This window comes from Sardina pilchardus, chromosome 12, assembly GCF_963854185.1.
Source record: "Sardina pilchardus chromosome 12, fSarPil1.1, whole genome shotgun sequence".
NCBI classification, from domain to species: Eukaryota; Metazoa; Chordata; class Actinopteri; order Clupeiformes; family Clupeidae; genus Sardina; species Sardina pilchardus.
Window position 1 is genome coordinate 3,101,812 of NC_085005.1, and position 144,179 is coordinate 3,245,990.

The 144,179-nt window shown below is 45.7% G+C and overlaps 3 protein-coding genes across 3 annotated transcripts; 2 read left to right on the plus strand and 1 right to left on the minus strand.

Annotated features, from left to right (window-relative positions):
• The first annotated feature begins 15,332 nt into the window (after positions 1-15,332).
• Positions 15,333-58,811, plus strand: LOC134097888 (heparan sulfate glucosamine 3-O-sulfotransferase 5). The gene is made up of 3 exons (XM_062550838.1): positions 15,333-15,717; positions 56,458-56,599; positions 56,882-58,811. The coding sequence occupies exons 2-3, from the start codon at positions 56,493-56,495 to the stop codon at positions 57,813-57,815; spliced, it is 1,041 nt and encodes a 346-aa protein (XP_062406822.1). The 5' UTR covers positions 15,333-15,717; positions 56,458-56,492; the 3' UTR covers positions 57,816-58,811.
• Positions 58,812-60,146: 1,335 nt separating this feature from the next.
• Positions 60,147-74,312, plus strand: LOC134097857 (histone deacetylase 2). The gene is made up of 14 exons (XM_062550809.1): positions 60,147-60,313; positions 61,049-61,161; positions 63,664-63,781; positions 63,952-64,026; positions 64,799-64,937; positions 65,092-65,233; positions 65,458-65,550; positions 65,691-65,799; positions 70,839-70,979; positions 71,913-72,021; positions 72,250-72,380; positions 72,591-72,746; positions 72,932-72,989; positions 73,854-74,312. The coding sequence occupies exons 1-14, from the start codon at positions 60,259-60,261 to the stop codon at positions 73,882-73,884; spliced, it is 1,470 nt and encodes a 489-aa protein (XP_062406793.1). The 5' UTR covers positions 60,147-60,258; the 3' UTR covers positions 73,885-74,312.
• Positions 74,313-76,778: 2,466 nt separating this feature from the next.
• On the minus strand, positions 76,779-79,460 carry marcksa (myristoylated alanine-rich protein kinase C substrate a). The gene is made up of 2 exons (XM_062550616.1): positions 79,081-79,460; positions 76,779-77,959 (listed from the first exon to the last, which is right to left on the minus strand). Exons 1-2 carry the CDS (start codon positions 79,174-79,176, stop codon positions 77,225-77,227), a joined length of 831 nt encoding a protein of 276 aa, XP_062406600.1. The 5' UTR covers positions 79,177-79,460; the 3' UTR covers positions 76,779-77,224.
• Between the last annotated feature and the right edge of the window lie 64,719 nt (positions 79,461-144,179).

The window sequence follows — 144,179 nt, forward strand, 5'->3', positions numbered from 1 at the left end:
CACCTATGATACATTTATCTAATGCATTCTTTTTTTTTTTTTTTTTAAAGTATATTTTTTGGGGGCTTTTGTGCCTTTAATTTTGACAGGACAGTAGAGAGAGACAGGAAGCGAATGGGTGAGAGAGTCGGGGTGGGATCCGGAAAGGACCTCGGGGCGGGAATCGAACCCGGGTCGCCGGCGCGCGATGCAGGTGCCCCAGCCAGCTGCGCCACGGCCGGGGCCATCTAATGCATTCTTTAGACTTTATTATGTATAGACAAGGTGGAAAAGGTGATGTTAAAATTGCAAGTGAGAGAGACAAAAAGTCTGAAATATCTGAATGCAACAGACAAGACAAGAGTGAGAATAGAGGTTAGAGGTTTGAACTAGCACACACCACCTCACAAACACACACACACACACACACACACACACACACACACACACACACAACACACACACACACACACACACACACACACACACACACACACACACACACCCTCAGCACATACACACAGTCACACAAATAGGACATAGGCAGACGCAGCCACAGACATCTGGTATAATTGGATTCAGATCAGGTGTCTGAGGAGGGGGAATAAACCTGTGCTCTTCCAGAGTCGAGTAGTTCCTCTGTGGCTGTAATTTTGCACTGCGCGCGTATCAAGCCGAGGGCATCAGACAGCGCACAGACGGCCTGACAGCAGAGGGCCACTCCTGCGGGGAGACTCGCTGACCTTCTGGGTTTATTTCTTGTCACTTCCACCACATCTCTCTCCCCTCCGCGGGCCTGCTGGGGATCACTGACCGCAGAGCAGCGAGACGCTCGCACAGAAATGCCTTTACATTCAGGTTACAAGGTGGGCACTGTCTGTCTGACCTGCTTAGACATAATTACCACAACATAGAGGGCCAATTACTCTGTGTGAGGGAGCAGTATAGACTACACACAAGTCACTTTGGAGCTACTGTACTTTACATATAGCCTTGTGTGCGTTGTGAAAAACACTAATACTCACACAACCACACACACATAATACATTAACCTCATAACATGCTCATCCTCTGTCTATGCCATCCTCATCTTGAAAGATTACAGGAAATAAATGGCAATGTGGACAGATAGTTGGCTTTTTACCATAATTGGGAAACAAACACAAGATGATCAATGCTTGAAAATCTCATTCTTGCTTTTGAAACGAAAGACTGGAGAGCCATTGTTATTAGCCGTCTTAACAAGGCAGCTAACTTTCATGTCATGGATCTTGAATTCAAGATGTGAGGAGCAGAGGCCATTTGTGCACCAAATAAACAGAGTATATGATGTGCTGGCATAGGTGGGTCACATGGTAAGGAACAGTTGACCCCAGCGGAAGCACAGATCACTTAGCTTCATTCAGAGCTAGCTGCGAATCCCGGGTCTCATTTCGCCACTAAACTGAACTACAGCCTCACCATGTGGTAGTTTGATCCCTGCCCCATGACGGCCAATCTCTAAATTCACCTTGTTGCCCCAACAGCATTGAACATGCATACAGTCTTCATGAATAAGGACACAGCCTTTTATTGTGTATTTAGAGACACTAACTCTTGGACAGCCATGGAGGCAGAAATGTAAATGAGTACAGATATGGATGATTCCTTGCTCACGCAGGTTACCTTGGATCACTTGTGCGATGTTGGGTTCCCTCATCTTTCTCACAGCATGAGGCTGTCTGCTCTCTACAGCTGTTCATTTTTCCTCCTGCAAACCTCAAAGGACTCAATCCAGAGACAAAGACAAACAGTACTGTGTGAGTCTTAAATCATTAAAGACCCGAGTCCTCAAACAGCCTGTGAGTGATCCTCTGGATTTAGTATTCTGTTTAGTGTTTTGTATGCAACAACACATGATGGAAACTCTTGTATTTGCGCTAAAGCTCTGCTCAACGGGACTATGTAGCTATTTCTCTTTTCTCTATAACTAATTTTCACAGATGCCTGTGACTAATTGTTCAGATTTTTTATCTGTCTATACTGCAGCAATGATGTAGCCTGGAAAAATCCAAACTCATTCATAAAGTGAATAAAGTCTGGTGACTGTCGATTGGGAGACATCTGCAGCACTCACATTGCAACGGGCATTAATGAAATCATTGTCCAGCCTTACAGTACCAATCACATTGATCAGAGATTCCTCACGTTACTTCCTGCTTCAGCTAAACTTTACAAACTGACAATAAACAGCATCAACAGTCAGGAACAATGTGGTCTACCTTTGCTTTACTAGATTTCTGCATTTTTCCAACTGCATTTTTGTAATGTTTGCAGGTGTTGCTGCTTCTGTTTATCACAATAAGTTTCAGTTTCGGTTTCGTCTTCCCCTCTTGTAGCTGATTGGCCGAGATTGTCTGAGGGACACGGTAATGAACTATGGTGTTCCAGACTAGATCTCCCCGAAAGAAGCTAGGTGGGCAGGCCCAGGCTAGCAACGATGTGCAGCAGAGTACAACACCAGATTTATACCTATCCACAGTTTCCTGTAATCAAGCTGACAGATTGCAGCAGTTTAGTCAAATTGTGAAGGAAAGATGACAAACCTCCATTACTGATGATACTTGTGAACCTTGTACATTTCCCCAGTGTAATCGCGGCAGCTGACAGCTTTCCATGGTCACATTTATTCAGTCTCTTTATTTTGCCTTCCTGTCTGAATTCTGACACTCCGGCATCACCTGGGGAGATCAACTGCACTGACACCAGGGCCACAGCGGTGCCAGAGGCGATATCTCTCCTGCCCTCACGCAGTCCTCCTCCAGCTCTCCCAGGTCCTGCCAACTGCCTGCCAGAGCTGGTAACGGACGCAGGAAATAAAACAAACGTCTGAATCTCACACTTCCGAATGAGAGGAAGGTTTCAACAAGGCAAACAAGTAGTCTTCCTGAACATAGCTTGAAGCATTTTGTGACTTGAGAAGATATTTTGTTTTTATCTTATGAAAAATGGGAGTATCTGTGGATGAATCTTATTCTTGTTCGGCACTGAGCCATGGCTGTTGTGTTTTTTTTGTGTGTTTTTTCCAGAGTAAGTAGATAGCTACACAACATGGTGTCTTTGAAAGAAGAGTGACTAGTGTCTCAGCGGACAAGCTACAGAGAATCAATCTGACAGGCCGGTCCAGGGGAGCATCCCTGTCAGGAAGCCAAACAGTTCAGACGAAGGTAGTGAAAAATTCCATCAAAATCTTGGGCTGCTCTGGAAATACTGGTTGTCAAGCCCCTTTCATTTTTTGAAGAGAGTGCATTACATATCATTGGGGCAGTCATGTGGAAAAGAATAACAACTAAACCTTTCAGTGTTTTATACTGAATTTGAAATGCTTGTGTTTATAGTTCTTAGCAGATGCTATTGTCTAAAGGGACTTGATATCACAATGACAGTTGTGGACAATGACATCAATAACCATTACTTTAATTGAGCTGTTATATGAGTTTAAAGTAAACTCATATAGCATTAGGAAAAAAATAATCTTTGTAATAAACTAAATAAAATGAAACACAATAATAACTAGAAAAGCACTCCGAGAGCGCAGCTACCTCCGCCTGCATTGTTCTTCCTAGTTGTCATACATTTGCACCGAAACTATTCAGATTGCCACCACATGGCACCATGCCAATACACGACTCAGCTAAATATATAAATGCCTCTGGAATCCCGACAGAATTACGGATCAGTCCCAAAATGTAACCGTTTCTTCCTTGGGTCATGTCTGACCTTCCCTGAAAATCTCATCGAAATCCATCCATCACTTTTTCTTGCTAACAAACAGACAGACAGACAGACAGACAGACAAACGCCGGTCCCCGATGAAAACATATAAAGGTAAATTATAAACATATACAAACCATGACTCTGTAGAATGAATTAGTAGCCAAAGGCACAAAACAGGTGTAAACATGCCTGTAGCTACCACCACACAGGCATATTATATTCAACCTTTCACCATAAACATGTGGTTAGGAATCCAATATCTGTGGGAACAAATGCATTTGTGAATCTGTACAGTATCTCCTGTATGAAGATCTTTTCCGAAGTATTATCTGGAAGAAGCACAGCGTGGGGGTTATCCGTGCTACTGTATATTCTTAATTACTTGTCCATGAAGCTCATGTGGCAAAGTTCAATCAATATCTCTAATTAGGCACAGCATTCAGTATACCTTTGACCTTAGATATCCAGATGAGTGGACATACTGTACATATGAATGAGTGTGTCAGTGTGCTGTAGCCTACAGCAGAACACTCCACTCTGAGAGAGCCCTGGAGCAGAGCAGGACCAACACAAGCATGGAACAGAGCTCCAGCTAAAGTGATACACATTCTATAGTGAGCATTCTATATTCATGTGCTCTCTGGGCAGAATCCAGAATATAATCAAAGTTGAACTTGAGACACTGCTCTACAATGGGCCTGCATATCAGGAGATCAATTTCCTGGTCGGTACTGCTCGGCACTTTCTGACCACTGATCAGCGCTTCCAACCTGACCAACCCTCTAAACCACATCAGCCACGCCCACTCCCCCACACTCCACTCCTGGCCAACATCACCTGAATACCAACACGTCAGACACTGAGCTCCTGCCTCACTGTGTGCTCATGTTTGTGTACAGGCTTTACTGAGCCATACAGCTGCTATTCTGTTTGACCCATGCAGGCCCTTTGACTATGCCTGTCTGCAATATGGACCTAGTCTCTGGATTCATTTTTAGAAAAAAAATTATAAAAAATATAACATACTGTGTGTGTGTGTGTGTGTGTGTGTGTGTGTGTGTGTGTGTGTGTGTGTGTGTGTGTGTGTGTGTGTGTGTGTGTGTGTGTGTGTGTGTGTGTGTGTGTGTGTGTATGTGTATGTGTGTGTGTGTGTGTGTGTGTGTGTGTGTACCATAGCCTACTTGCTTTGCGAATATTGGTCATAACTTAAGCTAGATGAACTGACCACAGCAGCACCTAATTCTCAGTCTGGGAAGGGTTTCTATCCTTGTACATTTTTGGAATCATTTCAGGATTCCATTGATTGCCAGACAGGTGCAGATTCATTTGAAGTGATTTATATTGGCATTGGCTTAATATCAGTGACAACATTTGTAAGAAACCAATGTCATTATTGTGGGATTTGAAAGGGTCTTTGTTGAAATACACCACAAGAAGTGGAATGGAAAGCATCACAACTAATTGCCATCTCTCTCTCTTTTTTAAAGTTTCTGTTGAATATCTCATGGTTACAAGATCCCTTTAAAAAGAATCCTGAGCAATGAAGGGCAGTGCAACCCAGTGTACTAACACAACCATCTGTTTATAATTAACATTTTAGCTTGATTGATCAAGACCGCAAATGGTATCACAGCTCATAATAAGCGCATAATGTCAGAGCAAACATGAACACTCTGGATAGACTTCAAAGCCAATCAGTATGAAAGAATGGATTTCCTATCATAATATTTTATGGTTGATAATATCAGCAACATTTATAAGCACTTTGGTTGATTACCGTCCAGATTCTTGAGTGAGTCATACTATTTGGGCCTAAGTTTAAGGCTCATCAGCATGTTTCCGTAAAGAGGTGCTTGTCAAGATTTACAGGCCATTTTCCTGCTCCCATTTACTTTAGTAGGTAATATGTGTCACCTCTAATACCATTGAGGAGTTGAAGTGTTGAGGTGAAATGTTAAGTGATGTTTCGGTGATATGCAAAGCCAGAGAATTAGCTCAGCCTTAAGTGCACACTTGTACACCCCCCCTCCCTCCACACGACTGGACCGAGGAGTCTAAGTTTGGAACACTACGTAGGGATGTTGAGAGAGACAGGGACGCCACAGGCTGTGTCATGAACAGGACGGATCCCTCGTCTGAGACATCTCCATGAACACAAGAACTGTTCTTATGAATGGACTGATTTTGCAGTCGCTGTTAGCCATTGACTGTATAAATAAGGTGTTAGCTAAGACAGAACTAAAAATAGATGCCACCCTACAGCTATGTAACTTGCAAAGCTGATAGATTATGTTATTTACCTCCGCCAAGGAGGTATACTGTATGTTTTCATCGGGGACCGGCGTTTGTCTGTTTGTTTTTCTGTTTATTAGCAAGATAACTAAAAAAATGATGGATGGATTTTGATGAAATTTCAGGGAAGGTCGGACATGACCCAAGGAAGAAACGATTAAATTGTGGGACTGATCCGTAATTCTGTAGGGATTCCAGAGGCGTTTATGTATTTAGCTTAGTGATGTAATGGCATGGTATGGCCATGTGGTGGCGATCTGAATAGTTTAGGTTCAAATGTATGACAACCTAGGAAGAACAATGCAGGCGGAGGTAGCTGCGCTCTCTGAGTGCTTTTCTAGTTGTTAATGGTTTACAGTTCGGCTGCCAAGATGGAGCAAAGTAATTATCAAAAACTAATCAGGCACCAGAGCAGAAAATATTAACTGGTTGAGCTTTGGGTGTGTGGATGTGAGCTTTGTCATTTTCACTCATCCAGTATTTTCTCTCAATTTGAGAAGAATAACTGTTTGCTATGCAAACTGCACCATGTACAGCAATGCTAAATATGCCTGGTGTCAAAAGATTAACTTGGCCATTTCTGTCTTTAATAAAGAATTACCATTTGGAAATGAACTGTGCCACATCCACTTGCAGTGAGTGACAAAAAGAAATCCGTTAGCCTTTGGTGTCTGGCCCACCAGCTAGCCTCAGAGTTCAAGAGAATACTAATCTGCTGCTTTCTTCTCTATAGAGGTGTCATTTCTATTATTTTTTATGATACAGGTATAGGAATTACACATACGTCTTCTGTAAAACAAAAATCGTATTTCACAGTTGACATAAACTGTCATACTCCTGATCCTTGAGGGCAATAGCCACCGCAGATATCTTTGACGTATTTGTATGCATTGAGAATACCAAGTACTCTGAGTGGGCAGTAGAAACAGTTTGTCCGAATCTAGCGGAGTCTGAGCAGCCATGGAAAAGCTTTGTGTGCACTGTTTCAGCAGCATGCCTGACTCTGACTCTGAGTCTGAGAGCTCACCTCAGCTCCTGTCGCTTCTGACCTTTCCCTCAGAGCTCATTAAAAGTGTACATTCTATCCACAGTTAATCAGAGGCAAAATCATTTCAACAATACGGAAAATATTCAATATTAGACTGTATAAAAGAAATGTATAAAAGAAATGCAACAGAACCACATTGAAGCACCTCATGTACAGGTGCTACTTTTTGACCGTGTTATTTTCCCATAATATTGTTTGTTGGGCATGGCCTATACATCCACACTGTCCACACTACTGACAGGTCTAACTGGTGTATATGGATGGCACATAGTCTAGACATTTATTAGAAAAGGAAACCTTTACACTACTTACCATCTTTTAGAGAGCCGGCTCTTCCGTAGAGCCAAATAGCTGAAGTTGATCTGCTCCTAAATGGACAAATTCCCTGCAGCGGTAGCACAGCACATGGCTTAACTTGATTACCTGAGGGAGATGCTACTGGTGGAACACTCCGACAACACTGAGTACTTCTCAGTTTGGAATAGTCCTCCATTGACCCTTTTACCTGTAATTTTATTTCAGTGCGTCTGGCTAAAGCTAAATCATATTCATGCGCTTTGACATTCTACAGGTCTGGAGATTGGAAAGAATGTAGACGCAATCTGTCCTCGCCAAGGCTTGGCTTTTGACACTTTAACAATGCTTCTGTTTTATACTCATTTTCAGTGCTCATCCCAAAGTGAAAAGAGAAGGTTGGGGGGGTGGGAGTCCGTTGTGTGGGCAGGGAGAGCGATGGACCTCACAAGGCTCCTTCTGCCATTTTTCACTGGGCTGGCGTGAGACCCACCGCATTGAGGAGAGGCTACTTGGTATACAAGGCCACAGTGGAAAGGAATGGATCTTGATTGTCACGCTCTGTCTCCCCACTACCAATTTCCTCCGTCGTATTTCTCTCTAATATTGTTAAGAGTCAATAACTCATGAGGGACAAGTGACAGGGACCAGCAGCGTGGAACATGATGTACCAGACATGACAGCACGCAATGCAGAAACAACTGAAGCCTGTAATTAATTTCTATCTTTAAATTCCCATCAATAACATTTAGACAGATTAAAGCGACAATGCTGACCAAACTGTGACTATGGTGACTGCCATCTCAGGCAGAAAGAGTTACATAACACAACACAAGAGCATTCATGCCTGAAGGTGGCATCTAATAAGTTATGGCTGTAATTATGCCCATAATGAGTCTGTTTAATCATGTTAGTATTCATCATTTTAACCCAGTGGTTGGCATCGTCATTTCTGGTCAATCTGTACCACCAACAGGACTGACGCAGTGATGTTTCAGAGGAGTCAGCATGTTGAGGCTTTAAATGAACTGCTAGTGATATGAATAATATTAATTGATATGATAAATGACGGTTATGCATTATAAAAAAAAACACCCTATCACACCAGAAAGATGATGTGTTGACTGTCAGGTAACAAATCATTTCAGCCCAATTGGTAAGAGGATTCCCTACAAACTGATCATTTGTCCCAACAGGCCAGCAGAAAAGGAAATGTTGGTGAAGATGTTGTTCCACTAGAATGTTTGACCATACATTATTTAGATGTTTGTCCTGAGGTGAAGAACTGCTATTCTGTATTGCATTCCTGATATGCGATCATAAAGACAGTTGCCCCTCTGCATTCCATAGCAACATCTCCACTGTTATTGGAAAGAACAGTCTCTGTATAATCATAGCACATGACTATTCTACTCTTCACGTTTGTCAGCTCTTGCCACAGGATGAGATTACTTTCAAAGAAGTAGACAGTTAAATATAGATTTTCATATCCATGCCTGCATGCGTCTGTAACAGGCCTGGTGTAGTGATCAGCCCTATCAGCTCCCTCAGAGCATTTCTGATTGGCATCAATCTGTGTTATGCTGTCCAAATACAAAGCTCACAATATCAAGTATGCTGTCAAATTAACATGTGACACATTATATTTCACTTGAAATATTGATTTATCAACCAGTTCCACACATTATCATTATATAATGCAACTCTGCACAAATTCAATTGCCTGTGCGTCCAGAGAGCGCTGGGTTTATTCACGTGCTTCACTGGAGAAAAGGCAAACGTGTGGTGGTGAAGAGAAGCTCTCAATATGTAGTTTTGTAAGATGTAGTATTGCAGTCATATTGAGTACAGTGATGAAGCAGCACTCCCTTGCAACATCATGAGCAAAACTATCTGTATCGTAGCCATTGCATTTGTGGTGACCTTTCTACATAATCTGCTGGTACCCTTGGGCTGTGCAGAATAGCACCACGCTCATGTCTGAGAATAGCTAAACGTCTCGGCACCACTGTAACTTACATTAGCATTCATTTAAAAAAGAAAAGAAAAAAACACAGCTGTCACTGCCATCTCAATTGAATGGCTTATATCAGGAGATGGTGTGGGGGAGTGGGAATATAAAGCATTGAGAAGGACTGCCTGCTGATAAAACTATTAGTGGGAAACGTGCAGTGGGAAGTGTGTGGGTGTGTTTTGCTGGTGACTACCGAGGCGTTCACTTTTGTGTCCGTCCACCAGCCGGACGCTTGATGGGTCATCCATTTCAGCCCTGGAACATGTGTTCCACGTGTGATTATGCTGCCAGCCACTTTGGTCCATCTCTGGAGGGGATTGATGAAAGTTGAAGTGCTCCCCCCCACGTATGTGAGGAGCATGCAGCCGTCTGGCGGCTCGGCTCTGGTGCTGCTGACCAGCCCGGGCTCCTGGGGTATTGATCCGCCAAACCCCCTCGCACGCGTCTGGGCGTCCACGCGCGGTCATCCATCAGTGCGCCGGCACGATCCCGCCGATGAGAAATCCAGACGGCGCGTCGGCTCCTTGTGCCCCTAATCAGTCAGAGGAGGTCTTCCCCCACGCCTGACCACTGCGCTCGTCCAGCCCAAGGACGCCAGCTCCTCAGACCCCCCCCCACGGTGGTCCTGCCTTCTGTGGGTGTGTGAAGGATGACGGCCGGCGACCCCCAAATCAGTCTCCATCAGCCTCCATCCGTCTTCATGGGGCGTCGGGCGAGGCCTTCGCCGCTCTTCCCCGGGCACTGCAGGTCTGTCCGCCGCACGCCGCCGCCACAGCCTTCCAATTCGTCTTGATTCCATTTCCCAGCAGCCACCGACGCGGACTGTCCGGCTGTGACCAAGGACGGTGCCGCCTCCCCGGGCCCTCCCCCGGCCCACCCCCGGCCCAGCGCTGGCGCGGCTGAGAGATGATGCCACTACAGGTAGATGTCCATCCGTCATCATCAGCGGCTGCTCTTGCGGTTTGGTGTTGACTTGTCTGGAGAAGCCCCCTCTGCCATTCCTCTTGATCCCATTAGGGGCCGTCTGACATCAGCTGGATAAATGGACACCTCCGCCAAAAAGAAGATGAGAGCGCTTTGTAAAAGATAAAAAAAAAAGTAAACTCTACAGAGATTACAAAATCCTAAATTTATTTTAGTCACAACAGCAAAATTATCTGCTGCATATTCCTTGAGTCAGTCAGCGATGTGAATTGTTCTCCTCAAGCAGAGATTCCAGGCCCTGAAGACCAGTGCACTCTCAGTCACCTTTTAATTTGTAACTGATTAATCGCCTGGTTGGACTTCATGTCCAAATAATGGCTTTAATTAAGCAATTAGGAGGGATCTGTCATCCCTTGGGTTGGGAGCAGCTCCCACCTTACTTGTCCGTGCTAAGCCTTGAGATCCATAATTCCTTCTAATATCATGTGTGCATGCTATGCAAATTTCCATGAGGCAATATACTCAAGGTTTGCGACTGGTAGGCAGACAGACTGTCTAGCCAGCGGGAATATAGTATGTGGTGATGAACTTGCCTGCTGGTGCTGTGGGGTGGTGCTCGTTGCTGTAGTACCGCAGAGAAACAGTAGGAGGGGAAAGAGAGCAAAATATTGTTATGAAGAAGCCTGTAATGTGCCTCACGCCACAAGACACTTTATTTTAAAGATGAGCTTTAAATCCCCTCTCTGACATTCTGAATCATTCAGAACTTTCATGAATGGATTGAGTAGTTTAATTCTGTTTGTCCATTTAAATCATTTGTTGAATACCTCCTTTTTTAAATGTTGGATTTCTGCCATTTTATTTTGGCAGTTTAAAATTAATCCCTCTGATTACATGCAGTCAAAGAATGTTTGAAGATTGCAGGCTGTGAATATGAAGTGTGTTTTCTAACCTTGACTAAACCTTGGAGAACCCTGAATAGATCAGTAACAAAAACTAGTCACCAACCTTCACAATGAGAAGTATTCTTTCCATCTTGCAGACAAATGTTTGATAAGTATTTGTTGTGAAGCACACCTCACAAAGATAAATAGGGTTGATCACAGTGTTGTTGAACATCCAAATCATTATTTTGTGACACAACAAATGGCCTGTATTCTAAAATGTTAATTCCCTCTCCCCTAACTCCATAAAATGTCCCCCGACCACTCTGAGGACAGATTTAGTTAATAGCCTGAAAATGGGAAGAATTCCATTCTTTTCCACTCTAGTTTTTTTCATCAGGAATAAACAGGGCCACACGAGGGTCATATCTCCCAAACAAAGAGCCTTGCCACTGGCTCTTCTTTTCCTATTAGTGCGGAAGACGGAGAAGGTAATTTCATCTTTGTTTATACCCTATACTCACGCTCTCCTTTCACATCACCAAATTGATTTCACTCTTCATATGGCCCAAATTCTCCCGTTTCCAGCCCGCCATGATGAAATTAATCATGGTAATGTTCCTTGTAACTGAAAAGAAAATTAATTTTCACTAGCACACCGATCACCGTAATAACAGGGTACAAGTGAGGGCAAAATGGGAAATCATTACTCAGTGAGCGTTATCTTTATCACGGAAACCTCCGCTGCGTCCAAACAGGGCAGGAAATGAGGGGCCAGCAGGGGAGAATGGGCACACATGCCCAGATGGGCATCCCATTTGAGCACCATTCCAAAAGACCATTTTAAAGGCAATTGGACATTAATTGATCCCTTATGTCACGAGGGGAGAAAAAAGAAGTATAAAAAAAAATTCTGTATAACTATTTCATCTCTTGAGGGGAAAAAAAGAGGTCTTTCCACTCATGCATGTTATTAAAATCATTGAACTGAACTCCACATGGGAAAGTCGAGGATTCAGGGTGTAGATTATGCTAAGGAAATTACAATTTGGATGTCCAGGGATTTTGAATTAATAAACAACTTTTTAGGGATTTAATGCTGTCATAAATCATGATGACATCTGAAAGTCACAGGCCTGCATCTGATACCATGAGATGATCACATTAGTGACTGTAACATATGGATGGAAGACTCATCCAAGCAAGGTGCTACCTTCAATGATAAAAAAGCAGTGTTAAACCAGCTGACATGGTAATGTGTCAGGAAATGTTTTAATAACACTACATAACGTGCTCCAGATTTCTAAATGCTGCAATATATAACTCTGCAATGTTTATGGGGGCTGTTTAATGAGCATATGACTTTATATAATTTTAGCATTTGCACTTAGCGTCTGTCAAAATAAATGAATAAAATAGAGTGGAGCCATAGTAATATTGATAAACACAGAATTATAGCAATTTAACAGTGCCAATTTGCTACTTCTAAGGGGTGTGATAGCATACAATGATTACCAAATGTCAATACAACATATTTGATTTTCAGTTACTGTGTGTTTCTCTATTAGGAGTGGAACACAAGGGATTCCGTATTGTGTCTCTGGGTCCTATAGCATAGGGGCAAAGCACCTTGGGACAAGATTGGGAAGAAATGATCACCCTTTTTGATAACTGTTGCTCACCAATCAGGTACTTACAGTATTGTCAGAGTTTGTAATACTCTTCTTGGTTTAAAGGTCAGTGCAGTATTTTCCCAGTGGAGTCTTATACAATGTAACTGAAGTGAATAGGTATGACCTTCCCTTGTTTCAAAAGATTTAGAGGCTGAAATGCATAAGACTGGCTAACCGCCAGCACCATTAAATAACAAAAGCACACAACAGTGTGTACGGTATTCCAGAGTCCTTGGAGGACTTGGCCTGCCATGTGAATGCTGTTTGTAGGTGTATGCTGCTGCAGAACCTGACTGTGGGGTTGGAGAAGGTGCTCCTTTCAAGTAGAAGGCAGTGAGGAGAGTAGACCTGCAGTGTGCCATTATTGTAGGATAAAAGTATTACTAAATAAAACAAGATATTTTGGTTACCTGATGGGGGCTTTGAAGTGATTTTTCATCTTCCTCTTTTAACCTTGGTCGCTTGTGTGTAATATGTGTAATGGGGGCTTTTTGTTTTAACCCACATGGCTTTCCCTGATGCATGCCATGAGGATTGATCCTTCCCATCTGAAGATTCCTAATTACACTATTCGCATGAGATTTCTTCGCCTTCATTTCAATGCTCTTTTTAGTTGGAGAGCAAGCCAGTGGAGCACCACTCAGTGTTAGCAATCGCATTAGGATCCTCCTCTGCTGGTGATTACAGCCAACCCTGGTGCACTACCCCCCTGTCCACCCTCCTGCATGACCAAAGCCTGTGAAAGTGGATTAATCCTAGAAGAGTGGTAAAACCACCGGTCCAATAAAAAGAGTAATTTTGTTAGTTTCTGCATGGAGATATGTCCAGAGCACCCTTGGAGGACAAAGTGAATGTTAAACAAGATTAGAGTGTGAACACAGCAAGAGCAGACATGGTGTTTTCTGTGTTGCCAACACATGGATGTCTTACAGGTCCATATGACATGCAACATCTTCCAGTTCACAATGACTCATGAACTGAGACCGTAGAGATGGGTTTTGGGAAGGCTTGGTTACTCCTCAATGCAATGGGCTGTTGTAGTTGTTGTTGTTGTTGTTGTTGTTCATAAAGCACAAAACAAGGAATTACACAAAGTCTTCAAACCAGATCACCATGTCAGTGACTTCTTGTCACACTCTATAGTTGTATTATGGCACAACTGAATCATGTTTCATTTCAAGAAGCTGTGACTTTAATAATGATCTGATATCAGCATTAACACTGCAATATTCTTTGCAACATCTGAATGCCACCTCTCTCAGTACATGCCTCAATCTGTGAAATACAATGAATTTTAAGCGACATGAATATTTCATGTAAACTTAATTTAAACTGTTTAATTGAAATGAGTTGCTCAAATGGGTCATTGCGGCTTGAATCAATTGTATTAACCAAAAGAGAAACGCGGCGTTAATTTGAGACATTTCCTTCATGAGCAACCAGGATCCACATTAGATTGAGCAAACCCAATGAGTTACTATTTCTGTGCTGAATACACAAAAGCATTCCTAACAGAATATGAAAAGCATAGATGGGGATGGGACTATTCCAGCTGGAGTGTGGCACAGATGATCAAGCACTATACAGACAAACTTTGAACAGATGGGACAAATTTATTTTCATGTTGGGAAGATGAATTACACCTTCTTAGACATGATAGGTTCGCTTAAAAGTTGGTCAACAAACCTCAGGTTTTGAACAGGTTTATTCTAACTTTTCTGCATTTCATATTTCAACATTACAAACAACAAAGCAGTTACATGGCCCTCTGCATAAGAATGAGTGAGCCAAGTTGTCTTACGCTTGATAGACTCAATCTGTTCTAGGACAACTGAATAATTTAAAGTTCTAACTCAGAACCATCTGGCAGTCAGAAAGCCCTTGGAAATATCCACTTCTCTGCAAATAATTTCGGGAGGAAAGTTCCTAGTCGACCATAAAACATTCTAAAATTAGAGTAGCTTAGATAATAGGTATGCTATGCTATTGTTGACTGACCTGTGGTTTCACAGAGCCAAGCTTTTTTTTTTTAGTTGTTAGATGCCATCATGCTATTGAAGTTCCAACACTGAGGAGTAATGGAGCAGGTGTATCAGAGTGCATTTGAAAAACAGTGAGTGTATTGATCTCCAGATAATCAGTTTCATACAAACTCCTCAGGGCAAAAAAACCCCTCTGTTATCTTCTACGTGTGGTTTTATTGATGGCATTTGAAAACTAGAAAACTGTGCAAGATTGCCAACAGCTTACACTCCCTCCCACACTTATCCTTGTTAGGGTCTACCATCAACTGTGTGAAGTGGCCAGTGGCTCATCTTGCGCGCAACCACCCAACTCCCTCAAGTAACACGCCCAATTCTCAACATCAGTCGTTTGTCACAAGTCGGCTGCTACTGGCTAAGGGCAACGGTGGGCAGAACCACTGCCTCTGCAGCTCAAAAGCATCCACTCGCTATCAGGGTGATAGGAAGCAAGCAATGTGACAAATGCACCAGCAAACGATATCCAGGACGGGACAGCCGAGAGCTTCGCCTACTCTAACTGACTCTAAAACGTCCGATGCATACGTCGTTTATGTAATTTGAATAGAGGCATCTTTGATGTACATGCCTTTACGCCGTGAATAACTCTAAAAAAGAGTTTGGTGGGAATTTCAAAAATATTTCGAGAAAATTCGCGACGGAAGACTGTGATAAAAAAATCTATTTGCTTCGTGTATAATACTCCTCAGTAAAAACAAAAGCTCCTCCTGGAAAGAGTGTTATGTGGAAGAGCGTGCTGTCCATATGCCCACACATCTTGAGCTTTTCGCCGGTGAGAGGGTAGCTGTGACCCGTAGAGGATGTTGAGCAGGTAAGCCACACCAACCAGTTTCATGGTCTTTAGTAAACAATGTCATATATCCGCCTGGTATAGTTTCGTCTTTACTTTAACAAAGGTATCTTGTGTAGGTGTATTTGTAAACTGACACATAAGCGCATTGTGTTCCCAGAGTACTTTTGCTTTGGCAGCGAGAGGCAAACTATCTCGTCTTTCCAAACTAATGATGTCGTTGCCGTGGTTAGCTTGTGCTTCTGCGCTGCGGCGGGAGGATTCTGTTTGTTTATGTTTTGTCCTTTGTGAAAAAAAAAAACGAACACAGCAACCAGACCATGGCAAGTTGTGTAGTGTAAGGATTGTGAATCATGTCATGAACCTACACTTGGCACACCGAGGCACATACTTTCCCAAGAAACCTCGGGAAACGTTACCATGGCAAATAACACTGTCCTTGTCCGGGGAACTTCAATAATATTTCTCTCAAATCACTCTTTTGACTTTCCAAGTAGACACCGTTGGCTGGACACTCTTTCATTTACTGTATACTCGTATGTTTTTTAAAATAGTGCTCACTGAGCTGCAATGGAATTGAGGGTTCTTTAAGCCTGCTGAACCATCTGTCTGGACTAAATACATGTAGTGTTGTGGTGTTGGAGGGGATCATACTGTCTTGGTGTGCTTCCTCTGCAGTGGAAGGAAAGTGAAGGATTGTTTTTCGTGTGATGTACCATCCATCCACAATAGAGATTCATAAGAGCTCTGCACAACCTAAAGCCATCAAGCTGATAACAGAAAAGCATTGGGAAAAATATGCACACTCCTCTTGATTTATAAAATATAATGTCAGGTAATATTCCATTTGCCATCAGGCAAATTCTGTATTTTTATCCACGAGAGAGCAAGTGTATTGCTTTATTGTCTCTGTTTATGTGTGTGTGTGTGTGTGTGTGTGTGTGTGTGTGTGTGTGTGTGTGTGTGTGTGTGTTTAGTGAGTTCTTTGGCTTGCCTCCCTGTTTCTCTCTATACTCTCCTCATGATCATTTGCTTTCATTACTGTCTGCAGATGCTATTTGGAGTGTAGATCCAGCTGTCATCATTACTCTGCATTTAGTATCTAATAGGGCTTTTGTAATTAGTGAGTCCCTAACCCCATTTATAACAGTCACTGGAAATTGAATAAATGAAGCACGCAGATCAATGCTGAATTAATGATCAGAGCCGGATTTAGTCAGATTAGCATGCATCTACACATTGCACCACGCTGTTGGACACTTAACACCACAGAACGGACGTCTGGGAGACCCCGACATTTCCACTCTGCTGGCCGGTTTGGTATGCTAAACAGCCTCTGTTGTGTGCTATCTCAGCAGAGAGTTCCATCTCCAGCTGCCACAGGCTGGGCAGAAAACACTAAATAAGTAAAGGCTCAAACTCGTAAAGGCAGTCTCGCCATCGCGCCCGCCCCCTCGCTCACCACACAGGCTGGCAGGCAGAGGAGCAGCCCGCTGTGCCGTAGAAAGCTAGATATTAAGCACACGGTGGTGGCCAACAGTGGGCATTACTCAGGTCCGCCGGATTTGCTTTAGTCATCCTAATGGGTACAGCATGTGGCTGGAGTGGGTTGGGGGGTGGTGAAACGCCCGTGGGTCTGGAATCAGCACAGGTACACTTCTCTGACCTTTGGGGAGGCAAAATAAAACACACAATGTCTGTGCAGTGGCTGATGTGATGATTGGATGGCTGAAGAACTGCCAAGGACTGTAAAACTCTCTCACACAGAGAGAGAGAGACAGAGAGAGAAAGAGAGAGAGAGAGAGAGAGAGAGAGAGAGAAAGAGAGAGAGAGAGAGAGAGAAAGAGAGAGAGAGCAGTCTATAGAGGAGACAGCACACTGATCAGTTTTACAATGTGGTGAAGTAGCTATGGGAACAGGTCAAATCCTTGTGCAGTTTGTTCCAAAAACCCTAAATGTCATCAAATGAATCACTTTCAATTGTGTCTGGACTATTAACAAACTCATGGTGCTAGAAAAGTCTGAGCAGTTTTTATTTCTAAAATAAACCAAACATTTTGTGTATGACAACATATAAATATGACCTTTTCAAAAGTAATATAAGGGTGACATTGCAGACAAACCAGTAGATGAGATGGCATACAATTGAAGGGATTTTCAGTTGAAATGTGTACATTTTAGAGCACTGTTTAATCTACAGTGGGAATGTTGTCATTTGACCTCTGTTTAAACTGTTTAAAATGCATAGGAAGGAATGTACTGCTCATTTAACTTTGCTCTGAGGCAACGTGTGTATAGCACATTACTAAATTAAGCTCCATAATCAATCTTGTTTGACACTGATCCTCTACTGTCATCATATCACCCTACTTTTGGCATAACAAGCAGTACTAAATTTGAGCAGACATACTTGGGTAACAATGGAGGGGATTAATTGCTAGCTCAGGGGGCTAACATGTATTGAAAAGGCATGGTAATTTGTTGAGGCTGCTGCAATATGGGGAAGAGAAATTTGTCAATCCTCTCAGCTGACACCCTATCTAAGTCATCTTCCTCTGGCTGGAGATATATAGCTAAGGTGACCGTGATCATTATTCACAGACTGCTCTGCCTCAGCCCACCGTTCTGTTTCACTCTGATCAAATGTGCTCTGTTATGCTTCTTCGTAATGATTTGAGAAGGTTAAACCTTACAACACTGAAAGGACAGCATGTTTTAAGACTTCTCAGACCAGTGTGTAATACACAAAAGTAAATTAGTGTTATGGGTCTTGTGACTTTGTGATTTATGCATTGATAGATTCATGCATAGATTTTGCCACATATTTGTAATAATAAGTTAGTTTCACATTTGTTTTAGGAAAACCTAAATACTGAATACTCTGAATTATACAGTGGTACTACACAATTGTCTAAAAGGATGCAGAATTGTATAATATGACCATATAAAGTCTTATGTCAGAAATGACCAGGCAGTGATGTATGCTTCAAACAATACATACAATTAAATGAACAGTAATAGTGAGGATATGTTTTTTTTAATCTTTAATTACCATTTTTAGTTAATCTGAAAATATAGTTACATTGAGTGAGATATGTTTCTATCTTTCTGACTCATCCCACCACTTTCCAATGTATGAGATTGTTTGTAAAGATATCCCTGAACAAAGGATGTATGCTATGACTGAGGAAGCCATTTTGAAAGGCAACAGACAGTGTTCTCCTTCTACTCAAAGCCTCTCCCTCTGTACATGGCCTTGCTTTGGCTTGGACACGATTGACAGGTAGCCTAGATATTGGTGTTGTCTTAGGGGGGGAGTTTTGTTTGTTTTTTCCTGTTATTCCCCTGTTGCACATCCAGAATATTTTTTCCAGAACACCTTTTACAGTGCTAGCTACCTAGTGAGGAGGACTTCAATGGCAAATAGTGTGTTGAATTAGTATTGCAGCTTTATAGCAGGTAGATAGCATTAGTTATTACTAGCTCTACAGTTTAAAGTTGAAATATGAAATTCAATTATTCACTAGAACAAATAAATCTAAAATGACCTCCTAGTTTAGTGGACATTAAAGAAGGTGAATCAAGGCGCCTTTTATCTTTTAGCAGAAAAAATGAATATGTTGACGTTTCTTGAAACTGTAATTGATTTAATTGATTCGCTGTTGCATAAATTGATATGCTTAAAAATGGTGCAGAAATAACAAAAGTTAAGAGACCAAAAGCACAAATCATCCTCTGGTGTTGCATGTACTCAGCTCAAGATACAAATAGCATAGTTCTGTGAAAATAATGTTATCTTTGTGACTAGCCCAATAATTGTTTTGTTGTCTCATTTAGTCATCAATACTTTCAGAAAAAAATGTAGATTGTTTTTTTTAATGTAATAGGTCTACATATGACCTCTAATATTCACCCGACATTTCCTCACAAATAAAGGCGCAATTACAATAAATTGATGTTAACATTACAAAACACCCATCAAAATTGCATCTTTGTCTAGCCTACTTCTTTTCCTATGAATATACCATACTTGAACATCAGAGGGATACACTGGAAAACAGCTCTAATCACGTGTCTTGTCAAGCGATAACGTTGATTATGACACATAAACTGTAAAAATAACAATAAATAAACATGTTTAGCTACATTTATAATATATCTGGTTCACTCAGTTGGATATTTAAATCAGTGTTGATGGTTGAAAATGTCTTTGTGTGCTTTTGCACAAAACAATAACATACAAATAACAAAACGAAATTTAAAACGCAGGTTAACAGTATTTCAGTTGACTGAATCACTGTCACAATCAATGTCACCACTCCATAGGCCGATGTGATTTGATTAGGTTTTCTGATGTAGCCTTCTGGCATTTGGCATAAACTGAATAGCTAAGCTAACTGAGGCTACAGTATTCAGTTAAAGGAAGCCAATGAAGTAGGGGTTGCTACTGGGCTCCCCCTACAGTTGCGGAATATGTACATTTTTAGATATTTAGATATTAGATATACTGAATTAGAAACAATTGAACAATTGCCGTAAAGCAATTTGTGATTCTCCAGGTCAGGAAGAGAAAAGTTGCAAGGCAGTTTCTCCGTAGACGAGAGGGGCACAGCTGAGAAGGTGTGCTATTCTCCCTATTACAAGTTCATTTACCATCCAAATGACTTTGAAGCTGTCAATGAAATCCAGTAGAAAGAGGAAGGGGAGAGAGACTGTAGTGCTCCAAAAATGACATTTGTTCGCCCAGAAATGACTTTTTTGTTATGTCTGTTTGCTTTACTCATGAAAATGAGACCTGTTTTATGCATATTGTGGGGCTGCCATTTCATATCAGCGTGGTGGTGTACAATTGGGACTGTAAAGTCTGTTGTAGTTTAATCATACATCATTTATTTACCAAAATGGTAAGCAAAGTGGCTGAACCAGGCAACTACTCGGAATGATTTGACTTGACTTAATGGATTACCGGTATGGAGTTTGTATTTTCCACAAATGATTTCTGAGCTTTGTACTGTGTTGAGATCCTGTTTATGGGATTACTTGCCTGCTCTGCACGTTTATCTCCCTAATGTAGAGCTCAGTGTTTGTATTATTTTTCAGATGGTTTCATTACAGCAGTTGATGGTGTCCGCACCTTGGCTCTGTCATGCACTTCCACCCCATGATTGGAAATCAGTGGCTAGAAATCAAAGCCAATCTGCTCGCTCCCCTCAGCTGAGCACCGTGCTGCGGGCTACCTGTGGCCATCTCTGTGTTGACCGAATCAGCAGGCCGAGCTGCAGTGTGTGTTGTCCACTCTGACTGACTGCAGATGTTCTGCCGTGTCTCTTCCCTGAGGAGAGGTGGGCTCAGAGATATGTCTCAGTTACGTCAAAACCCTTTTCTTCTCTCGGCTCTTCTCCTCCTTTTGCTTCCCCTATCATAAGGATGCGCTAGCTATGTGCGTGCATTAGCTGCTGCCAGAGCACAGCAATTACAAAAACGGAATGTTGATGAACTTGGACTTCATGCCATTAATCTCAAAGGCAAAAATGAAATTTCTATCACAGTTCATTTACCCAAGTTAGTTGAAGGAATAGCGAGCGATTCTAAGCCAATACATTTTCAGCAAATATCTCCTAGCAGTGTATTCTGTGTGGGCACTGAAAAAAAACCTATACAGCCCTGGCCCCATAAACTGTGTGCACCCACTCACATTACACTATTGCAGTCAATCAGAATTGAATAGGTGTTGCCATTTGCACCTTTTGGCTGTTCAAATATCAAGTCTTCCTCCAGAAGCGCCATCTCTAAGGTCACTGAAGTTAGCCTGACCCCAACAATGACCACAGTGATGTGTAGGGTAAGTAATAATTTGGTACACTTTTCCTTTGTAGCATCCACAGATTTGAGACTGGCTGAAAGGCTGAGGCATGCATGTTAGTACTCTTCACTTTGGATCGCTTTGGACAAAGGCGTCTGCTAAATAACCATAACCATAACCATAACCAATTGTGAAAAATATTGCTTTGTAGGCAGTCCCATGCTTTAGCTACAGTGGTAGCCTAGTTGAAGTGGCTCCAGAGGTAGAATCTTTTTGTCATGATAGTTTGTATGGTTTAGCTGGATGGCCCTTCATGCAGTGTTCAGATGATGCCAATATCCCCATCAGTCTCCTCGTGGAGCTTGTCTGGACGTGCCCAGTCAGTCAGCTGAGATCCCGGTTTTGGGGGAGCCTCCCACTGGACCCATTCAGTGTGCTATCTCAGGGAGGCATATGCCCCTGGTCTTACCCAGACATGGCATATGTGATGGCGAACGTGCCTGCAATTTTGAGGGCATTTGCCTCACTGTCAATTAACAGGGTTTATAGGAGGTGCCATGAACGTTACCATGGTAACCGGCATCTTTGGCAGTGGTTTGCACTCCCTGCAGGCAAGTGGAGTGCAGCAAGTTTTACTGTTACACTGTAGCTACCATTTTAAAGATTCACAAGCCGGAGTGCCCAGGGATAGAAACAATAAGCATGAAATACTTAGGCTAGCTGGCGCTGTGAAAGATGTGAATGTGTGTGTGTGTGTGTGTGTGTGTGTGTGTGTGTGTGTGTGCAAGTGTGTTGATGTGCTTGCAGACCTAGATTCTTGGCTGGACTGATTCTGAAGCTTAATGCTGTGGCTATTTTAGTTCAGAACCCAAGTTGAATGCTGAGCAGATCTTAACGGAAGGGAAAATGTATGTTTTCCTCATAGCAGTGTACTCCGACGTAATGGAGGAAAGTGTTTACATTCTGTCATGTCTTTAGGCTCACAGACTTTGGGTTTGAATTTCAACTAATTAAATACAATTAATTCAGTAGCATAACTAGTCAGACAGTTACCATGTTATTCTGGACAATAGTCTGTTACTATGCTGTTCTGGAAAAAAAAATATTTCCCCAAGTGTCATTCTAGCAAGGGCCATTTGAATGATTCCTTGTCATAATGGAGGTTTGTGGTGCAGGGCTGTGTTGGCGAGCGGGCAGCGGCGTGCCGGGTTCAGGGTAATTGAGTTTACTGCTGCCCCAAGCCCCAGCGTGGCCCCGCCGACCGCCAGGCACCCCAGTGGCGGCCTGTTGTCCATCTGGCTGACTCCGCGGCCGTCGGCCGGAGGAGGTCAGGCCGACACGGCCGACTTCATCTGCCGCTCTCCGCCTGGCCTGCTCTCCTGCTCCTCTCTCTCTCTCTCTCTCTCTCTCTCTCTCTCTCTCTCTCTCTCTCTCTCTCTCTCCTCTCGCCTTGCTTGCCTCAGCAGATGCTGTTTGCTTTTGCGCCGGCCAGAGCTGCTGGTTGGAGAGTCCCCTCTGTTCAGCCGCGGCTGTAAAGCGACGCTGATGAGGAGTAATCTGAGCTGGCCTCAGATAGGGATAAACATCCCCCTCCACCCCCCCCATAACACCATCTCGTGCTTCTCCCCTCCCTGGTGTGAGTTATAGTTTACATTCATCTGAGAGAGCACTTAGTTGCCAGTCGCGCTTTGTTTTCGAGTATTCTTTTCACTTGGGCCATATTGATCGCTGTTGCAGAGTGTTAATGATGAGTCATACTATTAAATGTGATGACCCACACTGTATTCAATTACCCCCTTTTCTGATGGAGACGGCCCCTTGTAATTAAGCTTTAAGCTGATGCGTTTACCAAGGGAGAACTCAGTGCAAAACACAATTACTTAGCCCTCACCCTTTATGTGCAAAGGAGAAGAAAAATTAAAATTACCCAAGTGACAAAGGCCTGCTCAAGTTTATCGTTCTCATTTTTTAGCACTTTCACACAGTAAAAGAGATGAATGTTTTCCCGAAACTGCTGGAGTAAAATAGTGATGTGAAACTGGCAGGATAATCATTTACTGCCACTATTTTAGGGCATGCTCCTGCTTTTTTTCTTTTCCTTCTCTGTGGAAAGTTTGCGGGAAGAAATGCACGGCGCCGCCCGAGCCTGTCGGTCATACTAAAGATTTTATTCCCATTAATAATTGAGACTTGATGAGGCAGAGGAGAGACAGTGGCTGGTAATTACCTGGCTGAGGGCTGCCCAAAGACTGGGCCTGTCATCCTGTCAACAGACACAGAGTGTTTTACAGTCGCGGCAGGACGACAGTGTCTGGCTAACTGTTTCATCATCTCCTGTATTATGCATTCTTTGATCTCCGCCTTGCTGCAGTAGCCCCCGTGAATGTTGACCAGCAGGAATGGGAGGAGAGCTATCATGGAGCCTTTTTAGACGTTTCAGCTGCGCTGGTGGCTGTGGATGTGGGAGAGCTCAAAATGGAGCTATGTTAGACGATGACTCCTTTTTTCCTCTCCCTAATGGAAGAGCTAATCATTAGCATAGCCAAAGCAGAGTGCTGCACATATCTGTGATGGGTCCTCACTGCAAATTGCATGCCTCCTATTAAGGCTGGTCACTCCGCACACATTATTAGTGGTGGGTTTAACATGCGTGCATATTGACTGTATATATTACTGCACTTGTATTGTGTAACCACATTCATATTTCAGGACGTCGCCTTATCACTCCTGGTTTCAACCTGTCTCTGATTACAGAGATCGCTCATGATAAGAGCGGCATTTTACACCACATAAATACTTAACTCGTGTTTACTTTCATCTTGCAATCGCAATGGCATGAAATGTACAGACTCTACTCCTCACAATCTGCCCATGTGGAAAGAGCGGCTCCGTGCTGATTCCGTATTCAGGTCTGCTTTCTAATAGTCTTAGGATCTGTAATAAGGGAGATGTCAGAGGCCAGGCAGGGTGAGAAACTGGAAAAGTTTCCGCCGTCAAAATAGGAAAATCCCATTAATATTAAATTCCGCTACAGCGAGCCACAGATTTAACAGTATTTCCTTTTGTCATCAATTATCCAACGGTGTCACAGTCATGGTGGCTGGCACGTCTGCCAGCTTGCGTCAGAGCCTGGTCCATATAAGACAGCCATTAATCTGACCTGTCTGATATCCTCTACCTATCACAGCTGTTGACAACACGGCGTGGACCAACATGCAGCTAAGGAGAGCATTTGCATTGAGCCCATCGCTCTGCTGCACATCAGCGCATAATGCAAGCGCAGAAGGAGATTACGTGCCCCGCCTGTGCGCACGAGGAGAAAAGCAGCCTTTGAAGTCTCTGACTCAACACAGGACTTCTGAGAACCCGGTCTCAGTCCCCAGCTAGTCAGCAGATTGTCAGTTTCTATGAGCATGCAGGCACTGCGTTATGCCATACCATCCTCAGCTTAACAGCACCAGTAAATTAGATAGGGAGAAAGTCTGGCGTTTCATTGAGCAAATATTTTATATGAATATTTTTATTCACCACTCTGAAGTCTCTTGTGACTCTTACATTTTTTTTCAAGTCTGGCCCAATATAAAATTCCTCAAATGAGATAAAGCCAGGGTGTGATAAAAAGGGCATGCTTCACCATGCTCTATGTCCCTTTAGATTAAAGTGTCTTCTAAATGACTTTAGGAGTTTGCTGTTTTGAAACTCTTTTAGGACTACATGTCCTTGTCCTTTAACACAAGAAATATTCATTGAAAACCTCATTGAACATTTAAGCCATCATGAAAGAAGAGACTCTCAGTTTGCCTCCGAAAGTCATACCCCCTCCCAATCCGACTGTGAAAAATTGATTCCATTAATTTCTTTCTCATCAGTAGAGATAGATGTTGTCGCAGGCCAGTGTTCACTTGGCTCGGCCGCTGAATCAGTTTCCAGGTTCTTTTGAACAGATGATCCACCCAATCGGCTCAAAACCAAAGCACAACAAGTGTGTGTCAGGGCCAAAACACTTTCAGCGGTTGTGCCCTCCACATGTTTTGGCACCCCTGGTAAAGACGAGTAAAAAGTCTAAAATCTCCAAAAAATAGTTGTAGCCATATGGATGTGGGCTCAAGTCTATTTGTGTTACAGAGTCAGACACAGAGGTGCAAAGCAAACATCCAGGAGCTAGAGACATTTTCACATGTAGCACTGCTAATATATTTCTATACAGTGGCCACATATTCTATGTAGCCGCAGAGAGAGAGAGAGAGAGAGAGAGAGAGAGAGAGAGAGAGAGAGAGAGAGAGAGAGAGAGAGAGTTGGTAACAGTTCTGCTAAGCCTGATCCTTTGGGATGCAACCTAAATGTTCTCATTTTCTCATTCTCAGCCACACAGGACAGGAGAATGCTTTTCTCTGCCACCTCTGACATTGTCAAGGTAGTGAAAAGGCTTCGCCTGCTGGGCTCAAGCACTGAGAAATAAATGTAGATGGGCACTGTAGCTGTAGATGGGCTATATCTTGAGATTTAAACACTGAATGTAGGTTGTGCTGTGGAGCTCTTGTTTCTTGACATGTGACTGTGGATGCTGATGAGGGTGTCCTCCCATGGGCGTGAGACTGTAAGTGGGCCAGGATCAGACTCCCACTCGGCCCCTACCTGGACTGGGGAGAATCTCAGAGGTCTCAATTAGTGCTGAAGGAGACACTATGGGACCAGGGGATTTTTTGTCCTCAAAGCTGCTATGTTTTTTTCCCCTTTTTTTCAGGTTTACTGCAGACAACGTTGCATCAGATACTGCACTATGTTCCAAGGCTATTTATACTGCAAGGTGTTTTTTTTCTTCAGATTATTTGATAACGCTTTGATTGTTTTGCATAATATTTCAGATGATCCATGCTTGACAAATATTCTAAACCATGATAGATGATAAGAGGTAATGGTTGTCTGTGAGCATGCAACTGAGCATATCAGTATGAGTGCTTAAGATGCACGTGTGTGTGTGTGTGTGTGTGTATGACTAGTGTGTATGCACGCACACGCCTGTAAGCATATTATGTTTTGCTTCCCTGTCCTGACTTGCCGAGATAAAAGCAGACGCCGCAGAGGCCTTTCTGATAACAGTTTGTGCTGAACCCGGCCGGCGGTGACCCCGCGGGTCAGCAGATACATTTACAGGTCACCTGCATCCTCCGTCTTCCCCGGCACCGCCGCCTCCGCGCTCCAGACGGACGCGCATCTCCTGATTAGACTCTCCGCCCTCGCCGCACGTCCCGCGGAGATGAGCTGTGGGGATGCGGGGTCAGAGGTCACGGGCAGAGCGCTGGGGGAGAGGGGCAGGTCAGGAGGTCATCCGCCTTAGATCCATAGATTTCTACATTACATCCATAACACCGCTGGGCCCCAGCGGCAGCCCGTGTACTGCGGTAGTCGTCTCCCCTCCTCTGGCAGGAGCTGGCCAGTGAGAGCACTTTAGCGGAGGCCCCTGGGGGCTCATCCTGCTCCGCCCCCCCCCCCCCCCCCAGCACCACGGAGCACAGACCTGTCACGTGCGCCCTGTTCACATCATCTGCTCACTCTGCTTCACAGGGCTGTGCCGAGGACTGAATGCTGCAGGGGTGAGTGGAGCGCAGAAATGGTGTAGATACACAGTGCGATACCACTGATGCCTTTTAGAGTGTGGAAATAATTGTCAGAAAATGACTGAGTTCCACTTTGAATAACAAGTACGTGAACCTCCTGTGACATCCAAGTGCAAGCGCCCAATTAGTGTAGAGGAAACTTAGCACTCCAAGGTTGTTTAATTCATTTGTTTACGAGCTTGTTGTGGAGGGAGCGCTTAGACCATGAACCCAGAAGCCCTCCCCACTCGTCGGGAGCCGCCCGCTCTCAGTTGTGCGTGAGTCCGGCGAGCGACGGCGTGCACGGCGTGATGAGTACAGCTGTAGCAACAGCGTCCCCCAGGCCCGCTTATTTTCTGGCTGACTGACCGTCCTTGTGGTCAGAGCAGCGCATACCTTCTCCCTCCACTTAATGACCCCACCTGTGACCTCATTAGCCCTGCCAAGACGCTGCTCCTCACACTCCCACTAATAACACTGCTGCTCCGTTAGCGCACGTTTCTAGCCAGCCTACATACAGCATACTTTCATTTACTTTTGCAAAACAAGCATCGCAGTTTGTGCGTAAATGTGATGTAAATGAATTCATTTTTTATCTAGGCATAGGAAATGTTTAAATTGTACATCATGGTATTGTATTCACGTGATGTATGTGCCTTTGCCTTGCTGCTGGCTAGAACTAGGCTAGATAATGCCAAACTATTTTCTCTATAGGGTTGAATGTAGTGATTGGAGACTAAATGATACCCTAGAACACAACCAGACAGAGCTGGGTCTGGAACCATCCATGAAAATGTAGCCAGATTGTTCCCAGATGCTATGTATTTTGAATTTGTAAAAATGATCAGTTGCTTTAATCAAATTCCACATACCACTGATGTGAAAGACACTTTTGTTTATGGGTGATGCAAAGTTGCAGCAGGGCTGTGTAATTATCCTCAGAAGGACATATTTTGTGGTGCTGTCCATGGTCCTGATTCTGACACAAACTCCTAGGGTTTGTCAGCCATTTTTTTGCCAAGCTGTTGCCAGCCAGCTCTTCAGCTGAGAGAGAACTTTGTGACTACACATTTTTGCAATATGCTTTAATCCTCTCACCTGAGTTGTGTAGTTGACAGTGCTGCCAGTAATAATAGAGCTGTGTGTGTGGAGTGTAATTTTGCCGTAATCACACAGAGGCGTGTGTCATCTTAGCCGTATCAGGAGCTTCTCAGCCCGCTGTTTTACCAGCCAGCTGCTTGGAGCTCATTAGTGGCAGCAGTCGTCTGTGCAAATAGATCTGTTTGTTTTGCAGGAGCGTTGTATTGGGCGAAACGCTACATCAAACTATTTGTTCAGCGGAATTCAATTGGTGAGAGACGTGCGGCGGCGTCTCCGAACGGATCTGCCTCTCGGAGTCGTGTGTGAGAGGACGGGGCTGCGGCTGGCTATAGCGTGTCCAGGAGAGCAGGAGATTATTGATAACGAGCCCGCAGACGCAGGAGCCAGCAAGGTGTGCCCTCCGTGAGCCAGAGGGTGTCACATGTAGCAGAAGATTGATGAAGGCCATGTTGTCAGGGCAAATACATTTTCCCAGCCAGGCCCAAGGAAGCCATGGCCAAGGTAAAACTCTGCCAGTATTTAATACTTAGCCATATGGACAATGGGTCCCAATGTAGCAGGGAGACAAAATATGGCCTTGTGAAGTGGCATGAAAGAAATGTTTTTCTTGTCTCGTTCATCTCGGGAAAGTATAAAGTTGTCTTGTTTGCCTCGTGGCCATGAGGGAATTGATGCTTATCGTGAATCCTATTATAAAGCAGACTTTTATTTGAACACTCTGATCACAGAAATGCATTTTAACACTCAGTTATAAATAAAGCAGAGGCAGGACTTGCTATGATTAGATGAGTGTCCATAAAGCTGTAATAACTTTACTATAAAAGGGCACACAGTTTATGAAGCCAACTCCACTCTGTATTATATTCAAGGTTGAGAGCTCGCTCTGGAGAGACAGACAGAATCGTATTAAAAGAGAGAAGCATGGCACAATAACATTATACGTCTCTGGCCTCCAGTTGTTGACACTTGCTGTTTGTAGTCATTCATAAAGTCTTATTGGAATGGGAAGAGACTACCTTTATTTTGAGAGTACGCTCTGACAGGCAAAAGCTCTGTTTGACGTCTGAGAGGAGCCTTGGTATTGTTTGTGGAAGCTGTTTCCTGCTGTTCCTCCAACAGGGCTCCCATCACCGTAACATTTCAAACGAAGATGAAGTTTACATGTACAACGACATGCTGACTCTCTCACTCTCACTCTCACTCTCTCTCTCTCTCTCCCTCTCTCTCTCTCTCTCTCACTCTCTCTCTCTCTCTCTTTCTCTCTCTCTCTCTCTCTCTCTCTCTCACACACACACACACACACTGGATCTCCTGGTCTCAAGATGTCCTGTTTCATGGGAACTGTACTAGCTGTGGATTTACTTTTGTCTCCAGCCGATGCACTCTTCATTATTTGTCAACACTGCAGATCATCACTTATTAATGGCGTCTTCATACTTTATTTATTCCTCTGTCAAAACACTTCAGCTGGGACTTGGGGAAAGTTCCTGTGTTTTCCTTCACCACAACACAATGGCAACTTATTACCCAACCTTCTCTAGGATCCACAAAAAAAACAGCGTTCCCTTCCAGCAGAAGACACATGTAAGACTCTTCCTGCATGCCACTGCCTTGTTACTATTGACCCCTGTACACAGAAAATGAGAGTTGAAGTTTTTTTCCCCCGCACGGCACTGTTTGACAGGCTAGCCTAGTAAAGGTGTGTTTTTATGCCTTGGGCACTCTTGGAGGAGATTGTTTGCAGCACAGCCTAACCATTGCAGCCTTGTCAATCAGGCCGGCCTCTCCCTCCCATTATTATAGACACGTCCGCTCACAAAGGCTCCCTCAAGACAGGTGGAGCAGCGTGCAGTTGTCCACACTGCAGCAGTGGCACTCCCACAGCCCAGAGCACCAGAGGCCAGCCGGAGGATGAGCGGCTCCGCACTTGAACTCAGGTGTGTGGATCAGGACGCCCGTCCAGCAGGTTCCGCCTGGTTATTTCTGGCCCAGTCCCTCCGGTGCTCCCTCTCCGGTTTAGCTGTCAGGTCGGGGAGCGTCACCCTCCCCCTACACCCCCCCCCCCCCCCCCCCCCCATCCCCCGAGCACTGAGGGGGTGTGCGGCGAGGAGAAGCGGCGGGAGCCTCAGCTTCGGCAGGCCCGCGTCCGCCGCCGCACGAGTGGAAACGTCGTCTCGGGCCAGGCTCCTCCGCCGCCGCCTCAGCGGCCGCCAAGTTAAACAAGCGTGAGCCCGTGAGTCTGAAGCCGCTCTGCTCTCCTGGCAGCCGCTCCGCTGGCGCCCACCTCCAGCACACTCCGCCCATGGCTTCATCTGCTCCCAGAGTCTGTCTGCTGCTTTTTGCTAAAATAGAAAGCGGAGTTGGCAGCCCGAAAACGAACACGTTCAAAGGAATACATCCAAAAATAATACATTAAAAACGTCAGCTGCTATGGTAGAAATGTTTTTCATTAGATGTGCGAGCCTGCAGTGTCCATTATCCTCAAACCCAGTGTTTGTTTTCTCATATGTGCTTTGGTTTCAAAGCGGATTCTAGTGTGTCAGTAAAAGTAATTACCAGGCTGTCAGATTATTACTTACAGTCATTTTAAAAAATGTTACTTAGTTAAGAGGTGGTTTTTCACTGGATAAAACAGTCAGTGTTCTTGTTCAGATCAATGAACACGGCTTTTTCAGCTTTTCTTTGAAATTGACCAATGTCCTGTAGCAGCTCAGCTGTAAAAACAGCAAAGCCAGCAGAGTCCCAGTGGAGCTCCAGCATATGAAGGTGGCTGTGCTTTTTATGGGAGGGCAAATGAGCTGGAGCCACAGTCCCAGAGAACTCTGAGAAAAAAGGGCCTTCGCTCCCCAAAGTTCTAAGAGAAGTGACTGTGTTCCATTATATCAAAGCAAATGTCTGTTTATTGGTTATCACGTAAACACCATCTGCTCCTGATTGGAAAGATTGGCCACATGTATGGAGAATAGTTGCACACATTAAAGGTCTGCTCCGTCAACATGGTCAATGCACAGTCACCACAAGCATGAAATCCCAACCTGCTATTTAGAGATACGCCTGAGAAAGCATGTGATTTGGATTTCAAATGACAGAGTGGAGAGGCCCCTGTGCTCTATGATGTATTCGCTGTCATGAAACGACATCAAAGGCAGTATGGAGGACAATTTTAGATTCCGGAACATTCTCCAGCGTGACCTCTTGCTCATACCTGATGGGGAGATGAAGAGATATTCCTAAATACCGCCAAGACACTAAACTCAGAGCACATTACAGGAGGAAGAAATTGGTACAATGGAGCATGAATGATTGATGGCGCAACTTCTTCTGTCAGTGTCAATTTTTGAAATGAGTTTGTACACAAAAACAGCAGCTGTTGCACCTGATTTCCATATGCCAGTTTTGCCCAGCACCTGTGCTCTGGGGTTGGGGCTCGTTTGGTCTAACAACACATTGGCACCAGTCTGCCAAGTAAATATTGTGTTGAGCGAAGAAACACCGAATCCATTGATCTGTGGCGATGATTCTCTCCAGTGTTGTGCCTCCATGGTGGGGGTGTTGATTTGCTGAATGATTCTTTCCCCTTGAAGCCGTAGTGAGATGGCATTTATTGGACTCTGCATCAGGAGAATCACAAAGGAGCTGCTGAGTCATAATACAACCGAATGGTTATGAATGCCTAATGAAGAAGGAGAGGGGGAGAGAGAGAGAGAGAGGGAGAAAGAGAGAGAGAGAGAAGCATAGCCTTTGGATAGGATAGTAATAGTTGAGTGGCACCCACAGTCTGCCACAGAGGCTGGGTAATTACCTTGGCACACAAAAAAATCTGTCTTATCTCTAATGAACACTTGCCCGTGGAAGCCTTCACATTTGTTTGAGAGGAATGCACACATACACACACTCACACGTACGCACACACACACACACACACACACACACACACACACACACACACATACATTCATCTCCTTAAAGGCTTGATGTGGGTGTGCCCTTAGTGATGCTTCAGTATTTCTTCCCCACTGCTGGGATTTCAGGACTCATATTTCTGAGGTCCTTTCCATGGAGGGCTTATAGGCGTAGGTGTGTAGGTGATAGACATTGGTGCATTCTAAACTAGGATTGCACTGCAGGGGCCTCAAAATGGAAACCTGTATCCACACGGGGCATGTGTTGTGCTGATTAAAGGCAGGCATAAAGCACGTGTGGATGGAGATGTGCTGGATCTGCAGACAGTATTAGTGGGTGGTGTTAGCGCTGTCATCACATCTCGGCTGGTGCTGCTGCTGCTGGTGGTGCTGCTGAGGTGAGGTGGTGTTGGACGTGATGAGGGGGGATCTGAGCGATCGTCTCTCCGCCCGTGAGTAATTATCACAGCGCCGCTGAGAGCTCGCTGGGAGCTTTTATCAGTCACATCTCACACGCGCGCGCATTGATCCCATCTTCCTTTAGCCGGAGTCTGCTGACACGATCTGTGTCTTCATTTATCTGTCCTCGGAATCTATAGGGAAATCAAACAGCTTAAGCCAGGTCTTGAGAGAAGGCTATTAAAATGCTTGTCTTCTTAAGCCTCGCAGATTCTTTTTTTAAATAACGATTTTGTAGTCCAGGTTCCAAAACACAGAGCAGTGGGTGGGGTAGAGATAGGGGAATAGGATGTAGGGATTTATATGGCAGAAAGGCATACTAACTGCTCTACGTTTAATTACATGTTACAAACTTTTGCAATCAACAGAATGCACACAACCTGCTCATCCATCCAAGCAAGCGAGCAACCAACAAACACACAAGTGTATTTGCATAATTATGTTATGATTGGCTACATGTTAGACAATTTTATTACCATAAATCATGAGGTGCAGGCTGCAACGCTTGAGGTAGCAAGCTGAAGGAGGAGAGAATAGAGCTGGAGAGGCAGCTGATGGTGGGGTTCCAGAGGCGCACTATCTGCAGTCAACAGATAGCAGCCTGTGTGGATCAAGCAACAGATGAGTTGCTGCGAGCCAGTGACAGAGCGCGAGGAGAGGGACGTGTGTTCACACTCTGTGCACCGGGCCTTTGGACTGCCAGCCATGGGAGAGGAGGGGAGAGGAGGGGAGGGGGGGGCAGCATGACAGAGACAGGCAGGCAGGCAGGGGGGGGAGAAAAGTTTCTGCTGGCATGGGGAGTGGGGATGCGGGCGACAGGATCACTGTTGTCTGACGTGGTGCCACATGGACGTTGTGGCTGGAGGAGGAGAGGAGGAGCGCGGCGCTGCAGGGAGGCTTCACTGTGAAGAGGCCTCCGTCTCGTCTCTCAGAGCGGCTGGATCGCGTCCTGCTGTAGGCGGGGCCGGCGGCGGGGTCAGAGCACGAGGCACATGCCACGGCTAGTCGGAGTTTGCACATTCATCGCCTCTAGCCTCCAACAAACACCAGATGATGAACGGTTGCACAGTGTACACAAGTGTAGTATCTGTTGTGACTGAAATGTTGTGTAGTTATGCGGGTGTGAGGGATACAGGGCGTTTGTTGTCAGGTAAATTCACCTCTGATGAGACACACATCAGCTGTGCAGTGCCTAATGGAGGTCCTGCTGCAGAACGGGCTGTGATATATGACTAGTAATTGACGCTACTGACGGGTCACTATAGTGAATCAAATTGACACTGAATTTTATAGCCTCAAGATCACTTCCTTCTGGTCACCACCTGTAACCAGTTAGCTGCTAGTATCTTATTGGTTGCTGGATGTCAGCTTGACCAATAGTAGTGCCTTGATTTTGGCCGTCAGTCAGTTTTACAGCTGACCTTCAGGAGGGCTCTGCCTGTTAATTTATGGCAAATAATGTTCTAAGGAGACCCATTTCCAAGATTCACTGTCATTTCCCACTAAGCGATCACTCTGCCTCCCAAGACAATCTAGAGTCCTGACAGGGCAATCCAATAAAAAATATTGCCTAGCCACCTAGGTGTCCTATCCAATTATGTGGAGTAGAAATTAATACTTTTAAAAGCTGCTAGTTTTTGAAAGGTTATTGCGATTTATCCGAGCGGTATCACTGGCTGCATTATGATGTATAGCCGGGTGGCATCATTGAGTTTCTATGCAAGCACTCTGCCACATTGAGCCCTGCTAGCAGCCTATTGATGTAACACTTCCCGTGAACATTCAAAGCACACACCTCACTCTCGGCGGGTCTGCATGCTAATCTAAGAGAACTGTCTTCCTCAGAACAGCAGAGTCTCACATCTGGGCCGTCTGTAATTAGAAGAACGAATGGCTTTATCCCCGGTTTTTGTAGTCGCTGTTGAGATCAAAGCGCAGGATTTATGGCCAGTTCTACTGTGTCTCTGAAGCTCGCTTGAGAAATGTACTCCTCACCTTTCCTTTGGTCTCGCCCGGGCGTGCGGGCAGTGCGTCCAGCGCGGTGTTAAGTGGTCAGGGGGGCCGCGTGGGCTGCTGGACCTACAGCAACACGGAGGCTCTGGCCCGTGAGTAATTAGAGTGGTCCACTCAAGGACATCTGTTTCCTGAGGCGCTCGCGCTACATAAATACAGTAACTTGATGCAAGAGGGCTAAAAGTGGACTTGCGTGGTGACATTGCAGTTTTTCACCTAACCTTCCTCCCCTTCCTCCCCCCTCCTCCTCCTCCTCCTCTCCCGGCCCACTGCCAGATCATGCTATAAATTAGTGGATTAGTTTTCGCTGGCCCGCAGCTTGATATCACATCAAACATGCACATTAGCTCTGTTCACTACGGGCTCCCCCACTGGACGGATGCTGTTGGACTGCTGGCTGATACTATTTATTTTCCCTAATTATTTGTCAGCCAAGCAAAAAAAAAGCTATTCAAATATATTATGCAAATGTAATGAAGAAGCTATCAGTCTGTTGTGGCTTGATAGATTATAGGTACAGGTGCAGCATTTAGTCAAGTCTGAAAAGAGCTGAAGAGCTGAATACCTGAAAACCTACTATATTCTCTACAGTATAGTTGATGAAGAGGGGGCTGTAGATTATGGGGAGTTAGCAATAATACATATTGGATGACAGATTAATGTTGACGATGGAACTGTCTGTGTGCTCTTTAATACTGAACTAGAGTTAAATGTTGCCCTTTGTAGGAATTCTTACTTGTTTAATATTTGCGGTCGTGCTTAAAATTATTCCCTGTGAGCATTTGTTATCAATGTGATAAATAGATGAGGTTGAAAAAAGGCAGAATATTCACCCAGAAGCCTAAGAGTTTGTGTCCTGCTTTTTGGCTTTGTATCTCAAGACTCCCTCATGTGTAGCCCTGCCAGGACAGTCTGATATCGTAAGCCATTAGACACCATTTCTGTGGTGCGCTTGTTGGAATGAGAAGCATCGTACAACTTTAGAAAACGGCTGCAAATTAATCTTGGTAATGCTGCTGATAGTAACGACTCGGAATGGGGCTTTTACATAAGTAAGCATTTTGTTTTGCGAGCATTAGCAGTAAAGGCTGGCGCGGCGAGTGAGAGTCATCTTTCAGCCAGCACTTCATCCAGCCCCAGCAGAGCAGAGCAGAGGCCCCGCTGGTCAGATCTGCCCCTGTGTGTGGAGACAGTGTAAGCAGACACACCGGGGGTCACAACCTCAGCAGCTAGTCCCACCCTCACACAACACACACACACACACACACACACACACACACACACACACACACACACACACACACACACACACACACACACACACACACACACGTACACACCTGATGGCCATGACAGAGACCCTTATCTCTGCTGCTCCAGTTCTCCCTCCTCACCAGGCGAGCCGTTAGCTCTCTCTCTCTCTCCCTCTCCCTCTCCCTCCCTCTCTCCCCCTCTCCCTGAGCGGTAGTGGGGCGCTGGGTGCAGCAGGGGACGGCTCCACAGCAGCCCAGTGCACTCGGAGGACAAGGGCTCCGTGACACACGATCAGCTGCCTCAAGTGCAGCTGCGTATGGCTGCGGTCCACATCCAGTGTCATGGTGACTGCCGCGCTCAACACAGAGCACAGAGAGGTGGCCGGCCAGCGTTTAGATATCGAGCGTGCTAATCTGTTGAAGTCCACATTAGACCACGGCAACCAGACTAATATCGTTTATCAAATTCGGGCACGTGTGCCTAAGTGACCGGTCTGTTCTTTTCAAAGCCAAACTCGGCGCTGTGTCATTAGTGGAGATGAAAGACTCAAGTTCACCAGCACAAGCGTTGTGTTGGCTGGAGTCATCCGTTAATTATTGAAATGACTCAGAACTTGGGCATATTTGCATAAGTTAAAAGAGCATTTATTCTGCATGGCTAGTCTGCAACATCACAGAGAATGCTGGTCTGTTTGCTCCATGGACTATGGGATATAGCCTTGCAGACTTGCAGATGCCAAAGCAAGTATCAAGGGGAACAGGTAACAAGATCCCCTGCCACTTGTACAGGTAGTACATCTGTTCCAGCTGTGTATATTACTCATCAGGCAATGACTCTTTGGTCTCCAACCTTCAGGATCTGATTTGGTTATAAGAGTGATTTCCACTTCCATTTTCACTTTGCCCTCCTACTTTCACTTTCACTGGCATCAGTTATGGACATCATACATTTTATTATCTGTAGATTTCATTTTTTAGATTGTCTCCCCTTACAATGTCTTTCCCTGTCTGTCAGCCTCTCTCTCTCTCTCCTTCTGTTTGTCTGCCTGCATAAGTCTGTTTGTCTCATCTGGCTGTCTTATTTGACATGTCTGTCGATTGGTATTCTTCACCAATCCAGCTTCATCCGTGTTAGTGCCTGCTGCCTTATGTGTGGGGGAAATAGATGGAGCAGCCGTATGACTTGTATTGATCTCCCCACCGCTCCCGCACAATAGCCCTTATAATACTCTCCTGATGAGGAACAGTCCTATTGCATCAGTCTGCATGGAATAAATTATGGAGAGGCTTAAAGCAACCAATCAATATATAATACGGCGGGAAAGGTCTGTGAGTTATTTTTTCTTCCAGGGGCATTTGTGCAGGATCTCATATCTGTGTTCCCCTTAAGCCCTTCAGTCTCTTGTAGAAAAGCCTCTCGTCCCTCTGTCTGGGGCAGTCGACGGCCCCCGTCGCGCTCGTGTGGATCTAAGGTGAGAGGCACAGTAATCACACAGACCCAATCCTCCCGATGCCGGCCAAGGGACCCGATTTGTTTACTTGAATGCTTCTGAATGTCAGGTTTTAATCATAATCAAAAGCTCCTCCTTTCTGGCGAGTCCAGCCACTTTGTGGGCTGAGATTGTTTCAGTGAGCAGAACGGCAGCTATAAAAAACTAATAATGAAGTTACGAGGACAACGGCTCTGTCATAATGTGGGGAATGATTTGGGCTGGTGCCCAGAGTTTCATGTATAAATCCTGTCCTTTCCTGTTTATTCTAATGAACTGCAGGGTAATCCAATAACTCCTGTTTGATTGGAAGAACTTATGCATTTAACCAAACAGGAGAGCAAGCTCACTCTATGCTCTCTTGGCCTCTGTCTTCTGGGAAACCTCTCCGAGTGAGACAAGCCAGGAAATTTGACCAGAGGCCAATGGAATATTGGGAAAATTGTGATGGGGGCATGCAGATCATTGTTACTCTTAGATAAGGACAACTACATAGGAGCTATACCTACAGTGTGTGTGTGTGGGGGGGGGGGGGCATGTGTAATGTGTGCATGTAAATATAGGCCATTGAGCACACTGTTTACTGAACCAAAATAAGCGCGTTGATGACAAGAAGAGGAGCTAGTTTGTTTGCTCTAATTTATGGCGTTCAATGCGGCCTCAGAGTGGACGCTGTGGTCACTGCATAGGTATTTATGCAGCTCCATGAGCTGAACAGGTGTGACATATTTGAGCAGGATAAGCTGACCTTTCCGACGGGCCTGCAGTCATTTCTCATACGGCGGACGGTGCATTCCGCTACCTGTCCTTGGCTGTGACTTTGTCCCTCTCACCTGTCACCGGTTCAGCTGAGAAAGGAAATCTCTCGCTAACCTCTGCCACTCTGGCACAGTTTGTGAACTGGGGTGCCAGTTTTCTGCATTGGTTAGCACTCTAAATTCTCCCATGCGCTCATCCATCAGGCTGCCCTCTCACTCTCTCTCTCTCTCTCACACACACACACACACACACACACACACACACACACACACACACACACACACCCTTCCCCCAGAGCTTGGCTAGGGCTGAGAAATGTGCGTGTTTACACAGCTCCTCTCCGGCGTGATTAATCCCACCTCTCATATCTCTGCCGAGGTGTCAGCACACCGGCTGCTTTATAGGCCACTTTTAAAACCAAGTGACACTTTTGTGCTAAAATATCACCAAATTAAGACAGGGCCCTGTGTAAATAACAAGGGGGGAAATAATCAATATCATAAATTAGATGTAAGCAGTGTTTTCCGTGGGTGTCCACTAGCTGGTTACTGACTGACAAGCCTACCGGCGAAACAGAATGCATTTTGTTGTTTGTGCCTAAACTAAACGCTGACATCTATCACATTAGGCAAAGATTCTGTCATGTCAGAAGTATGGGGCGTGGAAGATTGCTTCACTTCTATCCGCCCCTGTTCTGCTGCGATTCCCATTACTGGTGTTGTGCATCGCTCGTCGGCGTGTTGAATCTATTTACTTTGAGGCTTTATCAAGTCGCAGAGCGCCTTATGTTCCGGAGCACTTGAAAGTTTCGACGATAGGAAGAGCCTGGCAACCGCAGGGAACTGAGGCACTTTGTGAGGGGAGTCAGGAAGGAGCGAGTCTCCCAGTGGAGTCTTATCCTGCGCTAGCTCCCCGCAGCCCCGCTGTGCCCCAGACAGCTCAGGAGAGGCAGCCACACTGCTGTGGGAAAGTGCTCACACTTGGCCTCACCTGCATATGCATGATGTTCATTTTCTCGCACAAGCGTATGCTGGAGTCTGCTGGAAATGACACGGGATAAGCTCTGCCGTACTCTTATTTTTTTTTCTCTCTCACCCAGTTCCTCTCGCAGGCAAGACCCTTCAGAAGGTGATGTTGAATTATCACCCGTCAGAGCAGATTTAGTCAGCGTCTAGGGCGGGGGTTAGAGTTTAAATATTCACATCTCCCAGTCAAATCATTCCGAGCCTCCACTGGTTGTCATCCTGGGTAAAATATAGCACGTGTTCCTGTCAGGCTTTGGCCTTCCTATTAGTGTTTTTTCCTGAAATTACGTTGATTTATCTCACCTCACGCCTGTAATGTAATGCACAATGCCAAGAAATATGTCAGCTGCCTAAATATAGTCAGCAAGTTGCCTCAACACTTTAGAGACACTGCAACCATAAATTTGCGCCCCCCCCCCCACTCAAAGTAATCCCTATAGTGAGGTGTATGAAACAAGGATTTAAATGACACCACATTAGATTTGAGGATAGATGTGTTGCTCCTCCTGCTGTTGACCTGCGTTGCGGCTGAGGCGAGGCGGCAGATAGAGGCTGATGGTGGTGAGGGAGAAATGGACATCATTAATAGCGCCCGCACATTCATTAGCGCCGGCGTGGGCGGCGTCTGAAGGACAGCGGGGTAATGATGGCCCGGCCGCTCCCGACGCGTTTATGATCCTCCGCTCCGCCGCTGAGCTGGAGAGGTGCAAACGAGAGGGGAGATCTCGGCGACCGGCACTGCGCCGCGCTGCGGCGGGAGTCGATGACGAGACCCGGGCCAGCGGCGTTCACCTCTCTGCCGTGCTCCGTCTTGGCCCTTTCATTAAAAGTTCCGCCTCGCAAGTTCTCACAGCAACTTGCTGACACCCCAAAAACCATTCCACCCATAATAATAATAAAAAATGCGATAAACTTCACTATCTTACCTTCTCATTAGCAGTGTCTACAAATAAATGACCGTTCACAATGTCGCCCCTTGGCACTCCAATGCTACTGACAGTAATTGAACCATTACCACTGATATTATGCAAATGCTTCCCACAGACATTAAGCCGAAAGGGTCTGATTCCCCCTATCAAATGGTGTGCTGTTGTGGCCCAAATGTTTCCACAGAAACTATCAAAGCTGGCACACACACACACACACAGAGAGACAAGCGCATGCACACACACACACACGCACACACACACACACACACACACACACACACACACACACACACACACACGTACATACATACACGCTCTCACCTTCAGGCTCTGCAATATTTCATCCTAGCACAATAGAAGATATTGTAAGGCCGGCTTATTTATGGATCGACGCCGTTCCCTTTTAGCTTGCAGGGCAGAGCTCTTGCCACGCTCTAATGAGGCAGAAGACAAGCTGAAATCAATAGCTGCTCTCGGCGCAACGCAATGGGAGCCCGAGCAGCTCTGCTCCCAATAATTAAGTGTATTTCACCATGTAGAACGGCAGACTGGTTAAAGGTTGGAGAAGCAGAGAATTACTCTGTACGTGCCCTCCAAAAGGGAAGATGTCTCTCATCGGTGAGCAAATCTTACTTCTCATACTAATGCAGCGGTCAGAGGCCGTTCTGCCCGTGCACTGGTGTCCACATGAACATCGACTTCACTACTTTATTACACATGTATTTTTAGAATGCAATCAGTATTACGCAGCTCTGTTTGATTGACCGTGTATTGCTGAAAGAGTCAAACAAATAGAGTTTAATGGTGGGTGTTGTACAAAGAAGCCTGTAGCATTTCTGGAGACTTTATAGACATATTTTAGAGGTTTGTTTGTAATTTATTTGATAGAATGTCTCTACCCCAGCCGCCCAGCGCCTGTCCTCATTAGCAATGCACTGCTCTGTGCTGCACAGCTGTTTCATAATCCTACTGCATGGTTTCAGTTTCATGACGTAGGACAGGGCTCTCACTGCCTCCCTACTGCTGACTAATTCAAGATAAGCCGAACAATACCTCTTCATCTCCAGTAATTAGAGAATCACTTAAGTCCCCCATCAACTACGTGGGTTAGTCTTTCTCTTTTAGGGGGGAAATGGTTCTCATTCAGTGGTGAGTTTCACACTCACTGACAAGTAGCCTAGTTGTTTTGCACAATGGCCATGGAGTCTTATGAAATATATGAAAGGCACCATTTCACCAGTCGTGTTGCAGCTCCTAAAGAATGGATCCTAGTAACAAGAAACGTAGCTCTGCTCAGCGCTTCCTGCTGCAGGTTACTAGTATGTCGCTATAGCAACTAAGGAAGATTTTACCGGAATGTTCAAAGGAATTCCGGCACTTGAAAAGTAAACTGAAGTCCTTCAGTCCTCTAACAAACGCTAACCACCTCCCAGCACTCACGCCAGCCACTCAAAATGACCAGTCCACCCCAAGCTCATGTGGTCAATGATCAGCCTGTAATCACCCTCCTCAGTCGAGAGTAAGCTCGCTAGCATCATAAATTTCCAAAGAGTGGCAATGAAAGCCAGGCTGAGGCAATATTCAGGGCCATTGCTTCAGGCGATGGGGCTTTATGGTGTGGTGTTGGGTGTAAGGCAAGCCAGTGGCGTTGGGCCGTAATTGAAGTTGATATTAGAAGACAGGGGCAATGTGTAAGTCACTAGGGAACGCGAGGGGGGTCAGTGGCGGCGCACACCACGCGGCCGCCCAAATGACACGCTGCTGTAAGCACGCTCACCTTCCCTGTGTACATGATAAAGTGCTGCCGCCAGGGTACACAGTGGCAAATGAGATAAATAAAGCAGTGCCCTTCAAGCAAGTCCGTGCCTTCAGTAGATTGGCATAATTGCATTGAGTTTAGAGGTTATTGCCATCATTTTCCTTCAGGGGCGTGTGCCTGAGGAGGTCACGGACCAAAGCGTGGCAGGGAACCGCCACTCTGTCTGAATGCACACCACGGCACATAATGCAATATTGTTCCCTTCAGCCTCCTCTCAGTGCCGCTGTTTATTTGATGAAGAAATTATTGCGAATTCTATTAAGTGACCTTTGACAGAAAAAAAGGCTTGATTTTAGATCCCCGACGAATGTTTTGTGAAGAGTGCTAGGTAGACTTGAGACTGCCTGTGGTCTGATTCCAATAATCAAAGGAATTCAAGGTCCTCCGGAGAATGTTCTCGGTAGCTTTTCCACAGTCCTCCACATATTCGCTAATGAGGTGTGCATCTGTGAGCGAGACAGGATTCATCATGTAGCAGAGCTTACCACACGTTATTTGAGTTCAGCTGGAAACACAAGTCGCGTACATCCATAAGGCAGACGGTGTAGCAAAATAATGTGATTTTTAAGATTCAGCCGAGGTTATAGTGTGTGCATGGAGACAGGGATAAAGAATGAACATAATTAAAGGCCGCCATCTGCGCTCATGAAATGTCACCATTCACTAAATAGGATCTTCTTGTGGGATTGGCATTAACTGTTAAACAGTAATAGCAATGGCAGCAAAGATGTTCAGCGGAAATTGTCTATATGATGAAGTGAACCTGTTACATTTTGGCTTAAAGTGCCCGGAAGAAGGACTCCCTTGTCAAATTGCATTAAACATTCATTTGTTAAAATAAATGAAATGTTTCTGAGTAATTGTCCATTTCCTGGGTTCTTATATGTAGGACATTAGCATGTGAGCGATTGCTTACATTATTAATTCAGAGTCCATCAGATGAGCCGAGTCCAACCAAGGGTTCCATGTATCGTGTCACAGAGGCTATTAAACGGAGACCACCCAAAATTGATTTGTTTTGACCATCGAATGAGAAAAAAGGACCCTCCTTACACCTCCTGATTTTAAATTTTCCTGAGATTAATGAGGAGAATAACTAAATTGAGACATTTTATTCTCACCTTAAAAATGAACCAAAGCCCATTAGGCTACTGCATTACACCTAATGACCAACCTACTAAAGGCCCAAAGGCCACTTTTGGAAATGTAATTCTTCCCTCTTTGTGCCATTTGTGCTGTGATGTGCTCCGGGCAGCTGAAGAGGGGATGGGGAGGGAGTTGTATTTATGCCTCACGTCTATGATTTGATTTGGACCCATCCAACGATCATCATCCAGTAAGTGGTTGAGATCATGTATGGGGTAAATGCACGAGCTAACCCGGGCTTGGTGAGTTGGCTGGTCTGAGGGAGTGGGGGTGGTGGGGGTGGTGGGGCTGGATCATCCAGCCTACAGAATCCATTATTCATGGCCCATGTACTCTGCACAGACTTCATTTGGTGTAACAAGGCTTTTCGCTTCCATCTGCTTCTGGCTCTCCAGTGCAGTCTCTCTCTCTGTGAAATCACTAGCTTTCTCCTCACTAATGTGGCCGTATCAATTATTAATTGTAATAAGTGGCATGGCCCAGTCAGATGTTTTATGGCCCTTTCTCCCTGACATCCATGTAAAAGCACACGTCTGACCGCAGTGGCCAGAGTGGGTGGCTAACAGGGCAGGCGAGAGCCCTGCTGTTGTGGGGGCCGGAGCTGGTGTCTGTGTTACCTCACACTCACCATATGCTGCATACTGTATCAGGTCAACGTGCCTCCAGAAGATCAGCAGTACCTGAAAAGGCTGTTTCTATGCATGCCTTTGGTGAGGGGAAGAGTGAAAAGAGAGGTCAAGCCATTCTGCTAGCCTATAATGGGAAATATGGCCAAGCCCATCTCCCTTGCACAAGCCTACATCAGAAATCATCTGCTTCTTCCCTGGCTCCTTAATGGCTTCTCTGAGGCTATTGTTGCGAGTCCACTTTGTGGTGTCCATCTGCGGGGTAAAGAAACTGCCGTAAGATTTGATTGCAGAGGAAATCCACCTCTCTGTTGTATAAATAATGGTCTTCAAATGTACTCCTCTCTGTGTTTAAGGACTAAAACTCCCCGAGATTAATGATGTTCATAACAGGTCTCTGGTCGCCAGTGTGCTAGTGGCAGAGGACAGAGGAATTGCTGCATAGGTTGAGTCACCCATTAAGGATTGGAGGCACGTAGAGGTTAATGAGTGAGTTACTGCCACCTGCATTATGCTTAAGTTGTGTGATATTTCATTTTAGAAAAAAAAAATAATTACACATTTTCTTCGGTAAAAAAAATATACCCTTTAGCCATTTTTCAAAGAAATGTTTAATTACTGTAGAGAAATGGTCTGGTAATGGAGCCCAGACTTGAACTTCCCAGCCATACATCACCAATTGTTCCGTTTCTTTTCTACAACTAAGTGAACATTTGAAACCTCGGGATGGTGCGTCTGAACAAAGCGCGGTCCCAAGTGCTAAAAGAACAGAGTGAATATTTCATTAGTGCTCGTGTGTATAGAAACACAAAGTGTGGTGTTGGGCATGAATAATTAAAAGGGCACCAGTGTTTAATGCATTCATATTTGGAGTAGGGCCCAGTGGGAGTAGCCTCCTGAGACTCTCCTGTGGAGAGCGTTATTGTCTGAGGGACGCCCTGACCAATGACACTATTAGTGGGCGCTTTCTCTAGGTCCCATCAAGTGTCCTACAACTGTGTACAATAAACACTCCATTAGTGTGCGGCGCCGCAGTCCTGCAGGCTCCAGATCAGCACTTATACCTCACTCTCAGCAGCAGGCTGGACAATTAGCAGGGAAGAGCCGCTCGGTGAGTGCTTCAGATCATTTCACAGGTGAATACATTTTCTTGATTTATACTTTCTCCACTCTGTTCTTTGTATCCCTCTGTTCTTCTCCCTCACTTTGTTTGCCTTCTTTCTCTGCGGCATTTTTCCTTTTTTTTCCAGCGCTCATCAAAATGGAGTGTTGCCAGTTGTTTGTCTCTCTCAACAGCTCTGAAAAGCACGTCTCTTCAGACTAAGCATGAGACACACATTGACACCGCGGTCGCGGAGGTTGAGGACACTTCATAGACACGGGCTATTTGTCCATTAACGGCCTCTGAATCAAAGCGTCATTGGCTCTCTCATAGAGCCCTGGGAGTGGCCCCACTCCTCAGGACAATGCTCCATTAACACCCCACACTGCCAGAGCTCTGGCCCCAGTTATGCATCCAGCCGGGCTGTGTGGAGGCTGAGAGAGGCACGCCATCCAGACAGACAGGGAGTGGCAGCAGGCGGCGGCGGCGTTTATATGATAGTATTTTCTATTATGGGCTGCTTTGCCTTGACCAGCCGAGCCCTCTCCAGCTGCAGCACTCAGGGAAAGCAATGCTGCACTCCTTAACAAGAAACCAATTGAGTGCAAATTTCAGCAGATCCATGATGGCCTCATTGTCACTACATATCGGCGTTCCTTGGCGGGTGGGAACTGCGCTGTGTGTGCCATCTCCCTTTGTCCATTTCCATTTAGATACCCTATTATAACAGCGCACTGCTCCGGATCCCAAGGCCCATCGATCCCACTTTGATTAAATGCGATCGTCTCTCCACATCCAAATGGAAAAGTGTCTAACACCTTATTGATTTGACGTGGTTGACGCTGGCTTTGTACTGTAAATGACACGTGTGTTAGGGCTAGTAATGCACAGGCTGCAGTGTGTGTGTGTGTGTGTGTGTGTGTGTGTGTGTGTGTGTGTGTGTGTGTGGTGGGGAGTAACATCTGCGGAAGAGAGTGGGGGGACAGGGGATCCGTGTCTCCAGGGATGGTGGCCACTATGTGTTGTGGTTTTGGGGGAAATGCTTAAGCATGTTGATAAGGGCCTCCTGCTGAGCTGCGCTGTTTGCTGACAGGCCAAAGCAACAGTGGAGACGCTAGGCAGCCAGCGTGCCCCGTGGAGGGAGCAGAGGATCAAATATTAAACACCTACCAGGGGTGCTTTATATGGGGACGCCACAGCCCTCACGGGGAATCACCATGAGACTCATCCGCTAAACACACCAACACACTTCAGACTAGGCTGGGGAATGGAGTGTGTGTGTGTGTGTGTGTGTGTGTGTGTGTGTGTGTGTGCTCTTGTAACATTATTGTGTAAGACTAGTCAGAGTGTTAACTGCCACTTGGACATCTTTCTGAGCATGAGAGGGAAGGAATGAGAGATGCAAGTGGTTCTTCATTAATTATTCATTATTAGTAGTATACTATACACATAATATATATATATATATATATTGTTTTGTATGTGGAGAATAAAATGGCATCTGACAGTTTGTAATAACATGCCTCCAGAGAAAAGAACAGCTCTAATCGTTTGCTGTTGTGTGACTTGTTACTAGCAGCTGTAAACAGACTTGACAACAACAACAAAAAAAAGAACTAGAATATTGAGTGAGACTTCTTGCAAGTCATTTGAGGGAAAATGTCTTCCTTTAGCCATCTGAGAGTGTGTTCTTGTGGCTGTCGGGGGCCCCTTACGTGTGTGTTGGCTTAAGAGCGTAGGCTTTAGAGTGATCAAGGCCTGTCAGGCCCACGGGGACGGGCTCCTCTGCATCTCAACGGCAGCTGAGACGCTGTGGGCAGGAGAGAGATGTGCTGATCCTCCACTAGACTGAGATCTGTCACACACCTTGTCAGCCTGCCCCCCACCCACACTTTTCATACACACACACACACACACACACACACACACACACACACACTCACACAAGACACACACAAATACACACAGAAGACACGCACACACAAATACATGCACACGCAAACACACACACACACACACACACACACACACACACACACACACACACACACACACACACACACACAAACACCCTGCATTGCACATGATAGCGATTCCTGCCGTGGATGCATTAGTCAGCATTAACCCATGCGCCGCTCTCCTTCCCAACTCGTCCCCAAGGAGCTTTAGAAGTCAAGCTCAGAGCAGGCCGAGATCGCTCAGCTGTTTCAAATGGAACGGCCATTTGGCCCATGGCTCTCCCCCCCGACATGTGGGCCTCTCGCTCCTCTGGATGCCTCCATTAGCACCAGGTCCAATGTGATCTGCTGCTGGCGTGGCCACTCCGGCGTGGTCAGCGGGTGGAACGCGCGCTGATTCTGCGCTGGCCTTTGTTCCTGTAGTGCTGTACTGTAGCATGAGCTAATGCACCTCCACTTGCTGATTAGCAAAAGATAGAATATGCTGCTCTGCTGACAGCAACAAATACATGGCATGGAGGACAATGGGGGCATTGTAGTGCCTCTGCACGCAACACACACACACACACACACACACACACACACACACACACACACACACACATACACACGCACACACCTTCACACTAGTGCCTCTACACAAACACACACACACACGCTCACACTAGCTCCTCTGCACGAACACACAAACACACACACACACACCCTCACACTAGCTCCTCTGCACGAACACACACACACACACACACACCCCCTCACACTACTGACTCTTACAGTTGATAGTTTCTGCCAGTGCAGGCTTAGCGTATTAGAGATGTTATCCTGTGCGATCTGTCCTACTGTCACGTCTGGCTGGCGCGGTGGAGAAATGTAACTTGAGTGACGGTGCCCACTCTGCCCACAGCCGTGACTTTGCCGTGCTTCTCAAGCGGGCGCAGAGCGCCGGTGCGACGGAGCTGCCAGTGCGAGCGCGCCAGGCCCCGGTGCTGCGGGGACAGAGCCGGCGGACGCTAATGGGACGGAATGTGCCAGAATAAAAGACAGCAGGCTGCCGCCCCCGGGAGGCAGGAAGGGGCTCCGCACGCCCGCACGCACGCACACGCACACACACACGCGTCCACTCCGCTGGATGCCCAGCGCTAGCAGCGGGCAGCGCTTCACCGAGCACGGACGCCCGGCCCACACGCCATCACACACACACGCCATCACACACACACACACACACACACCCCATCACACACACACACAGACACACACAGGCCATCACACACACACACACACACACACCCCATCACACACACACACACACACACACACACACGCCATCACACACACGCACGCCGCTCCTGCCTCCCCACCACCTCCACCATCACAGCAACAACAAGCGCCTCCATCACTCTAGTGTGCAGAGACAAGGTGGTTGGGGCTACGGTGTGGAGGCTGTCGCTTTGTGTGTGTTAGTGTGTGTTGGGGCGGGGTGGGGGGGCTGTTGGTCTGTATGTGTGTGAGGGTGGGGTGGGGGGGTTGTCGGTGAGTGTTAGTGTGTGTGAGGGTGGGGTGAGGGGGCTGTCGATGTGTGTGTGTGTTAGTGTGTGTGTATGTGTGTGTGTGGGGGGGTTGTGAGGGTGCATTGGTGCAGAGGGTTTGGTTGTTAGGACAGCACACTGTCCCCCCGGAGGAGGGAGGAGTCTGCAGCTGTTACGCAGGGAACACAGCTGCTCCAGAGCCCCTGCACACAGCAGGTGTTTCTGCCTGATGTGGCTCAGCCTACCCCCCTACACCACACACACACACACACACACACACACACACACACACACACACATACCACACACCACACACACACACACACACACCACACACACACCCCACACACACACACACACACGCGTCGGCGTTAGGCAGCCGGAGCCGAGCTGCAGTGGCAGCGCAGCGTCACGTGTCCAGCGCTCTCCCAAGTCCCATTAGTGCACGTAACTGTAAAGGTAAAACAGGCCTGCCTGCCTAATCAACTTAGCTGTCAGTGGCCGTGAGGATGCAGCCTCATGGCCTGTGCTGAGAGGAGACGAGGCAGCCAGGAAAAACAACATGGCCGCCAAGTAGACGCCAGGTTGACAGCATCAGCCAGAGGCGGGCGTTGTTGTTTTGTTTGTTTTGCTTTCTTTCATAGGAGGTTTATGACAGAGGAGCTTAATTAAAGGTAGCTCTCCTGTGGCCTAAACTGTGTAAATAGCATGCTATTTCCCATGGGTCTGTGGGAGCCAGTAGGGAAGAGAGAGAGAGAGAGAGGGAGAGAGGGGTATCAAAGTCAGTATTGGAATTTATGTTGGAGCAATTACAGTGTGCTACAGGGAGCAGTCATGTAGTCACATAAATATGTCTCCAGCAGTGCCTTTATATATGTTCAGGCTGGCCAAGATAAAGCTCAGCATTTCATCCACTGGCTTTATACATTATACATATGTTTGTGTATTGGTGTGATAGCGCCATGGTATCTTTAGGTATAGTAGCCATATCACACTGTTCAGGATAGGGTGGGGTGGGTAGGGTCTAGAGAAATACCTTGCATTAAGAAAGCCTGTGCAGTTTTCATTTGCCTGGAGGATCTCTCTCTTTCTCTCTCTCTCTCTCTCTCTCGCTCTCTCTCTCTCTCCCTCTCTCCCTCTCTCTCTCTTTCTCTCTTTCTTTCTGTCTCTGCTCTCTGGCCGGTGAGTTTATTGCATCGCAGCTTCATCTTATTTGTAGCCTCAAGGTCGCACTGCAGTCAGCAGTAAAGCAGATATTGTCTTTTGAGTTCAGTGCCGGCCTGCTGTTTATTATTGTGCTCACTACTTTGTTTCCTTCCACATGTCAGCTCTTTGTGCAGTATGTGTGTGACTGGGCTAGTGTGTGTGTGTGTGTGTGTGTGTGTGTGTGTGTGTGTGTGTTTTGTATGCCTATTAATGTAGGTTTTCTGTGTTCAATTTGCTTAGCTGTAATATGGGTCGGTTGACAGCTAATTTGAGGCGGAGAGGGAGAACTGGCATTCATAGAGTGCTCAGCTGGACTAATTGAGCTTGACTGTAAAGCTGGGAGGTCAGCACAGTTCAGAGTGACAGGGGGATAAACAGGAACAGCGACACAGAAACCAGACTGATGTATCTCCACAGCTCCAGCAGGAAAACGAGCACACAAAAGGGGCCTGTGCTGTTATTAGTCGTGTCTGTTCTCAAGCGTCCCCAGGGATCGTCTCCCGAAAAAATGCTACGGGTTTCACTTTGATAAGAAAACTTCTGTGTGCCAAGTGTGGCATTGTGTGTCTCAGTGCGTACAACAAAAGATTTCTTACTGTCTGGAAAGTCTGGCTGGCTCGTCTGATGTTCAGATTTGAACATCCTTTAGTATCGTAGAAAAATAAGATGGGAGAAAAACAAAGGATTGGAAATCAGCAAGGACAATGAAAATCACCCACTCATATGTCATTGCACAGGATACCATGGGTCCATGAAAGTGATAGCATTAGCATGAGGCAGCTCTCAGGTAGAGGAGAGGAGAGGAGAGGAGAGGAGAGACAGGCTTGTTGTGGAGGAGAGTGGGAGGGCTACTGGCAGCAGCTGGGGACCGATACTCAGATGAAGGCTGGACAAAGGAGCAGCCACAGACGGCCATAAATAATGGAGGTGTAATATCAGCAAATGGATGTGGCCGAGGGGGGAGGGCTAGCGTGGGCACCACGCTCACAAGGACTCCATGAAAGGATATTAAGACCAAACTTTTTCTTCTTCCTCATCCTCATCCTCCTCATCCTCCTCTTCCTCTTCTTGTTATTCTTCCTGGTTGTAGTATAGTTGTAAGTTAGTAGTAGTGGTAGTAGTAGCAGTACCAGCAGCAGCAGCAGCAGCAGCAGTAGTAGTAGTATTGATTGTAGTTGATTTAATTACCCTGATGCTTTGTGCATGCAGTTTACTGTCCTGTGCTGACATGATGGAAGATTGCAGGGGTGGTCCGCCATAGTCAGGCAGTCAGCTCCTGTAAACTTCACAGCATTTATTAGTTGTCATATTAAAGAGGAAATACCATAAAGCAAATGTGCCATAACAATTCTATTATGGAAATCCTCCAGGATAGGTTGCCTGCTGTTGACAGAGACACTGGCCAAAGTACAGTTTGCATCTTTTTTTACACCACTTCCTCATGTCTCTATCAGCAAAGCCAATTACCCTGTCAGACATGCTCTTTAAGGCCAAGCATAAATCCACTCCTTCAGGGAAAACAGTCATTTCCGACACCTAGCTTTTCTGAAGGAGCCACAGAGGAATGCTTTCATGCTAATGATCCCGGCGGACTACGCCCTGACGCTGTGATTTGTGGCTACGCAGCGCGGCGTACGAGCGCTCCCAAAGCAAGGGCCATGTGAGATGCGGGCCGACGGGGAAGGTATTAAGATTGCAATCAGCCCGGAGCCCAGTGGCTTTGAACAATGAGAGGCGGAGAGGAGAAATATGGCGCTCCTTCCTCTCTGCGGTGTATTTCCACATGCTCCGCGTCCCTCTCCCGCCACACAAACGGCCGCATTCATCCTGAGCGGTGAAAGCAGCGCCGATAAGGAGGCATCCATGCCCTCAGATGGATTGTTTGGATCGTTCTAGAACAAATCCGGTGGATTCATTTGTCTTGCTGCTTATGCCCACCTCTTCCAATCCAGACAGTACTCAAGGTGTTTATTTTTTTGATATACTTTCTTTATTCTCCTTTTCCCTGCGTAATGGATCGTCCCTGAGCCTTGGGGTGGCAGAGCGGCGGTGTTAGTGTGTGTTCCCAGAGCCCCAGCTGTCTGCGCCAGCCGGGTCCAAGGCGTCCAGTTCTGTGTGCCCTCCCCCTGGCCAGACCCCCTTGGGGAGCCGGGGAGCTGTGGCCGCTGTGGCCTCCTGGAGCTGCAGGAACACACGCACGCACGCACGCACGCACGCACGCACGCACGCGGGACACGTTCACCGCGGCACAGCTCCAGCCCGAGCCGACAGCGCAGAGCTGCTGATCTATTTTTACTCTCCGTGACTGCAGCTCGATGCGCTGAGAGTTACAACAGCAACAAAACTGGCATAATTAGCGGAGGGCCGCATGTACCATAATGAGTAAACAAGATGTTGTGTGGTATCATTGATAATTATCATATGCAAATCTCATGGAATCCTATTTCAACAGTCTATCTTTAGACCTGCAAGGGCCTGGGGGGTTAGAAAAGTTGCTTTGTATTACAAATACCCCATCGCTCAGTGAAACTCAGGGAAGATATTGAGCATGATTAAATCTACAATATGCAGTGTTGCCTTTAGGAAGAACATGTTTAATGGGCAGAAATAACAATGGGATTGATAGAGAAACAGTGACAAAGAACATGCTTAGTAATGTTACAAGCATCTTGATTTGGTTCAGACCCAGAGGCGCTGTTGATTATTGGCATACTCTTTCACATTGGAATCGTTCCTGTGACGAGATGCACCATGATACACATATTCCTTTGAATAACATTAATTACATTGTGACTCTTCGCATTTTATTTGTGAAGGTCATACAGCCCATTGTAACGGTAATCCTACACATCTGCAGTTGTAAAAGCAGTAGATTCACTATAGTGTTGGTGGATTGGTGGCAGTAATTCATTTTGCTGTTAGTATTGCATTTGCTCGTCTCCTGATCCTGTGACTCCTTTCTGAAATAATTGCCTTATGACCTATTATTTCAAATGACTAGTTGCCTGTTCCATTCTAGCACCTTGTTTTTCTGGCTTTTAAACAGAATGCATTTCATTAATTACGCCAGTGAAGATGAAGTCGGCTCTGTTGGACGCATTGATCATCGTAGATCAGTGAAACTTATTGCAGAGTAAGCCTCTGATGAGTGACAACTCATTCAGACATGTAAGGGCATCTGCTGAAACAGTGAGACAAATTCAGCAGTACTCAAAAGCTCTACTGCTGAGAACTGAAATATTCAAATAAGTTATTATGGATATCCAGAGCTTTGATGTAAGTCGGCCAGGAGAAACTGTCAGATTAATCTCACAAAGGCTTGTCTGCCTTCATGTTAATGCCTGTAGTCTTTCAACAATGAAACCTGCATATTGACATAAAATGCACGGAATGGTTTGATGAAAACTTTGTAATGATGCATTTTCCAGTCCTGACTCCAAATCTATTCTCATAATTCTGTTCTCAGTTATTTCAGGAGTTGTAAGATTTATATATTTCTGTTCTGCCAGGCATACTAATTTTGAATACATAGACACACCCTGAGGTGTTTCTGTCTTTGTCTGCAAAATTGACGTGCTAGGATATCACCTACCAGGAACAGTGGCTCTAACACCTTGATGGAAAGATTTAAGTTGCAGTGTAAATTTCCAGCTGAAATGATGACTTGGATCCACTGGCAAATGAAGAGAACAGTGGTGTGGCAAGTTAGAAAAACAAGCTCAGCAGTTTCAACTTAGAGGTGACCCACCAGCTACAATTGCATTTTTTTTCAGTACACTCTTCTGTCCCTCATGTTCTGGGCAGTTGGTGCCTATACACAGTGACGAAAGACTCAAGAAGCTGAGCATGTATTTGAAACCCAATGGTGAGCACAAACAGCAGAAGACTAGCTAATGCCCCCAGATCTCCAATCTGTGTGCACTCAAAACATATGCAATTGCATTACAATATATTGCAGGCATTTTCCTGATTCCATTATGATAGATATTGTCTTAAGGAGACCCACCCAGTTTGGCTTGGTTGTGCAGACACCACTACACCACACAGGATGATTAGGTATTGGGCAAACTCACTCTCCAACCCTGCAACTGAATTGCCTCCGGGAGAAAATGCTGTATTTTCACAATGTTTTGTGAGATTCTTGCTCGTTAGGCAAGAGCAGTTGCCTGAACTGTTATCCTTTACATGATACAACAGTGACAATGCTGTTTGTGAAGCTGAGGTAACATTTTAGGTTAGTGTCACTACTATTTTTAGATTAAACAGTGACAGACATTTTACTTCAACAACTGCTTTTTAAGAAAATGCATTTTAAAAATAAGGTAGTGTACAATGCTATTATTACAGTGCAGGGAGTCTGTCATGAGAGACATTTGAAGGTGCTCAAAATATCCCCAGCTGTTGATGGGGAGCACAGAGAGAGTGTCTAGAAATATATTTAATTGGCTGTCTTCCTCTGCATTTATTTAAAGTGAAGGCTCTGTCAATCGTTTTTACCTTGGATATTGTGCAGTGCGAGTGGATCGCGGCGCTGTAGAAGAAGCTCAGAGACGTAGCAGATAACTAGCTTCTGAAAAGTTAGATTTATTGATCCAGATGATGTCCGTGTCTACACAATGATGGTGCACCAAGTAGTCAGTGTGGGTGTAGAGAAAAAATGTCAGTGCTCCATGGAAAACACTTTATTGCTTGTTCACGAGTCCCTGTTTCAACCACAGTATGAATGGAAAGTCTCTCTAAAGGACTCTAAATGACTACCCAGTCTCACAGAAATGCTTTTTGTAATGAAAAAACATTTCATTTCCAAATGGGAAATTGCAAACAAGGAATGGCTACTGGATAAATGGTTTTATATTCCCCTATTGTTACAGGGCACTGATAAAAAACTGAAATAGCTTTCATACTCTTGTCTCAATAGCCACTGTAGGAACGGTATTCTTTATATTTCTGGGTTACAAGCCGATTCTAAGATCCCTTTCCTCAGGACTATAAGATATTGTGTTAGCCATGCCAGTACAGTGTTTGAAATGACATTAGCCATCTGCTGTAGCTTTTATTCAGTTGTGTCTGTTTTTTTATTTTTTTTTAAATCACATTTAAACAGATCATGGTGTGAGAGCAATGGAATGTGCTTTGGCTGGAGCATCAAGAAGAGAACACTTCCAGTGGTCTTAAACTGACACGCTTCTGAAGGTTTAGGATGGGGACATTTTTTTTCTGCCTCATGGAAAATGGTGCTGCTGGCCATGACTATCTTGCATGGCCTGATCACAGCTGTGAGACACTCCACTGGTGACCACCTTGCCTTTCTACACACTTGTAAAAACTATTGGGATCATTAATACCAGTGTGTCTTTGTGTGTTTATGTGCATGTTTATGTTTCTGTGAATGTCTAAGAAGTGGGATATGATATTCCATACCATAACTAAATATTTTATAAAAATGTGTTTACATTACTGTCTATATATGAATAGCCCATGAAAGTCATGCCCCCTGGCTTGTAGGTGACAGGTAAATCCCCCTGCTCTCTGTATGTATGTTTGCCTGTTTGGATATAAGCTGGAGAAAAAGCCGGAGAGCAGTATGAAATCATCATCTACATTGTCCAGGGGAAGGGCTGCGATGAGTGCTTTTGAATGATAAAACACTGCCCCCTGTTGGCTGATCCACAATGTGTGTGTGTGTGTGTGTCTGTGTGTGTGTGTCTGTGTGTGTGTGTGTGTGTGTGTGTGTGTGTGTGTGTGTGTGTGTGTGTGTGTGTGTGTGTTTGTGTGTGTCTGTGTGTGTGTGTGTGTGTGTGTGTGTGTGTGTGTGTGTGTGTGTGTGTGTGTGTGTGTGTGTGCGTGTGCGTGTGCGTGTGCGCGTGCGCGTGCGTGAGTGTGTGTGTGTGTGTGTGTGTGTGTGTGTGTGTGTGTGTGTGTGTGTCTCATGTTTGATGCAGAAGGTCAGTGGAGTCAGGGACATGACATATATAGTAATCAGCTCCTGCATGTAAATGGCCGTGAGAGATACGTGCTTTAGCAAATCATTAATAATGATCAGACTGGGTTAGCAACAACACAGAGTGCTCTCTCTGATGATTGGCCCCTGAACAGCACATGGAGAGAATCACCATGCAACTCAAGGGCACTCTAGAGTTGGGATGTGTGACTCGTGTCGATATGGTAGATTTGGAATGGAATCTCTAAAACACTTCAGTGAAATCAAACAGCTGCCTAAATATACATATCAAGGACAACATCCTATGCAGTTCAGCCATTCAAACTCACAGAGAGGCCATTTTCTCCAAAGACAGGAGATGGAATGTCAAGGAGCATTGTTTTGTGGTGTCACAAAGTAGCGACTCCTCATTCTCTCATTGCACTAATGTGAGGGCTGATGTGAACTAATGGGATAATAAAATTACTACTGCCATTAAGTTCTCATTTCCTAAATGGTTTGTTTTGGGCATTACTAATTCAGCGAAGCAAACAAATGCAACATGTCCTCAACAACAAAATTATGGATCCTTTGTTTTGCTGTTCCTTCTCCTGAGATATTGCTAAATGCTAAATTATCCTTATGATGTTGTGAATAGTGCAATAGTCACAGGGGGGGAATAATAATAATGTTCCTACGCCCTGTCAAAATTGGCACATAAGCTCTGACAGACTGTTCCGTCTTGGAGATTAAAAAAAATGCAAAACAAAAAATGTGACTCTGAGTTCTATAGACTGTGTCCTCCAAATCGGATGTTGACAAAATGAGAATGATGCCATCAACAGGCTCCCATGGGGGGGAATGGCACACCACTCTTTCCATCAAATCAACTCCCCGCACCGACGAGAATAAATAAAAAATAAAGAAATAAATAAATAAAGTGGAGGGTAAATAAATGGAGGGAGGAAGTGCGGGGCGTCCGTGCTCTAATGCCTTTGCAGCACTTTGCAGCTCCAGCGCCACGTGGCTTAATCACTTGTAAGACTTGATTGAGTGTGCGTTAATAAACATTACGCTGTCTCTTTGCCTCCGAGTGATTAGTGCTTTATGTGCTCTGCTCTCCCTAGGCTGAAGACGCAGTCCTGAAGATTGATGGAGGGCCATGCTATTCAAACAGCAGGTGTTGCTTAGACAGAAACTCTTCGTGCTGGGCAGCCTTGCTATTGGGAGTCTCCTGTATCTAGTGGCCAGGGTTGGGACCTTGGATAGGTCAGTGGTACTGTTGCACGTGTGACGCCTTGAGAATGCTAAATCAACATTTTAAATGGCATGTGCAACGCACGCATGAATGATTTACATGTCAGCAACAATATATGCTCAATGAATTATTCATTTTCAATTGAATGTATATTAAAATTTCAACACTTTTGTACTAATTGCACGTAGCAGGCATAGGACATATGTACAATCCATTCTAATGTGTATGGCTTATTGAATTTCTTATCAAATATTAATGAATGTGTGTCTTTCAAATGTCTTTCTTCTGTGTAGGCTACAGCCAATTTGCCCCATTGAGAGTAGACTGGCCCCTCCTGGCCTTGCAGACCAGATCTCCTTAAGGACCCTGCAGTACAAGCGCAGCCTGCTCCACGAGCTCCGCAAAGGCAATGCCACCAAGGAGCAGATCCGCCTGCACAACCTGGTGCAGCAGCTACCCAGAGCCATCATCATTGGGGTGCGCAAAGGGGGCACCAGGGCCTTGCTGGAGATGCTCAACCTGCACCCGGCCGTGGTCAAGGCCTCCCAGGAGATCCACTTCTTCGACAACGACCAGAACTACGCCCGCGGCATCGACTGGTACCGGGGGAAGATGCCCTTTTCTTTCCCCCACCAGATCACCATTGAGAAGAGCCCGGCCTACTTCATCACCGAGGAGGTTCCCGAGCGCATCTTCAAGATGAACTCCTCCATCAAGCTGCTCATCATCGTGCGCGAGCCCACCACGCGCGCCGTGTCCGACTACACGCAGGTGCTGGAGGGCAAGGAGCGCAAGAACAAGACTTACCACAAGTTCGAGAAGCTGGCCATCGACGCCAACACCTGCGAGGTGAACACCAAGTACAAAGCGGTGCGCACCAGCATCTACACAAAGCACCTGGAGCGCTGGCTGAAGTACTTCCCCGTGGAGCAGTTCCACATCGTGGATGGGGACCGGCTGATCACGGACCCCCTCCCGGAGCTGCAGCTGGTGGAGCGCTTCCTCAACCTGCCCTCGCGCATCAGCCAGTACAACCTGTACTTTAACGCCACGCGGGGATTCTACTGCCTGCGCTTTAACATTGTCTTCAGCAAGTGCCTGGCAGGCAGCAAGGGGCGCACTCACCCAGAGGTGGACCCTGCGGTGGTGGCCAAACTAAGGAAGTTCTTCCACCCGTTCAATCAGAAGTTTTACCAGATCACAGGCAGGACTTTCAACTGGCCCTGAGGAGACTCCTTTGGTGGAAGCACTGCCTCTCAAAAATACTGATATTTAAATGAAGCACTTTTCTTGAATTTGAAACTTAAGGCAAACAAAAAATGTGACCAAATATGTAATTGACTACATGTTTTTTGTCTGTAAAAGTAAGCCAATGAAAAAAAAAAAAAAAGATTTTTGAAATGTGTGTTAAACTGTTCGGTTATTCCTGTTGATGCAAGCTCTACAGTTGCCCACTGTAATCAATATGTTCACTGCTATCCTGTATGGACCCCGGCATTAACTGAAGACGTTGAGATTATTTGTGAAATGGCCATATGACCATATGGAAGGATCCCACACTTTCTATAGTGAAATGTAAGCACCATCCTACACACCATAAATAGCTATATTGTTATTGGGGTAAAATGCACCTCTGAATGTGGAACTGATGCATTACAAAAGTATGTGTCCCTTCATTACTTTTGTATGTAATAAAGAGGACATTGTCGAGGAACCAAGGCTCAGATAATGTTAAAGGAGGTTCATTCTTTTCCGTATGAAATTATGCAGGTGCTATTTTTTTTCAGTTAAAACCAATGCAGTTACAGTTCATGGTGTAGTGTTAGTGTCTTATATTTTGAGCATGTCCTCAAATTAAACTATGCACCTCTTTACTTTTAATCAACAGCCATCCAGTGATTGTATCCATTCTGTAACCTAATGTGAGTGGAAGTGTAAGATTAGCTTAAAAGAGCAAATATTTTACACCAATGTTGTATTCCTGATAAGAGAAGATATGTGAATTATCAGTGAAGCATTTAATATGTACAATATAGTGGTCAAACAGACTTAAGTTATTTTTTTTCATTTGTTTTTATATGCTTACAGAAAATCAAAGTGTTTTATTTTATTTAAACAAAACCTGTGGTTCATTCTAAGTAACCGATTCTTCACATTTACAAGTACATACCACTGTATAATAAATGTTTCATTCTGTGACAGAAGGATTTAATTAAAATAACTTTAAAACACCCTTGCATGGTTTTGTTTTTACCACAACACTCACATGCACAAACAACCACATCTTTAATATGGAAACATTTGACAGTGCTGCATACGTACGACATACTTTAGTTTAAAAACAGCATGAAATGTGTTTTTTATTCTTTGATAGTTTAAACAGCGAGCTATGGCTGCAGGTTCATGGGCAGTATTCTCTTACATCACTTGGTGCTAGTAGGCCTGGAAATGCGGGGCAGAGGTGGCAGACAGCCTAATCTCAGTGAATGATGGCACTCCACACTGTGCCGCTAGATGAGACCATCTATAAACGGGGGCTGCAAAGCATTAAATAAGAACTCACTTTGTGGAGCAGAGCAGACCCAAGAATTGACTTCAGACCTATTCACTGACAAAAAAGTAAAGATCAACGTACTTGTAGGATATATCAATGATGCATTACGGGCATACTGATTCTCTTATCGTAGGGGACATTAACAGTGCATTGTGGGTGATTATTGAGAATGCTGATATAAACCACAGATAAATAAACAAATAAATAAATAAAAACAGAACTGTGACACATGCAATGCACACCCTTATCATATAATTTCAAGAAACCTTTTGAAAAAGGCATTGCCATTTTACATAGAAATTACTTTATCTCTTGGTCAGTGAAGCAGTGACCTGCAATGTTTGTTGTGTCTTGTTGCCTAATGCCCCACATGCAGGCGAATGAACACGAACAATTTTAATTAATCACTGCAGACAGCAAAGTAATTAACCTGTTTCACACAACTGTCCAGTGCGGATCTGTAATCTATCATGGTTAATGCAGTTTGGTTAATTGTAAAAGAAATGGCCAACTCTGAGGGCACACTTGCAGAATTTAGTCATTAATCACCTCAGGTAGAATAACTGTGCCTGACAGTCTGGGCAAAACCCTGTGATGTGATGAAATGTGATGGTGCCTATATATCTAATCCACAATCCACCACACTTAATCTGATGCACACAAAAGAAAAGCCAGGATACATCACAACCTTTGCCGCATTAGTGTTTTTTTCTTCTGAATGGTGCATTTAGAAACTCTTTGCCACCATATTAGGCTATATGACTTCAGATAGGCTATCAATACTGATAACCTACTTGGAATAACATTGCGTCCAGGCATTCAAACACTCATCTGACTGACTCATAAATATTTTGTTGTTCTACATTATCTTTCAAATAGACGACCAACAAGCAAGTCAAAGTCAAAGATACAAAATATGTAAAATGTATAGTCGTTGCTTATGCATTGTTACATTATTGTATCTATTTAGACGCCCCCTGTATACGCGCACACACCACCGAATCTTTGATGATGCTCCACCCACTTTGCCCTATTTTTTTCTTTGCAACATTGACCGACTGCTAGACCCTGTTCTGTTGTTCTAATTTTGCACGGTTTGTTGAAAAGTAGTCAAACATGGCTTACACGCTTTCAACTGGTACCAAAAAGAAGGTCTGCTACTATTATGACGGTAGGTAGTATATCGGGTCCTTTCTTTCGGTGATGGTTACAGCAACGTTGGAGTCTGTCTTGCAGAGCATATGAGACAGTGCCGAAAACTAGCTAAGTAGCTAGCATGGCTAACAAGCTAGCAAACAAATGTGTTAAATTATATGAGCATGTTTCTTGTACGCTGTCACAAACCCGATGCGTGAGGCATTTTGATGACTTCTTGAGATATATCATAATGTATTATTTACCTATGTTGGGATTTTGCGCAGACCCTTTGCTAACAATCAATGAATTCTAGACACCACCAACCAACCAACACTGGCGTAATATTAGCCATGATAGCATGCTAACAACCACTCGTGGATGTACTGTGGGCATTGTACTCCATCCTTAGCGAGCTCGTTAGCTGGCAAGTTAAACACAAGCGCAGTATAAGCTTTAAGTTTGTACTTAATAATTTTAAGTTCTATATTAAATCAGATTGAAGATCGAAGTTAACCATCGTTGTCACGTGTCACAATTTCCATTTTATTTGAAGTTGATCATCATTACCGCCAAGGCCCAAAAGTACCGATGGATAGGACCCCGTGGGTAGCATCCAATGCGCATGTTCCAATTCTTAAAAATAATAAAGTTTGGCTATGTATGGTCGCTGGTGGATGCAACTCGCATGCAGTATGATGCCGACATGTTATGATGTTATTCTCAAATCGTTAAGTTTTACATGGAAATCTTTATTTGCATGTCTTTTCAGGTGATATTGGGAACTACTATTATGGCCAAGGGCACCCTATGAAACCCCATAGGATTCGCATGACTCACAACCTGCTGTTGAACTATGGACTGTACAGGAAAATGGAGATATATGTGAGTGATTTGATTTAAATATCGCCATAATAACTCACTTCATTACTTACTCACTGGTGTGTGTGTGTGTGTGTGTGTGTGTATACCAGGGCTGTAGTACTCGAGTCCGGACTTGGACTCGAGTCCGGACTCGAGTCCGGTTTTTTATGGTCTCGGACTTGTCTCGGACTCGCTGGTATTTGACTTGGACTTGTCTCGGTCTCGGCCACTGGTCTTGCCAAATATGGTTCTTGGTCTCGACCGAGTCCAGGCGTCTTTATCATGTTATAATATTCAAGGGAAGTACACCAGGGCTCGACAATAACGGTTGCCCAGTAGCCTTCTGAAGTAGCCAAACATACGTGTGCGCAAGGCACCCCCTCCCAGAAGCCTGTGGCTGTGCGTCTTTTTTTCTCACACACACGTATGCGGAGCAGTGCCATAAACAGCGAAACGGCTGCTAGTTTGAGTGATTATAACGCATAATAATAGGCTAATATCAAGTTGATTTGTTCTCTTGCATCTCTCAAATTTGTGTTGCTAACCTATCAAGGCTATGGGATTTAGTTTAGATTTACTTTTGGGTTTAACGTCAAGAAGAACGTTTAGAAGGCTACGCAACCTTGGCAAATTGTTACATCTGGAGAGAGCTCCTGCCATGCCGCTAGCTCAGGTCATGTATGTCAGTCGTGTAGTGGTCACAAAAATCATTAGTGAACATTAGAAGACACTTATCTCTTCTATGATCCCAAAAAGATTGTCTTCAACTTCACTAGTGTAGACTGTGTAAGCGAATTACTCTCACCACGTATTTCTTAAAGTGACAGGCACTCAATTACACCTACTGTACACACAACCAACGTGTACTCAATTAGCCCTACACACCACATTAAACATAGGCTACTGTAGATACTGACAGTATGTATCCAAGACATTAAAGTGTATGCCTTATTTTAGTGCACAGAGTAAACTGAAATATGAGGCCTTTAATAATGGGGCAACCTTTTTTTTGTATTTGGTAACCAAATGCTCATGCCTGGTTGCCCAGTTGGCAACCACTTTTAAAAGCTAATGTTGAGCCCTGGAGTACACTAATACTGGTCATTCTTGTCTATGTCTTGAGTGAAGCTATATTGTAACTTAAAGGGATAGTTCGGATTTTAAGACACGAAGTTGTATGGGTTCCCTGTCAGCAACGTAGTGCATCAGCACTGACTTACCCCCGACAGCGTCCTGTGAGCCGAGATCCAGCCGGTTTTTGATCGTTTTTGATGCCGGACTATTTTCTTCAGCAAGTTTCTGGGGTCACGAAAGTAAAGTGTTTTTCTTCTCAAAACCATATGCGTTCAACAGAGTGATATATTTGCACCACAAAAACGTTGTCCAGCTGTCAGTAGCGCGCAGTGATAGGAATCGCGAAAAATAAGTAAGTGATAACGAGGTTTGAATTTTTCCTGGACAACGTTTTTGTGGTGCAAATATATCACTCTGTTGAACGCATATGGTTTTGAGAAGAAAAACACTTTACTTTCGTGACCCCAGAAACTTGCCGGACTACTTTCTTCAGCATCAAAAACGATCTAAAACCGGCTGGATCTCGGCTCACAGGACGCTGTCGGGGGTAAGTCAGTGCTGATGCACTACGTTGCTGACAGGGAACCCATACAACTTCGTGTCTTAAAATCCGAACTATCCCTTTAATTAATTTATGTGATACCAAGGGGAATGGTTATACTTAAAAATCCTGGGTGTTGTGACACTGTTTTTGCTTTTAGATCAGCAAATAATAACCCAAAATGATTGTCTTTATACTGTCATGCATACAACTTGTTTTTTTTTGTCCTGGACTCGGTCTTGACTCGGACTCGAGTCTGTTGGACTCGGTCTGTCCTGGACTTGAACCTCTTTGGACTCGGTCTTGACTTGGTCTCGACCGGTCCTGGTCTTGGACTTGTCTTGGACTCGACAAAGGTGGTCTTGACTACAGCCCTGGTGTATACATACATATACACTAATTATGAACACACTTCAGAAAGAGTTAAAATGTTGTCTCTTGAGAACCACGTTGTAAAAAAATAACATTGACACAATAAAAACAATATAACTTTTTTTTTTAAATGTTGTTAAAAAGTACATCTAAGATATAGATGTATGTTTTACAATATAGAGGACACTACTGTACACATTAAATAACATAAGTTATACAAACAAATACAAATGCACAAAGCAAACAAGGCTTGACACACAGACGTTGGGCCGTGTTCAGTGACAGAGTTGTAGTATTTATTAACAGCAGTAGTTGTGTAGGTGGATGTGTTAGACTGACATGGAAATGATTGTCTACTGAAGTAAGGTTTGTTAAGGATCAGTATAAGTCACAGTTTGATTATAGTTTTACATAAATGAATGTACAGCAGATTGTTTCCATGAACTTCACAGATGGCAGATAACAATCTGTCCTAACAGTTGTATTGGTTTTGTCCTTGTATTTGTTCTCTCTCATTGGGTTTTTGTGCTTTCCAGAGGCCACATAAGGCCACTGCAGAAGAAATGACAAAGTACCACAGTGATGACTACATCAAATTTCTGCGCTCCATTCGTCCAGACAACATGTCAGAGTTCAGCAAGCAGATGCAGCGCTGTAAGGGCCCTTCTAACTCAGACCATCAATGCAGTTGTACATGTTAGCATAGTTAAACAGACCTGTGCTGGACTCGGTATCTGCCTGAAGCACTTGTTGATGCCCAGCTTTAGTCAGTCTGTCATATCTGCTCTCTGTCTCTCTCTGTCTCTCTCTCTCTCTGTTTCCAGTCAATGTTGGGGAGGACTGCCCAGTGTTCGATGGGTTGTTTGAGTTCTGCCAGCTCTCCACAGGTGGCTCAGCCGGTGAGTTAGTGTTGTGAAATTTATTTCATTGTTTGTTGTTTTGATAAAGAATGTAGGGAGCATCTTCATCACTCCTAGTACATTTATCATGTTGTGAAAAAAGCGAGGTTGCACTAGAAAAGAACCACATGAATGATGATCTTACATGACAAGAGCACAGTGTCGTTGACAACCTCCTCTAAATTTTACTGGTGAATTGCATCGGAAAGCGGCATTTTGATAAAAGAACCCTCCACCTATGCTGTTTTCCATTTTGAGTCTACCACACTACCCTGACCTTCCTTTTACGAGGCATTGGTGTGGTCTGACATATTTCAGATTCAGAAAACCAGCCATGCCAAGTTTTCCCATGCTTGTTTCCAAACACATAATTCACCCAAACAAGTCCCATAAACATCTCCCCTCTTTTGTGACGGTTGCTTAATGGACACACATTCTGGATGTGTCTGTTCAAATATGTTTGCATTTTCTCACTCTGTTTGTAGAGAGGGTCATTTGCATAGCCCACTGTTGCCCATCTGATCTCTTTGTTGTACACAAAGAGATCAGATATTCTCTTTCTGTTGATTAGATTAGCTCCCAGGTAACTGAGCAATACTCAATGGCAGTTATTCGGACATTGTACAAGAAGGCATCACATATTCTGCTCCTGTTGATTAGATTAGCTGCCAGGTAACTGGGCAATACTGAATGGCAGTTATGCTGTCCCCGTGATGCCTGTACACCTGTGAGGAGATGCCAATGTGTTCGCTTCTCTCTTCCTGTTGCACAGCTGGAGCTGTGAAGTTGAACAGACAGCAGACGGACATCGCTGTGAACTGGGCAGGCGGTCTCCACCATGCCAAGAAGTCGGAGGCCTCGGGGTTCTGTTACGTTAATGACATTGTCCTTGCCATTCTGGAGTTGCTCAAGTAAGGCTCTAAGCTAGTCTCCTCGTTGTCTGAGATGTTATTGGACATTCGTTCTTTGGCCTAGTTGTGGTCGTTTTTGATAAGTTAAAATGCGGGATGTGAGTCTTAAGTTAAATGCAGTACTGACTGATTAACGCTGTGTTCTGAATCCCAGGTATCATCAAAGAGTGCTCTACATTGACATCGACATCCATCATGGTGATGGGGTGGAGGAGGCCTTCTACACCACTGACCGAGTCATGACCGTGTCCTTCCATAAGTACGGAGAGTATTTCCCGGGGACAGGAGACCTCAGGGTAAGACTCCACTCTGGGACGCAGTGTTGGTTTAATTCAGACCTAGACAAGGGTCTGACTTGCACACAGCAGTTTGAAGAAGACATTGTGTAGACTGAGGAGACTTTCAGCCCTGACAAATAACCTTAACTGTTGGGGTGACAGGTAGGATGTAGCTGTTTGTTCTTTATGGGAAATAGTGTTGTCTAGTTTCATTTCAGTATGTATTTCTTTTTTGTCTTTAGGATATTGGCGCTGGAAAGGGCAAGTACTATGCGGTCAACTTCCCCCTGAGAGACGGTATTGATGATGAATCTTACGAGCAGATATTCAAGCCAGTAAGTTCACCATGTCTTAGCAAAGGAATCTGAGCGCTCTGTAGCACTACAAAGCAAGACTGTTAAGAGGTTGTCCGTGGTCACACGTGTGTGTGTGTGTGTGTGTGTGTGTGTGTGTGTGTGTGTGTGTTTGTGCGCAGGTGATGGCCAAGGTGATGGAGATGTACCAGCCCAGTGCAGTGGTTCTGCAGTGTGGTGCAGACTCTCTGTCAGGAGACAGGCTGGGCTGCTTCAACCTCACCATCCGTGGTAAGAAGCCTCCTTATTGCACCAGACATATCCTGTGATCTCCTTTACTTCCTCTCTTAAAGTGCTTGTTAGACTGTGGAGACCATTTACTCATGTGCATCTATCCATCTCTGAGACATAGCATAGGAAAAAGGTGGTAATTGCATAAATCGCACAGACTCCGAGGTTACCATGGATTGCAAACAAGAACTTAATAGCCATTAAAAGCTTGGAAAGCATGAAATTAGGATTACAATTCAGTTTATTGGACGTTTCCATTGCATGGTCTGATAATATAATGGAAGATTTTTTATTGTCTACTGATTGTCTTGAATTTTTGCATCAGCCAGACAGAATGAGCAGAACCAACTACAGTTTTGTTATGGACCGGAACGCCCTGTCATCCAAACTCTAGCTGCCTACCTACTGTAAACGCTCAATTCAAACAGAGTGGGGAAGTGCAGATTTAATGAAAGTGAAACTGGCTCTACAACCCAATTTTTGTCTCATGGTTATAACTGGTAGAGAGCGTAGTCTTAGGGCGTATTCACACCAGGAAGGTCCGTTAGTTCACTTATTTGGTCCGGACCAATTTTTTTTTCTTTTTTAGTGCGGTTCGCTTTCACACCGTGATTAATTGCAACCGGAGCAGAATTTATAAACAAAAGCACATGTGCTAAGGTCGTTCAACCATTGGCTGGTAAACGTGTAGGTGGGGTGAAGAATAGGAAGCCAAAGTCAAAGTTGGCCCACGTAAATACTATGTTTGCGTACTGTACTCGTTATTATCCTAGCAATATAGTTTATACAGTTACAGCTTTGCAGAAGTGCTTGAGTGTCAAGACTGTTTGATGCAAGTTTAACAATATCATGCTCGTAATTTTGCAACGACGAAGACGTGCAACAAAACAGCTGAGAAGAGCTCTCATGTGTGTCCAACATGCTAACAGCAGGCCTACGGAAGACGGAACGGGTAGGAGATGCAAAATCAAATTATTGTTGGCAAAAAAAGCGTTAGCCCACTGCTGCTTACAGCTGTTGTGCGTCACGGAGCTATCCTACATTTCCCATAATGCGCAAAAACTACGGGAGCTCGTCAAATCCAAAAAAGGTAGATTTCTGTAACTGGGTCGGATCGAGGTCGGTCTGCTTTCACACCATAAACGAACCGCACCAGGGTTCGATAGGAACCGCTCCGAGACCACCTCCTCAGCTGGGTCTCGGTCCGCTTGTTTGGTCCGCACTAGAGTTCGAGTGATTGTATTCACACCAGTCAAAAAGGTCCGAACCAAGCAAGAAACGAACTTGGGCCCCAGCCGTGGCGCAACTGGCTGGGGCACCTGCACCACACGCCGGCGACCCGGGTTCGATTCCCGCCCCGTGGTCCTTTCCGGATCCTACCCCAGCTCTCTCTCCCACTCGCTTCCTGTCATTCTCTCTACTGTCCTATCCAATTAAAGGCATGAAAAGCCAAAAAAATAATCTTTAAAAAAAAAAAAAAAAAAGAAACGAACTTGAGTTCGTTTTAATCGAACTAAACAAGGCAGGTGTGAATACCCCCTTAAATTGAATTCTGGTGCAACTGAAAAAGCCTTAAATCTCGCTTGCCCCATCTGTATGAACTATGAAAATGGACTGGTAATCAGGGGTAGATAGATAGGAAGGAAGACTTGCACATTATTCATTGCCAATCCATTGAAAATGCACACTCTGTTGTTTAAAACTCATTAAGAAAATAATCTCTTAATCTTCATTTTTCATGAACTGTTGATGAAATTAACCTAATTAGGGATTTCTTCAAAACTCTTAGTGTGGCATTTTTTTTTTTTTTTAACTCTTAGATTGTTTCTTGTCCCCGTACTGCTAGTCATGTCGATTATTTGGTGCATGCATTTGTCACAGAATCTCAAGTTCAGAGGGTCCTACATGAAGGCGTGTAGCGTAATTTTCTGACTAGATTAGTTGCACTAGTCACAATCCGGTTGTGAATGCCAGCTTCCCTTCACATGAGTTGTGTTCTGTTCCTGGCTGTTCCACCTTCACAAGGCAGTGGATTAGTTTAGAATGCTGCCATTACTGAACATGGGAACCACTTCCACACAGGTTGGAAGACCTATGTTATATTTTATTGTCTATATATCAGTGTTTCTCAAACATTCACAGACCAAAGACCTCTTAACCAATTAAAAAAACAGACCACCTGCACTAAACGCACAGACCACCTACACTAAAACTAGTTATGTTCTAGTGTACAGTTTAAAGTGTAAAGTGGCGTAGCTATGCAGGCAAAATTGTTGTTTTGTTGAAGTCTGTCAGGACTAATAAACAGGAAACTCTTGATATTTTTTGGATTTACGTGCAAGATCAGTGTTAAACACCTAAATTATGTGGCTCTCAGTCCGTTGCTTTGCACTCACACCTAGGCATTTTAAAGGGATATTCCGCCATTTTGGAAATAAGATCATTTTCCACCTCCCCTTGAGCAAAACAATTGATATTTACCTTTTTCCCATTCATCCAGCCATTCTGTGAGTCTGGCAATACAACTTTTAGCTTCAGCCTAGCATAGATCATTGAATCGGATTAAACCAGTAGCATCTCGCCTACTAGCATCATGTTTAAAAGTGACTAAGATTTCCGGTAATTTTCCCATTTAAAACATGTCTCTTCTCAAGTTAAGTGCAATAAGACCAACTGAAAATGAAACCTGGTGTTTTTCTAGGCTGATTTGACATGGAACTACACTCTCATCTGGCGTAATAATCAAGGCAAGTTGCAAATGTACCATGGGCTCAGTGATATCAGGCACTACTGCTTGTTGTCTATGGGGACTGTTTTCAGATGGTGCGTGATATCACTGCGCCCATGGTACGTTTGCAACTTGCTCGAGGGGAGGTGGAAAATGAGCTTATTTCCAAAAATGGCGGAATATCCCTTTAGAAAACGAGCAGATATTTACCTTATCTGCTCCCAGAGCACCAGGGATAGCTTGCAGACCACCAGTGGTCCCAGACTACACTTTGAGAAACACTGCTATATATGGCCCTATATTCCAATAATCAGGGGATTTTGGTGAGGTTGCAGTTAGAAGATCATAAAGCTGTTATTGAATTTACATCCCAATCATGAGTGAGTGCAAGTTGTCTCCACAGTATCACAGAAGTGTAATGATTTGTTCAGCCTTTTTCAGTCAGTGGCTTAAAGTATCAATTTACTCTGATGTAGCGAGCTTGCCCCCAAGGCTATCAATATATGCTATTGCATTGTAGGTGCATATGCTGGGTTTACTCAAAACTACTGATGAATGCTGTTTTGGTCATAGACTAATATTTACACTGATTCTCGTCCAAAAATAGACCCTAGGAATTTAGACCCGAGTTGTCCTTTGCTTTTAGTCAGTTATCAACAACATGTAATGAATGTGCTTAAAATTTGATTTGATTTTATTTGGATCCCCATTAGCTGATGCAAAAGCACCAGCTACTCTTCCTGGGGTCCACACACAACATATAATAGACAAGAAAATCAACATACAAATAAGAAATCAACATACAACACAACAGATATAAAAACAGGAAAAGAAAATACTTTTCCTGGGGTCCACACACTATAACAAACAAGAAATCAACAAGACAACATATATATAAAAAAAAAAAACAAACAAACAAAAAAAAACCAAATAAAAGAAAAACAGAAAAATAATGACTAACTAAGCCACCAACACACAACACAGACAAACCTCAACAAGAGATGAAGTGACAAAAAGGAAAAAGTGCATGTGAGTTAATAAAAACCAGTAGGCTACTGTACATACTAGGATTTAGTGCAATCAACCATAAGGTGCTGCTTTACTTGTTTTTTGAAACTAACTTTGCTCTGGATTTTTGATATCTGATCTGGGAGGTAGTTCCATTCAACCATAGCTCTACATAGCACTGTGTGTTGTTTCAGTGTTGTTTTGATTAGTGGAATTGTGTAGTTACCACTAGTAGCATGTCTAGTGGGGTATGTGTGAACATTGGAACTAAGTGTGAGCTGTCTAAACAAACAGTCTGGTTTGTTTAGTGTATTAATGTTCTTTATAAAAGAAAGAAGCGATGCTTTCAACCTCGCCTCAACTGTCAGCCAGCAAAGTTGGTCATGCATGTTTTTTACATTGGCTCTCTGTGTGCATTTAAGGGCAAGCCTTGCTGCTCTATTTTGTACCCGCTGAAGCTTCCCTAGATTAATTTTTGTGGTACCTGACCAGACCACTGAACAGTAGTCTAACTGTGACAAGACCAGGGTTTGTAGGACCTGTTTGGTCAGATGAGGTGTTAAAAAGGAAGAGCATCTTTTGACTACAGATATGTTCCTCCCCATCTTTTGCGCCAATAAATCTATATGCCTTGACCATGACAGTTTACAGTCTAAGTTTACACCCAGGAGCTTTATTTCTTGTACTTGCTCAACCGCAACATTGTTCAGTACTAAATTGAGTTGGGGCTTAGAGCTTAATGAGTGTTTTGTTCCAAATACAATACTCTTGGTTTTAGATATGTTCAGGACAAGTTTGTTATCAGAGATCCATTTGAAAACCTCCTGCAACTCTTTGTTGAGGGCTGAGGTGATTTCCTCAAAATAGTCCTCATATATTCATCACCAGTGTGTACAACTGGCTCGTACCAACCTCGCGAGAATGAATGTTACTTTCTCCATTCATAAATGGTTATGGGAATTTGTTTTTGATGAATTACTTTGGAAGTCATGAGAAGCAAGACATGGTGTAGTCCTGTTCTGAGCACCGATTCTGAGACAGATCAATTTTGGCCAGTTTTAACAACAGTCCTTTTATTTGTGAAATGTTTTGTTTTTAACACAACAGGAAGTGGGTGCATCTCAGTGATGCTTTGAAATGTTCTGCATCATGAAACATTTAGTCTCCTTGAAAGTGTGGCCACAGTGGGAGACAGACTCTGCTGTTGCTGTTGCTGTTGCTGTTGCTGTTGCTGTTGCTGTGCTGTGCTGTGTTCTCTTGTGTGTTTCTCTGAGCCGAGTGCTTTGTGGCGGTTTGTGTGCAGGCCATGCCAAGTGTGTGGAGTACATGAAGTCCTTCAACCTGCCTCTGCTCATGCTGGGGGGAGGCGGCTACACCATCCGCAACGTGGCCCGCTGCTGGACCTACGAGACCGCCGTCGCCCTGGACACTGACATCCCTGACGGTACGCCTACGTCCCCACCGGTGACATGCACACTCATCTGAACGAGCACATGTCACGCTTGTCCCGTGCCCCAGCTCTGACTGTCTGGCAGCGTTGCTCTACGTTTGACCTCCTTTAAGAGTAGCTCCATGAGTTGTCTCTGTGTGTACACTTTTTAGGTTCAGTGCGGTCAAAAAGTTGGTAAAGCTTGAGTTGTGTGTTTACAATGACATCACATATTGGGATAGATATCCCACACGCAAACACATCAAAGTTTTGCAGAAGGTGTTTCAAATAGTTATTGGATATACGCTCACCTTTATAGAAGTTAAAGTTCTAATTGTCCCAATGTTAGTTTTATCTGTTGCAGTCCTGAGTAGGATTTATCCATGGCCTTGGTGTCTAAAGTTGGGTGTTAGGGGTGGGGTTTTGCATATAGTATCACAAGGAGATAAATAACTGAAAAGAGGAAGCGCTATAAATATGCTGCGACTCTCAAGGTAGCGCTGGCGGAGGTGGGTGATGTTGGCACAGCGCGTTGGCAGCGGCGCCAGCCCCTGTGTGTCAGCTGTAGCTGGGTGTCAGGGGCCGGTGAGCTCCTCGCTGAGGGATGGCCAGCCCAGCACTGCTGCCTGACAGGGCGCCGAATCAGCACTCTGTCACAGTAGCCGAGTATTAATGTGTGCACGAGGGCACATTACCACTGCCTGTCAGACGCGCCGCTTGCTTAATGGAATGTGGATCTCTGAGGGGAACGCGTGCACACACACACACACACACACACACACAGATTCACACCCCCTGATGGTCTCATCACTTTAGTTTGTGATGGCATTACATTATTTCTTTAAAAAGTTACTCAGCATTTTAGCCACCAATTCTATCTCAGAAAAAGTGTGAATGGGGAAATGTTATAGTCTACGCTGCTAATATGTCTCCTCTGTGTGTCTCCAGAGCTTCCATACAATGACTACTTTGAGTACTTTGGCCCAGACTTCAAGCTGCACATCAGTCCATCCAACATGACCAACCAGAACACTAACGAGTACATGGACAAAATCAAGTAAGTCACCGGACGTGCTTGACATGGAAATAGTGATGCGCGGGCACTGATCTTTTTAGGCAAATGCAAAAGCCAGCAGGCAGGCGTTTTGTGTGTGACCATGCTGTGGATGGAGCTCAGTGAGGGGCCCAGACTGTGTGGTGGCTCTGCTCTGCTCTGCTCTGCTCTGCTCTGCTCTGCTCTGCTCTGCTCTGATGAGCTGTGTGTGTGTGTGTGTGTGGCCCACAGGCAGCGTCTGTTTGAGAACCTGCGCATGCTGCCCCACGCTCCGGGCGTGCAGATGCAGGCCATCCCAGAGGACAGCATCCCCGACGACAACGTGGACGAGGACACCGAGGACCCCGACAAGCGCTTGTCCAGTAAGAATGCAGACGGCCAGCAACATCTCAATGACCGTTACTATGGCCTTTAGTTTTTACTGTAGCACTTGCAATAGCATGTTGGGGTTAAGTGTGTCATACGCCGTATGATTATATAGAGATGGATCATCGTAATGTCTTGAGATGGACAGTTTAGATAAAGGGCAGCATTTTCATTTGATGATGACCACTTCTCTCCCGTTCTCCCAGTCCGTGCGTCTGATAAGAGGATAGCGTGTGACGAGGAGTTCTCCGACTCTGAGGACGAGGGAGAGGGCGGCCGCAGGAACGTGGCCAATCACAAGAAAGGAGCCAAGCGAGCCCGCGTGGAGGAGGACAAGAAAGAGGTGGAGGAGAAGAAAGTTGGTGAGCACTGACATGCTTGTCCCTTTGTGAAGCCACGTGTGGGATCACTCCCCACTGATCTGAGATCATTCCCCACCACCCCTTATGCTCCTGTCAGAGACTCCTTTTTCTAACTGTTTATGTGCTATTGTAAGATGTAAGTCAGCCCAAATCAGCCTGCTCTCGCTCTCGCTCTTGTCCTACAGAAGTGAAGGAGGAGGAGAAGGCCAAGGAGACTAGCACAGAGAAGACGGACACAAAAAGGTAAGCCTCCCTCGCACGCCACGAAGAGCAGCCAAGACTACCTTAAGAGCTGCCATTTTGGACTGAATTACCAGCGCAGATGCAGCAGTGGAAAAAGGAGCCCAATCATTTAGTGAAGCCGCTAAAGGCAAGGAGGAACTACTGTAAGAGCTCATTTCCTGTGTCTGCAGACAAGTTTGATAGAAAACCACAATAAGGTGTTTAGGTCTAAAGTAGTGAACTAACTACCTAAATGGCTTTTGCAAACCTTGCCAACAGCCTCAACAGCCCAGTTGGCCTAGATAAAAGTTTAATGTGCTATTTTGGGTGTTGTGGAGATAGAGTTGGCAATAAAGTGCTGTGAAAGCTTTTCTTGCGTTTCTGCAGGATGTTTAGCTGAGTTTCTTGGCCAGCTAGTGGGAACCATATATGATGATAATGTACCCCCACCAACATGAATTTGAAGACGTTTGCAAACCCAATTGCCTGTTGAAACATATCTAAGGGGATTGCTCCAAGTGTGTGTGTCTGTGGTGCTGCAATTTGACTGACGCATCTTGTCTGACAGGGGCAGCTCCTCTAACCTCACACACATGGTGTGCACTAACATTAGTGGGATACAGATCTTTGACTAACTAATAAACCAAACTGTGATGTTCAGTATTCAGTGGCTATCGTCCAGTAGTCTCATTAGTGTGTGAGACACTGGGGCAAAGGCCAAAATGAAGTCTGCCGTTTGCTCGTCATGGACATAGGTAGTCAAGATGGACACCAAATTTGCCTGATTGTATTTATGGCCCAGCTCAGGATGGGGTCATGGACATGTTTGCAGTTAAGGCATACGGTGTAGTTGATCATTGTGTGACAAGGCTTTTCTCTGTTTAGCGTGAAGAGCGAACAGACCAGCAGTGCCTGAAGTGGCCACAAGGGGGACTACTGCTCCACACTGGCAGGCTTGATGGCAGCGGTGCCTCACATACCAGACTCGATGCCCACAAGCATTATATTTATTATTAAAATGTGTGTCATAGATACATGTTTGGATTTGTTTCATGTTTCTCTTTCTTTCCCTTTCTTTCTCTCTTTGGTTGTAATTCCATTGTCTTTGGTTAATTGTGACGGTCCTTTTTAATCCATCTTGCCGCTTACAGCATGAATTTGCTGTCTATCCCTTTGGAAGCTAAATGTTTTTAAATAGGCTTTTTATTTTTTGGAAATGAACTGTCTGTTTGTATTGATGTGTCCTAGAGAGAATAATGTGGTTGTTAGAAATGAAACCTGCATTGACTTCATGTTTGTCTCAAATTTGATATTTTGCATTTACGTATTAAAATGTTTTTTATACTTGTTGTTGTCCTTGGATTTTGTCATAAGATTCAAGAGGATGCATTTATAATGATTATTCAAATAAATGAATCAGTCAGTAAAACATTTTATCTCTCATTATGTCTGCCACCTAGCTGGATAAATCTAATGTAAATTAAAATTGCAGTAGTTGTGGGTAAATAGAAAAATAACCTAAGCAAAATTGGGCTACAGCCACGTGGGTTTACTCTGATTTCTAGACAGACGTGACGCGACGTGACGTGACCCGCAATGTGGACATTTGGGAGAATTGTCATCCAAAGTGCAATTTTAAGTTCATCCGGCGGAGGGTAGTGTCGGGCTATTTTGCAAGTCCATATTTTATTTGCCAAGCCTGAGGAGCCGCGTTCTTCAAGTTATGGAATGGAAGCCTGTTTAACGTGATGTTACTTCATTACCCCGATATGGACTGCTGCTTATTGGTGAGTTTCATTATTACTTCTCGGGCTTGAGGCAAACTGCGCATTAACATATGTGACGTTTCAATAGGACGGTGTAAGTGTATTGTCGAAAATATGCTAAGTGCCATAACGTCAATTATTTAAATTTGACGCTAAGGGCCTAGGCTACTCTAGAATCATGTAAAGTAGTAGTAATTGGCATGTTGAAGGCATACATTAAGCATGACTAAATGTTTGCTGGAAAGGCATTATAGTAGGTGGGGCCCAACACAACATCGGGCTTTTTCACCCCACTTTTATGAGTGCAGATTTGATGAGGCCAAAAACCCGGACCTGCTCATGAAAATGAAATGGTTCCCTCTGCCAACTTGAAGATTCCATGTGCTGTAGGCTTGGTGTAGGCCTTATATGTCAGAATAATGTAGTCGCCACAATATGGGCCTAATGGTTGTCCTCTGAGTGCCCAAATGTAGGGTGTCGTGCATATATATCCCACAAAATGCCTAATCCAAAATCCTCTCCCTCCATTATAATATTTTGTAGTTGGTGATATCTCACTGCGACACGCTATCTGCCTAGATAGAATATGCCACTTGTAGAGTTTGCATGACATTGGTGGGACTTCCCCAAGAAGGGCAGCCACCAACGTTAAAGGTCTTCCATTGTAAGACAGGCCCCTAGTTTGCACTTTAAAGGTCACCTAGGGAACATGACTCAACAGGTTTGTATAAGGCTCAAAAGTGTCAACAAGATCGTTACTAGCTTGGTAAATGCACAAAGAAGTTTAAAGTGTAATCAATTGCTCACTTGTCAACAGTATTAAAACATTATTAGGAGCCACATTATGAGCTCTCAGTGGCCTTTTATGTGTGGGAACTCTAAGCAATGTAAATATCAATCCTATAATCCCACCCAAGAATTCCCATAGCTGTCAGTTACTCCTGTAATGGTTAAGCCTGAGGCCATACTCAGTTTCTAAAAGTCAAGTTTGCATTATCCCTCTCCTCTAATAGCCAGCTCAGGCTAAATGTCAGTGAAGGTTGTAGTGCTTCAGCACAGTTTGCAGCAGTTAACTGAAAGCCTAGTGTGTGATCATTACCTATGCTGCTCGGTCATGACTTTGGAAGATGCCGCAAGGTTGACCAGGTGTGTGTGTGTGTTGTGTAGAACAAGACATGACTGGGTCTGCTGAAATTTTATTCACATTTATTTTTGCTTTTAGTGTGCTCACAGAAAATTAGAACACCTTAAGCAGAGGAGTTTAATAGCAATTTTTGTAAGCAAAGTTACATTCCATCTCTAAGTCAAATTGGTCAAAGCTTCTCCAGTATTTACAAAAGAAAAGAAAGAGAGACAAGATGCTACACCAACATTGCATCTGATAGAGATTCCTTAAATTTGTCAAAGACCACTGAAAAAGCATTGTCTGCTGTAATCAAAACATACCACAGTATATAAACAGTAACCATTCCACTTATCACAGCTTGGTTGAGTTCAAAATTGCTTAAAAGGTCTTCCAGGATGACTTCGTTGTTTTTTGTTATCTTACAAAAATGAGCAGGGTGGAAAAGAGAGCTGCAAACTTCATGTGCTTGAGATCAAGATTTCATTTGTACAATAATCACAGTTAAAAACACCCCGCCTATACATACTTACACTTTATTAAGGTCATAAAACCAGCAATAAACAATAATGCCTATACAACTTGTAGTTCTACTGAATCAATGACTGGTACAGCTAATGAGAGAAGTGAAAAGTTCCTATGATTTTCTTTTAAAAATGTCTTTCTAAACCTAGCTCTGGGAATTGAAATCTTTGTTGTTGTTTTATTGTTACCATTATCCCTCAGTAAATATGACTTTAGTGTTGTAAACCGCATGGTACTCTTGTGGTATGTAAAAGTTGGTCGTTTTTTTTTTCCTTTTTAAGACTACTCTTTAAAATGTCATAGTCTGTTTGTGGCACCGCTCCCAGGCACAAAGGTGCCGCCTCCACCTCCTGCCCCCTGCCCTCTCCATCCAGCCCCGCCCCCCCCCCACTGCCCTCCCCCAGGCACCCTTCATGTACATCTCAACTTTGACCCCAGTTCTCCTTCATACCATGGGCATGTCCATACATTTTTGACAAGTATACATTTTGTATAAAAATGCAAAAACAAAAAAAAGGCAAACAAAAACATTTAATACTGATGCAAAAAAATATATGTCAGAGTGTGGATGTGATTTCTTCTGTATTACTCATCTAAGCCACCCACCTCGCTCTGCCCGCTGGAATGGTAGTAACAATGGGCTGAGATGGGTTTTGTGGAGAAGGGGGAGGGAGGAGAGAAAAAAAAAGAAAAGCTTTAAAATATCCCTGGTTGTAGACAAGTTCTCCAGAGCCAGGAACTGGCACCACTCCAACATACAAACAGGGAAAAATGTTCTTTGATTATCTTTTTTTCTCCTTTTTCTGGTGTTATTTCTTCCGTTCTGCTTGGTGCTGGGGGCCCTACTCTTGGGCCTCGGCGGCGGGGGCCTCTGGACTGGAGGCTGCGGGCTCCTGTGTCGCAGGTGCGGGCTCCTCTGCTTTGGGGGCCTCCTGCTCGGGGGACTTGGCCTCTGCTGCAGGCTCCGCTGGCTTCTCCTCCGCCTTGGGCTCCTCCGCGGGAGTGGCCGCCTTGGCCTCCTCGGCCGACTTCTCTGCCGTCTCCTCGGGTTTGGCCTCCACCGGGCTGGCGGCGGCTGCGGCGGGCTCCTTGGTCTCCTCTGCGGCGGCGGCGGGAGCGGCCTCCTCTCCGGCGGGCTTGGCCTCCTCGGCGGCGGCTGCCTCCGTGGCCTCGGCTCCCTCGGCCTTGGCCTCCTCCGTGGACGCGGCGGCCTCCTCGCCCTCGCCCTCGCCGGTCTCCTTCTTGGTCTTCTTGAAGGAGAAGCCGCTGAGCTTGAAGGACTTCTTGAAAGAGAATCGCTTCTTCTTCTTCTTGGGCGTCTCGTTGCTGGTGGAAGGCGTGGCGCCGTCCTCGGCCTTGGCGGCAGCCTCGCCCTCGGCGGCCGGAGCGGCGGCCTCTGCGTTCTCCTTCTCGCCCTCGGCGGCCTCCTTCTCTGCAGGTGCAGCAGCCTCAGCCTTCTCGGCCTCCTGCTTGGGCGCCTCCTCGGCGGTGGCACTGCCATTGGCCTGCACCTCCTCCTTACCCGCCTCTGCAGCAGCAGGGGACGCGTCCCCGTTCACTTTCACGTGCCCATTTTCCTACAGGAAACAAGGAGGACATTAGAACCACGGTGCACAGGTAGTTGGAAACCCATACAGTGCACTGCCACATAGTGACACAAGGGGCAGCAGACACCATGACTTTAAATGGAGACATGATAGGAGCCATCTTTGGGCTTGAAAACACCATGTTTGATATTTCCAGGATTTTTATCAGAGTGAGTTTTAGCGTCAAATCAAACTTGACTGGAAATGTCATTTATTTAACATTTCAACTGGGCTTATTCAATCACGGGCATAACGAATCTCCGAAATACCGTGGTCATTTCAAGCATCTGACGCTAGGCGGCGATGTGCGCCTTACACAGTCCATACCGGGCAGAAGCGCCAAACTGAGGCAGATGCTCATTAAAACAGCAGATGCTCATTAATACACCGGATCACGCAGGGCAGCGTTTTAAACGAGCAAAAGCTAATATTTGTAAAATAGCTTTTTCTTCAATCAGTTTTAAAACTTCATATTTATTCACTCAAAACCACACCATATAGCGCACAGTTAATTACACCGTATTGGATCTAAAGTGGAGTAGCTATCTGCTCCACTCCTTGTGCTAGTAAAGCGTCTCCCCTCTGTGAGCATCTGTAACAAAAGGCGTGGTAAGGGGAGCCACATCGAAGCGAGCCATTGTTACGACCACGCCACTATCTCAATCATACACCAAACTTCTCAATTTTCTCACAGAAATAAAATACTTGATTCTGTTTCTCTTGCAAAACGTTCTCGAGAGCCTTAACTGATATTTGGATTTACACAGCCTGATAAATAAAACACATGGCCATCGTTTGTAGGCGTTCAATGCAAATTGGTCCCTGAGCCCAAAAAACAGTGGTCTGAAAATATCCATTGGACCAGACAACGACTTAAAATACATGTAAACAAGTAAAATATAAATACTTTGGAATAGTTCGTTATTGACAGACAACAAAACTGTTTTTAAACTTTCTTGCCGTAGGTTAATATTAGTCAAAACACCATTACGCTGGAACCCGGCTTGCGCTTGGATGCGGTGTCCAACAATAACGCACAGAGAAACTGACGCTGTTTTCTGTGTATGAATAACATGAATAGAAAAACATTTTCAATGAAACTTAAAATGTACCTGTCCATTAGTCTTGGTAGGTGAAGCAGCAGCCTCTCCTGGCTTTTCTGCCACGGTTTCGCCTTTTGCAGCGGTCTTGGAGAATTGCGCTCCCATGCTTTCGCTCCAACAAAGAAACTCAACCGATCCAAAAACGAACAAAGACCACAAGCCCCTTTCTTATTTGCACGCTCTTCGCAGATGCTCCCCTTTGGAAAGTTCACTCTAAGAGTAATCGAAGTCCAGTCTCAGTCAACAAATTGGGTAAAACGCAGAAAAAACTGCCAAGTGAAGAGAAGTAATAAAAAAATCCCAGATTTGTGGCTGTGTCGCTCTAGACAGGGTGGAAAATGGAGAAATTTCCCTTGTTGCTAATAAGATGCGGAGTCCAACGCCCAAGTGCACAGATGAATGGGCATTCCGAGCGATGACGGCATCCGCACCCAGATAGAGCCAATCAGAAGGCTCGCACGGAAAAGGGGCGAGGTTTAGAAAGCGAGTGAACAATGGAGTAGAGCAGATTGTTGCTAATCTGAAAAAATCAACTTGTCGAGGCAACATTTAACAAGAACATTTATGGGAAATGTTGATTAGTCTTTTCCCGTATATTTTGAGCATCAGCAACAAATAATTAAGGAAATGAGTATAACTTGACAGAGGACTTATTGGTGCACGTTTCTGGCTCAGCAATTTGACTTCAATTTCGCAGTGTGTGCCTATTAGGATTTCATTTTAACTTGGTTCTCCAGTGAAATGTATGATTAAATACTTCTGTTGACACTGAGCATTCACTCCGAGTTTAGAAACTGCCCAAGGTTCACGAATGATGTTTTAGCATGACACTTAGTGTTTTAATTGACATTTGATTGTTGTCGAAGCCTCCATCATTTCAATAGCCTGTTTCACACGCCTGGTGCGGATTTCTGCCAATTTTCATATATTTTGTTCAGTGCGGTCAGTTTTTTCATGGACTAATGTCTACGAGCTAGCAGCGTTCCGAGAGAGAAAAATGCATTTAATCTTGATATGTCCACACAACATGTTTCATGAAGAACTGATTTAAAATGTATACTTCTCTCCATATCCAATAGGATACCATCTTATAAGAGCGCACGCACAGTCTAGGCTTCATCCTCCATAATGTGAAAGCACTTGCCTACGTTTCCCTGATAAATTGGTGCAGCAGATTAAGTATCTAAGAACTGGTATGATGCGCAAGCAATGCTTGGAAAACTGGCAAACCAATATAGTCTGATGACATTTGAATAAGCCTTAGCCTACAAATATTGGCAGTCAAAAACGATAAGTGTTGCCTGGTTGGGCAATCAAATGACACAATGCTGGAGGAGACAGTAGCCTATGTAATTAAACGAAAATTGTATGTATATACTACGTAATAAATAGGATAAACGAATAATATTTAAGTCGCCTGTTAGGTCTGCCAAACGAGACTGGAGAGGGAGGGGCGACCGGCTTAAATCAAAGCCATATAAAATGGAATGCTGTATAAAAAGGTTCATTTCACGGCTCTGAACAGCGTTGTGCAGGGTAGAGTTAAGCACGTGCTCTTGGCCTTTTTGTTAAACATGCTTCTTATTAGCATGTCATCTTTTGACTAATTAATTGTCATTAAAGGACTGGTTTTTCTGAGATGCTCTACTGCAATTTACTCTCCGAGAAGCATTTCGGCTCGTGTTGCTGGGAATAATGTCGTTTCCATGGTGATCTCATTGGCAGACCTGAAGTAAGGGGAAAGGAGTGGCGCACATATAGCAGCTTCGCTCGTGCCAGTTAGGGCGCAACATCTTTACAAAGAACGCTGCTTACAATGGATAGAGGGATTTCAAAAGTCGCTGTCTCGGAAGTAGCCCATCCAAGAAGGCAGTCAGAACGGTCTATTGTAAATGTTGGCGATATTGGTGATGGTACCATGTTTTGTCTTGGAAAGTAGTCTCGTTGGGTAGTTTTGATAGCCTATTGAATATCCAAGTAGCCAAGATCAGTGACCGCATAACTTCGTGCATCGAGCTATCCAGTAATCTGGATACGGGAGAGCGCTTATGTTTTCAGACTGTTTAGTTTAGTGTTACCACACGAAGTGAGTTTCGGTATTAGACTTGTTTTTTAGAAGTTGCCTGACAGTTTGAATCTTTGGAAGTTTGCCTAATGTCATTCAGTTTCGGTGTAGGGCTACTCAGACATATTTCATCGTCATGATTGATGTGATTTCATTTATCAGTAGGCTGATGTATTTTTAAAGTAAATTCTAATTTCATGTATGCCAAAAAGGATTAACTTAGCACCAGTTATTACAGATCCTTTATGAGGAGTTGAATATTATTGGTCTATTTATATTTATGGAATGTTAACTGAACAGACACTTTAACAAAAGGTGGAAGTAGTTCTGTCCTTTCTACTACATCCCGAGGCTTTTTATCTTCCCCTTTTCTCTCTGACTAAAGTTGGCTGTATAAATACCCAGCCTGACCTTGGTTGTTCTGTCCACATGGCATCAAGGCCACTTCAGCTTCAAAAAGAAATGCCATCTTTTTCACACTGCAGGCACTGTGCAGTATATTGTTGATGACGTCAGCATAAATCTGGTTCAAAGGTTCAAAGAGCCAAGATGATATGCCACATCCTGTCAGTGCTGAACAGTTGGCTTAACTTTGCTCTTCCCAGAGTCAGTATGACATAACCAAATCACAATACAATCCAGGGAGTTGGTAAACTGTCTTCAGGCTGTTCTGCTTACTACAATCACAATTCACCTCACTTGCCACAATAGGGGGAAGATCATTAGTTGTAATGGTTGACACATGATTTTTTTTTTTCACATTGTTTGCCACTTTCTCAAGAATCACACAACTTTTCTCTCACACAAGTGATCTGTTTTCTTTTTTCACTCAACTCACCTTGCACATGTTAGCTGAGTTTTTGCAAAGCTGTAAAATTGTGCCACAAAGGCATTATGGGGAAAGTAAACTGAGTTCATGTCACAATAATGAACTATAATGTTGATGGGACCACAATGACCAACATTTTAGGACTTAGTCATAAACTTAATGAGAGCAGTCTACTTTCCCTGTTAAGGTCATCAAGGTGGCAGGTGGTAACTTAAGGTCAGTGGTATTACTAAGGCTACATCCACACTATTCGGTTTGTTAAACTATTCCGCCATTTCAAAATGAATATGATCTCTGTCCATACACAAATGTGCAATTCCGGAACCTTGTCTTGTCTGGATCCCTGATGCACAGACCACATGTCCATTCACACAATTGTCAGCATTGTAAAATGAAGAATTTGACCACAGCACTATAGCTGTTAGACAGACCAAAGACAGCAAGGCCAGTAAAGTTTGTGTTTGGTTCTCCATGTTGCATTCACTGCTGTCAGGCTGGTAGTGAAAGTTGAGTCATGGAGAGGTGAGACCGACAAGGTCCAATCAGAAAGGGAACATGGGTTTCTACGTCATAGTTTTTGCTGTTTGCACAGTTAACAGTGTTTCGGTGTGCAGTTGTAGCTTAATACCGCCCCCCCCCCCCGCCCCCCCAACGCACACACCAGAAAATGACCAGGTCAGTTGCACTCTGTTTGGCAGGCTTTGAATTGGCATTGGCTGATTTAGATAGCATGCTCTCATTCACCTTACAGACTTAGGGCAGGCACAGCTACAAAGCAATCCCAGCCACACATGCAGTGTGCTATCCTAATGCTCCAACTAAGCAGGCCGCCTCCCGTCAGCTCCCCTCAACACTCGGCAGCAGACCGCCGCGCCGACTTCCCTCTCCTTATCAATGAGGAGCGCGGTGGCTCGGGAGCACGGGCGCCCAGCGAGCAGGAAACAGGACACCATCTCTCTCGGTGACACACAGCGCTGTTGACAAGTGCCTGCGATTGCGCACTCAGGGGGAAGTGAGAAGGGGCTGTTTGACCAGTACAAAGTTTGCAATGCAAATACGGCAGTCAACTGTGCTGCCCCACTCGTGGCAGATAAAGAGAAGAGATGCACGAGCAGGACACAAGGATGTGTTGATGGCTTGTCAGATAAAGGCGGGTTTTAGTGTATGAAGTTCGAGATACATATCTCTCCGAAAGAATCACAAAACATTGGTTGGAAGGCCAGTCGAAACTCAGAAGAGAGATAGGTCAGACAAAGAGACATAGTTTCTATTACAAGCTGGGACAAAAACAGATTGTGATGTAGAGAACAGTTTGATTCATATTTGGCATTTTCAGTATGTGATGCATGGCAAAAACCTTCAATTTCCTATTCCCTATGATGGAATTTCATGATAGTAGCTGAGTTTAAGCCCTGAATAAAGTACTGACCGGTGCAGATTGCAGGTCTAGAAAAACAGTGGGATTACATTATACAAACTGCTACCGGCAACTTCCAACTGACTTATGCAAAGGGCTCACTTTGGGGAATGGGGAATGTCTTGCTGGCCTAGAGCTACAGGCCTGTAATGCTTTGTCACAAACCTATGCACAATAATCTTAATGACAAAATGGCTGCTCTTGACTTTTTCAGTCTTGTTGTTTACAACAGAATCTATATGTTTGAAAAAAGAAATAAAGTGTTCAGTACAAGGGATATGAATAACAAAACAAGACTATATACAGTAATTCTATTTTCCTTTTGGAAATGTAACTCATTCATCATAATTTATCCTCCATCGGGTCCTCATGCTTTGCCGGTCTAAAGGAATAAGTACGTAAGCAGACATTGTAGTTAGGCACTCTACAGGTCTGTTATTCAGCTTTAGATGTTATTGTGACTGTTCTCTAAAAGGAAGCTGACCCAGCAAAATCCTGCTAAGACCAAAACCTGAAAAACAGTCCCAATTATTATGAGAAGGCCTTATCAGTCATCACAAACAACAATGCCGCCACAGCGCGTGCTCAGAGCATGGGAACATGGCCCTATCTCACGCCTGTAGCTAGTTACCGTTTACCTTGTCACCAGATAAAGAATAATCAAGCCCTTGTGAGAAGTTCATCTACTTCCTACAGAAAATTAGGGAAATGTGCACTAGCCTACAACAGCCCAAGATCCAGTTTGTGTTTTACATGACACAACACAAGCCTGATCCCGGCTCAGTTCTGACTAAGCCAACTAAGTGTTCAACATGAAGGTGGGAAAAAGCCTCAACGCCTAACTGCTTTTTCTAGCTCCTGTGTGTAACACATTCATGTGTATACATTCACCATCATCTAACACCACAGGGTGTGTGTTCAAACAAGCTTCCGTTGAAATGTAAACAAGAGCCTGTATAACATTCCAAAGGCGTGTTTACAGCCAATGTGTTGTGAGCTACATTTTCTCTGTTAGTTAAGGACAATATAAACACTTCAGATTAAAATCAATGTTTACTGTCCAAATATAGAACTATCTCTCCCCTTGCAGGACTCTCCTGGTCTGAGGCAGATCAAGCTGCAGGTTGCTTCCTCAAACAGCCGCTCGTTATGTCATCAGAGTGTGCCGTGCTTTCATTTGAGTAGCAGTGCTGTGATACTGGATAAAGGCTGAACAGAGGTGCTTTGAACCTACTGGTTTGGTTTTCATAAAGTGTGTGTGTGTGTGTGTGTGTGTGTGTGTGTGTGTGTGTGTGTGTGTGTGTGTGTGTGTGTGTGTGTGTGTGTGTGTGTGTGTGTGTGTGTGTGTGTGTGTGTGTGTGTGTGTGTGTGTGTGTGTTTGTGTGTTTGTGTTTGTCTGTGTGTGTATTGATGCACAGGTGTTAGGCACACCCCTCTTTGGCCATGTTATGGACAATACTCCAAACACACAGGTTTCTTTACCTCCAAGAGAAGTGGAATGTCCTTTATGTACCAGTGTTTGTGACTGATGAATGAGTCTTGAGATCAGTGATTCCACTAAAACTGTGGGAATGCACATCTGTGTCTGTGTGTGCTTAGGGGGCGTGATCGGGGGGAGTATCGGAGTGATTGGTAGATGGCATGGAATGGCTTTCTGTAAAACATGCAGAAGTTGAATGACACAGGGATTGGGTGGGGTGAAGAGAGAGCCCTTTTGAGTTTCAGTCTTCCCCCGACGGCACTGGTGGGTTCACACAGCAGCTCCACTGCTATTATGGGACTGCTGGTAATTGGGCCCATTGTAAGGTGTCTCACCCAAACTCAATGGCAAAACCTAGACTTGTACGTGTACTTTGTCTAACAAAAGGCCCAGGAACCCAACACTGACCTGGACACAAAAGCCAGGGGAAATATAATCTTTTACATACGTCGTTCCTTTTTTGTGCGAGTGGGAGAGGAACTGCTTCCGCTCCAATCCCCTCAGTGGCCCTGGCCCTGATTCCAGTCCTGGTGCTTTGTCTCGTCCTCCCCACCCCACCCACGGCATTGGGGGAATATCTCCTTCTGTTTTGGGTGTGCCTCTTTACCAACACAGATGGTGTTTGAGGTCCTCGCATCAGACACCATGGGGAGATTATCAGAGAGAGAGAGTGTGTGTGTCAGAGAGAGAGACAGAGAGAGGGAGTGTGTGTGTGTGTGTGTGTGTGTGTGTGTGTGTGTGTGTGTGTCATAGAGAGAGAGAAAGATGGCGTGAGTGAGAGAGACAGACGACAAGGCAAGCAGAGAGGGAGATGTAGGGATAGAGTGAGAGTGATAACAAGAGAGGGGGGGGGTAGAGGGTGAGAGGAACAGCACCAGGAGAAGGGGCGGAGGAGGAGGAGGAGGGAGGGAGTGGGGGATAACCAGGGAGCAGGAGGGAGTACCACACAGAGCCAACCACCAGCATTTTCCACTCACTGCACCTGCGAGGGTCTGATACTAGCGCTGCAGAAGCAGGGCGAGTTGTTGACGTGAAGACGAGTGCTGGTGTGATATCAAGGGTATTAGTGCTGCCGTGGGGGAGCTGCCCTCCATTCTCCCACAGAGACTGGGCCCGTGGACACGCAGCACCCCAGCTCTCTCACAGTCACAGGGCCACCGTAAACAGCCAGCCAGCCAGCCAGCCATCCGCACGCCTCCCACATCTGTGAGTGGGAGCCACTGCCCAGGGAAAAATGCCATTCAATTACCCAGGCTGTGCAGTTGCAACCAAAGCATCCATTATACAAGCACATTTTTCTTTTTTACTGGAAAGTGCCCTTGGATCATGTGTGCAGTCCCCCCCCCCACCCTCCCACCCTCTTCTGCTTCCTCACATTGCCAGGCTGCATTAAATGCACAGAGGAAACGTGAGATTTTATAACTGTGAATTATAGCTGGCTTGTTTGTAGAGTCTCAAACGTAAAAAAGGGGATAACTCATATCATATGCCACAAAGGATATGTAATTTCATAGTGAGAGGGAGTTATCAAACAGTTTTGATGCATGCAATAAAACGGGAACGGGAATGTATACACCCAATTCAATATTGTTATATTGTCAGAGGCCACAGTAAAATGTTACAGTCTGTATGTGTGGTGGAGTTGATGTTTTTCTACACACAGTGGTGATGATGGGGGGGAGGAAGGGTTCCTCTTGCAGCTGGCATGGAAATTGCCATTAAATATTTTATAATTGAATTTAGGGCTTTCTTATTAGTATTAGAGAGTGTGTGGGCGTGGATGTCTGTCTCTGTATGGTTTTATTTTTTCTCCTTTTGTCATGCTTTACAGTTGTGCTGCCAAAATGCCTTCCTCATTAACTTTCACAAGAAAGCCACAAAGTGCTCAGCAGAAGGCTGCGACGCAGCTGAGAGACCTCATGTGCGCCTGGGCCCCCGCGTCACGCCGTCCCCCGCCTCGCCTTCGCCTCGCCTCTCCGCTCCGCTCCGCATCTGCGCCGGACGGCCCCTCAGCCCTGCTCGCTCACACAGCGCACGGGGAGAGAGAGAGAGAGAGAGAGAGAGAGAGAGAGAGATGATTAAAAGCAGGTCCTTCAGGGGGTATAGGCCGCCGTCGGAGCGGTGCGTGTCGATAAGACTCTTTTTCTCGGTGGCGGGTGCAGTTTGCTGCCTCAGCACAGGCTCCGGCCACAGGAATGCTCGCGGCTGACAGATACACTGGGACGCAGCCGGCGTGCGTCTCACAGAGTAATCAGTTTAGCCCCCTCGGACCGGCTCCCCTCGCAAGCTGCCAGTGTGACAGCTCAGCTTTGTGTGAGCCTGCGGTCAGGATATCACAGGGATTCCCGTCAGAGCTCTTTTTTTGATGGGCCGGGGCGGGGGCTCTACCTCTGCCGCCGTAATGGAGACCCAAACGATCCTGATTTTGTTGTTTTTAAAATGGATGAACAACTGTGCAGATATGCTTTCATTCATCATTCAGGCATCGGTCTCTTGGTGATTGCTATGCACTCGCTTCTGGGCGGCAGTGAGAACGCTGGTGCTGTGCTGACAAGGCGCTGGGAAGCAAATTTGTCAGTATCTGGATGTTTTGGCTGGGACTGTGGCAGGATTTGGAACGGCTCACAATTGCTTCTGTCGCAGCCAAATTTGCAGTAGATGGGCATGAAATAATTTGCTGCTACTATGAGTTTGCCAAGCTTTTGCCAATCTGTTGCTAAAGTCAAAACTCATTTATCGCCCCTTGCCAGTGTGTTCAAAACTCCCTAAACTCTGTCTCTCTGCATTCCCCAATATGCTCTTAGGGCCTTTTTCTACCAACAGAGAACGGGTTCTTGAGCCGGTTCTGTCTGCAATTTTTTTTAAACCTTGGTTTTGAACAGAACCAATGATGGGCCATCAACAGAGGGTGTTGCATGCATGAACATGAGCTAATGATATGCATGAACAAGAGCTAATGATATGGCATTAGTCCCTGCTGAACAAGAGGAACAAGACTTGATTAACTGTGTAATTCAAGTGAACTAGTTTGCTTTCTCGTCGCAATGGTTGCTATAGGGAGAGAAAAATCATGCTTTTAGCTTGCTCCTCTCGGAACAGTAGAATGACACATCTACTCCAGTTTACAGGAGGACACTATTTTTTGGCTTTTTTAACAAGTTGGAACGGATTTATTTTTGGTCGAAATACTGTGAACGGTTCAACATCTGGAGCGTGAACCAGAACGAAGCTGGTTCTCTGTCAGTGGGAGAGGGCTGTTAATGACTCCTTGTGCAATCACCAAGTTGAGAGCAAAGTCAGGTTAGGCTGGATCTATCGTTCCCTTTTTGATCAAAATCTCCATCTCTCTCTCTCCTCTCTCTCTCTCTCTCTCTCTCTCTCTCTCTCTCTCTCTCTCTCTCTCTCTCTGTGTTTTCCCTCTTTTATTACCCCACTGTTTTTCAAAGAGGCCTGCTTGTGACACCCTGCTGCTGGAGATCAGTTATGTAGCAGGCGTGGCAGCTCGGCTAAACGCCTGGAGCAAAAGAGCTCGGCGACCGGCTTATTTGCAGCGACTTTGCATGTCTGTGGCCTTCCCCTCCGACTCCTCTCTGCCCACCGCTGCCGCTCCTCACGGCCGGCTAATGACCAACATGTGGCGTGGACGGCTGCCCCCTGACCTCAGTAAACAGGCCCGGCTCTGCGTGCTGTGTGAGACCAGTGGTGTTTAAAGGCAGAGTTCTGCCGGCTCAGGAAAGGAACAGAGTGCCCACTGTGCGGGCCGGCCGGCCGTCCTCGCCCGACTAGAAGGCATTCCAGCATCACGCTGACACCTGAGCCCGTTTGATGCACCAACAACAAGGAGACAGACTGCTGCTCCTGCCATTAGCACAGGGCCTGTGGTGCCGTGTACAAGTGACCGTGAGGCTAATTGATCTGGAGCTCCATGATGAATAGTTTGTTGGAAACGAAACGACTCTTAAGAGATGGCCTCGGCCCATCCACTCCTCGTTTGCAGACTGACGCCCGTTATCATGAAGCCGGCCCGTGCTTGAGCTGTCTGCTCTATCAAAAGTGACGCCTGGTTTTGAGTTCCACTTGATGTGGCCGTGTGTTGAGTGTCACCACATGACCTCATCCAGCGCTGACAAGGATGAAATGTGATACAGATGAGGTGGAAGTGGGAGTGGGAGTGGGCGAACGCTCGCCTTCGCCGAGAGGAAGCTGCTCTCATGACTCCGTGGGGCTGCTGGATTCCTCATGCTGACATTTTCATCTTCAGAAGTCTGGAGGGCAGAGCTGTTGCATGAAACATCGGCTTTTGTGGCAGATCTGCTGTGTCAGGCATTTTGAGGAGACCAGACTATCTAAAAGGCTACAATCCAGATCTGACTTGGAATGCCTACTTGACTTTTTAATGCAGCTGATTCTCCAGCTGTTATGAATCACTGTTGATGTGCTATTGGAGTCGATGCATCATTTCTGTCTTATGAAGTGAAAGAAGGACAACGCAAGATATTCCTTTCATCATCTCTTGTATCTGAGAGTGCTCCAACTTTAGTTTCATACTGATCTGTGCTTCTCCCCCAATTCCCTCCCAAAACCACTGATGGGAGGTGAAAGAGTTTGTAACATTTTATTACAGAAACAAGGAACTTCCAGACAAGAATAGTCTCCCAAAATGGACATTTACTTAATTTATTCCATCATTCTCGTAATACTCTACTTAGTAGGGTCTGAGTTTCTGCCATATGCTATGCACGCAAATCTATTTCAACAGCCCTGTATTCCATAACCAAACATGTTATTTGGTTATTGCTTGAAATGCGCCTTTCAAAAGTTGTCCTTGAAATGTTGCCCTTCCACATTTCCACCTCTTACCATCAGCAGAGGCACGTAGAGGAGAATGATGAAGCCTCAGTCAGCCACTGACATTAGGGTTTCACATAGACACAGGAGGGGACGAGGTAAGCTGCTTCCATGTCAGAAAGTAATCTCCTGCTGCACCCTTTCTCTCGTGTTTTAAGGCTTTAAGATTTAGGGCTTATCATTCAAACCCTCTCTTGAGCCTCACCGGTAGAACTTATGTCTGGCCTCTCTCTGTTTCCCCTCATACGGTCTGGGCAGCTCATAATGGCAAACATAATGGAGTGATAATCTTAGTGTTGTCAGATGAGCAGATTAGTAGGTCTTCAGTATGGAAATGAATATGTGCAGGCAAGTGAAAGTGTGTTTATACTGTATTGTGCCAACTCACTCCTATATCGTAGGGCATCTGCACAGCAACTTGCTTGAAACTTCCTCTTTCTCTACAAACAGGAAATAACTGTTGCTACATATTTCATATAAACTTATACTGGGCACAAATAAATTATATAATTTGTGTACCCTGGTACTGTATTTGAGTTAACTGTACCATATACAGTATTATTTCATATTGTTCAGTTTAATGTTTACAATAACAAAATCTACATATTTATTTGTTGCACACCATACCTTTCCTGAAAATATTTATTCACACGTGATTAGTTCTTCCCAAGTTAATGTAAAGTTTTGAAAATAGCACATTTGTTTTGTTTGCCAATATAAACCGGACTTGGCCACCTCACATCCCCTCTCATATACAGTCTGTGGGAACCTCTTCATGGGTAAATGTAAAATAAGCGTGAAAGGTGAATCAGGGCACCAGCATTTCTCACTCCACAGTGCTTAGGCTGTGTTACCTCCTGGTAGTAATACTCGGCAAGCTGTCATCTTTGTTGCTAAGCCATGCATGGAACATTCCCCCTGTAGGCCTCTTCTAGAGTACTTAAACTTTCAGTGACATTGAAACTCTCACTAAGTCTGTTGACACTTCTCTGTTTTGCTCTTCTGTATTGAGTGGGAACCATCTACAAGGGTCACATGAGGTTCTGTGTCTATGGATAAGACTCTGGTTTGGAACCATGTTGCTTATTGAAAGACACAGAAGAATCAGGCATTTGAGCTCCAACCTTGTCTCATGGCAAGTGTAGCTCTCTTCTGCCTGTGTCACACATGTCCGTGCACAATTCACAGTAGGCACAGTTAGTACTTAGTACTTTCTTTGCCTGGACATTATGTGACTGTGTACATGACCTCTGGTGTGCATAGTTAGCCAAAGTCCTCCATCAGAACATATGTGCGGTTCTCTCTAGTTGGACCTATGACTGGTCTTGTGCAGACTCCCACAGCTAAGTGCATTATACAATGTTTATCACATGTGTGTTTTCAGACGTGTTTTGCTGGATTTTTGCTTGTGCACTGTGACAGGGATCAGGTGTATAACACTTGTCAATCCCCACAGTGAATTGTCACAGTATTCCAACATTTTTGTTTGATAAAATGAAACTCGATCCTCAGAAAACACCACAAGCTTCCATTTCTCTTTTCAGTTTCCCAGACCTCCTTTATTCATGCCATTTCCATAGTAACCACTTTTGTGTGGCGCCTGCACCATTAGACAGCCTGTTGTGCAACGGCTCTTCACATGAACTGGCCTGTTGGATCATGAAAGGCACAGTGTGCTCTGGGCATTCACCTCAAGCACCTTTTCATTTGCTCCAATAGTTCTAGGATATGGCATCACATTGCACATAACAAGAATGTTGCAGATCAAAGTTAAGCGAAATAAGATGTTAGTGACTGTTATGGTAAAAACATTGAATTTGTTGATATTTAGTTGGCCACTGCATGTTTATGTTGAAAATTCCTGCAGGTATTCAAAGATGCCTCAGGCGCTGACCAGTGTCACAGCATGGATCACATTCTCCTTGATTATTTCCAGATTGCGCTGGATGGCTGCTGATTTTGAAATAGGATCTGTGCGAGGAGAGACGAATCAGACATGCACACACTGTTGGTCCATCTCTGTCCCACGGTGGCTGAAGGAGGATGCTGAAACACGTACTTCATCACGGGTGAGTAATATGGAGGAGGCTGTGTTGTCAGGCAAGAGCTGCTCCATGGGTTTACAGTCATCGCACATGAACACGGGCCAGCCAAGCTGGCTGTAGCCTGCTTATTGTTCACCAGTGTGGAGGGGTTAAGAGCTTGAAGAGCTTCTCCTTTGCTCATTTAACATCTGTTTCTGTTTGGCTGGTCAAGCACCTCTCTGCTGCATAGGCTGTTCTGTCTGGAGCAAAGCTTTGGAGCCGGTCTAGATGACAAGAGACAGCTGCTCGGGGCTTTGTCTCAGAGGCAAGGTGTTCTCTGAGGACTGGAGGTGTGCTAGGGAGATAGTAGCGAACAGATTCTCCCCCATCACTCTCCGTCCACAGATGTAGCCTTCTCTATGACCAGTGAATGGCCTCGAGGACACACTTCCTGTAGATAGCAACAAGTAGCTCAGTGCAGCCCATACATCAGTTAACAACAATGGCTAGACTAGAAGATCTTACTGTAAAGCTCAAGTGCTTAAATGAAGACCAACAGCAGTTTGGTAATGTAGCATACATATGAATTGTTGCTGAGCCACTGTAACCTACTTAGGCTATCTGTTATCATGTGCTCTGAATATGTTCATGCTACATCTAGATGCAAATATTGTTTGCAAATGGAGAGGTGGGTGTGCACATGTAGAAAGCCTAATAGTAGGCCTAGTCTGCCTGGGGTGGGGTCCATGTCATGGGATAATTGAACTAAAGAGCCAACAGCTGAACAGGCATACATGCTGTATCCCCTTTAAACAAAACAACAAACAAATGAGCACATTTTTATTTGGTTAAAGTCTTTGGTTTCAGTTTAAGTGGTTTAATTTGGTTAGTTGATTGAAAATTAAGATCAGTTTACCCTCTTTGGCAGAATCTTCACAGCACCATAGAGAGAGTTATAAGCCTGCCACAAGGAAGTTCTGTATAATCTGTTTGAAGGTGAATCTGTGTTTCTTTTCAACATACACCCCATAATGAAGATGTTTGTTATGAGCACATAAAAGGTTTCAGACTGTTGCTCAGAGAAGGTGCATGGAGCTTTAATGATTCAAACACAAGGGTTACCCCAGCATATTCTCTGGGCCTACAGTAGGCTTCTGTGTGGAAGCCTGTAGATATCATTCATTATTCATTTCTCCAAAGCCAGCAAAGATGAAACAGAATTGTGAATTACAGTAAGCACAAGACAAAATAAATTACTCCACAGAAGAAAAAAAAAAAAAAAGGATTCCCTGTTGTTAGTTTTAGTTTCGGAACATTCTTCTTGATGCTATACAGAGGGAATACTGCAGGTGCCCAAGTAACATTTAAAAATGTCATGGTATAATATCACTTTAAACACTAACTCTAGTAAAAGACTGCATGAGAGAGAAGGTGTGTGTGATAGGGAGACACGGCAGAGATAGACAGAAAGACACAGAGTAGTGAGAAGTAGTCTGAGATAGACATCATGTCTACATGTCTTCTTTGAATGCAATCTTATGAAAAGGACCTGGGATTTGACCCACTTACTAGAACTGAATCACTAGCCTGGACTGGACAAATAACACTCCCCCCTTCTGACTAAAAACTCACTCATTCTTTTACTGTTGAAAGAAATTCCTAAGGACTAGACACATACCCACAATTCACACGAACGCGCGCGCACACACACACACACACACACACACACACACACACACACACACTCTCTCAACATACACACTCAACATACTCCCGTCCCTCAAGCGAAGCGGAATATGGGCATATCTCATTGTAAAGCTAATTGGCCGGCGGGCTTCTTCGGAGCGCTGGAGGACCTGACTGAGGTGCTTGTGAGGCGTGAGAAGTCGCAAATAATCCTCTCAGAGCAACCGGCGGAAAGCGCTCGCTGCACCTCACCGCCTGATGGGAGGCATGATGGAGTGGTGGGTGTGGCTGTCATACTCCGTCCTCCTCCACAACATCTGCCTCCTCTCAGTCTTTGATGGCTGTGTTCAATACAGTGGTTCTGTAAAGAGTCGTGTGGTGCTATAGAAATATCAAGAGAATTTAGTGATTTAAAGTACAGTGTGGATGTGTGAAAGTGTGACTCGTGGTTTTGATATATGAATAGCCATGACAGGAGTGTGTGGAAATAAGTTACCGTTTATCTTCAGTGAATATAATTATGCTGTGAGGTAGAATGGTAGGCCTGCATTTGTTTTAAGTTCACATGCAGGGTGTGTTTTTCTAGTGACAGCTGAAAAGGGAGAGAGGGCAAAGATAACCTTTGAAACTTTACATAAAGATGACATAAACTGTCTGCAGGTGTGTTTGTGTTGAGGAGCCTAACGAGAGCTGTTTTCCCCTCAGGTCCAATGCCTGTGTGTGTTAGCTCATCAGGAGCTTTCATTTGCCCACAGGTGTTTTATGGGGTTACGTGTTTTCACTTCTCTCTAGATCGACAACAGTCTACTGTCTTGTGTCAGTTGATTATTTACAAAACGTCCGTGCTTTAACACTGCTTCCAATTCATTCTTGTTTACTTGAAAACAGTATACACATTGCAATTACTACTGGCTTTCCTGATTGAGTCCATTTAAGGTGAAGGGAACCTGTATTACCAACCTGCTGAGACTGTAAAAACCTCGGACCGAATTCAAATTCTGTACACTGCTTGAAATGTCCCAGAGTGAAAGCAATGCAAATTCCCGCCCATCCCATAAAGATAGCCTTCATCAACTGGATTTCAATGCAAAGGAGCTTGTTGTTGCCGTTGGTGTTACTCCCCTTCTGATTGAGTTGCTGGGGAACATATTTGTATGTTCTTTATGCAGCTGAAGTAACCAGTGGTATCATCTAGACAGGAAAGTTGCAAAAGGTGTGCTAGCGTCGCTGCTAGCCCAAACAGGCTAGTCTCAGCTGTGAACCCTACCCAAACACCGGTCTCCAGTCCTCTGCTTCTCTGTGCCTGGGACCAGCAGTTAGACAAGCACACAAGAACAGCTCATGCCAGTAATGATATTTGCAGGTGACTCACAAAACAATTTGGCATCCATTCGCATTTCTGTGTGTATGTGTGTTTGTGTGTGAGAGAGAGAGAGAGAGAGAGAGAGAGAGAGAGAGAAAGAGAAGACTTGCCGCTCAAAGACTCCATCTGCCCTTGTAAACAGACATGCACAATTAAACATTGGCTGTTGGATTATTATTCTCTCTTGCAGGGATAAATGATGTACACATCCCAACATCAATTAAAGACGTCATGGCAGACACAGCCACAGAGATAGTTGGTTGAGATAGATAGTTCACCGCGTGCTACTGCCTGTCCCATCCGGCGCTTGATGGACGAGTAGCAGTGAGCACTCAGTGTCCCAATGACAACTCGGCTGAGGGAAGGCCATGGAGAGGGGCACTGCAAGGACCAGGATGAGAGAGTTAGGGTCAATGGGTTCAAACGCAAAAGCACTCTTATTTGTGTGGAGATTTTTTGAACACTCAAGCTAGAATGGAGCAGTAATTAAAAGGACAAAGCTCTCAAAGCTATCTGGTAGTATTAAAACGCTTGTACCATTTGGCAAAGCTGTTGCCACATAGCGTGTTCTGTTGCTGTCGTTATAAGGAAACTTCTCATCATATCACACACAAGGATTTTCCGTCCTGAGTCCAGACTTAATCTAGTGGGAGGAAGTCCCTTCCCAGCAGCCCATGGGAATGCAGTGTGCTGGTCCCCCAACCCCACACCCTGCAGATGATGAGCTTAGGCCCCAACAGGCCGGGATTAATGGCCGCTCGGTAATTAAGTCTTGTTTCCCAAGACTGCACCCCTCAGACTTCTTTATCTCCACCCCCCCCATCGGAGATGGACCATGGAGCCCCTGCCTCAACTCCACAAGATCACTTGTGCCGTTTGTCTCTAACAACGTGTACTGCACACCCGCCTCCCACCTCCAGCCCAGCACCCTTGAAAAGGTCTCTCAAGGTCCATGAATGAAGGGTTCCCAAGACCCCTACATATTGCAGCTGACAGCCAACTAATTGCCTTGGTTGAGCTGCTGTGAAAAGAATGGCTTGACCAAGGCCAGGCCTGCCCGGCATTCCACAAGGAATAAAAACATCAGTTGGTGTGGAGACAGTGTCATCTGGGGAAGTGAGGCACAATGGGACATTTTGTAAAAGGAGCCTTAATTCAAAAAAAGCATTATTTTTAGATGTGGAGGGGAAATTATCCAAGGATGGAATTTCAAGAGGCTTATCCCCAGCAATGAACAGAAGCAATTCATTCTAAAGGACACTAGTGAGCAACAGTCACCTTGATGTTTTTTCTTGACTGTGTAGAATTTATTGGAAATGTGACCCTTACTCTAGCATTCAAAAGGCAATCTTTTTTTATCGCCAAAGACATGTTTGTCAGTTTTTATTGACCAGTATACAGCTTCAAACTGCCAAATCCAAATTTTGAATGTGCGTTGGGAGCTTTATGTGGGTTGTGTGTGTGAACTCTGAGCCCTACCCTGTGATTGATAATCATCTCGTGTCAGGCGATCGGGTGTTTGTCTCAGTGGGAGTATTGTTGTGCCGCTCTCTGCCTGTTCACAATAAAAGGTTGCCAGGTGTCCTCCAGAGATAGCCACCTCATTGTGCACACAATTATTCTTTTGTGTCCGAGGGGAATCTGCCAAGAGTGACAACACCGCTAGTGCGACGGTTGGATGTCCTCAGCGAGAGACGAGAAACGGCCATTTTGATGTTGTAGCGGTGCAGAAATGGCAGGGCCCCCGTCAGCTCTTAGCTCACCCACCTGCATGGTGTTTGGAAAGTGAAACGCCACCTCAGACACCAGGGACTCCCCTGCGCTCACTTCTCCATAGCAGAGCTGGAACTGATACCATGTCTCACGCGCTTCTCTATCAGACCGCCATGGCCTCACAAGAGCCACTACTAATGTCTCTCCCTCTATCTCTTTCTCTCTCTCCCTCACTCACTCACTCACTCACTCACTCACTCTCACACACACACACACACACACACACACACACACACACACACACACACAGACACACACACAGGCCCAGAAACCTAAAAGGGCAAATGAGGTAACACAGGACCTATGATTTCCACACATTATAGCCCCGGGTCCAGTAGACCCACGAAGACCCTGTATGTAATAGAAATGTGGAGGGGGGGGGGGTGCAGGGGGGGAGGGGATTTTTCTGATTTATGCTCCTCACAGAAAATGAGCCAAGGCCAATGAATCTCAGTTTGAAAACAAAAAATATTTGTATCACTTTTCTTAAGATGAAAACTGAAAACGGGTCCCACAGACCAGAAGACCCTAACAGATTAAAAAAAAACCAAGAAGTAACTTGGTAGTGACTTGGCATGTGATAGGTATGTCGATGTGGATTCTCACATTGGTTACAAGATATGCTGTGTGTCTAACAAATCTCTAGTATTTATAGATTAATGCACACCCATGTGACTCTAATGATATTAGCTCAACTGTGAGGGGCTTCTTCACTGCTTACATGATGAGGAGGTTCAGAACCTTAATCAAGCTGCTCAGTTCCATTTAGCATGGCCCACTATGGGGCTGTGGTTACTAGGCAACTTAAGTACATGACTAGATAATACACATAATAACGATGATTCTGATCCAGCAGTCCCCCACCTCCCAACCCTTTTCAACGGAACAATGAGTTTCCATGGTGAAGATATTTTGGGAAGCTGAATCTGTGCTTATGTAAATCATTCATTTCTTGCGTTAGGTAAGGAACGGAAAACATCTTTTACATGAGTGAAGCTGCTCGTTATCACCCATAGGGTATCTGATAAATCAGAGTGCCCAGGGATCCATCTTATTGAAATACAGGGCCAACTTCATTTCACCATACATTCCCATTATCTTGTCCTTGTGCAGGTGTACTGTTAAGATAAAGTCTTCTTGTTATTGCCTCTGGAGATCTGAATGTGATAGTATTGAAATAAAATAATGACAATCTTATAGAGTCATGCAGATGAAAGAACCAAGAAAGACATGATTCTGTTAATTATCTTTTCCCACTATGGTTGTGTGCCAATTATACCCCCAAACCGTGATTTTATTTCACTGTGACTGAAATAGTCACTGTTGTAAGTAATAGTGGTTGGATAAATAGAAGCTGTTCTCATTATCTGGCAGCTTTGGGCACTGTTGGGCGATGACGAGAGACTTTATTGATCTTATTTTTAGGACAGCGCAGCACTCTTGAGATATACCACCCACCTTTTTCTACTACAGCTTGAGGGAGAGAGCTTGGTTGCTTCTGTATTTGCCTGGTGTTGGAAATAGACAAAGTAGATTGCAAAAGTAGATTTGCATAATGGCCGTTGGATAAATGTCAGTAAGTTTGCAGTCATAACAAACCCGTGCCTGTCATGTCTTGTATTTAACGTCAGACTGTCACATCATTTTGATTATGGCGGTTAGAAGCAGCTGAGACGTGTTGGGACTGCCTCGCTTGGGCTGTACTCCATTACATTTTGATTTGTCATAGCTCCGTTATAAAGCAGAGATGGTCATTAAGGCACTTGATCACTAACAATACCTTTTCAGGAACTTTGCTAATAAAGCATTTTGTTGTGCTCCGTTATTTGGAGGCAGGCCTCTTAAAACGGCCTCTAGCAGAAGAAGTCATTCAATCAGCCTTACCATCAAGAGTCTGCGTTAGCATGACAATGGAGCTCCAGCAAGCCTCTTTCAGCTCTTCATACTGTTCCACATCCTATCTGCATTTTCTTTTGGGGCCACACTCTCAAAAGGAGCTGATGGCACAAGGGTTATTCACAGGCTTGCCTTTCGCAGAGGCTCTTTTTGTGTGTTGTCCTTTGACAGAGCGTTAAGAAAGAAGTTAATTGTTGCAAATGTTCTGCTGAGTCAAACATTTACCTTGACTGAAAGAGGCCTAGTGTGATGGCAAAGAAAAAAAGATTTCATGTGAATGAGGCGAGTTTACCAACAATGTCTGGAGTCAAACTTGTCAGATTCTCATTAGGAATGCCACTTGGGCATAAAATAATGAGGATATCACAGCAGCATTTAGTTGATAAATGACAACAGCTTGGGTCTCTCCATCTGAGTAGGCCTTCTAGGTTTGGTTAGAGTTTACTTTCTGCCCACAGAGTCTGGACTGCTTGTTGCTCTACATGTGAATTAGGCTCAAGAGTACAAATGAAGACAGCATATCATTTAGGCCTGTGGTGGAATTTGACTAGGATGTCTCAGTTCCCACTGACTGACCCTCAGTCACAGAAAGAGGAGCTGCCAGATTTTTCGTGGAAAGAAAACATTGAACGAGTGGTGGTGTGGGCTCCAGTAGACTCAAGGAAAACCTCCAAACTCACCCCAATAAAGACAGAGAAACATGTCCATTTTTAAATTTTCCAGAGCAATCTTTGGTCACATTTGAATCTGAACACACTTATTACAATGTCTGAAATCTCACAAAGAATTGTGTTATGTTACTATGTATCAGAAGATCCAACACCACAGTCACATTAACCTCATTTGAAAGTTTCTGCTGAATATGTGTTTATTGTTTTTTACTCTTGTTATTTGTTACAGTGATGTGTTGCTGTTTTTTTTATTTTAGGAGCCAAAACGGAATATGTTCTCTGTTAATACACTATTTTTGTCTGGGAGACAAAAAATGCTCCTGCTGCAACAGGGCAGTCCATCTCAGGACCTAGTCCTCAGTTTCACAAAGTATTTTATCAGGCAAAATGTTCTATGTTGTGCTGCACATCAAAGTTAGTTGCAGCAATCATTAATTCCAAATCCAAAAAGGTACTGGTATTGGTAGACACTATTCAGCAGTATGTAAAGTACACTGAAATGTGACCACTGTTTCCCCAAATGGCAAATGCTCTGTCTGGATTGTAGCCAGTGCTTATTGTTAGCAGTAGCTGTGGTTTCTCTTTTATTGTCATCAGTTCACCATGATTATGGAGGCTGTTGCTATGCAATCGTACACTTCATTTTATGGCAGACTGCAGTCTTTCAGTGTTGCAACAGACGATGTAGTACTAAATGTTGACTTTTTATTCCTAAGTTAGAGAGCTGACAGTCCATGTTTGTTTTGTTGGGGCATGTTGTGCATGCTTTGTCTTATGGCTCACAAGTCACCAGTGAATGACAAATCTCTTTAATGTATCCTAAATAATAATTTAAAAAGGCCAGACTCAAAAAGATACATTCTATTAAAAAAATAATTTATCACCCCAAAAATTATTTTAGCACCCAATAACATAATACCCCCCCCCCCCCCCCCCTTTAACTGCTTAAGCAACTCCCCTGCTATTCTCTGCCACCACACCCCTTTTCTCCAAAAAAACCCCTCTTACTGCCCCCACTCTTTACCCATAACCCCTCACTTTCTCTCTCTTTTTCTCTCTCTCTCTTTCTCTCTCTCTCTCACCCCCACCCACCCACCAACTTGTGCCCAAGTCAGACCCAAGCGAGGCTGCTGCCGGGGCGGCTGCTGCTGCTGCAGCTGCTGAGGAGAATCCCGGTGACCTAGATTCAGCTGGAGTGGAGCGCTCGCTGCAGCCCGGCCTGTTTTCACTCCACCGCCAGCCTCAAATCCACAGGGTGCTTTCACTTCAGCGCTCTGACCCACATCTCCATGGCAACCACTCCACAATGCCCCAGTGATGCACTGGCGCCTGGTGATGGGGGGGTTGGGGGGGGGGGAGGAGGGGAGCGACCTGCCGAGCAGCAAATGGAGATCTGCCCCCCCCTCACACACACACACCACCGCACTCCCCCCGAATCAAATCCTACTCTAGCCACCCAGCCCTTCCCGCACACACACACACACACACACCATCTCTGCCACACCCCGCCCCTTGAGTTCAGCTCTGTTGTCTGTCTCGGATGCTAAAAACACACACACACACACACACACACACCTTTTCTGTTCAGACACCATCCACCATTTTGTTTTCTTGATTAAGAGTGGTGGAGATGCGCTTTCCAATATGGCGGATTCGCTGTGGCGCGCTCTCAGCCGAGTCCCTGTAAGGAGCTGCATGTCTGTGAGCGGTGAGAGGGGGGACAGGTGGAAGTGATGCTGATGGACTCTTGCTCTCTCCTCGGCGGTGGTGTCGTAAGCCACCCGGATAACCCCTGCTGCACCTTGCAGCTCAGCCCATATGCTCCCTCTATTCACTGCCAGGCTGCCACTTGCTCCAGTCCCCCTGTTATGCTGCCATAATATGGACAATATTTACTGACATAATGAGAGCACAGTTCGGGCATTTTAGTTTGATCCTAGCAATTAGGTTCGCTAGACAAGCCATATTTGTGGTACATTTTGTTTGATATATTTACTGAGAATGTACGTTTTGTTTTTTTGACAGTGAAAAGCAATTATTTCCCTGGAGTTTGTCAGACTGTTTTAAAGTGGCTGCAAGGGAATATACGTTTACCGTAGTTGACAGTTATTAATGTGTGTGTTTTTACAGCGGTATAAAATGCTCCCAAATGAAACTAAAGCCCATACATTATACTTGTGATATTTGGACATCAGAGCAAATTTAGCCTGTCTGTCGCTATATTATTCCATTTGAGGAGACCATTTTAATTTGGCCCTGAGGTAAACAGATCTAGTCATTAACGTAATGGCAGACTTTTTGTCAGGGCTGCAAATTGCTCTATTACCTCTCTAACCATAGTCATTTCTCACCGCTCGCATGAATCCAAATGGCCTGCTCAGGCCCCGATCTCATTACACAGCCGCTCTGCGCCAGCTCCCACTCTCTCTCCAGCTCCTGCCCACACGCTCCCCTGACATGGCCGTGGCCCGTCTCCATGCTATCAGTGCTAACATGCTGCCACCAGGCCCAGCCCCACATGCTAACTGCCACAGGCTCAGGTCAAACGACACGCACAACAAGCAGGGCTCTGTGTCCGTAGGACGGGACGGAACGGGACAGGACGGGACGGGAGCACTGACCACAGTGGTTTTGCGACATCACCAGTGCTGCGTGTCAGCGAGACAGAGACCCTCCTCTTGGCCGGTAATAACCTCTCGGGTTGGTTGTGCAGGCTACACGCACCGAGGAAATGTATGAGTCTAATTAACCTGCCCCGTGTATTTTCAAAGTCCGGAGAGTAAACTCATTCCATTCATCACACTGTTGTTAGGAAATTGAGGAGACTGGATGAGAGCTTTTAATAAAAAGAGTTATATTTGGGAAGTCTACGGTATGCGGTGCTGTTAGACCCATAACAACATTACAGTCCTGGTGTTGGCTCATTAGAAAAAGACAGAGAGCCACAGCATTTTTCATACTTAGAAAGGCACGCAGAATCATAAGGGAACTGTTGCTTACTTACAGCATGGGGATTTTGGCATTGTAGCTTAATGGTGTGGAGAATTCTAGGAATGGTACGGACATGGACTCAACAAATTACAAAATGAGCTCTGTGCTTTATTTCATTATAAATCCACAAAGGGAAATTGCAGAATGTGTCACATTCCATGTGTCATTTAGAAGCGGTATTGCTAATTATAGTAAGACCATTTCAGTAGTACATTCCGCAACTGTGTGAAATTTCACATCAGAGAGTAGTTTGAGAGCTTGATATTTCAAGACACCGTGCCATCACAACTGACCACCAGTCAAGATTTACAGCAGTAGTCCTCCTTAAATGAAAAAGTTTTCAGCAAAGTCCGCACGCTCACAAAAGTATGAGTACAAAATGAGCCTATATCAGTTCATTTGTGTATCTTTGCCAGTTTTTTTGTGTGTGAACAGTTGACTTTTCCATTCCTAGAGACTTTAAATAGAGAATCCAATCAAAGCCATTTACGTAATGTAATCTCTGACAAGGACTGACAACAAAAGCCGTCCATGTCTTCTATTGTTGGCTGTTGTCAACTCTCCAAATTACAGTATTCATCCAGTCAAGTAGTAACAATGCTGCCCACTCGGCACATGTGCACATAATGGGACTCTCTATGATCGGTTGTCATCTTTTTAAGGGTGACGCACACAGAAATTGAAATAACTGTGGCCAGTGTAGCATGCTGGTTTCATGGAATGCGAGGCCAGAGGTCGCGTAAAACTTGTGAATGAAGCGCAGCGCTCTCCTCGTTGGGTTTTTTTTTTTTTTCTGCGGAGACAGCCAGTGACTGTGCAATGATTCATCCCTCCACAGGCGCACTCAGGGAGCGTTAAGTAACAGCCACTGGGTTTGGGAGCCCGGGCGCTCGCGCCGCTTTGGAAATGAATGGGCATGCGGAAAGGTCAGCAGTGTCCAGCGTGGCTCTGTGCTCTGGCTCCTCGGGAGGAAGGGGGGGATTCACTGGAGTACGTCTCCGTTCAGCCAGCAGGGAGGCCGGCAGAGAAGGGACGCAGCAGCACTGCCCCCACAGTGGACACAAGTCCGACGGGGATCTGCACACACCATGCTGAGCTGATAGAGCCTGAGAGTCTGAAACATGTCAGTGCGCAGGAGTCCCTGGTGCTCCACACAGGGCAGGTAAACACCCTTATCCCTCAACCTCTCAGCTGAGGAGGCAGGTGTTTGCAGTGGGGACACATGAACTGTCTGTCTGCCAGGGAGAGAGGAGGAGAATGAAAACGGATGGATCATTTGTCACAGACAGATGATAGTCTAAAAATAAATGCTCGACTCTGACCAGTCTGTTATCCTAGATCAAGACTTATGATCCCAGATATGAATGATCATTCTGACAAGTGCTATCACTCACACACTTATATCAATGGCTCGCCTCCAGAGAGAGGAAGCCCTTCATCAGCACACAAATTTCCCAGTTGATGTAATTAGGGTGCAAATTGTCTTGGCCTTGATCCACCGGCTTGTGCTGCTGTGGTGTGGTGTGGTGTGGTGTGGTGAGCCTCCTCCACTCCTCTCCTCCTCGGAGAGCTAAATGAGAGTGAGTGGCCGCTGGCTGCCCCCGTGGCCTGTATTGTAGTGCCGCTGGCCTGGGCGCTCGGCCCCTGCTGAGCAGAGCGCTCCGGCTTATAGCAGACTGATATGTGCGCTGATCTGAGCACAGCCTGGGGTCGAACCGCTGACCTGGTGCTCACGGGGAGTGCATGACGACCACTGTGCTGTTTGCTTAAACCCCCTCACCGCCCCCCCACCGCACCCCCGCACCTCACCCCCGCACCTCACCCCCGCACCTCACCCCCCCACTACTGACCAGGGAGGCCTGCAGCATCTGGGCCTTATCTTACTCCACAGTGCAAGTGTGCTAGCCAGAGAAGCCAGGGTAGCCATGATCAATCACGTGAGACTGGAGATCAATGGATATGACATTATTCTGTGCTTTTAGCATGACAAGTCAATGGTGCACAGACTAATTGTGGATCATCGTGGCTTGTTCTGTTGTGAGAGAGGCTGCAGACTGAGGCCTAGTAGCCCTCTGGTCTCTTAGGCTCTCGCCATTGTGGCCCAGAACTTGTTGGCCAGACAAAGGGCATGTTGGCCACCTCGACTCGGCTCTCCGAATGCCCCGACACTCATCTGGCCTGACCCCCGCAGATGGGGCCGTTTCCCTGCCAGCCCCTCCGTTCCCTCTAAACCGCTCTGACAGACTGACCACTGGTGCCACGGCAGCCGTTGCCCAGAAGACTCAACAATCCCGGGGGGCTAAAGGGCTAGCTGGAGGCGCTCCACGGCTCTGTCTGAGGACATTGTCCCCATTCAAGGTAGTATATGTAGTGCTGTTCTGGACCACATCCACGCGTTAAATAAACTGTCTCTTAGGGGCTGGAGCCCAAAGTGGACGGCTTCGCTGTTTGTCTTGTGTTTTGGCTTTGCACAGACTGATTTCTCATGGCCTGCTTGAATGATCTGGAATCAAAAGGACCTTGTCACAGCGGATTGTGGCCTGACAGCGCGCAGGGCTTTATTAAAACATTCAACAGAGGGTTATTTTCAGCTTCCCTCATGCATTATTTCAGCACCTGTCTGAGTTTCAAAGACTGTGTTGATGCGTCTGCATTGCAGCGCGAGCGCTTTTCTGTCTCTCTGTCAGAGGGGGGGAACACTGAGCGCCTGTCCTCTGATGTACAAAGTGCAATCTATTCTGAAATACTTGTGACGCTCCGCTCGCCCGCGGTTGTTTCTTCTTTACACTTTATTCGAAGCTAAACCCACACACACTCACACACACACACACACACACACACACACACACACACACACACACACACACACCCTCCAACATTAAAGCACTGAGTACATATTGCGGTGCTTGACATTGGGGCAGGACCTGTTTGTGACTGCAGCGCTCTCCTGCATTGTCAATAGCTTCAATAGCAGCGCGTCTGAAAGCTGGTGGGCTTTTGACAGATGGCCGTGCCCTCCCTCTCTAAAGAGACGTGAATGGGCCGCCGTGGCCTTTGGCTCTCTGCTCTGTGATCTCACCCAGGCGGCGGTGACGCGGGGGGACACAAGGTGAACTCCGCAGCTGCCCTGATGGACAACACCGCGCCGCTCGCAACTTTGAGCTTTTGTTTGCGCTGAGACCCAGCAGAGGCCGGCCATGCCGGTGTGTGTCCTCCCCACCGAGCGCATGAATGAGCTGATGCTAGTGTGCTCTCTCTCTCTCTCTCTCTCTCTCTCTTTCTCTCTCTCTTTCCCTCTCTCTCTCTTTCTCTCTCTCTCTCCCTCTCTCTCTCCCTCTCTCTCTCTCTCTCCCTCTCTTTCTCTCTTTCTCTCTCTCCCTGTCTCTCTTTCATTTTCTCTCTCTCTCTCTAGGCTTGAGTGACTCATGCGCCGGCCCCAAGCGACTCACTCCTACAGTAGGAGAAGTGCTCTGGGTGCGATCTGTTTGCTTTACTTCTTTAACCAACATTTACATTCCCACGTGAGCAAGGCTCTGTGTGTAAACTCTCACTACGCCGCACATCTCTGTGTAGATAAGGAGGCAGTTTAAAAGATGTGACATTCAGGGTTGTCCCAGCACAAACACACTGTGAGATTATTAGACAGGCCTGTCTTTTGTGGGATGTCAGCTAAGGTAATAGCTGCATAGACATGCTTTCTGCTCTGCTCCACAGCCTGTCACTAGAAGTGGGTCACTTGGTCACTAGGATGTGTGTGTGTGTGTGTGTGAGAGAGAGAGAGAGAAAGAGAAAGAAAGAAAGTCATGACTCAATGCTTAATCATATCAAGGGTTACCATCAGTTGCTGAAGTAGAACATTTTTTCTTCAGGTCCTTTTGGCGAGGAATGCCACATTTGTATGCTAAATGTTTATCTTGACATGCGTTTGATGCTTGGTGGATTGTAATGTTGTTTGTCTGCATATAGAATATGGGAAATAAGGGTTTAAACCACAGGAGAGCTCATTTTCCACATCATTCTCGGAGAATACTGGAATTCCAAATAGAGAGATGAGGTCCCTTCAGGACTTCTGAGACAGCGAGCACTCAGTGGGCCGCTAGCTGCATTTCAGTTGCAGCCTGTGCGCACTCTTGTTTAATTCACTAAGGCTGTTCTTCAGCTGCTTGGAAATTGGACGCATACTGCTTCTTCAGGAATTATATTATTTTTGGAGTGACATCAGTATTCTGCTTGGTGTTTCGAGTTATATGAAGCTTTTGAAAGCATTTATAATAAAAAATATGTTAACCACATAAGCTGACTAAATAAACTGGAAGGGAAACATGCACTTCATATTTCCATTCAGAAACCAGTGACTCACTACAAGGTCCCGAATATGCTGAAAGGAAAGAAAACAGTTATTTTTGGAGTCTTTTTTACTTCTTAGATTTAAACCTTAAGTCTTAAAGTCTTATGTCTTTGTTAAGTAAATACATCTCCATCTACTTAAATTGTCCCTTATAGCCTAATTGATTTAATCGATCATCCCTGTAAGACACATCCATAGAATATAGGCTATCTCTAAGGATCATGGATTGTGTAGCTTTGCCCCCCTATCACTGCCTCACATAGTGTGCACAGCAGTGTTAATTGGTGCATAGGGATCCAGAGGAAGAAAAGAGCCAGCAGTAGCAAATGACTGGAGATGAATCAGTGAAATGATATTATGGAATAGTTTTACAGTCTTTCATTCCTGCAGCCCTTCAGTGAGTCCATACATTGTGTCCTTGGCTGCATAAGTGCATTAGTGAGTTATTGTAACTCTCATGAGGCAGAGTAGAGCAGACGAGAGAGGTAATTCATTATTACACAACAGCATTTCACTGGCTGATCAGCTACGGCAGACCCCCGCAAGAGTTTAGAGCACTTTGGCTCTTATTAGTGTGTATTAACATCTTGGCCCGTATTAATTAAGCATTACAGCTTCATAATTGTTTTCATGCACAACTACCAACTGAACTATGTGATCATTAGAGTTTGTGGTTTAATTCAGGTAGTATGAGAAAATTGGTTTGTGTTTAATGGAGCAACATATTCTAATTAGTCTCTAAGTTGAATTAGTTGTCGTACTTTTTTCATTACACATCACTCTGCCTAATCGTTTTAGCACTCTAATCTGAAGGGATAACTGTGACAAAATATGAACACCGATAACTTCAGTGATGAACATGAACAACAAAAACTGCAAATATTATTTGATTCTCATCCTGTGACACACCCACCCTCACACAGACACACAGCACAATGTGGAAACTGCGCTACAGGCCACTGTAGACCTCCACTGGAGTGGTCAGGGAGCCTTGGTCATAGGAGCGGTCAGGGTGTGTGCCTTGGTCACAGCAGTTGAGGCAGATGGAGAAAATGCTGCCCCTCCACAGCTTGCCAGTCAGTATCCCTCTACTCTCCTCTCCTCTGCATTGCACTGCACTGCCAGCCTATGTGGAAAGGGTCACATCAGAGTTTGAGTTCAAAAGCTGACATGAAGTAGATAAGTATTGTAATGAAAACTAATGGAGGAATCAAGACTTGAGCAATGAACTAGAACGCGTGATATGCAAGCAGCAGCGGGCAGGAATAGATCTTACCTGTGTGAGCACAGATCTGATAAGTCTGCCTCAGATCGGGGTCTGATCCATCTCAAAGGCAGTAGTGGGCTAGAAGATAGCTCAGAGGCTTTTAAAACCAACCTAATGCAATTAGCGGAGAGGATGCTGGGAAATCTGAACTGTGAGGCCATGGTTCACTGTACGTTAAACTGGGGGGGGGGCAGTAATCAAATGTTTTCAATGTTTAGACTAGAGGTATGCTGACAACAGGTGTTTGGCTTGTAACAACAGTCTCCAGATGATTATGTTTTCTAAACAAAGGTTGATTTGATTGATTTGACAGCCGTCACTCATCACATCATGGGGTATCCTTACCTGCCCACTATGTCGCACTCTCTGGCACCACAAAGCTGGGTGAATTAGTGAAATAGAGGCTTTTTTCTGATTTGTGCAGCCTATTGTCAATATTGCAAAATAGTTGTTTTGTTAAAGAGGAACTATGCAGGATTGGCGATTTCATCTCTGGTTTCGGTTTCGTTTTCGCTCGTTTTATGCTTGCATATTTCTCTGCAAAGCTGCACAGCTTTAGCGTGTATATTTATACATAATCGGCTATATATAAATATATAAATTGCAAGCGTGGTTCTTCTTGTTCCTTACGTGTCTCAGACTTCCAGAACAAGGAGCGATCGTCTCCTGCAGAAACTGCAAGGTTGCAATAGCGGATAAGGACACTGGGGGCGGGAGGAAATATTACTGTTTTCGATGAAACTGGTCAGTCAAGCAAAACAACGATTTCTGAGCGATTTTATGACTATGAAAAAGTTGCATAGGGTCTCTTTAAGATAGATGTTTATGTCTTTTGTACAAAATCTCCCCAGATAAAGATAGACTGCTTAAATGTGAAAGAAAAAAAACTGACTACTCTCAAAAACTCACATTCACTTTTAGAGAAAAGTATGTAGTCAAAATGAACTTGATATCAAATATTCCATTTGTGAATGTTTAGAGTGAAACACATGTGAAAAGTTAACTCCGATTTTTTTTTTATCCTGGGGCTTTGTCTGGTGTGTGTGTTTGTGTGTGTGTGTGTGTGTGTGTGTGTGTGTGCATGTGCGTGGGGGGCGGTTTGGTATTTGTAACCTTAGTCATTCAGACATGGGGTGGAAATAAATGTGTTGCAGCAGTGCATCCACTGGAATGTAGCAGAATGGCTCTCATGGGCCCTGGCTCACCCTCGTCCCACTCATTTGCAGACGGAGTGGCCACCACTGGTGCTGCAGGATGCTCCTGACTGATTTACGGGGGCCTGATAAGGGATCTCAGCGATGGGAGCAGTCTCGCTGCAGCCCTGGCCATCTCACAGATGCCTTCCAGAGGGAGAGTGGTGAGCTCAGCCGTGCTGACATGAGCTATAATGTTCGCTTGTCATACAGTGTAATTGCCCCGTGGTATATGTAAAACATCTGGCCACTTCTACCTCTCCTCTGCTCCTACTGGTGGGTCAAATCAGAGAGAGAGGGCCGGAGCCTTTTCTTGGCCAGGATTTTGGGACAATACTTGTGGGAATTAAGATTGTGATTTATGGTTATGCACTCATGTTAGAATCTGATTCAATTGTAAATCTGAACATGAAGTAAGTCGCCCAACATAATTCAGCCAACTCTCCAGATAATGTGTGTTTTGAATGAATGCAGTATACATGAGTTTATATACATGAGTCAAATATTATTTCTTTTTTTATTTGATTTGACACGAGTACATTTAACCACATCTTTACCTCTTTCTCTGAAACATCTCTTTTTGTGCAACAGAGCTCATGTGCTGCCTGCCATCTTGTCCCTCAACCCAGTGCCCTTAAAGAGACCCTATGCAACTTTTTCATAGTCATAAAATTGCTTAGCCTAGAAATCGTTGTTTTGCTTGACTGACCAGTTTTATCGAAAACAGTAATATTTCCTCCCGCCCCCAGTGTCCCTATCCGCTATTGCAACCTTGCAGTTTGTTCAGGAGACGATCGTTCCCTGTTTGCATCTGGAAGGCTGAGACGCATAAAGAACAAGAACAACCACGCTTGCAATTTATATATAGCCTATATATGTATAAATATACACGCTAAAGCTGTCGGGGGAAGCTCTGCAGAGAAATATGCAAGCATAAAACGAGCGAAAATGAAAAATGAAACCGAAACTTAAGATGAAATCGCCAATCCTGCATTAATGTTCATGCAGGCCTGTGCAGTCTTAAACTATACCCATGCAAAAGAGCACCCAGGCACAAACCTAGTACTGACCCAAAACATAGTACTTGACTTCTATGCAGTAGCAGCATCAGTGCATGTTAGGTTATTGTGAAGCCAGCGAGCATCGATTCCATTTAGCTTTGCAAAAAGAATCTCTTGTGGTCTGTGCTGGCCAGGCCTGGGTCTGTGTCTGACCACGTCTCTGTGTGTATGATATGACGGCAGGAATGGAGCTCCAGTAGGACATGGGCCTTAGTGTGTGTAGTGTGTGTGCAACAGCAGCACACACAACACCTGGGTGTCCTCTGGAGGCACTTAAATGTGCAGATGAGTGGAGTGTGCGCAGGTGTGCGTGGGTGGTTGTGTGTGTGGGTGGTGTGTGTGTGTGTGCGTGTGTGTGTGTGTGTGTGTGCGTGTGTGTGTGTGTGTGGGTTGGCTGTAGAGTTAATGGATTGGTGGGAAATGGTTGGAATTCTGCCCTTTGAGTGAGGCGGTGACCTTGTGCTAGTCCCATGTTCCTCCGTAACACAGCACGCGGGGAGCGCAGCAGATGTGGCCGTCTCATTGTGATGTGCATGGATGCGCTTCAGTGTCTCGTGCGTTCTCTTTGTGTTCCGTTAAGGGAATGGAAAGTGGTTTGCGTTCTGTATGACATAACCACACGCGTTCCCCGCTCGGTTCCCGAGGATGGTTGATGGTTGTGACGCGTGCTGCGCCGCTGTCTCTGTAATTAGAACCTAATGAGGTGGGAAAGGTCAGCAGAGCCATGGCACTGTTAATTGGGCCTGCACAACAACACACAATTGAGGTGGCATTTACGGCCGCGCCTCCCCCTCCCGCTCCGCGTTTCAAAGCCTCCGCTCCGCTCTTCGGAGGAAGGAAGTGTGGCGCCGTCAACGTGGCGTAGCGACTACACAGCCAGCACACCCACAGGTATGGAGATATGTCCAGGTGCGCCAGATATACCTTGTAGGATCTACAAATCTACTTGGTCAATTGCTGTGTAAACCAGACATGAAATGTGATTATGTCGGAGACCAGGCGTGTTACAGTAATCCATGCATTTATTATGTAAATATCAAAACAGATGATTGTTATGTCGCCCCTGTTGTCTGAACCTCGACCTTGTTCACACGTAGTGCAGAAGATCAGTCAGCGGTGTGATAAGCATCACAGATGCAACAGCATGACATGACACATGTCCCAGCTATGTGTGTGTGTGTGTGATCAAATGGATGTGTTATGTAATCAGGCCTCTCTTCCTCTCACGGCTCCTGCCTGACACTTACCAGAAGAAACAGCATCACTTTTAGAACAGCAAATGTGTTTCTCACTTACCAAAATTTAGAACATCACATTTAGAACTTCTGCTACGAGGCACTACTATTTGTGTGTATGTGTGTGTGAGTGTGTGTGTGTATGTGTGTGTGTGTGTGTGTGTGTGTGTGTGTTACGTAAAATAGTTCTCCAAAGAGCCTCAGATAGTTGTATGTTTTGTCACCATCAGCTGGATGTGTTTCTCACTTACCAAAAGAAATAGCATCGAATTTAGAACATCACGTTTAGAACTTCCCTCTGAGAACTTCTGCTACGAGGCACTACTATTTGTGTGTATGTGTGTGTGTGTGTGTGTGTGTGTGTATGTGTGTGTGTGTGTGTGTGTGTGTGTGTGTGTGTGTTATGTAAAATAGTTCTCCAAAGAGCCTCAGATAGTTGTATGTTTTGTCACCATCAGCGCTAGTTTGTTTTTGCACACTGGGTTTGCTGGTCCCTGCGCTGCTGCCCCCAGACTGATCTCCCTGTAAATCCTGCTGCTGCGGGTGTCAGGGGGCAGAGCAGGGTGTGTGGGGGTGTGTGTGGGGTGGAGTCGGGTGGGGGGGGAGGAGGTGGTGTCCCAGGCGGTGGTTTCGGTGGCTCTGCACTAATGTGCTTACAGCTCCCCGGGCCTGGGAAAGCATGAGGTCATGGAGGAGCCGCGCTCACTGGAGGTCCCATATCAGGCGCTGAGCCGGCCATAGAGGCCCGGCCGCGTGTGACTAATGTCCGCGCCCGTCGCTAGCGCTGGCCGCTCGGATCGCTCCCCGTCCACTCATCCCTTTTCTCACAGCGCGCTCGTTGACAGGCGCCGTCCAGACACGGAGACGGCAGGTGCCCCTGTGGCGGTGATTAGCACGGCCGATATTTACAGCGTGATGCTCGAGACTCCGAAGAAAGACGCAGACTTTGGTGCAGAGAGTGCCTCAGAATCTTCTAGATTACGTATGTCAGTGTTGCAGAAACAGATTTATGTAGATAGATGATGTTGCTGTCATCACATTTTCATTTTCGTGGCCACTCTAAATGAAAGCGTTGGACGGGGTTGGACTTGTGTGTTCCAATATCAGGGAGAGATTTTCTTTGTTGTTGGGTACACGGCCGGTTGAAGAGAGCGTCTTGACTGATCGAGAGACGGAGGATCTCTCCATCTCAAGTAGATGTGCTCATCAGTTTGTCATCTCATTGGTCACGTAGACTTTCTGCCGTGACGCCAGTGTTTTGTCAGAGGCTTAAGCACAGATCTGATCTGTCATTCTGATGTGCGCCGCACAAAGCACGATATATGCTCCATTCTTCATTCATTCACATTCTTTCACACACAATGTGTGTGTGTGTGTCTCTGTGAGTGTGTGTGTGTGTGTGTGTGCGTGTGTGTGTGTGTGTGTGTGTGTGTGTGTGTGTGTGTGTGTGTGTGTGTGTTTGCATACGTATTGATGTGTGTTTGTGTGTGTTGGCATATGTATGGGTGTTTGTGTGTATGTGTGTATGTGTGTATGTATGTGTATGTGTATGTGCGAGGGCATGTATGCGTGCCCACCACCGCTTCTTCAGAGGGCCGATGCCACTGGTTGGCAGCAGATGTGGCGTGCAGAGGCTCAGGTCATCACTTGTCAGCCTGCGCACCCGGTGCTCCGGCCCGGCCTCTGCCCACTACTGAGATAAGCATCGGCCCGCCATCCACCGCCCGCCCACCACCACAGCTCATTACACAGTAGGTATTGTCTGTGCACATGACGTGATAACACACACACACACACACACACACACACACACACACACACACACACACACACACACACACACACACACACACACACACACGCACACACGCATGCATGCATTAGAGCACATGGCATGCAGACGCATGTGCAACACACAAGCGCTGGCTTGTTCTGATTTTAGGTCACTGTGACTACGTTCTTATCTTTTCCAGCCCTCTGTACATTTGCTCATTTCTCAAGCTGCTCCTCTGCCAGAGCTCTGGGTTGTGTGTTGTAGCGCGGGGCAGCCATGAGAAAGCTGCGAAAAGCTGCATGTCTGTGGCCGTGCGCGGAGTCACTGAGACCGTCCATGCCTGAGTGGAGAGAGAGAAAGAGAGAGAGAGAGAAGGAGGGACAGAGAGAGAGATGGAGGGAGAGAGAGGGAGAGAGAGAAAGAGAGAGAGGGAGAAAGAGAGAGGGGCCCCTCCATCCCCTCGCCCGTGACCTTCCTCTGATTGTGCTGTGCCGTGTGTGCAGGGTAAATAATGTGGAGAGGATAGCACTGGAGCCATTATCCAGTCATGTCGGATTATTAGAGAAGTCGGGGCTCAAAGCGAGAGAGGCAGGGGAAGGGGGCCAAATGCCAGAGTCATTATTTATGGTCCCAAGTGCCAAAAAATGTTTGGAGAAAAAGGTTCCAGCTTATGTTTGTGAGAGCCAATAAAATGAGCTGCGATTTTTCATGGTTATGCCATTTGTTTTGTTTTTTTTTAATCCTCAAAAGTTGTCTACGGAAAAAAATATGGAATATATTACTCGGACCTGAACTGGACAGTCACAATACTAATTCAATAGCCGGACCTGAACTGGACCGTCACAATACCAATTTAAGGATGCAGCTCTCTGGACACTTCCCTGTTCTGTTGACAGCAGCAAAAAAAAAAGCAGCATTTGACTTTGAGGAAGTCTGTGCGAGCTGTTTCTGCTTTATGTGACATGGAGCACCTCAGAGACCAGGGGCCTGCTGGCGCAGCTAGCGCAGTTAGCGCAGTGACAGCCACTGATCTTGGAACTGAGCGTCAGGAAGTTTTATTTTCAACCAGCCTGGCCAGCCAGATATGGAAGTCATGTGAGGTCATGCTCTCTGTTCTCCAAAAAGGTAGCTTGGAAGAAACATGACGCATCCAGACCGACCGAAAATGGCTCTTGAAAGCTTCCTTGGTAATTACAAGGGAAAGTCTCCATTCCGAGTGAACCCAAGAATCATATTTGTGCCCATCTCTCCAACCATTCATTGAGGTCAACTGAAGAAAAAAAAAAAAGGCATAGGCAAATCTGAATCTTTCTTTCCATTCGCTCTCCCCAGGCTTTTCCATAAGGGACTGGAGATTCAGCAACTGGACCACTTCCCAGCTAATAGCCTTTCACCCCTTAAAAAGACACTCGTTTTTTTCAGCCGGCGCAAAATTCCGCCTCTGGACTCCCTTTCTGCTCCCGGCGGGTGTCCTCCTGTCAGGCCCCAGTGAGAGTGTGTGAGACCTGTCTGCTGCTCCAAAAGGGGGTTTTGTTGGCTGAAGGGGCCGGCCTGTCGGCGGCTGGACAAGGGAGCCCGGGGCCCGTGAAAAGGGCCCCCAGAGGGAGGATGCGCCGCACACAGGGCCCTGGCCAGCCACTTCCTGCACATTCAGCAGCGCCGACTCAACTGTCACTGCTCCTTTTCTCCTCACTTTCTTTCTCTTTCTTTCTGTCTTTCTTTCTCTCTCTCTCTCTCTCTCTCTCACCGTCTCGTCTAGTTCTTCTTTTGCGTCTTGTCTCTGCGGATGCAAACGCCGCCTGTCTGCCTTCTCCATAGGACGCGGGACTGTAATTACTGTTCCCGATTAAGCCCCGCTGATGAGCGCTGATGAGGGCAGAGCCCATGCAGCCTTCTCCGTTGCCAGGCACAAGCATGTGGGCTGAGGAGAATGTACTGGATGCTCTATACTGAACCAGCCTCACATCTCGGCACTTTTCTCACTGTAAGGTCTCATGTCATATTAGGTGATCAGTTATTCATCTCACAGTCATCTTCTGCGGTGTTGAGCATCAATGGTTTTGGCTGAACTGTTGGAAATCTCTCAGTGGGATAAGAATGCATGAAAATCAAATATCTATTTCAAATAAAAACAAACCAAAGCACTTTGTCTGGTGGATCTGCAGGGACGGTGACACACTAGTCAAACAGTGGACATTAATAATGCATGTTTGTGTCTCCATAAAGTAAACACACCCAGCGTCCTCCAGATGGCCAGAGGAACCCTGTGGCTCTGAGGAGATCATGGGGGGGGGGGGGGTCTTTGGGCTTTACAAATTAATGACCCTCTCATGAGCTTCTATCAGATCTGGACTGTGAAACCCTTAAGGCCCAGGAAAAGACACGTCCAAGAGACAAACACACGAGTGATGTGGAGAAGCTCAGCTAAAGCAGTAAAGACCAAGGAGCTGCATGGGTGGCGCAGTTAGAGCTTATATGCTACTGTCAAGGCTGAATCTATATCTTCATTGTACAGTTAGAGCCTATGCTACTGTCAAGGCTGAATCTATATCTTCATTGTACAGTTAGAGCCTATGCTACTGTCAAGGCTGAATCTATATCTTCATTGTACAGTTAGAGCCTATGCTACTGTCAAGGCTGAATCTATATCTTCATTGTACAGGTTGCATTCCAGGAGAATGTCTCTCGTTTCTAGAAAAACCCTCTTGACAGGTTGCCCCGGGGATTGTGGCGAGTTGAGAAGGCAGAATCTACAGTCTCTTCACAATACGGAGCTGTCTGTGTGCTGGGAAAGAGCGCTTCAGAAAACAGAAGGGGGACCACTTGCCATTTTTAGCACTGCTGTGGTTGTGTTGCCAGCACAGATCCGTGTGACCCCTTCCTCTGTAGCTTTTTCCTCTTCCAGCCTCCATTCAGCTTCTGAAAAGGCACATTCCTCACTACCTGGGCAGGGGGTAAAATCCCCTATAAGATTAGGCACCCGCTTTTTTTACACCCTTGGCTTAGGAAAATATATTTTTGGCAGAGCTGGCTGCATTTTTTTCCCAGTTGTCTTGGTATGTGCTTTTTAACTGGGCCTTTTATTTTTCTCCTGCATTCCAGCTATCCCTACAGAAAACATTCACTTCCTGTAATGTGGTGGATGGGATCCTTGTCGGAGGGAAGTGCAGGATCCTCTGTGTCTGCAGCGAGCCCAGTGAGAACCAGCCCAGCCCTGGGATGAGAGTGGGAGCAGAACTCACAAACTCTCCTCGATCGCCGTGGAGTTCTTCAGTTGTGGGGCCGCATCTTAGAGTTGTCACACTGAGAGAGCTATCCCATCCCAAGGCTTTTATTATCCCACTTAGGCTTGAAAAATGTCATTTTGAAAGACTACAGAAACATCCATTTCCTTTGAGGTTTTGTGTGTCTTCAGATGCACTCTCTCACCATTCAGAGAGCCCAACCCACCATTAAAGAGCCTGTATAATGAGGGAGGGCTTTTGCATGCATGGGCGTTTTACAGTGTTTGTTTGCTTTCCCATTTGAATGTGAACCACGCTGGTTTTCCTAGCGCAGTTCCCTGTGGGACAGAGAATTTTGTGGCTTTCGGAGTCATTACAAACTCTCAGCATCGCAATAAAAAGATTTATGTAATTTGGAGAGAATTGGGCATGTAAGAAACGATGTTAAATCACCAGCACATTGTAAGACATTGACACGTTTATATGCCTCAGTAGATGCAGATCAGTCCCTTGCTGTTCCCCCTGCAGTTAAGAGGCTCCGTGGGCTCAGAGTACTGTAGTCTGTTCTGAGCCCTCCACAGTCGTCGGCGTCCCAGCGCTCACATTTCACGCACACACCATCTGACTGGATCTGTGCTGTGCAGATACCCGACGCGTTTAGATAGCCGAGGCCTTTCATAGAGAAAATGAAGCGAAACCCGACAAAATCTGGATCAGTTTCACTGCAGCACAAAAGTAGCCCGAGCCCAGACCGTCAGACTCGTAAAGACAAGGAAGGGAAGAAACTCTGCACATTCTCTCGATATCTCTCTCACTTTATCACTCTTGTTTATCAAACAAATATAAACACATTCAGCGGGGAGGCGGGGGAGTCCGCTCCGAGTTCCTTTTTTCCAAATCTCATCAGAAAGATGAGGAAGTAAACAGGGCCCTGACAAAAGCCTAAAAGAGAGAATACCTCACGATGGCTGGCCACGCATTCTTTCTCCCTGGTCACAAGCTCTATATCCACAGTTTTAATTCCTAGTGTGTTATTTTCTTATTCTTATAAATATAGATATGAACATAGTGTGGCCTTGAGATTGGAATTGAATTGTGCATTAGGAGCAGATTACGGCGGGGAGGCTGTCGTCTGGAGATCCTGCAGCGCTCTATGGAGCCACTGGAGCATGCGGTTGGAAACTGCACTGGCTGACCCCAGGAAACCACTAATGGCCTCTCACAAATAGCACACAAAAGGGAGCCAACGTGGAATGGGATGAGGTCAGCACTTTCAATCACTCCGAATTTACATAACTTATCAAAGTCTGTGGTCCGCAGGGTGAGTCCAATAAATGGCCACTTTAATTCACCAGCCACAATGGACTGGACCGGCCGCTTGTTTTTGAAGTAGTCACTGAGCTGCTGCGTCCATAGTCCTGGTGAGCAGGCCTGTCAAGTGGCCCATGCCACACCCATTCTATTATACGGCCATCTCTCCTAGCAGCTGTGTCAATTTGCCCATATGTCACGTGGTTAACCATCCAGAAACCAGAAACGACGCTCCTGGGAGTAGGTGTTTCATGGACAGAAAAATATAACCTTTCCCGGACGTGGCCGTTAATTCCTGGGTATGATTTCCCCATCTCCGTTGTTTTATGGCGCGTAATCAGAATTCAAGTGTTGCTCAGAAAACATGTCGTGTTCAACAAGCGCCATGAATCACAGGCGAGGGACTGCAGAGCGCTGGCGTGTTGCTGTCTCTGAGGCTCCTCCGCAGCCTGCTTATGGGAAACATGTGAAGGTCTAAAGGGGGGGGAGACATCAGCGTTCACGTCGTGTGTGCTGGAGGAGTTGTGCTGGGAAGTGCGCCCCGAAGGTCTCGGGGATTTATGGGCCTGCCCCGGCTCCATGAGCCCTCTCCTGGGAGGGGCGCGCCACCACGCCTCAGCTCCCCGGGATGAGATGAATACAAGCAGGGCTCTCCCCCCTTTGTGTGTGTGTGTGTGTGTGTGTCTGTGTGTGTGTGTCTGTGTGTGTGTGTGTGTGTGTGTGTGTGTGTGTGTGAGGGATTATGAGTTTTCATGCAGGGGGAGAGGAATCAGGTATGCGGTCGGTGTGCACAGCCTCAGAGAGGTGGACGTAAAGTATGCAGCTCAGCTCCACAGCGATGGCCGTGGGTTTAAGGCTTCATGATACGTATGTCTTTTCTGTGGCATCTCCTCATGCATGTGGAACTTAATCAGGCATAAATGTAGTTTTCTTTCGTTTTTTTGGACAGCCTTGCTGCCGAACAGCACGCTAATGTGTTTAACACTCGCAGGCTGTTAAGAGATTTAAAGGCAACTGGAACGGGGATGAAAAAAAAAAGCCCTTATACTGTTATTTTTAACAGTGCACCCAGGAGTTGAAGAATCTACTCGTTTCCTCATTTTTTTTGTGCGTGCCCTTTACAGCATTGGCTCTCTCGTAGCTGTCAAAGCCATCAGCACATGCAGCCCCAGCCAGTTCACCTTGTGTGAGATCTGCTTTTGTTGTCATGAGCAGACAGATTGTATAGACTGTCTCTTGGGACTAAGTGTCATTTACTAATAAGACAATGGGAGCCACAGCCCCGTCTTCCTGGAGCATTAGTGAGAGGAGCTATGGCTGTACTGCTCTAATGTTGGAGCTCCTGTAAACAGAGCCAGACATCAGGAGAGAGTGAGTGGCCATGGCTGGACCCTGCTCCGCTCCGCTCCGCTCCAGAGCGAGTGATGTTGTGGGGGTCAGGAATGTGAGGTGTGTGTCATTAGTTCCACCAAGCTCCTTCCTCCCTCCAAATAAAGCCCCCGCCTGGAGCAGCTGTCTGCTCTTCATAAAGCGCTGCCTAATTGGAGGGGTGACGGGGGTGGCCCGCAGATCCCCGTGACGCTCCCGTTAGGTGCCTTCCTCCTCCTCCTCCTCCTCCTCCCCCTCCTCCTCCTGGTCTGTGTGATTTCCCTGGGGAGCGCGGGGACGAGGAGAGGTGCAGTAATGGCCGCCCCATTAACCAGATGTCTGTGCGCATTAAGCTAATGAAGTCAGGGCTGAGTTTTGGCCCGGGCGAGAGCAGGGGTGTGCCAGGAGCCCCCCTCGCAAGTTGAAGTGCGTCGGCCGTATCCTGTCTGTGCCTTTGAACGCGGCCGATCTCTCGTTAACCCTTTCAACCCGACCTTTAGCCAGGGCCAGACATCCGGCTTCACACCATAAAGCGCTGGCATGCAACGTCACACACTGTGTTTGTGTGGCCGCTCCAAAAGCCCTAAAGATCGGCCCGTTTGAGGAGTTGCTCTGCATCAGACCCGACCGAGTTCATGTGAAGGCAGACGCTAATGAGGGTCCTATTTGAAGAACATCAGAAGCTTCTTTGCGTTGTTTATTTCTTTTTTTTATTTCTTTTCTTCGTCGTTAAACTCATCCGTGGACTAAGATTGGAAGCACTTGGCTTACTTTCAGTTTTTCTTTTGGGATGCTTTGCTGTCTTTCTTTGAGAATATCGTTGCCATTAAAAATAATGACAGGCCTCATGCAATGAAAGTCCACAGACATGTTGTTTATTTTTGTCTCTTGCTGAACATCAGTCCCTTTTCTAGACCGAAACAGTTTACCTGAAGTGATTACAAAGGCATCTTAAACCGTCTTCCCAGGTCGAAGATGCATGTTGTTTAAAGAGTTTTAAATGCTTTCATTTTAATTAGCGTGCATCTTTTGAGATGATCTGAAGGAGAAAAAACGTTATCTAGCACAACGCTGCTCTCTGAGGGGCTTGGGAGCCAGAACTCCACCCTCACAGAACAGCAGCTTAGCTCCGTCGCCTTGTAAAAAGAAGAGACTGATGCATCCACCAGCTGCTATCATTTTTATAGTGCTTCACCATTTACCTGCTACTTAGCTTCTGCGGAACGATTTTTGTCGACGTTTTCCCCTCTACGGTCTGCGAGGGATTTGAGGTGACCTGAGCTGATGTGGTGTTGTGGGGGAAGGTGAAGCAGGGCTCAGATCCACACGGGTCAGAGGTGGAGTGGGAACAGAAGTGACTCCACTCGGAGATCATTAGAAATGAGTTTTGAACAGATTATCTTTTGATCCATAATGTGAGACAATTAACCTTTTAGCTCGTGGTTAATTCTAGTGGACCTCTGGGTTAAGCCACTTACAGCCAACAGGGCGCGCTTTGGCCAGGACCAACATTACGTCATTTTGTTGTCACATGTGCAAAAAATCTGACAAAGCCTGACATGGCTAGCATAACAGACGTGGATTATTGAATTCAGCATACAGTCGTTTAGCAGAAGAGAGCTTGGGAGTCAATCAGAATACAACTAGAAGACACAGGTGCAGGAGTTTAGAGATGAAGAAACCTATATTTAGTGAAAGCTAAATAGCTTTTTAAGCTATTGTCAGTTATCCAATGTGAACCTTCTGCAAGCAAAGGACAGTGCTATATCATAAAGTGATTGAGTCAGACTAACTGATGTGACAGTAATGATCCTTTCTGACATACAACATACAACAATTTAGTGAGAGCGACTCGTTCAAGCTGTTGTTAGTGCCATTAATTGCGTAAATAATGTCAGAGTGCGTGCGTGCTCACTTTCACAAACACATTACGACACAGAGGAGAGAGGCCTCTTGACCATACAAGGAGAACTCGGCCAAGACTCTCCATTTCCCCGAGGTCATCTGTAGTGTGGCTCTGGTGGATGTTGATGTTCATTTGCATGTTACTGTGTTATTGATGAATTTCCCAATCCCCCAGAGAGAGCACATGAGGAGAACAGAAAGCAGAAATGAGCTCCAATCATCACGTTGTAATTGAGAGGTCTGAAGCCAGCATAAATAGTCCCTTTCATGCATTGTTGCAAAATCATTACCCATTGCAGATGGATTTTGCATATGGCGTGTCAATGTTTGGAATAAAATCAGAGCATTTTCTTGTAACATTACCATTTATGTCAACTTGAAATCCAGTCTTTAAAATCGCTTCATCTCCTTGCATAGGACATTGTTGGAGAAATTGTCTTGGAAAACTCACTGTAATCGTGATATGATAATGGTGTTGTTAATTTGATGAAAATCAATTTCCCAGATAGTCGAGAAAAATGCCATCATCACTTCATCCGATGGCTTTTATCGTCAGTAATGACTTGTGGTCTGAATGGCTCATTGCTTCAGTGGAGGACAACAAATCAGATGCAGTGGCACGGGAACAAAAATTCCAGCAAGTCTGGGAAGTGTGTCTGGTCCAGTCTGACCACAATGCCCTTCGGCATATTTCATTCAGAGTGAGCATTCTGTTGCTCCACAGCCCCAGTGCAGCCATGTCCAACACCATGCTGCCTTTAGATGGAACTCTGCTTGTTGTTCTAAAGGGATTTGGACGGATGGCACTGAAAAGCTTACTCTCTTAATATTGACCAGCAAAGCCCTCTCATGGTTCTTCTGTGACATTCAAAGACATCACACATCAAGACATTTGCCAATAGCAAGTAACACTTAACTGTGAACTGTGTAGTCCCCTGCTGTTGTAACTGGAATGGATTTGGGACCAGTCTCTGGGCTATTTCAGAGATGAAACTGCGCTGTCTTGATGTCATTTGGCCAATGATGGATGACTTCTACACCCCCACCAACACACTCCTCAGCATGAGCGTGTCTTCAGGCTTAAATGCATGGCCCTCTCACTCCAGCTTAATGATGCCATTTTAATCTCTGTGGTACTGGTGCATCAGAGATTTTATTGCTACATCTGACCAGTTGGAGCAGATATATGTAAAGGCAGTGGACTCCATTTCTGATCATTTCTCACCCTTTGTTAACAGTTAGAGAGATTTATGAGTCTTTGCACATGTGCGGACATGATTAGCATAGTAACAATCCATTAGCGTGGTCAGGGTGATTTACAATTACTGTTCTTTGGAGCCTCTCTGTAGAAACCAATGATGAGCTGGAGTCATTTAGCCAATAACAGAGTACCAGCGCTGTAGTGGAGTCCATCTTTTCAGTGAATGTCAAGGGATTGGTTTTATTTATGCGGCTTAACATTTTCCAAAGTTATGTGAGATTATTTTATATTATTTTCTTCTAGATTCCATATAAGTGTTGTGATTCTGAATGCAAATAATAATTGGTGTGCTGTATGGTCAAGATTTTCAAGGAATTTCGAAGTCGGAATTTCATTCCCATTTCCGAGTTCCACAGCGTAAGCCAAGCATGTGAAAGCGTGTAGTGATGTAATGATGGGTGTTGAGAGCGTACAGTAAGTATTTCAGCTGACTCCTAATGGTCAGTGGTAGAGGACAGCAGCTCTCATACTGAATGGGATATGGACGACCCAATCAGGCAGCTGAGCTGGCCAGCTGGACCTTCTGCCGGAGCGGGCGTGGCGGAGGGCACCCCGAGGCTCCGAGGCTGACGCTGGTCACCTGCAGACCTGTATACCTGCAGGCCGCCTCGCCCGCTTCCTCCTCCCGTCCAGCGCTGGGGCATCCCAGCACAGCACACACACCCACGCAGAGGCCACTAAATGGTCACCCACGCCCAGCCTGCTCCATCTGCGCGCGGGCCAGCGAGAGCCGGCCCATCTGCCACCGCTCAGCTCTACCTGACATGCCGGCCTCTGGCCTCACTCACACAGGAAGAGGACGGAGGGGAGGGAGGGGCGGACATGCACCCCCCGTCAGCAGAGCGACAGTCTTACTGTATGCCTCAAAGTGTGGAAAGGGCATCATCTGCATAGAGACGCTGCAAATGAAGCATGCTGGACCATAGTTATAGTTGTACCTCCGTTTGTTTATAAAGATGAGTTATATTAGAGGAAAACCAACACACACCTGTGTTTCTTGCGAGGTGCTGGTTGCAGGATGCATAAAGGTAGATTATAAAGTGGAGGAGACCGCACACTCTTATGCCAGTTTTATTCAAGAGTGTGCGGCCTCCTCCACTTTATAACCTATTAAGAATAGATGGGTTACCATTCATACTGTTTATAGTTTCCCATTGGATCTGTTTAGTTGTGAGACTCCCCTCTGGTATACTGTGTGTGAATGATGTGGTCCACACACACACACACACAGTACTGATCCAGTGTGGTGTGTGCTGAGCGCTGAGTGTGTCCTGTTGAGAGAGGGGTGCAGCTGGCGGCTCCTGTGCCCTTGAGGAGTGCACCTGATGGGTGGGACCTGCCGCTGAATCTGTGTCACCCCATCTTGGCCCGCGCTCACGCCACCATCTGATGAGGCTCAGGCTGTCCCTGGACCCCCCGCAGGGAGGGCTTGATTCACGGCAGAGGGAGGAGGGGATGGGAGAGGAGAGAGGGGAGGGAGAGGAGAGGGGGAGAGAGGAGAGGAGGGGAGAGGAGAGGAGGGAGAGGAGAGGAGAGGAGGGGAGAGGAGAGGAGAGGAGGGAGAGGAGAGGAGAGGAGGGAGAGGAGAGAAGGGGAGAGGAGAGGAGGGGAGAGGAGAGGAGGAGTAGGGGAGAGGGGGAGAGAGGAGGAGGGGAGAGGATGAGAGAGGAGGGAGAGGAGAGGAGGAGGGGAGAGGAGAGGAGAGGAGAGGAGAGGAGGAGGGGAGAGGAGAGGAGGGAGAGGAGAGGCGTGGACCAGGCTGTGCACCTGAGCCTGTGCCCCCTGTGGAGAGTGTAATAATCCTGTCCTCCCAAATCTTCGAGAGTGTGGAGCTACTCCTGTGCTGAAAGCATCATGCGCTCACAGCAAAACTCTGTCTTTATCTCTTTTTACTCAGTTTGAGAAATCGCATCAATTTGTGCATTGATTGGCCACAACAGATCCCTGTTGATGTGAGTCTTCATCCACAACGGCAGTATTGACGGGGTCGTTATCTCTGCCGGTCAGATGGTGTTGAGCCTCTGATCACCTGAGTCCACTAATGCAGCCCGTTATAAATATGTCAATGCGCCCGACCAGAACACATTTCTCACTCAGCACAGGGTTTTATGTGTGTGCTGTCTCAAAGTGAAACCGTTACTCTACGCCTCACGTGGCACGTTGCACAACATCTGCAGCTCTAACAAAAGGTCAGGGTGGGCAAGAGCATCAACTCAAGTAAGTGAGTGTGGGTGTTGCTAACCATGAGCTTGTGTAAGACTACAACCAACAGAAGACTTTTCAAAATGTTTTTTCTTTCAGCGCAAGATGGTGTGGGTGGAATGGGGGCCCGTTACACTTAGAAATGTAAACAACAGCCCATGCCATTGTACTGTATGTGCGGGGAAATTATATTTCTGCTATATCTATATCTGTATCAGTATCAGTATCACTGATCAAGGCAAACTTTTTGCTTCAGTGCTTGTGTTGTGAAGTGACTAAAAGATTATTCCATGGCCTGTCTTGCCACTGTTTTCCAGAAGGATGAGCAGATGAAATGGAGGACAATGAATAATGCAGAAGATGACAGGGAATGTGCAGTGTTGGTCTCGGCCACACAGGCTGATGCAATTAGTCTTTAGGCTGCACATTTCAACTTTCGATGGAATAAGAGTCCTTTAGTGCGGGTCATGTTGTTGATCGTCAGTGTTGTGTGATCTGGGGAATGTGTCAGCGTGGAATGTAGGCAACAGCCTCTGTCAATAGACAACCCCGGGCTCCCATATGAATCTCCAGCCATGCATGGACATGGACGACTGTGTTGATATATTATTTCTGCGCTGGTGCAAAAGCAGTTGCTGGTCCTTGAGATGAGAGATTGTAATTGAATGTCTTTGTGCTGCTCAGCGTGCTGGTCAGGGGGCAGGAGGAGGAAGGGGCCGGCACAAGAGGAGACCCTGCTGGTGGCGCTCCTCCACTCGGACTCTGGAGGAGGAGAGAGGCCACTAAAGGCCAGCGCTAATAAGGGACGCCCCGCAGGGGAGGCTTATTTCTCACACGTATACAGACTTCACATGCTAGCTAGCTACTCCACTCGAGTGAGGGCCGCTGTGCAGCGGAGCTGGAGTCCCTCGTCGGGAGCGCAGGCACGTTAAAGTCACCTCCGTGAGTCTTTTGAGTGTACTAGCGTCTCCAGTTGAACTGTCTGGAAGCCACAGTGGTGTCTGCTGAAGGAGCAGCAGGTTCATGTTCCGACCTTTTAATCTCCACACACGGGGTCAGAGGTCAACTGCTCCTACCGGAATGTTCCGCTTATGGAATGTATAATAACTGGGGTTTTACGTGGGTGTCTGTCCAGGGCTTGCTACTTCTCCCCGCCCACCCAGAGAGACACCTACACTTCCTGGTGATTACTAGTGGAATGCCCCAGAGACTGTTTGCAGTGAGCTATAAACAGACCAAAACATTGGTGTTCATGTCGAACGCAGACAGGGTGATTAATGTCACAGACAGCTATCGATTCGCAGAGGAATACCAATCGGAGCTGTCTACGATCGGATGAGGGAGAGAGATGAAAACAGAGATTAGTGTAGAAAGAGAGAGAGAGGGAGAGAGGGAGAGAGAGAGAGGAGGAGGAGGAGACGGATGGATGGTTTGAATTTGTCCCACATGCATTCTTCCTCCCAGTGGCCTGGTTGTGCATGGCCTTGTAAGAAAACAGCTTGTGAAAATAAGTGGGTATTATTTTTCAGTGGGACATTATAGCTGTGTTATCACAGGGGTGTGTCTGTTTCTCTTTCTGTTGCTGCCGGGGGGGAACGAGAGTGGATCCACTGCCAAAGCCAAAGGAAACACTATACACACGCACATGCAAACACACACACACACACACACACACAAACACACACACGCACGCACACACTCACATATACGGTGTATGCTCATAAAAAAAACATGTGCTTTGATAATATTTCCTCACAAATTTCTACACACTCAATTCTTTTCAGCAGTTGCTCAAATGCTATTGTATTTATTAAATTAGCATCTTAACAGATTTAACATATAGAATCAGAAGCCAGAATCTTGAGCAAAACATTATTCAATCTGTATGCACGCACACACACACACACACACACACACACACACACACACACAAACACACACACACACACACACACACACACACAAGCACATGCATATTAGAGATAAACACTACGCGATATGCTAAGAGAGTGTGATGGTGAGAGAAAGACCTTCCCGACAGATAAATCTGTGCAGCCTGCATGCATGACACACGTTTCATTTGCAAGCCCATCCTAATGGAGTCCTAGAATGTTCCATTGTGAGATGGAATCATCAGCATGTTTGGAGCCCCGCCGGAGACCTCCGTCATCTATCACCCCTCCATCAGCTCGGCGTCTCCCGCGCAATTGAAATGCATGAATATGTTTTGGACATAATGCCCTTGAGGCTGTCGCTTTGCAGCGTATTAGCCGTGCCGTGTGTCATCTACGACACGCCGTGTAAGGCGTCATCATTCATACCTGCACTCTGAGGTGCAATTATGTCAGCTCCGGCTCACTTTCACTCCTCTTCCTTTTCCGCTGGCTGTGCAATGTGCATGGCCTCACGCCTCTTAACAATTGCAGCCTGGGCCAGGAATATATGCTACTCTCAGCTGGCAAAATAAAAAAAATATGGCCAGAGGTCCTTTGTGCAAAGACATGCTTTGATAGACCTAAAGCGCCTTCCAATGTGGTCTCAATTACGGCAACATGCTCTGTGCATTGGGATGGACTAAAGAGGCAGAAAGTGTCTGGTGTGCAGGATCCTGCTTTATCAGGCCTGCGAGACGAGGCGAGGAGAGGAGAGGAGAGGCGCACATGAAGAATGCACTTGTTCTGGCGCGCAGCACAGCGCAGCGCAGCGCACGCAGGCCGCTCATTGGAGGAGGGTCAGCAAGTTTCTGCCTCTGGCCGCGCTGACAAAGAGACATGTCAGACGCAGAATTATTATGCTGTCAGTGTGGACAAAAACATGCAAGTCAAATCCACTGACAGGTGGCGCACAGAGGGGGCCTTTGTGCGCGGGTGCCAGATATACGTTGGAGCCGGAGGGGGGAAAATGAAGGCCCTCATTATGGCTCTGAGCAAGGCCTACCACCACTACTGTATAGGGCCTTCTCATCCCTGTGGAATGCAGAGACAAAAAAAACGCTGTCTATTTTCTCCCACCAAAACAGCGCGGGCAAAAGACAGTGCTACTGTATATATGCCCCATCTAGCCAGCTAGCCTGGCTGTTGCATATACAGTGCTGCTCCAGAGGAGGCCTGCTGTGATATACACTTAGTAGGCTGGTGCTGCCGCCTGCATATGAAAGCCACTGGGCCACGCTGAGAGGGGGGCAGCAACTGTTGTGAAGCGACAAGAATGTGTTTCTAATGCGGAATGCCGGAGGCTGATGGGGAATCCTGTATACAATGCAAAGCAGAGTCGCAGGATGCCAGCTATCTCCTAACAAGGCCGCATTCTATATGCTACCAGAGACCCACTGGATGGGCTCGAATGGAAAACATTCTGGAGATTTCTTCTTTTTTTTTCTCCCCCCCTTCACATTTTTTCTTGTGGTTTTCTTTTGTAACACATGAAATCTCTTTAACAGATGTTTCTGGTACATGATATTCACCCTCGGTGACAGAATGCTCCAGAAGAGAAATTAAGATATTACGCGCCTGGATTCCTAATCCAGATATCAATCTGCACTTTTTTTTGTGTGTGAAATATGTTTAGGGAGTTCCCCCCAGTAATCACAATAAAAGAAAATGAGAATGGTTTTGAATTCTGCATGCATGAGGTCAGTCCAACATCTGTGGCCCCACACCCAGTCTCGGAGGCGCGGGGAGAGTGTGTGGACATCGCTGGTCTGGCCTCTGCGGCGGCGGCCCTCACCCTCTCCAGGGCCAGCTTCGTCAAACATGACCTCGCTGTCAACCCCTGGATTTTTTGGCCGGCTGCGGCCCCTCGACGGAGACGGCCGATCAGCAGGCGCTGGAGGTGGACACTCCCTATCAAATCACATCACACCATTGTTTGCCTTCACCCCCCCCCCCCCCCCACACACACACACACTCACTCGATCACATACACCCTCACACACACACACACACACACACATACTAGTCATACCCAATGTTTCACATTCACAGCTGTATAACACTTAACTGGAGCCGTGTTTCCACTAAAAGTGCCAACATGACAGAGAGGATTCATTTACTTTACTGTATTTTCAACAGTTGTGTCCCCCTAAGGCTCCTCTCTCCCACATGGCGCATATGGGGCTCATGTCTAACTTGGTGTTTGCTTTTTACAGTCATATCACAGAAGAAGGGATGAAATGTCTCTCTGAGGGGAGTGAGTGGCTATGCTGGCGCTGGGGTGGGGGGGGGGGGGGGGGTTGGAGCTTTGACGGCGCGGCTCCAGTGGAGATGGGCATCTCTGGTGGGATAAAGCAGGACGTGGGGGCTTTCCAAGAAAAATGCATCCATGCCACGCCGCTGCCACACATGCCAGCCTCTGACCTTCAGCCCTGTAGTCTCCCACAATCCCCCAGCTTCCTTTGTGTCCGCTTCCAGCCCTCTGGCACGCTCGTGCCCTCATTCATTTGCTCTGCCATTTGTGCCCCTCTCTGTGCCACTGATGCCCCAGTAGGGCCGCCACCTGGAAAAATAGCACTTTGAAACGGCTGACTTTTGTCATGTCGGAAATATGATGGAAACAGCTGATTTGGGTCCCTTGCAACAGACTGAATCCGTTAATAAATAGCTCTCAGTCATTGTTGGAGAGGTACATGAATGGAGAAACGGAACAATTCATTACATTCCATTGAAAACAAATATGCTCATATATTCTCCACTATGCCAATGTAAAATCAACATAGATCCTTTCTAGCAGGCCTCTCCCATTCAGCCTGAGCCATTCTACAATGTTCCTGTTGTCCCCTGTGCTTTAGCGCTAGTCACAGACCGTGATCTCTGCTGGGCACTCAGAGGTTTTGGACAGACTGAATGTCCTTTTGTGACGGCACCCCACAAAAGCGCCACACATTTTTGTTGAACAAGGGAGTGTAGAATAAAAGTGCATTATGCTCTGATGCATTGACTTGTACCATCTGGACCTCTGGTTAGTGACAAAAAGATTGTTTAGAGCCGGAGACAGAGGGTCCTGTATTTCTCTCCTTAAATTCGGAGGAGACGCATTGATGAGCTTCCTATACGGCGCGGCGTGACTGGTGGAGAAGTGATGATGTGAGAACCCTCCAACCAGCCGGTTATGAGGCAGCACATCCAGCACAGCCATTCTCACAGATACAGCCGCTAATGCAGCACACTTAGCCCCCAGTGGCAGGAGCGCTTAGAGCTGAGGAAGTGTGGATCTGCCCCCTGGGATGGTAAACAAAAGCTTAAGAGTCCAACAAAAGACTTAAACAACCAATTTAATTGTACAGAGGCGCAGCGCTGTTGCCAAACCTCCGCCCAGAGTCAGCTGAGTCCTCTGCACCTGGCGCAGGCAGCCGGGGCACCGGGGCTTAGGGCCTCTCCAGCGCCTCTTTATGGAGTCGTCTTCAGCAGGTCGCCGGTGCACGGCTCAACGCGTTCATCATTGTCCCGGCTCAGAGACTGGACACAAATGTAGCGACGAGGCAGCAGGTATTCACACTGCGCTTGGACAGCGGCCAAACAGGAAGAGGGAATAATAACAGAGGCTTGAGCCGAGCCAAAACGAGGCCAGCCCCCCTCTCTCTCGCTCTCTCTCTCTCTCTCTCTCTCTCTCTCTCTCTCTCTCTCTCTCTCTCTCTCTTTCTCTCTCTCCCTCTCTCTCCATCCCTCTCTTCCAACTGCATGGCCCACTGCCTGCTGTGGTAGAGTGAAGCATGTGCAGCGTGCTGCCACCCTCACACAGCCGCACCCACTCCCAAAGCCAACAATATCAAATATTTTGGGCTTCGCATGGAGTTTGGTGGACAGGCTGTGGAATGTGTCCTATTTTCCCTCTCCCTGAGCTGGGAGGCTGCTTAGCACAACAGGAATGTGGCTGAATGATTTACCAACTGACATTTGACATCTATCATTTATTGCTTTATAATTCTTTATTTGCTAAAAAAGAAATGCCAGATATGTGGCATTGACTCTGTGTAGTAGCCATGCAGTGCGTGTTGAACATTGACGAACATATCCAAGGACCAATAGGCAGGCTGATGGGTTGATAGATGGATGGATGGATGGATAGATAGATAGATGTTGAAACAAAGCCCAGAAAAGCTTGACGCAGTCTGAGGTTGTCTTACATGCAGCTGTTTACACAAACTGGGGTCTGGATTTCTGAGTCAGATCATCTCCATGACAACCTGTCACCAAGCAAGGCTGGCAAATCTAGAGAGTGAGAAAGAGAAAGAGATGCACAGTAAATCATTGGATGCCGTGAATGTAGAAGTTTCCCCTGCAAATTGTACACACACACACACACACACACACACACACACACACACACATACAGTGCATACACACACAAGAATAATGTAAAAAAAATGTCCATTCTGAGAATTGTCTGAGAATCAATTTATATGTAAAAACAATATCAGCTGGCTCACTACTTGTGAGTAAGATTTATACCCACACAACATTGCACAGACAGTCAGGCAGACTTTTATGACTCCTTCCCATTGCAACATCCACATCATCCATTTCTCTGAGAGACGTCATCTGTATTGATGCTTTGCTGTGCCCATGCATGTTTCAGTAAAGCATTAATGCTCCATAATTCTATCAACACTCATCTTAAATGATCTGAGAGGGCACTCTATCAAGCTTAACAACTGGCATCGTTATATATCTTACTGTATGTTATGTCATGCATTAGCCTGCCATACTGACAATTAATCACATTAATGCACTTTCAGTGTTACGGACTTGTAATTTGTGCTTTGAGGGTAGACAATAGTAATGATTAATCTCTATTGAATTGTAAATATAGCCTGACAACTGCTTTGAAATGCTGTTTCATTTGGACTAGTGTTATGTGCTTGGAAGAGGGAGTGGCACTTGACTCCCGTTACAGGTTCATTGCATGTCTGTTTGACTCAACACATGGATGTTATTTTCCCTGAGTGCCTGTTGTATTTTTCCTAATCTATCCTTGCAGTGCTGTGACGTAAGATTAATAAAAAGCTGTATAAACTCCCCTATTGACTTACAAGTGCATACACAGTGCGTGTTTTGTCAACAGGGAATAATGAGGAAGCTCTTTTCATTGCGTATTGTTTGTGAGTAAGACACAGAGGAAGTTGAGGATGACTGCAAAGCCGTTATGACACAGAGGCCTCCCTACTTTAGTGTAATGGCGATGTCGGGATAATGTGTGTCATCCGTGACCTGACAGAAAGGCCTGTTTAGAGTCCGATGTCCATTTTCTTTTACATAACTTTGTCAGCAAGTCGTTTGTCTCCCGCCGTTTCGGGAGCGGCTTCCACACGAAGCAGGCGTTTGCTCTCTCACGCGCAAACAAGGCGCAGGAAGCGGCCGGCGCTGGAGTGGGTTGAGAGAGGCGCTTCTTCCTGCTCTCGCCTCGTGACCCCCGCGCCACAGGAAGCTCTTTGCAGCTGCGCCGCGCGCGCTCCCCGTCGCCGCGGCAGCACAGAATGGCAGGATGTCCTGCCGCCACTTCCCCCGGCCGCGAGTGTCTGTGGAGGGCAGCCCTGGAGGAGTTCATTCACCCAGCGGCCCGACGTACGCGCTCCAGCGCCACCCCTGAACTCACACGTAGGGCACACACACACACACACACACACACACATATATATATACACACGCTGACAAACACATACATACACACCGGTCATCCTTATTAGGTAACTGCAGCATCCTGTTGCGAGCTTGTTTCTTGTTTGCCTGTTTGGGCTCTTTCCTGTGATGCTGGGCAAGAGGCCTGGCCGGCAGCACCGCTGGGCATCTCGGCCGCTGTTTGCTTGACCTCTCCGAGTTCAGCAGTGGATGGATTTGAGTCTGGGGCGGCGGGGTCAGAGGTCGCGGGGATGGATCGGTGGCCTGGTGTCCTGGACCCCCACAGGATGTGTGTGATCCCCCATGTGTGGGACATTCTTCAGAGGGAGGGTGCGTCTCTGGGGAGCTGGCTCTTTTGGCTGCGGCATTAGGGCTGTTTGGAGAGGTGCTCTGGAGACCTCGTCTCACTCAGGCCTTTGGATTGGCTGCTGTTGGCATTGTAATCACGCACAGAGTCTCTCTCTCTCTTTCTCTCTCTCTCTCTCACTCTCTCTCACTCTCTCTCTCTCGGCCACATTCATCATGTGTTGGCCATGTAAGACTCCAGCTCTCCCAGTCTGACAGTACAATCAGTGGGCCATTGTGAGCCGGGAGGGCGAGAGAGGAGCGCGGAGAGGGTTAAGCCTGACCCAATGTCCAGTGAATGTTAATACCCCACGCTGGCCCAGACAGCTGAGCCAGTCTCACTTCCTGCGGATCAGAGGCTCCTGTCATGCTCCACTGAAAGGGACAAGCGGCGTGGGCCGACTGAATCGGGTTCCTGTTTTTGCGCCTCGCTCGAAACTGACCGAGTTGCCAAGTCGTGGATCAACACCGATCTGCAGAGAGGAATGCAGAAATGAAAATGAATTGTGCTGATTTCTTTTTTTAACATTAGTCAGTGTTCAAATGTCCACATTAGTCCACATTGTTGGGAATAAATAATAAAAAGAAGTAAAAGTGGGTATGTGCTTTGCTGGCAGATGGCAGACAGGGGAAATGATGCCTAAGCCAGCTTTGACTCACCCTGGGCTGGAATCCCTTTTTCCATCCACTTATTTGAATATGTTTTTTTTTTGCCAGACAGTATTAGACGTATTTTTACCATTATTAGAAAATAGAATATTTGTAAAATAACACCTGACAGCAATTATGGTATAGCTCCCTGACACTGTGCTAAGCTCTCTATGACAACTGACATAAACACATAAGCACATGCATCTTAAACCTGATCTTGTGTCAGCTCCTATCAAGGCTCTTTTGTCAACTTGACAACAAGTGTCATGTATGCAGAAGTGAAATCTTTTACTTTGTTGACATAAAGTATATCATGGCACCTCTCACTGGGTTGACATGATATAGGTTGTGACAGCTGCCTCATTAGTAGTGTGTTTGTGATATGTCACTGATTCAATGCTGTTCAGGGAAAGAAAACACCATTTGCACTCAAATCATTATCACTGTATCAATTACTTGTGTAACTCAAAATGCAATCAATGTGTCTACTTGCAATACAAACTGACAAAAGCCGACTTTGCTGATGCCAGTTGCAAAACAAAGTGTAACTAAATATTTTCTTTTGAAGTAAATAATGTTGCTATGTGCCAAATTGTATTTTGAAAGCTGTTTGGAAACTGTTCCAGACAAGGATGAGTCAAATCCAGCTTGTATTTCTGCCTCTTCTCCCTGGCCTGACACCAACCACTGACTTTCATTGTCGATCACGCACAACACAAGAATACTATGAGGGCCCCATGAGGTTAAAATCATTCACCAAGGCACACGTCTCCATATAGATTGGGGGGATATTGTATTAGTCATACTTCTTTAATGATTTTTCTCTGTTGCTCATGAAGTGAGTGAATCACTATTCTTTTTATCCAAGAAGGGGTGACAAAGTACCCTGTGAGGTTTTTTAAAAGGAGCTTAGCGGTTCACAATTACACTGCGCTGTTGAGCTTTGAGAAAATGAGCTTTGGTTGCAAAGCCTTTAAAGAAATTGTGTGGGCAAATTTTTATATCAAAGTACACATGTTGTGTTTGTTAAGAGAATCTGAAAATCCACTGCTGCCGTAATAAAACGTACGCCCTGTAAACTCAACTTGAACTTTGTTCAAGCAAAGCTGCAATGCTTCTTCAGAGGATCTCCAACTGCTGCCGCAAAAAACCTCCCAGGAATGTGCGCCATGTTGAAAGGAGAAGGCCTCCAAAAAAACATCCATAATTAATCACACATTACAGGCCCCCAAATCATATTCCGCCATCAAGGCTTTAATGTGTTCCATATAGCCAGGGAATGTGTTGTTTTCTCCTCTTGGCAGCAGGGACACGGAGTGGAAACATCTCGCTCTGGCTCCGGTCCCCTCAGCGCCGTGTCAGTCAAACTGGAGGCCATCGCGCCTGCCAGGCCAGAGCTCAGGATTGGCCGGGCGCTATACGGTGTCCTCGCCGTAAACAACCTCAGGTCGGGTTGCACTCGCGGCAGCGTGGCGCTCGCGCTCCGAGCTCTGTGGAAGTCTCATTTTGATGCGTGCTGCTGGCGTCTCGGCGGCCAAAGAAAGCAAGTGTCAGCTTTCGTGCCTCTTTATTTTCAAAGAGCACTTTTAAAGTCTGAGGGTGCTTTCATCTAGGGCTTTTTATTTGTTGTCGTACGACTAAGCCGTTCCCACAAAGGTCACACCGCGCGGTAATAGTTCGATGCCTATCATTTTTATGCCCTTAAATCCTGAGCGGTAACATTAAACTCTGCGGGTTTCTTTGGGAGCAGAGGTCCCGGCAGCCCTAATTGCAGGATATTAAGGTTTCCTCCAATATGGAAACCCTCTCTGAGGTGCGGAATATCTTTGACAAATGACCCGCAATTCACCACTGATCACAAATCGCACCTTTGATGCCCAGAATATAGGAAGCCTTGTAAAGCTCAAGCCGTGCCAATTAGCTGCAGGCCTAGTAATGGAGCGGCAGCGCCGAAGAGAGGACTCCAGTCTCCATGGCTGCAGCTGTGGCGGCTCGTTGGGTGCTAGCTTCCTGTGCGCTGCGTGTGTGCGTCTGAGCAGAGAGCGGCGCGCGGGCCCGTGGGTGAGGTGGGAGTGCGTCGTCACCGCGCCTCGTCACCCGGCAGGGGGTCTGGACTCATCAACGCCACGCACCTCTGAATCAGATCATTGCCATGACAACCTCTCACTGGGTAATTCTGGAGGTTCTGAGGAGGACAGAAAGAAACAGAAACAGAGAGAGAGAGAGAGAGAGAGAGAGAGAGAGAGAGAGAGTGAGAGAGAGTGAGAGAGAGTGGTCCTGAGGCATCAGTCGGCAGCTAAGTGAGAGGATGTCAGCGGCTCCCCTGCCTGTACTCAGGCCATGCACACCACTGTCCCTGACACACTTTCACTTCCCCGCTGGAGACGCAGAGTGCTCAGTGGTCAGCTCTATTGTTTCACATGAAAAAAAAAACAAGTTTGATATTTGCGGGGCCTTGTGGTCAATGCAATCCTGAAGGTCATTTTCACAATTTGGTAAGTGCTATGACCACCACATTTTTGAACCCAAACTGTTTTCCACTGGTCATGGGGTGCAAGGGGTCATTCATCTCTAGCTTTTCTCTCATGGTGGTTTGGCATCTCCACTGACTTTCTCTGCACGGATGATGTTGTTTTTCAACATTGAAGTAGGTCAGCCCTCTTGCGTCCATAAATAAATGAATTTGTTTTTGTGCTACTCTTAAAAACAATATTTGTCATAAATTAAGTCTGAATGAGACAGCGTCTCCTGAACCAAAACAGTGTTTGCTCACCTCACACATCCATCTGTTTCTGTCCTTGTTGGACTAAACCTGTAACACTAATTAGCTGTTTAAACAGAACCGAGCCGACATTCCACTGGCAAGTTCGTAGGCGTCTGCGTTGTTTACACCATCGCACGTAAGAGTGCCACTGCTTTTAGTCAGATAGCGTGTTCAATAGCCTGGGCAGATGTCTCCTCTGATGAGGCCAAATCACAGATATGCTCCAAATGAGCGCTTGAGTGAATTACAGGCTCTTTGTGCGCGGGGCTGTGGCGTGGCGTGGCGGCCCTCTGTCATTAGCCCCTCTCCGGCCCCTCGGCGGAGACAGCGCTGACAGCGTAATGAGAGGTGCCAGGCCGTGCCCGCGCCAAGGATCGTGCCCGCGCATCCTGACCGGCGTCCAGCCAGCGCCCGGCGTCCAGCGCGGATGTGTCGGGTCTAATGAGGCAGAGCAAGGGGCGGCGTGTCGGGCGGTGTGTCCGTCAGGAGCTGCCCCGCCGTTTGGACGCGTTCACGGTCTAACGCAGAGCTGCCCCAGCCATCAGTAGGAGCTGCCCTGACAGGGGCAATATTTAGACAGGCTCTGGAGTGCTGGAACAGCTACAGTAGTGACACGTTTGTACATGAAGCGTTTGACCAGTTCTCGTAGCTCTTAGCTTGCAGGTCCTTTGGTGCGATTATTTGTGGTCTACTCTATGGCGGTCCATAAAAAGCTGTCAGTTTATATCCTATAAAATGTGTAGTAAATGGGATGTCACTGCGTGAATCATGAAGCAAAGTCACTTGCTGTTTGTCTCACTGGCACATTTTGTATGCAAGTCCCATTTGTGTGCATGCATATTATGGGCCAGTATTAGAATATATGCTAATGCAACCAACAAGATGGTCGCTGTGTTTAGCAAATGCATCTAAGGGGAGCAATTATGTCATGTGGATGTGACTAAGCAGGCTCCTCTCTTCAGCCTCATCTGTTATGTTGCTTTCAGCAGCCCTCTGCTCCTCCACATACTGCGTGTGTGAGTGCATGAGAGTGGTGAGTATGGATACATACAGTACAGTATACTGTATTTGCCTATTTGTCAGATATTTGGAAATGGTAACCTGTGTGAACCCAGATGAACCTGTTAGCCGCTCCATCTGGAGACCGTCCCATTCAAGCTGGTTTTCGAATCAACAAAAACCGAGAAGCCTATCATAAACAAGTATCTGGCATGGGGCGGGCTTTATGTGATGACAGACAGAGGAGTACAGTTATCAGTGCTGTTCATAAACAAGTATCTGGCATGGGGTGGGCTTTGCTGATGGCGTCAGTGGTAAACAGGTTGGGTCGGTTAAAATATGGATGTGTATTTGATTTGGAATGAAGTAAACAACTGCATTTAAAACCTTTGCATAAAAGGAAGACGTGTAAAATGTGTTTGCTGTTCTCCCGAAATGCTTTGTCTGTACTTTCTAAACATCTTTGTGTATACATGTGTTTGAACTACCCAGCCACACCATCCCCATAGATGAATGGATCCGTAAGTGAATGAATGGGTTCTGGAACTTTCTCCGGACTCACTATTGTTGATAGTATCATGATGGACTGTAGGAATCCCTGATGAAAAGTGTGTCCGTGACCCAGCTCATCACACGCTCCTAAACAAATGGGATACTATGATGCATGAGCTTTTTCTGCAAAGCATTATCTGACAAAATCAGTTCTTTGAAGGCTAATTACTTTTGGAGCATATAGTCCTATCAGTCTTCCACTTGTATTTAATGCCAGAAACCATTTCAGGATCATTAAGGATGTCTTGCAATAGCAACTCCCAACAACTGCTTCAAAGGCAGGGAAAGCCCTGGTTCATTTCAGAGAGTTAGGGTAGTTAGGATGCTATCCAGCTGAATCCACACTCAACTGATAGAGCACACAAGGGCAATAACACAGCTCTCTAGTACTTGTGGTGCTTGTGTAAACATGCAAAAATGCATGCCATGCAACACGCAACACACACACACACACACACACACACTCACACACACACACACAGACACACAGACACACAGACACACACACACCACGTGTGCCCAAACGAGTACACATGCACACGCACACACACATACCAAACACAATGTTGTTATTTTGTCCACAAAAAGAAATAAATGTCACAAAGCACTGATTAGATTTTTTTTCAGACGGCAAAAAAAATGGCGGTTTAATTAGACGGCGAGCGCAAGAGCTGAAATGGCAGCCCACTCTGGAGAGCGGTGTCCTCGTCCAGCAGGCCTTATCTCAGCTGTCCACATTTCACTGCCAAACGGCCGCGGACATTAAATGTGCATCCATCTCTCCCAGGGCCTTTGTAAAATGGCTGCCGGGGGAAGGCAGACCTGTGTAGGGCAGCAGTAAAAGCCTCTCATGAGGTCTGCGTTTTCCATCTCCTACAAGTGTTTCGTGTGAAAGGCCCCATGTCAGTCGGAGACGCGAATGTTTCAGCTGTAAACCAGACTGACTGCTTTACCATGTCAGCACAAGCATCCTTGGAGAATGGAAGCCAGATTCCAGCTTTCCATATATGGCGGGGGGTATAGGCTGTTGTGTAACTCAACTGTGCGCATATTCATTTGGAATTTCAGCCTTTAATTCAGGCTAGCATCGCTGAGGCTCACCGCCAGGCTGAACAAAGTGACTCTATTTTCCCTGAAATTGCTGCATTTTGTAGCTACTGAGAAGCGATTCTCCCCATCTCACATGAATATGCATATCTACCACACATTTCAATATTTCATAAGAGTCTTATATTTTATGTATAAGGCTAGAGCATGCACATGGTGCGTTGGTGCCATTCTTTTTTATGCCCTGTTTTCTCATGTTCTACAATCCCCTAAAGTCCCTGATCATTATCCATGTGTTGGGAGTCTTATCGACAAGCCCACAGACCCAACTGGCTTCTTAGACAAACATCACACCAGGATGCCGGGTCCTGGATCTACACTGTGAAAGGAACGCAGGGCAAACACTTGTTGATATTGTGCCCAGATAGCAAGAGGCTTGTTAATTAAGGGCCTGCGCCGCTACAGCGCTTGGCTTCGTGTACACCAATTCATGCGTTACTAGATTAGCATTCTTTACGGAGCATTAAACAGACTCTTCTGCACAGCTAAGGGCTGCACAATGCAACTGATATGGTTTGCACACCGTTTTGAATGGGGGTTTGTAAGGAGAGGTAGATGGAAAAAAGAGACGGTGGGGGTGGGGGTGGGGGTGGGGGGGGGGTTGGCTAAGGAAGGAGAGCGCGACATAATAAATCTCACTACAAAGGAAGTCAAGCCAGGTCTCTGCACTTGTAGGCTTCCAAAAGTCAGGCCAAAAATGGATTGTGCCGGTGTCTGTGTTTCAACTTAAAAAGGGCCTGTGCTATGTCAGCATGTGACCTGTGCTGAGGAACCAATGCATCAGACAAATGAATCCACATGTGAAACTGACTCATCACAAGTCCATCACAGACAGTAGGGACACTGTTATTGGCCTCTTCAGTAAGAAGCAGTGTAGTCAGCACCCTCAGAGAATTGCCTTTATGTCCACATCTTCCACTGTGACAATGGCTCGTCTCATTATGACCTACTTTTACTTTTTTTCAACAAAACATTCAACTAATCTCCAAAGGGAAAACTGTTATTGGGAATCTAGTTTAGACATAAAAGGCTTGTATCGAAGAACGATTTAACCAAATAGCACTGCAAACCAAAGAGAGCAAAACTATCCAGAAAGTTCTCCTGCTGTACGCTCGTCTCCACAGCTGAACTGGGAGACAAAGCTGCCAGAGTTGGTTGGGCTACTGTGCAGCTCAAATAGCCCCAGAAAGATCTCCTGTTATCCAGAGAAAACAGCGATGTGAATCTCTGGTTTTTAGTTTCTCTCCTGCTGGAAGGCAGCTCAGATTGCCACCCCAAGTGCAATTTGGACTCTGTCCGAGAGAAGTGAAAATTCGGAAAGATTTGGATAGTGGAAAACTCTTCCTAGCAGACCTGTGTGTGTGTGTGTGTGTGTGTGTGTGTGTGTGCACGCGTGCGTGCGTGCGTTTGTGTGAGAATGTGTGTGTGTGTGTATGCGCGTGCGTGTGAATGTGTGTGTGCGTGTGCATGTGTGAGTATGTGCGTGTGCATGTGTGAGTATGTGTGTGTGTGTGCGTGCGTTGGTGTGTGTCTGCAGAGAAGCAGCAAATCATGAAGTCAAGGATTCTGGCACAGCCCAACTCTCAAGCTCTATTCAGGACAAGACGGCACAGAAGGAAATCATCCGCAGGCATCTGTGCTTTACAGTTTATTACTTTTTAGCCATTGCTATTTAAAAATGCTCTCCAAGCAAAACACTGTCCATGTCATGCTCTTCTGCAATAATATCCTGGCTTGATGCAGTTTATTTTGTGATTGATGCAAGATTATAAGATATAGATTTTTTTAGATATTTGTTTGGCTCAATGTTGTTCCACTGGTGAAGTATTTTTTTATTTGCCTTTTTTGAGAAGATTTGGCCAAATGCCTAGCTGTAAGAGATTGAAAACTAAGTCTTCCTGGACTCAACTTTGCTAGTCCTAAGATGTCTTATGCATGAGTCAAGCATTCCAAAGGAGACATGGTAGTCCACAGATTAGTGCGGTCAATGTACTTTATAGTTTAATTCACAGCAGCCCAGAGAAAAAGAATCCTCTCTTCTTTTGCCTCCATTCAAATTGAAATTCACCAGGGGCTTAGCTTTACACAGATGCACAAAGCCCCCTTTAAACGCCACTGCACTTGCTAATGTGTATGTTGTAAGGTAACTAGACCGGTCGAAAAGGTAAAATCAAGTTCATGCTTTTGTTTTCACCGAGGACCCGTTAGTAAGTGGGCCCAGAGCTGCAGTTGGCCATGTCTGACTCCTGCCTTTCCAATTTGGCAGCTGTGCGGTGGACGTGGCTGCTCAAAAGCATGACACTGGCAGATCTGCACACTTCTGACCCAGTCTGTACGAGCCCCGAGCTGATGACTTTACAGTGCTATCTGGAGACAAACACTTAGAGTAAGGTTTTCTCAAATGTTGTGCTCATGTCATTAAGAACTGTCAAAATGGCTGCTGCTTTCCTTGACTGTATGTGGAATTGCTACTGTGTGTTATGTAATGGCTTGAGGGAGATGTAGTGCTTTATTTTTCGTGAGCAAGGCAAAAATACTGAATTAAGTAAGCTATCAACACTTTCAAGCCTCTTATCTCCATCAATATCTTGGCCAGAGCTGCACTCAGCCTTTCCCTTTTTCCTCATTTTTGTTGTCATCCATAAAAGACCAAAGGCATTTTTGAGCCCGTCGGTACTGTAGTTGCCTTTGGAGTGGAGACAGATGACAGATGAGCTGGTTCTCGCACAACTGCCCTGTGTGATGTGTGCTGTGGGGGGCTTGTGTGTGTGTGCGGGGCTGCGTGGCTCTTGGAGCCCGACTCAATGCCAGCCTTTGTGACTGCAGCTGGAGCCTCCCAGGCCGTGTTGACAGCGTGGCTGTGATCAGGGAGGCGGTCAGAGACACCAGGACCCAGCTCAGGCAACTGCCCGCTCCTCACGTCCACACTCGGAGCCAGCCATGCAGGACCAGGTCAGGAGACACTGCCAGAGCTCTCAGCAGACAGCAGCAATGTAATGGGGAAGTGATAGTCATGGAATAATGCAGCATATTAAATATTGCAGTATCTGCAAAAAAGATACGCAAAAATCCAGACTGTAACACCCCCAGATGGCATATACATATTGTTCTAAAATATCCTTTGAAATAGTTAACTAGTGTCTTATCCTATCAGTGTTCCTAAATAATGACTGTAGGCCTGCATAACTATCGTCCTGTCACACACTGTATATAGCCTACTGTTACTCTGTTACTCATCCATCAACCAGCACAGACATGGCAGTATTTACCACAGGGCCCTAGTGTGATTTCCCACCATGGCTGAGTCTTCCCACAGAATTCTGTTTTTCACTTGCTATCTGTATCGGAAATCTAAAAGTGTGATCTGCTGTCATGTTTGGTCTTGTTTTGATGCCTACAGTGCAGGCTGTAATATAATAGTGTTTTCGTTGCAGTGCGCAGTCTTCTCGCAAAGGTGAAAGAAAGTTTACCCAAACAGAGACAGCTCTGGGAAACACAAGGAGAGCCTTTGGGTTAGATAATGTTGTTATGATCTCATCTGGTCCAGTTTGGCAATCTTTGATGTTTCTTTGAATGGAAGAGTAGAAGTCATTCACTGATGTTGCGCTTTGCGCACCCCTCCAGCATGCCTTGTGCCCCAGTGCCATCCGCTTCTGATTATGGGCCGTCCGGTTGGCATCATGCCAGCTGACCTGGCATTGCTAACTACTATATCTATTTATTTCTTCAGTAGTAAACTCTCATATCAGTCCACGCTCAGACTCTGGTAATTGTCTTCATATTTGAGGTTCTGTGGTTTTGTCTACTTTTCAGTGTGCATCGGGTAAGGAGATTTATACATTTGCTTAGAAAAGCTTGTCCACAAAATGCAAACCTGCAAAATGCAAATACACAAAACGTTGTGTATTTTGCCATTTACAAGGTTCACTACCAAATGGTCCCAGTTTTCACCCCAATTAAAATAATAGCAATAATGTCACACTTAACTCAGCACTTAAATTGAGGCTTATGTTGAGGATGTTCATCATGTGCGGTCCCACTCAGTATCACCAAACCCAGTCACAAAAACACAGAAACTCCACCACTTGGCTGAATTCAACACTGATTTGTTGTATGTGTCACTCAGTATGTCGGAGTCAAGGCTGTTGCTTTGCTATGACCTTGGTGGCTCTGTCTGACAGAGTCTGTCAGCACGCTAACAGTTAGCTGTCATGCCAAAGAGAAAAGTCTGCCTTTTCTGAAGACCTCCGTTGGCAACAAAATGGCTATGCTTTGTGCAGGTGAGCGTGTGTGGCCCATTTAAAGGCTCCGTTATGGCTCTGTATGCATGGCTCTGTAGTGACCTACAGTATGTACAGCCATATGTGCAGCCCTATGGAAGGAGACTATGCTGTTGGGAGCATTTATGCTTGTGTGCTGGTGTGTCTGTGTGACACTGATTGGAAAAACTAAACAAAGATGGCGAACCAAATAGCCAGACAGATGTGTATTTTTAGTATATGGTATCTTACACTAGAAAGGTAACTACCCACAAAAGTAAACAGTGTGCTACCACAAGTTAAACAGTGGTCAACGATTCATTGCAGTATGATTGGTGTTTGACTCTCGGCAAGGCTTCATCAGTAGGCACAAAGCCGTGCTGGAGTAAGTGGAGTGTCCCCCAAACCATAACAAAACACAGTGTAGAGTTGCACTTGAAGAGAGGAGTGAGCACTGTCTGCGGTGTGTTTTGTTTGGTGTCTGGTTCAAATATAATGCAAGTTGCTTTGGACAAAAGCGTCTACTAAGAGCCATAAACATCAACATCAACAAATGCAACATCACCCAGCATCAGTTACAGCCGTTTTAAGAGTGTGGTTTGAAAGTGTGGTCGCCCCAGCTCGGCTTGCCAGAACATCTAGATTTGGGCCTCCTCAGCTATCTCCTACATAATGGGGCTCCATAACTATGGCAGGGATGAATGTGTCTGGCGTGGGAATAGTCTCTTTATCCCCCACAGCTTTGGATGTGTGTTGGCGGTGGTCTTACCAGGTGGGTTTCAGCTTTAGGCTTGCTTAAAAACAGGCCTATGATGACAGCTGTGGGCTATGGAAATAATACCACTGTAGAGTGCTAAGCAGTACAGAGAGTTTATACTTGTGAGTTGGTGTGTCTGTGTGGAATAGTTTTACAAGGATGGTGAATCAGATACACAGACGTGTGTATTTTCATAAAAGGTTTTTTTTTTTTTACTTTTCCAAAAAAATATGTCAGATGATTTGCAGGCCCTCTGCCAGTATCTTACATTAGAAAGGTAACTACCCACAAAGTAAACAGCTTGCTACCCAAGTTCAACAGTGGTCAGCCATTCATTGCAGCATGATTGCTGTTCTCTCTGCAAGGCTTCATCAGCAAGTAAAGGCCTCAAAGTAACCACAGCGTTGGATGTGTGTTGGCGGTGGTCTTACCAGGTGGGTTTCAGCTCTAGGCTTGCTTAGAAACAGGTCTATGACAGCTATGGGCTATGGAAATAATACCACTGCAGAGTGCTAAACTTTACTACAGAGAGTTCCCATCAACCATGTCATAAGTCCCCTGTGTAATGCCAATGGTGTATTTTCTTTGATTTGGACAGAAGGTATGTCCCTGGTGAAGACCAGAGTAATCATCTGCATGATCTGTTGTTCAGTGGATGCAGAGGCACCCATCACCAGAGCCCAGAGGTCCACAACAGGCCACTTCTGGTTTGATCGATATCAAAGGAGAAGCAGCTGGAAGATTTCAGCTCTCCCTTGGACAAAGCCAGTGAATAACCTCACTTTATCTCTGCAGAACAGGTTATTCGCTGCTTTAGGCAACAGAGAAATACAAGGCGGCAGATCAGACAAACATCCTATTGCCTGAGC

Coding starts and splice junctions, on each gene's coding strand:
- marcksa (XM_062550616.1), bottom strand. CDS start 79,176: ATGGGAGCGCAATTCTCCAAGACCGCTGCAAAAGGCGAAACCGTGGCA. Junction 77,960..79,080: donor CTACCAAGACTAATGGACAG/GTACATTTTAAG, acceptor TGTTTCCTGTAG/GAAAATGGGCACGTGAAAGT.
- LOC134097888 (XM_062550838.1), top strand. CDS start 56,493: ATGCTATTCAAACAGCAGGTGTTGCTTAGACAGAAACTCTTCGTGCTG. Junction 56,600..56,881: donor AGGGTTGGGACCTTGGATAG/GTCAGTGGTACT, acceptor TCTTCTGTGTAG/GCTACAGCCAATTTGCCCCA.
- LOC134097857 (XM_062550809.1), top strand. CDS start 60,259: ATGGCTTACACGCTTTCAACTGGTACCAAAAAGAAGGTCTGCTACTAT. Junction 64,027..64,798: donor CTCCACAGGTGGCTCAGCCG/GTGAGTTAGTGT, acceptor CCTGTTGCACAG/CTGGAGCTGTGAAGTTGAAC. Junction 64,938..65,091: donor GCCATTCTGGAGTTGCTCAA/GTAAGGCTCTAA, acceptor TCTGAATCCCAG/GTATCATCAAAGAGTGCTCT.